The following is a 144179-nucleotide window of genomic DNA, read 5'->3' as shown; positions in this document are numbered from 1 at the left end:
GGCTAGCCCGAAGTAATGTGCCAAACGGTTCCGGGCTAGTTCTTTGATGACAGGGAGGTGTTTAGTTGGTAGTCCGCTAGCGTGCTGTTGCGGGAGTCCAACACTCTGTACGCAACCGCAGCGTGTCAGGGGGTAAGAGAGGAAAGTGCAGGAACTTTGCAGTCTTGCAGATTACTCACTAAGGAAGCTATCCCAACACCTGTCAGCTAGGGATAAAATGCACCACCAAAAATGAGAAGAAGAAGAAATTCAAGGTCCGGTACGGATAACCGGCGGGAGTCGTCAGACTTGGTAACTGGGTCGGGCTCTCGTAATGGACAGTACAGCGTCGAAACCGCTAGTCGTGGGGCGGTTCGACGTCTAGGCACCACGACGACCAGGAGCATTGCTCCGCCTGCTGCAGCTGTTTCGTCACAATCTGTGGTGACCACTTCAGTAGGTTCGCGTAGGAAGCGGATAAAGTGGACTGAAAAAATGAACTTCTTCATCATCCGCTCCCACTACGAAATAACGGCGGGGACGTGTACAACATCTTATCGCCCCTTGTTGCACCAGAGATATGTCGAGCGTTTCCCGCAATTCGCACATGTGACTGGGCAGCGATTTACAGACCAGTAGCGCTTTATTACTCGCAGGGACACAATCCGGGCCACTATCAGGGAACGTGTTCGCCTTGAGGTCATCGGGGAAACTGGTGACCGAGAGTCGATGGGGGCAGAGGCGGCGGCATCAACAACACCACGCCGCACTGCAGGCAACAGGTTCAGTACTCGCCGAAGCACTCTTCTCTACCGTCCAGCTGAGGTTTCTGCTGAGGTTCAGGACGAATTCCAAAGAGCGTGTAATTCTCGGATATGGTTCCTTTGCATAGACGAGGTATTCGCAGGCTCTATGCATCTCCAGCAACTCCAGGAATTTTATCTCAAATCAATGATGAGATTGCATCTCGACTGTGTGCTGATATATCGCTGCTGCAACTACTATTACTTGTGTATTGTGGTGCAATTGCGGCTATTAGATTGCACGGTGAGAAGATTCACTTGCGTGTTATTGGTTTGAGTGACCAAAGAGATCCACCATGGAAAATTCGTCTGGAACGTAGGCGGGACTCACTAAGGCAGGACATTGCTAGACTGATTCAGATCAGCACTGGCAGTTCCAGCCGACGGGTGAGAAATAAAGTGCAGAGGGTTTACCGGAACTATGCCATTCCCTGTGAGACACCCGTTGTTGAAATTCTGGACACACTAAAACAGAAACTTTCTGTCTTATGCAGTCGGTTACGACGGTATGGCGAAAGTCATTCCAGACGTGTCCAGAATTCAACGTACGCGAGGAACCAGCGGAGCTTTTTCAGATCTCTCAACGAATCCCAACAGAGCGCCCAGACAATACAGTTCTCGGTGACGGAAGTGAAAGAGTATTGGGGTGGACTTTGGGAGTTACCCGCCCCAGCATGCTAAGCATGCTGAGTGGATCACCGCCGAAGGCACCCGCCATGCCAATACGACTGGCATGAATTTTGCGGATGTTACCGAAGACTAAGTTCAACGAGTCATAAACAGCTCGAAGAACTGGAGGAACCCAGGTCTGGATCGGGTGCAGAATTTCTGGTATAAGAAATTTACCAACATGCACAGTCGGTTGGCACGCAGTATAAATGAGGTTATGAGTCGGCCGGAGGAATTTCCACCCTTCATCACTGCGGGGATTACCTACTTTATCCCTAAGAAGGACACGGTGCAGGACCCCGCAGACACAAGACCGATTACCAACCTTCTACAAATTCATCACGTCCATTATTAGTTAAATGATCAATGCGCACCTCGAGACCAACAACATTTTGTCCGAGGAGCAGAAGGGCTGCCGAGTTGGGTCAAGGGGTTGCAAAGAGCAACCCATTATCGACTCGGTAGTTGTAGGACAAGCAACTAGAGGCCAAAGAAACCTCTTCAGTTGCTATATCGATTATGCCCAGGCTTTTGATAGCGTTCCGCATACCTGGCTAATCGATGTCCTACATCTGTATCGCATTGATCCGAAACTAATAAAGTCTTTGGCGATCCTTTAGTTTTGTATGGCACTGATCCCCCTCTCATGGCTACTAAATGATGCTAGAGGACATAGTTTTGCAATAAAATATGGCCTACGTGCTAAGTGCGAACTGACACACTTGATGTACCTAGATGACATTAAGCTGTATGCTGGTACTGACGACCACATCGAAGCTATGACCGAGACAGATTTCTACAAGTACCTAGGAATTCTGCAAGGAACCCAAGCTCGAGTTGGTGACCTGAGGGATGCTCTGCTGTCCGAATTCCTGCGACGTGTAAACCTGGGGTTGAAATCGCATCTCTCGGGGAGGAATAAAATAAGCGCCTTGAATGTACTCGCTATCCCTTCCCTGGCTTATGCATTCGGAATATTGCCGTGGACGAAGACCGATCTGGAAAACGTCCAGTGGCGGATACGGACAACTATGTCCAAATTCCGAATGCATCATCAAAAGTCTGCCGTGGAGCGGATGAACCTGCCTCGTGACATCGAAGGTAGGGGCGTGGTTGAGGTGGCGGTACATCATCATCGCCCAATCGACTCGCTGCGTGCCTAGTTTTACAGCCAAGAACAGGCGACTCTCTTGCATGCGGCTGTCTGAAAGGCAGACTGTGAACTGACTCCACTTTACTTGAAGGATCGATCTTTCAATCCTATGAGTGGGGTGAAGTCGGACCAAGAGCGGATCGATAAATGGAAGACGAAGGCAATGCACGGTAAACACGTGAATTGTCTTTGGCAGCCATTTGTCGATTTGCATTTGTCGAACAGATGGCTGTGTGCTGGGGAGCTCTTTGCTGAGACGGAGGGGTTCATGTGTGCCATTCAGGACGGCGTGGTCGCCACCCGAGCTTTGCAAGTGTTTGTTGACGCGCTATACCACACGAAGGGGTAAATGGCAATGAATTAATCGCGTTTGAAGAAAGGATATTCGAATAAAAACTCAATATTTATTGTTGTTTTTTTTCTTTATTTTGAAACTATTTTGATTAAATGTATAATATAACAGGTCGAGAAGTCGGAAGCTGGCCCTTTCAAGTACAAAAGGGTTTTGTATTTCCCTATGTGAGGAACTTTGAGTACCTGACAGCATTTTTCAGCAGTCATTTACACAAATAATTTGCTCTGCAAAGTACCCCATCGATTATAATCAATTACATAGGCTGAACAAATATCGTAATTGGATGTATTTTGATGCCTAGATTTTGTATCGATGTATTACTGTGATTTTTTCAGATTTTTTGGTTGGAAGGACGAGACTTATTTCATTTTTTTGGAGCACACATTTTGAGTTCTCATCGCATTGTGCTTCACCCAATATAAGAAAGAAGAGTGTCCGGGTGGCTAAAGTGGTTAGAGCGCTGGGCTGTCCTAGCGGATGGTCGCGATTCTAATCTCATTGGTGGCAGAGGGATTTATTATCGCGACTGGATGTAGGATGACAGTCGACTCAGCTGTGAATGAGTACCTGAGTCAAATCAAGGTAATAATCTCGGGAGATTTTTATCACATTTTTGGTTGAGTAATATCCGAAAATGTGGCCTGTCTCACTTCAAGTGTGCACATTTTGTCTACTTATTCGCGCATTTTATAATTTACATCTAAACTAACATTAGTCTCGAAAAAGTACTAATCGAGGCCTTTCATTTGATACCTCATATATTATATATATTCCATGATAGAAATTTTACATCCCCTTTGCCTGTATGAGAGGCCCCCCTTTAAATTTTTGTCACTCACTGTATGCGTAGGATTTCATAGTTTCCAGTCTTTTTTTCTTTAGTCTTTGCGCCGTTTACATGCGGGGTCGGCTCTGTTAAAGGCATGATCTGGATGCAGTCGCGAAGCTGTCAAATCACCACCCATTGTATGAAGCCAACGCAATATCGTCGTCTTCATTACCACAAGACGCCGTTCATTGTCTTTTATAATCAACCAACATTCAGAACCATAGAGGGCGCCAGGGCTGACGATATTGCGGTAAATTTTAGATTTAAAATGTTCGTTGATACGTCAACCGAAAAAAACACCAGTTATGGAACGCCATTTCATCCAGTTTCCGTTAATGCGTGAAGCAATTCGATAACGCAGTTCTCCATTGGCTGATAGCGTTGACCCGAGATCACTGGCAGTGGCATTGTCTATGAAACAGACAATATGTGGGGATCGGTTGACAAAAATTCAGTTTTCTTCAGATTCAATCCGAGATCATGTTGATTGAGGCGATCATTCCATTTTTGGACAAGTTCCTCGAGATAATTTTTTTTATTAGACGCCAGTAAAACATCATCTGTCGCGCTGACAGGTGGAAATTCTCCAAATGTGGCAATGCTTGTGGAAGTGGGGAAATGAACAAATTCTTTCATCTACTCAAAATATTCTCACCATCTATCCGTTGCGGCTAGTCAGCCAAGTGTTCGATGTCCTGTGTACGTTCTTGTCTTTTGACAACTCGATACAGATCTCTCTTGCCATCCCAACTGTCCAATTTAACGTAAAAATCTTTCCAATTAACTGCTCGGGTGAGAGCGATCGCTTTCTTTGCTTCCCGATTGGCATTCCTATAAATTTGCCAATTGGTCACCGTTTGATTGTCGAGAAACTTGTGGTAGAGGCGTTTCTTCTCACGGACCTTCATTTCAACATCGTAATTCCAAAACCAAGTATATCAGTTGATGAGCCGCTTATCTGGCTTGATGACCCTGAGGGTTGCATAGGTAACTTTGTGGATCGTATTTTTAATTTAGTTCCACAATTCTTCCACATTCATAATGGTTGGTAATCATTTCTTCTTTCTTCTCACGGAGTCACCACCACTTAATGCGCGGCGGGTCAGTGCGTTCCTCACACTGTTATATCGGTGGCTTGATTCGCAAGACAGCACTCAAAGACCGATGCTGAGGCGCAATAGTCCCATAGGGAACGACTTTGCATTCAATGACGTTGGGAACTTTCAGCGTCTTATGAGAATTAGTCGATTTGCATTTTACTGTTCCGGCTTTAAAAGGTAGGAAGATAAGACAATCGTTTGATGAACCATGTATTCATAAGTGCAAGGTCATGGGTATCCGCGAAATCGATTATATGCTCGCCACCCTCATTGCCCCTATGGAACCATCTTCCTTTTCACCTACACGACCATTAAGGGGGTCATCCCATGTGAAGGCCGTTTTTTGCCTTTTTTTGAAAATTTATTTTGGAGGACTGGATAAAGATAGAAACGTGATTTTTTCACCATATGTTTATTGACATCTTTAGTATATGTGATACATTTTTCAGCTTGATATCGTGGCTAGTGTCACTTTATGCACCCATCTCCAAAAAAATGTGTTTTTCTGCTGCCACGCTGGAGGGCGCTGTGTTCATCTGAAGAAAAAAAACTAAACGGCATTTTAATGTGGACAATATTCTACGGTCCGCAAACTAGAATAATTAGAAAATATTAAATATTGGTATTTTAAACTTAATTTTTTGGATTTTGGTGTTGTTTTACGGCTCTTTTTATGAATAAAAAAAACTACCCATCCGATTGCAATTATCCTAGTTTGCGGACCGTAGAAATATCTATTAAAGAAGTCGTGAAAATTTCAAACAATTTGGTTGGATAGATTTTGCGCTATGGTGGCAGCCGATTTTCAAGGTGCAGTTTCGAGAAAAACGCAATTGAAAATTTAAATGTCATTATCAACAGTAAAATTTTAACTCAGCATTAATCTGCTATACCTGGTCCATAGAGAGCACCCTCTGTTTCTTCTAAAAAGTCTTGTAAGGCCGATTGTTGCTCTCTGGTTTCAATTCTGGCTCTTTTAGCGAGGTCAGTCGATCGCCGTTCGGACCGCCAAATTCGCGCTTCATTTAGGCGGTCGGCATAAACCTGACATATGTGACCAACTTGACATCCCATTGTCACTAGGATTTTGAGAATGCCATTGAATCCTTCATTGAAAATAATTACAGCCAGAAAAGTGACTATTTCTACATCCTTGGCCCCAGAATGAGGGTGTTTAGGAGCGAAAGTCCAAATCAATGAATTTAACGACTCATTGTTATTCTGGGTCTCTGCTCCTAAACATCTGTTCAAGAGATCATCTCGTGACAAATCTTCGTAGATTTTTTTAATGACTGTTTGAACTGTTCAGTCAAAGGTACCTTCTCGTGGTGGAAACTATCCAGTTTTCCTTTAGCTTTGCGCCATTTGCACCAACTTTCCTCGCCTGCTGGACAATTTCGATGCTGAGGATTTTCGTCTGTAGAACATTTATGGAAGAAAGTTACCCAAATTTGTTGCTTCATTCCTTCTATCGAATTTGCGTGTCGACGAATAGCTAGCCCAAAAAATGTAGTGAGGTCGTTAATAACCTTATCAGTAAGTTTTCCAGCCCCTTTTCCACCAATGCCTTTGTGATTCTTCTTTGTGTTTCTAAACCGCGTTCCCATTCTTTTCTCGACATGTCGTACGCATTCCTTTTTTACTACTACGTATATTTTATTATTTGCAGATATTTGTAGAAATACCGGAGAAAACTCCAGGAAAATCCAATATACGATATACAAAACTTGTCGCAAATGGAAAGGAGCTAAAAGTTTCTTTGCTGATGTTGATGCGAAGTCCTTTTTCTTCTCTGATAAGTATCGATTCCCATGAAATACTCGTTTTTTAGTGCGAGGATGACGTTGAACGTTAAAGCGATCTCCCTTCGTACGATCCATTTAAAAAAATCATTGAACACACAAACAGCACAATACTTACAACAAAATTTAACTGAGTATAGCTTGAAAGCCTTTCAGTGTTCACTCTAGACTGGATTATCCTTTTTATTCCAAACAGCAAATAAGTTTAGACAATTGATTGGTTTTCCATGTTTTTATATTTATACCTGTGTTCGAATTTATAAGGCTCAGGTAAAAAACTACCAGGTAAAAAAAGATTGGATGCTCTTTCTCATCGAGTACTCTAGCCGCAGCTGCAAACTCCTTACCTGTTTAACACTGTAATAATTCATGCAAAAAAAATCGATTTCTCCAATCCGACACACGGGATGACCCCCTTAAGATCGCCTGCGATAATGATATAGTCCTCAGCAGGCATATTTCTCGGCATCATGTCGACCTGTCTGTGGAGTGTATGCGGTGGAGAAGTGAATCAGGCGATCAGTTGATATAATGGTCAACTTCATCAGCCTGTCATCAGATGGTCCGACTTCCTTAATGACATCACGGAAACCCTCTGAACTGGCAATGCCAACACCGTATGGAGTGTAGCTTACCAAAATAGAGAAGTTTATAGTTTTATAGCTTTTAATTTTACCACGTTCGCAGCTTTTGGCACCAGATCATCGAATTTCTTTCCGAAGGCTCTTTCGAATTCCTCGGTCTTTTCAGCGAGGTTGCCAATATTAACGGTGCGTAATTGTTTTCGTAGGAAAAACGTACTTACGTGCTGACGTCGCCCATGCGTCAAAAACTCTTACCTATTTTTCGACAGGACCGGGGTACGTCCTGCCGCGGCGGCTGGAGTGAACGCCCTAGCATTTCTCTGAGGACTAAGACTCAACGCGATCATTTCGTTTTTAATGATATTGGATACGTTTTCTTGGTCCATCCATTAGGTGCTCTGAGGTGGCGGGGAAGAAGGCGGGGCGGCATTCCTGTCGGCTGAACCAAAACCAAGTGGCCGAGGAGAACCTCCACGTGGTGGCACCGGGAAACGCTGTATCGCATTGGCTTGCCGGCCGTGATGCAGTAGGGGAATGCTCCAAGGCTTAATTAAGGCGATCAGACCCGAGTCTGCACGGGGACTCATCTGAAGTGGCTTCGACCACGAAACCTTACCAGGGGTATGCTGGTACCATGGGAACCGGGGTAGCCCCTGGACTCATATACTTCGGGAGAATTCCTGTCGTATATGAGTACGGCTCGGTTGTTTGCGGTTGGCCCCCTAGTGGGAGCTTCCTGGGGGTTCTTGGTGATGTTCAAGCGACCTTCGGGCCTCGACGTGGTGTTGCATTTCAACACGGATGCCGTACTTCTTAGTTCGGTAGAGATTTAGGTAGGTCTTGCATCCACCAGTATGAATGCTAAGCCATGTACTTGCATAGACTGGTACCGTTGTTGCTTGTCACAGCGGGGCTCTGATTGTGGTCCCAAAATCAATTCGTGTCTTAAGAAGACCGTAGGATTAAGTCTCCACGACAGGTACCTACGTTAAAACCCCAAGGACTTAACTGGTTCATCCATTAGCAGAGTGGCGTAATCCAATTATACTTTTTTTATTTCGTTCCCTGATTTCGGTATTTAACTGATTTTTTTACTGATGATAGTACAAAATTCGCTGCCTCAAACCCTCCTCCTTTATCTGATCTTGGAACCAACGGGCTATGTAAATAACATGGTTAAGTTATTTCATACTTTCCATATGTCCACCAAATTTTGTTTGATTTGGTGTAGCTGTAGCGAAAAGTGCGTGTGGCAGATATAGAGACAGCGGTTTCAATAAGGTTTTGTTTTACTGAAAACCTTAAAAAAGTGAATATTTTATTTCCTGTTTTGTGTTTGTTGAGGTTCAAATCCTTTCCATTAAAATTTCAAATGTAAATTTCGACCTCAGCTGGTGTCAGCTTAGGAGAAGTGCCTCTGTAATAGATGAATGAGATGATATTTTGGTTATATTATAACATAAATATATATAATTATACTCTACTGATAGAACTGTACTCGTCAAGTTCATTCTACCTTATTGAATATATCAAACGGAATACTGTGTACATTTGACCTGCAATAATTCACAAGACGAATATAGTCCTCAAATGTGAGGGACTAAATCTTTGAAATAAACCCTCAATTGGTAGTCTTGAACTCAGAAATGCACTCCAGGAAATACCACGCAGTCTATTCATGGTCAATACTTGCAACTAATTTGTCTTAAGGATTCAATTCACTTTAGTTACCTCCTCAAGGAGACATTACACGTTTATATTTCACGCCCAATCTCCATCAATCACAAAAGACGCATTCTCATGCACTTCAGAACCTAAAAACTCCTTAAATCCTGACCGCAGACTACCTAGAAATATACGTTTTGAATTGCTTGATTCCGTCTACGAAATTGAGTATGAGTTCCAGTGGAGGAAAGACGCAACAGCACGGCAGCGAAGAGCAAAAAGAACTATCACCGCAGTAACAACTCAAGGTGGCTACAAAGATTGCAGCTATTAGCTGTAGCCGGATCATCAAAGGTCTTAAATGTGGGCGGTCTCCGCCGTGTGTAGTGATCATGCCGATCGGCCAGGGGATCGACGCAATGGCGATGCCGCTCCATGCGAGCCCTCAATAATACACTAATTATATGTTCGTTTCTGAGATTATCTTTGATTTCATATGCTTGCAACGCAACCATCGGCGCTGGTCCCATATGGAAGATACGGAAGAAAAGGCCTAGACGGAGCGGTGGTAAGAGGAACAGGTACGTGTATATGCAGACTATAGCCGCATTCGAAAGGGCTCCGAACAAAAAACAGCGTTAGAGGCTAATGAAGACAAACTCCAGGTATTGGTTATGCGTTATGGCTATTAAAAATTTTTACGATCACGGAAGATGGAGGAAATTAGTAGAAATTACTATCGAGCGGCGGACCGTGGAGCGACCGAGTGATTAAGAGCGTGGTTCTGTTGGGTAACAAATCCGCCGTAGAATAATATCCCAACAATGCAAATTAGTATAAGTCATTCCCACATTTTAATTTGAATGAAAACTGTAGAATGGCGGGTATTTGGATAATTTCTGGCTTTGTGTTTCCTAAAGATTGGAATTATTATACAAATATTAACCTCCTGAGGGCAGCAGCAAAGTGATTAGACCCTTGATTCTAATGAGATTAGTGTGCGCCACGGGGCTAATTGGGCAATAGTTGGTTTATTCGTTTTACTAAGCTCTTGTATTTCCACCCCTTTAAAATTTCCCTCGGATTCATATTTTAGTTTTCCGTTAATCTGATTATTTCTTGCATGTCCATCTTAAGGACACGTAGTTTTTCACGGTGACTTATTCGGAACTTTCTGCAAAGTCAAAACTTCGTTGTTCTAGCATCAACGGCGCAACAACCGGTGTCCGGTCTAGCCCTGCCTTAATAAGGAACTCCACACACCCCGGTTTTGCGCCGAGGTCCACCAATTTGATATCCCTAAAAGCTGTCTGGCATCCTCACCTACGCCATCGCTCCATCTTAGGCAGGGTTTGCCTCGTCCTCTACCATAGATATTACCCTTATAGACTTTCCGGACTGCACCATCCTCATCCATACGGATTAAGTGACCCACCCACCGCAGCCTGTTAAGCCGCATTTTATCCACAACCAGACGGTCGTGGTATCGCTCATAGATTTCGTCGTTATGCAGACTACGGAATCGTCCATCCTCTGTAGGGCGCCCAAAATTCTTCGGAGGATTCTTCTCTCGAACACAGCCAGGAGTTCGCAGTTTTTTTTTGCTAAGAACCCAAGTCTCCGAGGAATACATAAGGGCTAAAGATCATTGTCTTGTATAGTAAGAGCTTTGACCCTATGAACATGAAATGAATGAAATAGGCTCTGGTGGAGGCCAACAACCGTGCGCAGATTTCATCATTATAGATGTTACCGGTTGTGGTTTTCGCCCCTAGTTAGGACAAATTTTCAACGATCGGTTTAAGTTGTAGTCTCCTATCTTCATTGTTTTCGTTTGACCAGTGCGATTCGATGTTGCTCATTCTTCCCGTTTTGGTTTTAGCGCTGACGTTGCCGTCTTGTACTTCGTCTTGCCTTCATTAATGTGCAGCCCCATCTCGGGCCGCCTGCTCGACGTGGATGAAGGTAGACTGTATATATCGGGTTAATCTTCACTTCTTCTTTTTCTTCAGCCTTTGTCCTATTCACAAGCGGGGTCGGCTCGTCGTGATCGGTTTCGCCATTGGGCTCTATCAAATATCTGATCTGAGTGCAATCTCGAGGCTTTCAAATCCCCATCCAGTGTATGAAGCCACCGATGTTTAGGTCTGCCTTTTGGTTGTTTACCATCGACTTTGATGTTCAGACCTATCTTGGCAAGTGAATTCTCTTTACCACGGATTGCGTGACCATACCATCGAAGACGCCTCTTTCGCAACTTTTCCACGATCGGTGCAACCCCATAACGACCGATTGAAGAGATGGTGTCTCTCACATTTAAATCGATATCGCGAATCGATTTCTCCAGGGCCAGGTAAAAGAGGACGCATGATAGGGAATCCCCTTGTCTTAGATCGTTGTTGATGTTGAATGGTCTTGAGAGTGATCCTTCTGCTTTCATCTGGCCTCGTACATTGGTCAGGGTCAGCCTAGTCAGTCTTATCAATTTCGTTGGGATACCGGATTCTCTCATGGCCGTGTACAGTTTTACCCTGGCTATCATACTGGGCTTTAAAGTCAATGCGAAGATTGCACAACTGATGTCCATATTCCAACAGTTTTTCCATCGCTAGCAGAGAGAAAATCTGATCTGCTGCACATTTGCCTGGAGTGAAGCCTCTTTGGTATGGGCCCCTGATGTTTTGAGCGTATGGGACTAACCGGCCTAGCAAGATAGCGGAGAATATATTATAGACGATACTCAGCAACATGAAACCTCTATAGTTGCTGCATTGTGTGATATCCCTCCCTTTTTACCTGCCGTGTAGGCATAATCCCACGGTCCTTTTCGGACACGGATTGATTTTGGGACCACAATCAGAGCCCCACCATGCAAGCACAGCAGTACTGGTTTGTACTGAGTGCAGGCTCAGCATTCATAGCAGTGGATGCGAGGCCTATCTAACACCTTTGCCGTAACTAGGGGGTACGGCACCCGAGTTGTACAGCGCAATTCCACGCTTGAGCCCCGAGGAGCTCTGCCCGCGATGTAGGCATAACCACAACCACCATGAAACTCCCACAAGGGGGCCAACCGCAAATAACCGGACCGAGAACACATCCTCCAGAAATTTCACTGGAGCTTATGCTCTCAGAGGGCCGTCCCGGTTCCCATGCTAGCAAATAACCTGCGGTGAGGCTTCGTGTCCAAAGCCACTTCAGATGAGTCCCTTGAAGACTCGGGTCTGATCGCCCTCCTCGTATGTATGGGACAGATGTTACCCCGTTGCCGGTCGTCAGGCATTGATTCGCTTTCCCATACTTTGAGCATAAGTTGACGAACCGCTTGGTGTAATTGGCCGCCTCCACATTTAACCAATTCGGCTTTTGGCGTCTTATGGTTTTTAATCCGATGAATTGCACGGACTGCTTCTTTTATACTTGGTGGTGGCAATATTTGTCCGTCGTATTCAGTTGGTGGGACCTCCAACTAGCCGATATTTTGGTTGTTGAGCAGTTCATCAAAATACTCAACCCATCGCTCCAATATGCCCATTCTGGCGGAAATCAGATTTCCCTCTTTGTCTCGGGAAGATGAACATCGAGGTGTGTAAGGCTTTATCCTGCTGACTTGTTGGTAAAACTTGCGCGCCTGGTACGGTTGCACTCTGTACATTTCTAGTTCACAGATTTGTTGGTTCTCCCGGGCTTCCTTTTTGCGTCTGTGAAGTCGCTTCTCTGCTCGACGGAGTTTGTGATAAGTGTCCGCGCATGCCCGTGTTCTTTTAGAATGTAACATTACTTGGTATGCAGCATTCTTCCGTTCCGTTGCTAACTTACATTCATTGTCAAACCAGCCGTTCCGACTTTTCTTGCGACTGGGGCAAAGTATGTTTGTGGCCGTATCAATGATAACGTTCTTCAGATGGTTGTGAAGATCATTTGTTGATGCTTCTTCTCCAGGACATCTGTTAGCTGTGGCATCCATTTCCCTTTTATAGGTGTCGCGGAGAGCTGTATTGTAGATGACTTCAGTGTTAACTCTCACCTGATTGTCAGAGGGGATTCTGGGTGGTGTTGTTATTCGAGCTCCGAGCACCATGTCAACCAGATAGTGATCCGAGTCTATATTGGCCTCCATATCAAATCTGAGAGGTGGCGGTGTTCGATCAGCACGTGGTCAATTTGGTTGAAAGTGGTCCCGTTTGGAGAGGCCCACGTATGTTTGTGGACCGCTTTCCGCGCAAACCAAGTTGTTCTAACAGCTAAAGGGAAAAGTTTACAAGCGCCATATTCCTCAAATGGATATACGTGCCTACATAGATTTAGGACCGTTAAGTAAGAAAAGATATCTAGAAAATACCATTACGATAGGTTGAGAAAATACTCATTAGTACAGCGCTTCGTCTCGATATTGAATTGATAGGAGAGACCGGGAATAGTTGGCATAGATTTTCGTTCTCAATTTTTCGTTTTTAAGGTTTTGTGTAAACACAAAACCTTATTAAAATCGGTTTACCGTCTGTCTGTCTGTCTGTCTGTCTGTCTGTCCGTCTGTCTGTCTGTCTGTCTGTCTGTCTGTCTGTCTGTCCGTCACACGCATTTTTCTCGGAAACGGTTACAGCGATTGACACCAAATTTGGTAGAAAGGTGGGAACTGTGAACGCTCACGCATACAGTGAGTTGCATCCTCTTACGTCGAATTTAAGGGGGGGTCCCGATACATGCAAAAGGGGGGTGTAATTTTTTTTTCATCAAATATATTCATGTGGGGTATCAAATTAAAGGTCTCGGTTAGTACTTTTTGAAAACGGTCTTAGTTTTGACATTTATTGGAAAGGTGGGGAGTGCGAGGGGTTGAAAGTGACCATTCCTTTACGGGGGCCATTCTCAGAAACTACCCAACCGAAAAATCTAAAAAAAATCAAGAGGCTGCCACTATATGGTGCCTGGGCTCCGAAATACCTTCCACACTGATATCTGCACAAATAAAGTTAATAATAGTATATTACTATAATTTTTAGTAATTCGCTGCAAAACCCCCCTTAAGTTCATGCTAAGACCACGAAATTTTGCAACAATATAGGGTGTAACATAGAGCATGATGTTACCAAGTTTGGTGGAAATCGCACTATTGCTAACAAAGTTATAATACGTCAAAGTCGTCGCTTCTTTGCAAATTCGAGGCTATAAATGTCAATATCATCCGAAAATGGATATTCTCACATAATATTGTATATGCATATATTACGTGCTACGTACTAAGAAATGCACAAAACCTTTCGTACCTGAAGCGTCCAGCTTTCGGTTTCCCGACTTGTTTTTTATAATGATAGTCACTATAAATTTGATTCCTGATAATTACAAACTAAAATGCCGGCTATCAATTTCTCTAGGAGTCATTATTTAAAAACAAGTCGGGAAACCGGAAGCTGGACGCTTCAGGTACGAAAGGTTTTGTGTATTTCTTAGTACGTAGCACGTAATATATGCAAATGTCCACTTTCGGGTGATATTGACATTGATAGTCTTCAATTTTCAAAGAAGCAACAACTTCGACGTATTATAAATTTGTTAGTGATAGTGAGATTTCCATCAAACTTGGTATGATCATGCTCCACATTATAGCCTACATCACTGCAGAATTTCGTGCCGCTATGATGAATTTAAGGGGGGTTTCCAGACAACTACAAAAAATTATAGTAATATACTATTATTAACTTTCTTTGAATAGATATCGGTATGAAAGGTATTTCGGAGCCAAGGCACCATATAGTGGCAGCCTCCTGATTTTTTTCAGATTTTTCGGTTCGGCAGTTTCTGAGAATGGCCCCCTTAAATAAATGATCACTTTCAACCCCCCGCACTCCCCACCTTTCCAAGAAATGTCAAAACTAAGACCGGCTTCGAAAAGTACTAATCGAGACCTTTAATTTGATACCCCACATGACTATATTTGATGAAAAAAAATTTTACACCCCCCTTTTGCATGTATGGGGACCCCCCCTTAAATTCAACGTAAAAGGATGTAACTTACTGTATGTGTGAGCGTTCACAGTTCCCATCTTTCTACCAAATTTGGTGTCAATCGCTATAACCGTCTCCGAGAAAAAGGCGTGTGACGGACAGACAGACAGACAGACAGACAGACAGACAGACGGACAGACAGACAGACAGACAGACAGACAGACAGACAGACGGTAAACCGATTTTAATAAGGTTTTGTGTTTACACAAAACCTTAAAAAGGGTTTTGTACACCAAACAAATATTTTCTCCAAGGGTTCAACAGTGATAACTAACCCTAGGTCTGGGGCAAATCGGCATGTCTATTGGGGTAAGTTGGTTTAAGTAAAGTAACTTAAAAATTGTGTGATTTAAAGACAAAGAAAAGTAGACATAGTTCAAGGAAAAAACACTTCTTTCCGAAATATAGTAAGTAAAAACAAGAATTCAAGCAAGTATTGAACATAATTAAAAACTGGTTTCTTCCTCTTATTTTCTGTTGATCGTTTTGTTTTTTTTAATCCTTTTAGCCGCCAGCAAGTTTCTGACTAGTGTGTCCATTAGAAGTTCGGCTTCTCTCCTTTTTCTTACACGATTAGATTTCTTCCTTGGCGCTGCATACTTCTTCAGGTGTTACAGAATATGTAGACGTTGAAGGTACTGCAGGAAGAGGATCATTTCAATAAACAAGTGGGAGTTGTGGTTATCAAGGAAAAGGAGAACTTGTTTCTCTTTGGAACATTTCGTAAAATGAATGAAATGGTTTATAAAATTAGTCTCCATCAAACTACCTGATTTGTTAGCATCTTTATTTGAACTAGGTGATGCACCTTGGAGAAAATGTTCCTTATACTTAATTCGTGGAAAACAAAGAAAGCGGGAAACACATACTGCGAGAGTCACGAATCATCCTCTTTTAGCTGAGGTTACACATCCGATTTGCTTGAATCCTTTTCGTGCAACCACTCTGTCTAGTTTTTGCACTATTGTGATTCCTGTCTCGTCAACGTTGTATATATTTTGAGGCTCAAATTTACTATAAATTTCTCTAATACAGATTTTAGCGAGGTAAAATTTTGAAACAGTTGTTCTGTTGAAACTTGTAGCTCTCGCCAAACTGGTTGCTTCCGCAGTGCGCAGGGATAAACATCGATATCTCTTCATAAAGTTATAAAACCAATCCGTTCCTGCCGTCTTGTTTACTCCCCGTGATTGGGCTATTTTCGTCAAATTTGTTTTCGCATACTGATAGGCGATTTTTTTCGCCTCTTTCGGTGAAAGCTCAAAGTACACATTGGCCGCCGATTTTAAGTATTCAGACAACAGCAACTCTAGTTCTAGTGTAAACACCTGTAAGGAAATGGAAGCATAAATTAATAAGGTAGATTACTCAACTGCAAAATCACAATAAACAGAACAGCTAATAGAGGAAAGGCCAAGGAGCTACTTTGAACTATAGCGCCATAGAAGGAGAAGAATAGAGAATGCATGTGTGTAGTCCTCACTTGTCGGTAACTTTAATCAGACTGAGATAGTACTGAATACTGTGTCACAATGGGCTACTCAAAACAACAAACGGGGAAACGGGAGGTGGACGCTTCAGGTATGAAAGGTTTTGTGTATTTCTTTTATAAAGACATTTGAGTGTGTATTTGTCCCATTATTATGTAGCACGTAATATATGTACTTTCGAGTGATATTGATATTCAAAGTCTTGAATTTGCACAGAAGCGACAGGTTTCACCCATTATAACTTTGTTAGTAATAGTGCGGTCACCAAAGTTGGTAGGATCATGCTCTATGCTGTAGTCTACATTGCTGCAAATTTTGTGATGCTAGGAGGAACTTAAGGGGGTTTTCCTGTCAATTACTTAAAATTACTGTAATGTATTATTATTAACTTTATTCGAATAGGTATTGCTATGGAGGGTATTCTGGAGCCTAGGCACCATATAGTGACAGCCTCTTTACTTTTTTAGATTTTTCGGTTGAGTAGTTTCTGAGAATGGATCCGGTAAAGATATGATCACTTACAACCCCCCGCACTTCCCACCTTTCCAACAAATGTCAAAACTAAGACCGGCTTCGAAAAGTACTAACGGAGACCTTTAATTTGATACCCCACAGGACTATATTTGATAAAAAAAAATGTACACCTCCCTTCTGCTTGTATGGGAATCCCCCCTTAAATTCGACTTAAAAGTATGTAACTCACTATATGCGTGAGGGTTCGTAGTTCCGACCTTTCTACCAAATTTGATGTCAATCGCTACAACCGTCTCCGAGAAAAATGCGCGTGATGTACAAACAGACAGACAGTAAGCCGATTTTTAATAAAGTTGTGTGTTTCCACAAAAGCTTAAAAAGGACAACATTGTGTCGCCTCCGTGACAAAATTGAGAAGCTGAATGCCAACTAGCCCCGGTCTCCCTTATATTAAACAAGTCGGAATGTCGGAAGCTGGACGCTTCGTTTATGAAGATTTTGTGTTCATCTTATGTGACAAACTTTCCTTACATGTTTTCCATTCATATATAATTAAAAATTCAAAATATTCCTTCATATATTTTCAAACTGCAGGAAATACATGTGAACATATTAAAAACAAATGGTGCAGTACGCTAAATTGAAATCTGGACAGCATCGTAGAAGTTGTATCTATAATAATACTTTGATTTTGTTATTACAAGAATGTAACGTACAGTCGGGTGTGTAGGATGTCGGCAAATTGACAAAAGAGCATCAAATAAAAGTGATATATGATTTAAAATATATATATATATCAATTAGGCACTACCCCAAAACTTCATTAGCATATGCATATAAATACATATATATGTCTGTCTCGAGTAACTGATATTGATATATTGTATAAATGATTAAAAAACTAAAACGAAATGTTTCCTTGCGACCTCCCATTCATATGAGTCCGCTTTGTTATGGTATTGACGAATTAATACGCCACGATGGCGTCATTCACGTTTTAGATGCATGAAATTGGCAAAAAGTGGAAAAATTTCACCCTCTATAACTTTGTTAATAATAGTTGGATTTTCTCTAAACTTGACCAAATTGTACCTTTTGTTTTGTTTTACACAGAACCTTAAAAAATGCCAGCACAGAGAAATTGGGAATTTGACATATATTCAAGACATGCCCAGAAAATGACCCGAAACATAAAGCGTGGAAAACATGCGTGTTTAATTGTCGGAAGCTACTCGAAATTCCAACCGCATATGTCTAGCGTTTGACTGAATCCCAAGTGTGAATGTTAAAAGTTCCCATACGGAGTATTAACTAATCACTTTTTGAGTTTTTAATGTAATTATTAGGATTTCTTAGTTCTGTACGAATTTCAATTTTGTCTACGAAAATGCAGCTTCTTTTCCACAGTAAAGGTTTTATTTTATCCTTTCTCGTTAAATTTTTTTTCGCATTGCATCCAATGGACTGGACGTTACGTGCTTGTAAGAAACAAAAGCCATACAACTCTTTTCACACCCTCTCTGAACACTTGTATATTTCATACGATGCTGTCCGGACTTCAATTTTGCCTCAACCCCCTCCCCTCTTAGATTCAACGTGGAACAATGTTACTTACTGCACGCTAGGTGGTTCACAGCTTCCACATTTCCACTAACTTTCGTATCAATAGAAGTAACGGTTTCTGATAAAAGGAGTTTGATAAAGACAGACGGGCAGGGAGACGAATAGTAAACACAATTTTATTATGGCTTTCAAAAAGCTAAAAAAGCTCACTTTATTATGGTATTGATGAATTGATATGTGATGATGACGTCAAGCACGTCTTAGAGTGCAATCAATCAGCCTGAAATGGAAAAATGCCACCTTCTATAATTTTGCTAATAATAGATGGATCTCTTTCAGACTTCCCAGAATTATGCCCTATACTTTCCTTTATTCAGACATCACTACATACTGTACTTCTAAGATGAGCCTAAGGGATCTTCGGATAAATTTCTGAAACATGGTGCATAGTATTATTAACTGTTTTTGCAGATATCGGAATGGGATGTGTTCTGAGGCCTAGACTTCATATAGATGCACTACTGTGATAGGTTCTAAGAACGAGACCTGTATCACTCAATAACAAAAATAGCACCAGTTTCGAAAAGTACTAAATGAGCTCCACACGGACATATTCTGTGAAAAAAAATGGGTTGCATCCCCTTTCGCATGTAATGGGAGCCCCCCTTAAACTCAACAGAAAATGGCGCCACTTGTTATGTGCAAAGCGATACACAGACCACACGTTCTCACCAAATTTCGTAATAATAGGTTTAACCGCTTCTGAGTAAAGCAAGACAGAGAGACAACCCTCTTCTTAACGTTTTTCGGAAAACAAAACCTTATCGAAATCGATTCTTTTCCTATCTATCAATTTTCCTTCTTTTTGGACGACCACCCCGACTCTCCATACCACATGGAAGTACCATAAGGTATTACATTATCGGGTGGAATTAACTCCCCTTTTCTGTACGAGGTGCTTATAAGCCGGCTGTTAAGTGGTGAAATCGAAATGTGTAAAAAGCTAAAACTGAGACAAAACATGAGCTCTATATCTCTCACTTATTCCGTATTCGGAATGTGCAATGAGAGTTAAGGTGTCTCCGACTCATTGATCATCAATGCGCAATCGGATGAAAACTATGTATTATAATTACGTAATTGTCGTGGAAGAGGTTTAGTTAATGGTGCAGGACGAGCATGGTAACACGCAATTAGTAGACGTACTAACTTGTTGCCATAACTTGCAATCCTACACAGATGAGAAAATTGGGAATGGATCTTGACGGAGATCTTCCAATAATACATGTGTGTGGTGAGTGTGTGAAAACAGGTTTAGCTTGAAACCCTTCCACTTGTCCAGTTTACGCCTTAAAGTAGATAAGAAAGGATCTCAATCGGAGATACGCCGTGAAATAGTCAGATAAAAAAGGATTATAGAAGAGTGAAGATCTCGGTGGAATATCGAGCACGAAATAAAGACAAATTGACGGATTTCTTTTGTTTTAATATTTATGCGTTTAAATACTTTACACCGGCCCTCTGGATGAATGAGTCCGATCATGGCCCTGACCACATACACTTCATTTACTCGTATCAACATATTCCCAGAAGTGTCTCTAGGTTCCACTTTTCTTCTATGAGTCTGAGATAGTGGAAGAATACATGCTCTGGATCCTTTGAGACTCCATCGCAGTTTGGACAATCAGGGGAAGTGTCCGGTTGAAAATCCTACAGGTACTGGCGATACTCTCCACGTTCCGGGAGAAACTAAGTGGGATTCTAGTTGCTCTCCAACCACTTTTTGGCGGTAGATATCAGGTTGTATGTTCATCGATCTTTTCTTGAGCATTCCCAACGCTCTGGCTTACTATTTACAGATCTCTTCCTTTCGACGATCCTCACATTGGATAAACTTTGCATTGTATATGTTCATCATCTCATTTGCCAAAATGACAATCGGCATCATTCCCGAGATGACGGACGATGCAATACCTGGGACGGTTCTGAATACAGAACACATCCCTAGGACTATCCTTCTGTATACCGAACTCAGTTTGTTAGCGTTAAAAGAGATTTGTAACGCCATTCCAGAAACTGGCATGTATGAAGTAAAATCGAACTCATTCCTTTCGGCTATAAACAGTCGGGAAGTATACCATCACCCTCTTACACTCGGCATCATCTCCTTGTCGCAAGCATACTTCACGTGTTGCCTATAACTGAGCTCTAACATCGCTCCCAAGTATTTGATGACGAGCTTGAAAGTGGTGGTATGATTCTCAATTTCAATGCGCTTTGCAATAAGGATCGCATCCGTTTTTTCACCCCAGAAGTGCCAGTCTCAGCTCATCTAACCAAGCCTTAACAACACTGATTGCTTTGCATGGGTATAACTCAGCATTTTCAAAATGCTTTGCGTCCACAAGCAGTACTATGCCGTCAGCGTAACCCACCATCGTGGCCTCTTATTGTACCGCAGCATTAAATACATCATTATACATAATGTACCACAGTAGTTCGTCCAGTTCTGAAGCCCGCCATCGGTGTCATAGCAGAGTCTTCTCGAAAATAGCAGCCGGATAGGTAGAAATAACATTTTTTACCACGGGCTTTCGTATTCGATTCGGGGGATTCTTTTTTCACCAAATATAGTCACATGGGGTATCTGAAGAAAGGTATTAACTAGTACTTTGCGAAGGGGTGTTTTCATTTTAAGGAGCCATTTTGAGAAACTACCAGGACAAAAAAAACTGAAAAAATCGTGGTAGTGCTTCTATATGATATCTAAGCCTCAAAGTATTTTCCATCTCGATATCTGTTCAAATAAATGTATATTGGAAACACCCATAGAATACTTGTTTTCTCTGACTTGAAGGAGAATTCCAGCAACATAAGCACATAGGGACACGCTGTACCAAATAGAAATGAGATAGTGAGACTCTGGAGAGTGCTTCCCTTCGTCTTGCGATATTTAATTCTGTACTCTGGAAAGCCTAGTGGTAGTAAATGCGAATTCCGCGACATATAGGTGCTGATGGAAATCATCATGTATGCAGACGAAAAGAACGTTTTCTATGGACAACTTAAAGCAGTTCCATAGAAGTGTTCTAGATGAAACATTATGATTGCGAAGGGTGATCAACACCTTGCTCAGGCATGTGGTAAAGAAACATGGTTTTGTTGACCGCTACAAAAACGATGAAATGTTTTCGGATTTTTGCAAACGCCTCGTCATCGGCAGCATATTGTTGTTGAATTTCCAATGACTGAATTTGCAGACAAAGGTGGTCAAAGGGTAGTATAGGTCCCGGGGCGAAACGTGGATTGGTACCCACGATGGAGCATAAAACCTGGGAAATGCCTGCTGAACCAACACCAACAGCTCTACTACCAAACCCTATCTCCACCTCCACGTGGTGACCGCTGGGAGCTCTTTCTTAACGAAAAGCTGCAGACGGAGAAGGATGAAGGCGAGTATCCCGCGCCTAAAAACGGGACAAATTGTACCAACTGGTCCTCCAGGTTGGGGGTTGGGTAGGGCTGACAACCCTACACGGAAAACAACCGTTACGAAGCCACAACAGGAGCCTCGGATAGGACGGATATTAAAACGACGGACCCGGCAACGACAAAGGAACAACGATTTGCGCATTTTCTCATGGAACGTGCGCTCCCTGTACAGAGATGAAGCTGATAAACAGCTAGCCGATACCCTGTCCCAATATAGGGCTGATGTAACAGCGTTGCAAGAGATGCGATGGACAGGGACCGGTTTCCTGGAGAAGAGCCACTACACCATATATTATAGCGGCCATCCAGTAAACCATGTGCTCGGAGTAGGTTTCTTAGTCAGCCAAAAAATGAAACCTGCTGTTATCGGCTTTGAAAGTATAAGCGAACGGCTATGCACTCTGCGCTTGCGAGGCAAGTTTAGAAATATAAGCCTCATAAACGTTCACGCCCCTACAGAGGAGACTGCAGAGTCGGAGAAGGATACCTTCTACGAGGCAGTAGAAAGAGCCCTCGAAGCCTGTCCCAGATATGATATCAAAATCATACTTGGGGATTTCAACAGCCAAGTAGGGAAGGAGCCCGTATTCAGGCGATACGTTGGCTCCCATAGCTTACACGAAAAAACAAATGATAACGGACTGCGGACTATTCAATTAGCAGGGTCACACGAAATGGTTGTTGGAAGTACCTGGTTTGCGCGGAAAGCGGTCCACAAACATACGTGGGCCTCTCCAGACGGGACCACTTTCAACCAAATTGACCACGTGTTGATCGAACGCCGCCACCTCTCAGCCTTGGTGAATGTCAGAACATATAGGGGGGCCAATATAGACTCGGATCACTATCTCGTTGGCATGGTGCTCCGAGCTCGAATAACAATACCACCTAGAATCCCCTTTGACAATCAGGTGAGAGTGAACACTGAAGCCATCCACAACACAACCCTCCGCGACACCTATAAGAGGGAAATGGCTGCCGCAATAACCGCAGTCAATAGAGGACCTGGAGATGAAGCATCAACTAATGATCTTCACAACCACCTGAAGAACGTTATCATGGATACGGCCACAAATATACTTGGCCCCAGCCGCAAAAGGAGTCGGAACGGCTGGTTTGACGATGAATGTAAGCTAGCAACGGAACGGAAGAATGCCGCATACCGAGTAATGTTGCATTCTCAAAGAACGCGGGCACGCGCAGAGACTTATCACGAACTCCGTCGAGCGGAGAAGCGACTTCACAGACGGAAAAAGGAAGCCTGGGAGAACCAACAAGTCTGTGAACTAGAAAAGTACAGGGAGCAACCGCACCAGGCGCGGAAGTTTTACCAACAAGTCAGCAGGATGAAGCCTTATACACCTCGATGCTCATCCTGCCGAGACAAAGAGGGAAATCTGATTTCCGACAGAATGGGCATATTAGAGCGATGGGTTGAGTACTTTGATGAGCTACTGAACAACCAGAACATCGGCGAGTTGGAGGTCCCGCCAACTGAAGACGACGGACAAATACTGCCACCACCAAGTTTAGGAGAAACAGTCCGTGCAATTCATCGGCTAAAAAATCATAAGTCGCCAGGAGCCGATGGAATTACAGCCGAATTGGTTAAATATGGAGGCGACCAGTTACACCAAGTGGTTCATCAACTTGTGCTCAAGGTATGGGACAGCGAATCAATGCCTGACGATTGGCAGCGAGGCATAATCTGTCTCATACATAAAAAGGGAGATATCACACAGTGCAGCAATTATAGAGGTATCACGTTGCTGAGTACCATCTATAAGATATTCTCCACTATCTTGCTAGGCCGGATAGCCCCATACGCCCAGAACATCATTGGCCCATACCAAAGAGGCTTCACTCCAGGCAAATCAGCAACAGATCAGATTTTCTCTCTGCGGCAGGCGATGGAAAAACTGTTGGAATATGGACAACAGTTGCACCATCTGTTCATCGACTTTAAAGCCGCCTATGATAGCATAGCCAGGGTAAAACTGTACACGGCCATGAGAGAATTCGGTATCCCGACGAAATTAATAAGACTGACTAGGCTGACCCTGACCAATGTGCGAGGCCAGATAAAAGCAGCAGGATCACTCTCAAGACCATTCGACATCAACAACGGTCTACGACAAGGGGATGCGCTATCATGCGTCCTCTTTAACCTGGCCCTCGAGAAGGTGATCCGTGATGCTCACGGTTGTTGTCAGCCAACAGAGCCTACTTCAGCTTACAAAAACTGTTCCGCTCGAAACGTCTCACCATAGGGTCAAAGCTCTTACTGTACAAGACTATGATCTTGCCAGTCCTCATGTATTCCTCGGAAACTTGGGTTCTTAGCAAGAAAAATTGCGAACTCTTGGCCGCGTTCGAGAGAAGAATCCTCCGAAGAATTTTTGACCCCCTACATGAGGATGGACGATTCCGTAGCCTACACAATGACGAAATCTATGAGCGATACCATGACCGTACGGTTGTGGATAAAATCCGGCTCAATAGGTTACGGTGGGCGGGTCACTTAATCCGTATGGATGAAGATGATCCCACCCGGAAAGTCTATAAGGGCAATATCTATGGTAGGAAAAGAAGACGAGGCAGACCCTGCCTAAGATGGAGCGATGGCGTGGGCCAGGACGCCAGACAGCTTTTAGGGATATCGAATTGGTGGACCTCGGCGCAAAACCGGGATGTCTGGAGTTCCTTATTAAGGCAGGCCTAGACCGGATACCGGTTGTTGCGCCGTTGATGATGATGATGATGATGAATTTGCAGACAATATAAACTTTGAAAAAACCGCAAAGAAATATAGGCATTGAGTCACTATTAAAAATGCTTTGATTTCTGACGCAGTCCACGCTCTAAAAGGAGGTAGTACACTACGGAAATCTGGAGCTGAGAACTCTGTTCATCGCTGCGAGCGAGGGTGTGTGTGACACTCTATAGCTCCGTTATTGTGACAAAGTACGAGAAGTACAGGGTAGTGTACTCCGTGAAAAAAAGTAATTCCGCCATCGCATTGATAGGGGAAGCCGAAGTTGCTTTTGCTGTCAATAATGATAATGTCATTAGCAGATGCACATTCAGACTACCTTTCCAAATAAAACTGAAATCATGTCTGCCATTAATGCGCTTAAGTAGCCGAGCAGGGTCGCCAGTCTTAACGGTAAGAACAGAGAGTATGCGTGGAGTACTCTTTGCAAGAGGGCATTGTCATTAAACTCGTAGATATTTTCAAGGCGACAAATTGCGACGTGACGCGTAATTAGAAGGCAGAAATAATTGTGGAAAATGCCTTCTAGGACGCCATTTCTATACATTTATTTTCAATGGGCTCTACTCAAGAAGATCGTATACAGGAGGAGCAAATCCATACCTTTGTGCATGGTTCTACTTCACTAAGCAAGAACGAAATCATCTTGGCCATCCGTATGCTTGAGCAGAGAAAAGCTGCTGGGATTGGCAGCATCCTAGAGTAAAGAACTTAGGTACCATTCCTCCCTTCATAGTGAATTGTGCTTTTACACCTTGGGAAGTCTGTCAGGAAGGAACTGAAGGAACTGATTTCAGACAAGATAGCTACAGTGGAATTCCGGTAAAACATATCTGATATGACACTAGATATACGCCAGGTTGTGTACACCAGATACTCGCATTACATTATTTATTTGCAAAGGGAGGGAGTTGATACAACTTCCAAGGGCTAAAAATTTGTGGGCTTGCTAATCAGAAACGCCTTGAATAGCGATTAATTTAGCTATCGAAAATGGTTTCTAGAATCTATGCCGCTCCTCGACAACGGTATCATAGGACTCAGAATGCTTCCGTTCTCCCATTTGAATGAAAATTGCAACGATGTAACCTGAACCTTCTGGGCCTAAGCGCAGAGAGTACTCTTCTCCTTCGTGCCGCACTTGTTGCTCTGTGCCTTTTTACTCTGCTAAGCCAAGTAGTAGAGGAGAATGCGCTGTTGAACTGCTATTGGCAACTATTGCATAACGCATTCTTTTGCCCTGGAAACTGATTTCGTATAGGATTTTGAATTCAAGATTCCGGCCCAGGTGGAGATTTTCGATACAATGCTTTCTATAGCCAATTAGATACCTCCTAAAGGTGACAATGTAATAATGAAGGGCGATCTGAATGCCAAGGTAGGCTCTAACAAAAGCCTACTCGAGCATGTGATGGAAACGGATGGTTTCGGTAACCGTAATATTAACGCTGAAAGATTTGTAGACTTCTCCAACTTTCGCCGCCTCGTCATTGGCGGGACACTGTTCGAGCACAGGACTTGCTACAAGGTAAGCTGACTTCCTACTGATCGGCTGCGAACATCGAATCAGAAGTAGATTTAGGAGTTGTCTTCTGGATGTACGTTAACCGCTTCTCATCTACAATGATGATCAGCTCAAGAAGTGGAACGAGCACATCACCAAACTTCAGAATCCTATATATATATATGATCATACATCTGCTGTTGCTGAAATTCAAAATTTTGACCTTCTATAACTTTGTTAATAATGGTAACATTTTCTTCAAACTTTCCAAAGTTACGTATTATCTCATTACTTATGATGGTTATGCCTCGAGAACGAACGAAAGTGGGGTTTTCGAGTAAATTTCTAAAATATGGTAACATGTTATTAACTTTATTTGATTTAGTATCGGAATGGGTTGCATTTTGAGGCCTAGATTATACATAGTTGCACCATTGTGGATTTTTTTCAGATTTTTTCGGTTAGATAGGTTCTGAAAACGAAACCTGTTACCATACACTTGCTGGGGCATACATTTTGAGCCCTCGTTCCGCTGTGTTTCACCCAATATCCGAAATAGGATCAGTTTCGAAAAGTACTAATCAAACCCTTTGATTTGATATAAAACATAACCATATGCTGTCATAAACAAATTACACTCCGCTTTCACATGTATCTCAAGCCACCTGCTCTATGTAAAGGGATACATGGGCCACATGTTCTCACCAAATTTAGTGACAATAGTCTTCACCGTATCCGATAAAAACGGGTATGATAGGCAGCGTAACCAATCGATTACATATTCTAAGTTACTGCGGAATATAATAAACACTCTCTTCCCGGAAGGTGTACACTATACAAGGCTTCCGGCAGAGCATATAAACCCCGACGAAGTTCCGGTAGAGCTAGACGAGGAAGGCAGCCAGAGCAGCACCAAGTATGTTGTGAGTATTCCCTGAGCAATGGGAGCTAGAAAAGCTGATATTCATTTCGAAGTCAGGTAAACCACTGGGTGAACATTCGAAAAACAAGTCCTCCGTCGAATTTCCGGAGCAGTTCGCAACCGTGCTGAATAGCGCTTTCGGTACAACCATGAGTTAAATGAATTGTACGATGAGCTAGATGTCTCGAAATTCGTTAAATTACGACGCCGTCAGTGGGCAGGCGTGTCCAACGAATGAGCGACGATCGCATGCCTAAAAAGGTTATGAAGGGACTACGGAGCTAGACTACGAGGAAGCACGGGCTTCCAAGATTGGAAGTCACGGTCACGTGACCAAGCTAATTAAGGGACAAAGATCCATACGACTTGGCCCCTACGTCGGACTGTAGTGCCACGATGATGATGAATTACAGAAAGGGAAGGAGGCCTTTCTAACAACCAATTCGGATTTCGTAAGGCGAGATCAACTGTCGAGGCAATCTGTGACATGACTAGTCTGACACAGGCTGCAATAGCCCCGATATACATGGTACGCATTGTTGTCGGATTTCATTTGGGGAGAAAGCTGTATTGCGACTCCGACAATGGATTGGAAATATTCCCGAAACAGGCTTCTGTCGTAGGTCCTTTGCTATGGCTAATTATGTACGATGGAATGTTAACACTACGTCGTCCCAAGAGCGTGACAACTATTGGCATTGCGGATGATATTGCAATAGTAGCAAAATACCTAGACGAAATCGAGATTGACGCAAACGAGGCGATATGCGAGATCAGTTCTTGGTTGGAAAATGCTGGCCTACTACTAGCTGAAAGTAGAACAGAAAGAAAAGGAAAAAAACAAATGTGAAAATTAAAGTTAGTGAACAAATAATTTACTCCCTACCAGCGCTTAAATAATTGGGAGTAATGATTGACAGGAGGCTTAGTTTCAACACATCGAATGTGTAGCAACTAAAGCGTCTTTCACACCGCTGTAACGAACTCGAGAATATTGCCGAACATTCGTGGAGAATAGTCAGTTTTGTGTGCTGAAAAATAAACTAAACTGCAGGATATTAGGATTGGCGTACAGGATAAGTGCGCTCCGGACATGCCGTGCTTACCGAACATCAGGAGAGGCAGCATGCGTACTAGCAGGAATGCTCCCCATAGACATCCAAGCGAACGAAGGTCGGCGTCTCTACTATAAAACATCTACCGCATTTCGACGGTAGCTAGCGCAACAGGAGTCTGTCGCAGAGATGGGACGGGTCACAAACTGGTCTTTGGACATACCGTATCATTCCGGACATTCAAAGATGGATTGGACAAAACCACGGGAAATCAAATCACGAACTGGCGTAATTCTTGAGCGGACATGGACGTCGCCGTGCATATCTACACCGATTTGGGCGCGGCGATTCGGCATACTGCCCAAAATGCGTTAATATGGCTGAAAATACGGAGCATGTTGTGTTTGATTGAAGTTCCATTGGAACAATGGAAAAGTGCTGGCAAATATTCACGAGCAGCTTAGGCAGGAAGAATTCCGAAGAAAAGAAGAAATGGAGAGAACCACAAGAGCCGCAGTTAGTAACTGATCCAGCCCCGCGACGCAATGCTTTAGAGCAGTCCCGCGGGTAGAGGTGGTTTTAGTGAGCGAGAGTCTCACATAACTGCATGGTAGGAGCTAGCAGTAGGCTGCGAACCTTTCTACCTTTCAACTCTGAAAAAAGACAGACATTGAATAGATTCTTATAAGGTTTTATATGAAACAAAAAGAGCTCGCCTAATGGCACCAAAGAGCAAAGGACTGGGGAGAAGTAGATTCTTCATGAATGGAATTTTAATATTTGGCCCGATTACCAATTATTCTGGTTACTTATGACGTCAGCATCTTATCCACATGGCTTCAGATGCAGTAAATTGATAAGTTTGAATTTCTATAACTGCAATACTAATAGCCGGATTTCCATGAAACTTGGTAATATTGTGCGTGATACTGTCTATTCTGCGATATTAGTATTCCTACAAAGAATTTGAGGGTGGTTTTTCAGTCAATTTCAAAATGGGTTCTGTCGCACTTTAAGAGTGCACGTTTCGATTCCTTACTCGCGAAATTTACAATTCACATCAAAACTAATGTCGCGTTCGAAAAGTACTAAGCCACATCCCCCCTTTCCATGTATAGGGAGCCCCCTTTAAACTCCATCTAAATTTATGTCACTCACTGTATATGCGCGGAATTTCATAGTTCCTATGTGTTTGCCAAATTTCGTTTGAATCGGTGTAATTTAGAGAGCCACAGGATGCCCTTTCTTACCTATAAAAGTATTCATTCTTAAATAAAAACATAGGAATTGATTCAAGAAACTTATAAAGTTTATTTTTCCTTCTATGTACAAAAATAAATTATTAAATTTAAAGCTCTTTTACATAATATATACACATCGAGTTATAAAACTTCTTACACTTTGTACACACCACACGTGGTTCAGATTCATTTCAGCTCATACAAAAATAATAAAAAATAATTTAAAACAAATTTCACAGTTTTTCCTAGTCCTAAATATTTACACAAACTATCGTTAGCCTAAGCGTGCATGCACCTACTGGGATTACAGTTATCATATGTAGTAGTACTGACAAATTTTTCTTGCGTATTCAATACTAAAGTACTTGAAAGTAGATCCTTAAAACTAATCGCTTGACTCAATACTACACTCGCGAGTGATTATCGCTGTAAAGTGGTACGTTATGGAAATTGATGCCGCTGTATAAAGGTCCACTCTGGATGTGTGGTTTGGGTTTTTTCACCTGGGTCACTGGAGGTGATGCTGTGATCCTATTTCGGTAGGACTCACAAGTTTTCCTGGACCACACCCACATTCCAGTCAAGGAGCCAGCAACGAAGTGGCAAATCAGTCTCAGAATTGTGCATATCGAGGAGTTCTTAGTAGGTATCTCGCAAGATTCTGGACTCAGGCATGGCGGCACCTCGTTTTCTAGTTTCTCGAAGAAGGTTAGTACTATTGACAAAGTCGCTGGGACAAAATACAGAATGCTGAAAATAAGTATTCGCTTTCGAACCTGTGAGAAGCGTTGACTGTCGTTCGCTATGCGCAGTTGTTCTTGAAGTCCTTGAAGCGACCGTGAGGCGAGTATCGTGAATATTGCTCCTGAAGTTAAAAGCATCAATGCTGGTATTTCTACGAATCCTGGAGCTGTACAAATCCCAGTTAGTTCATGTGGCTTAATGGCTCCCCAAAGTAGGGCACTAATTGGCGGGGCCAGTGGTGGAACCCATGCCAAAACATGAAATAGTCCTGATTTCTTCTCAAGTGCCTCACTTGACCAGCGCTTATTTGATGAGAGGTAATAACACAATGCGAAAATCAACCACCAAGTTGTAGCACTAAGTGTAAGATAGCTTGTAGTTATGTAAGATGCGAGGCAAGGCGGCGATAACGCGCATGAAGAGTTCTCTTCGGCAATGGCATCTCTGCCGGGACTGTGAAAAACAATACCTTCTAGATTGCAAACGCTTATCAGATTATAACTCAGGACAAGGAACAATACTGGCCGTTCTGGATACCCAAATCTCGTTGGCTCCGCCCAAAATGTCACCAATGAAAACAGCGTAACAATGAAGCAAATCGCAGCCAGTGATAGGATCAGCGTTTCAGTTACTTTCTTCTGATGTGATGAATAGAGGACATCTCTATCACATTGAGGGATGCATACTTCGTTCGCTGCTGTGTAGTTTACTGGACAAATAATTTTTGGAATTGACTTTAACGGATGCGAACTTTTCCAGTGAAACCAAGGCCAGTAAGTATTCTGTTGTGGCGGAATTTGAATTTTCTCCTGTGGTATTTGCATGCATAGTTCCTGATTGTCTGGATGAGGCAGGTTTTTGCAAATCAAGAAAGACGGCCAAAGATGTACCACTGTCGGTTCTTTCATGCAATCCGCTTCTATTGTTTCGCAGAGCTCCTTGCATGCTGTCACTGGGCGGGGGACGTCCGGTGAGCAGAGTGGAAAAAGTGATGAACATATAAGAAAGCGAACTCGCTCTGAGCATTCAGACTCAACAAGCGGAAGGAGTTTGGTGATCTGTAAAGAGAAACAAAAAAAAAAAAATATTTGAGAGATGCAACTTTATTTTAAAATTGATTTAGTTAATTGAAAAGCAAGTTGGGAATTCGCAAGCGGTATTTTTTAGGTACGAAAAGGTTAGGGAAAATTTGGATGCACGACAGTTTCTTCGCACAAAACTGTATCCCTAGTAGAATATTGGGTTGCAATATAGATTTTCGATGAAAGTTGAGCACTGTTTAGCAAGCAAGCAGAAGTTCACTTAAAACAGACACAAATAACTCGCAAAAAGAAAGTTCATCATCATCATCATTTCAGGTATTAAAAGGCTTTTTCGAACGTTGGGGTGCACAATTCATGACGTCCATTCACTTCCACGCAATACTGGCAATTCATTTCTTAGCAAAAAAAGGCAATTTCGACAATTATAACATTGAAGCTAAGTTTCCAGCATATTGTGACTTATCTTCTTTTTCTTCAGCCTTTTTCCCGTTCAAAAGCGGGGTCGGCTCGTCGTGATCGATTTCGCCATTTGGCTCTCTCGAATGCCTGATCTGGGTGCAATCTTGAGGCTTTTAAATCCCCATCCAGGTTATCAACCACCGTTGTTTCGGCCGGCCTTTTGGTCGTTTATCATCGACTTCGATGTTCAGAGCAATCTTGGCAAGTGAATTCTCGTTAGCGCGAATTACATGACCATCGAAGCCGCCTCTCTCGCAACTTTTCCACGATCGGTGCAACCCCATAACGATCGCGGATATCCTTATTTCGGATGTGATCAAAACGTGTGACGCCACTTGTCCAACGTAACATCTTCGTCTCCATTACCGCAAGACGTCGTTCATTGTCTTTTATAGTTAGCCAACACTCAAAACCATAGACAGCGACAGGACGGACGACATTGCCGTAAATTTTAGATTTAAGATGTTCGTTGATACGTGGAGCACAAAGAACACCAGTTGTGGAACGCCACTTCAACCAGGCGTCGTTAATGCGTTAAGCAATTTCATAAGTTCTTCATTGGCTGATAGCGTTGATCCGGGGTATTTAAATCGCTCACTGTCACTGCCGCTGACAGTGATTGTGCCTGTTTCATGGGGATCGGTCGTCAAAAATTCAGTTTTGTTTAGGTTCAATCTGAGACCGTGTTGCATGAGGCGATCATTCCATTGTTTACAAGTTGCTCGAGATCATTTTTGCTATCAGATGCTAGGAAAACATCATCTGCATAAAGCAGTGTGTCGGGCACAGGACGTTGGATATCCCGTGTGACGGTGTTCATAACGAGAACAAAGAGGAGTGGTGAGAGGGCGCTTCTCTGATGAACACTAACAGAGACACGAAGCGGTTTTGATACACCCGCCATACTTCTAACTTTACTTTTCGGATCGCGGTAGAGCATTTGAACCCAGCGCACGAATTCTTCTGGCATATTGTGACTTATATTATTGGAAATTTCACAAAAATTCACAAAATTTAATAATTTACTATTTTATTAACATTTTTTTTAAGAAGAACATTTTGTGACTTATTTTTTTCAGATTTTTCAGATGTTTTCTGAAGAAGTGACCACTCAGCCGCTCCATTTGTAACTGATGTCCAACCTAAGTAATGTTTCAGAAAGTATTTGCCAATTGAGACTTCTTTTTGGCATCAAACATTACATGATTCGGACAAAAAAAAATACATCCTTGCTGAAAAGTGCGCATGGCAGACAGACACGGACATAGTGTTGTTACATAAAGCTGATCAAGACTCCTGGTAAACTAATAGCGCCTATTGGACATTATGGAGAAAAGGCTGCAGCGAGTTACCTTATACCAGATTGCTCCCTTTTGTTGAGTCTTGGATGCTTATCAAGCTGGCATTTCGGTGTCCGCACAACCAGATCAGCCAATGGCGGTTACTTGCTTATCGATAGCTATCTAATAGAAAGAAGGTTTTGGTATGACAAGTTTATATTCTTGGACTTCCCTTGGAGAACATGATGTATAATGTAGTCTTCAACATCCCAATTGCTAAGGAGGCCGCAAGAGCGGATTACGCCGATGACATAGCGTTATTTGTAATTGCAAAACATCTCGCCGATATGAAATTGTATTCATCCAAAACAATCACTGTTATGCTGAAAAATACAGATATTGCAGTTGCCGTGGACAAAACAGAAGAACAGAGGTAAATGCTGCCTCTGTACAATATACTTGTATGAATCAGGCCAGGCAAATACGATGCTTCGACGCATTTGCAGGCTGAAGGTTTGGGAAACTACACTGCATACAACATGCAATGCCTAAAAAAAGAATGCGGTTTACAGAAAGGCCGCCTCAATAGCGTGCTGGGGCTTCAGAATTGTCAAAGACGATGTGGCTTATGCGACAGTCGGAATATTGCCGATCGACATTCTGGACTATGAGATGAGAGACATCTATAATAGCCCCGGTTCTTCCTCTGATCGGCAAGTGGAAAACGCCGCAAGAGAAGAATTGTTGAGCAGGTGGGAACAACAATAGCAGTCGGTGGAAAGCCAGCATTAAGATCCTAACACAGAGAAGGCACCGAGAGATAAACATGAACACCCATATAGGCTCAAACTAGACAGCTTACTTAGCTGCCCCAGCAACAACCGTATCTCTGAAGACCCGAATCAAGTCTTTTTCCATTGTCAAATAATGACACAGAAGAGTCACTAGAAGACTTTGGGAAAGGTGGTAGCACCAGAAATTCCAATCGAGAAAATGCTTGCATGCCAGAAGACATCATTGTGGGGCGAATTCAATGTAGACCGAGAGGCAGAAGAGTCGAGGAAGGCGCGGCTGCAAATGCAGCCGCTAGTCGAAAGTAGAGGTAACTAAAGCTATATTCATCCCGGGACGAAATACTTTCCGGTGGTTCTACGGCGAAGGGGCCATGAATTAAGAGGTTGTTTTAGTGAGTAAAAATCGCACACATATATGCCAGTGATAGGCAGCCGAAGAGTGAACCGATTTTAATTAGATTTTGTTTGCTATGAAACATTGAAAATCAATTCAAAGATCTTTAAAAATCAAGGAAAACCTAAGAAGAAACAATGAATCCGACTTTTCCTTATTTTGTAATTAAAAGCGTATGAAATGAAGATTCATGTTTATCAAACCTTGTATAATTATGAAGCAACGGAAAGGAGTGTCCATCATAGAACCAAAAATTTCCTAAATAATCATTAATTGAATTCAATGAGTACTTTTTTTGATATAATAAATTGAAATGTCATTTAATGGAATATTTATGATATCATCACTACGATCTCGACAACGAAAAACCATGAAATATATCCCGAAATAATTTCGCTTCGTACGAGTTTTTGAAGAACAATGGATTACCCGAGACATTTTGAGAACGGCCTGAGGCGAAAACACAAAAAACTTTTGGCGCGGATTTCTTCTCGAGAAAAGTATTTGAACTAGTTTGCCATGATTAAATGTGCACCAAGTATATGACACCACGAGAGGAGTTGTGTGGTAACGACAAGAAATCCATCCATCCATCCATTCGTCAGAAATGTCAAGGGAATCTGATGCACGTTCTTCTCGGTTTGGGGCTTGATCCATTCAGACCATCTTCCATCCTATCGTTGCCGTTGATTCTCAGAATTCATTTCCAAAAATACATGGCCGAGTGCCAACTTTTTTCATGTTTTGGATCCAAGGATTTAATTTCAGGTAATGTGTTTTTTCCTCTGGTAAAGGATCAACCATGTTTCGTCACAATTTTCGTTATTTTTCAATTGGTCAAAATTCTAAGGAAGGCATCTTTAAATCGGGCACATCTATAAGATGTTTGTGAATGATTTCGGATATGGTTGAGTGGGAGAAAAAGTTTGGAATTTAGCAGGAGATGCAATTAAGTGGCTGGAGACAATGAGTCTGGGCATTTGAGGATTTCTGGCGATGGACGATAATTGCAGTGGCGAAATGTGACTCTTGTCGTCAAATTGGAACGTGAAATTTGATCAATAGATAGAAGTAATTGTAGATGTCAGAGAAAAAAGTCGAAATTAGATGATAGCCTTAATCTGACAAATGTACATTCATGTGAAGTATTCTTTGAAATATTCAGACGACTGAATTGTTTTAACAGATTTAAAAAAATGTTATTTTTCAACAAAAGATCATAGACATTTTTATATCTTACAGCGTCTATTTGCGTTTCCGTCTCTGCCTCTGAATACTGGGTCGAGTTAGATTATCCAAATCAAATGGAAAATTGATTGTATATCATGAAATCGGATCTTTGAAATCCACAGAGAGTATTAATCGCGGATATCCTCATTTCGGATGCGATCAAGGCGTATTATGCCACTAGTCCAACGCAACATCTTCGTCCCTATTACGAAGGCGTAATTCATTGTCTTTTATAGTCGCCAACACTCAAAATCAATGCCACTTCAGCCAGGTTGCGCTAAGGCATCAAGCAATTTCATAACGCAGTTCATTGATCTGAAATATTCAAATCGTACAGTTCCGAGCAACCCACTGCCCCTGTCAGTGGTAGTGCCTGTTTCATTAGGATAGGTCGCTAAAAATTAACTTTTATTCAGATTCAACCTGAGACCGTGTTGCATGAGGCGATCATTCCATAATTGAATAAGTTGCTCGTGATCAGCTTTGCTATGAGACGCTAGGAAAGCATATGCAAAAAACAGTGTATAGCACGCTTAACGTTGGATGACCAATGTCATTAATATCGATCTAATATTAAAGGTAGAAATATCCCAGTTAGTCGGATATTCAGTAATTGAGCTGGGAAGAAATATCTATTTAAAAATCAAAAACATAGAGGCGAACCATACTAACGTCAGAGAAGAGCGTTGCCGCACACTACTGGGAACTGAATTAATTAGAACTCTGATCTGCCACGCCTATGATTCATCGTTGCTGGTTTGCTATAAATGTACTGCAACTCTCTTTACCAGACCCACGAGTTATCGTTGTTGGTTTCTCACAAAGTGTCCCAGCTAACTTTAGAACTTCACGAAAAGTCAACAATCCTCCTCTGTTGTTCTGCATCCCGCAGTTCTAAAGCGACCAACACGTTAAACATCATGGGATATATATGGTTGCAATGAACCGCTATGTGGGGCATAGTGCATCAACTACATCCACTCGCCATCGTAACAGATTCCTGGCAATTTGCTTCAACTCCGCCAACTATTTTCCGAGAAGCTTGCAGTCTTCTCCCACTATGTTACACTACGCGGCTCTAGAACGGCCCATTCGCCAGTAATTTGCGATAGTGATAGATAGATAGATTCTATTGTAGGTCATAACTCACAATGGAATTGTTGCCCTTTCTCGATAAGTGACCTATACGCTGCCACATGTACCTGGCCTGTACGCCAAGGAAGTCCTTCATTTGTTATTCGATCATACGAGGCAGACATGATGAATGTCTTGACCTTTCTCGAGTTATATTGACAGTTCCTGATGATGTTGAAATATTTGCATTTCCAAATTTTGGAAAAAACATCGAAATGATCGTTGTTAAGACGTCACGTGACATCTGGCTCGGCGCCACAGTCGGCAGAAACTACCCTTTTTAGATATACAATCACTTGAAAACCATTAGGTTACATGGCATGGAGGTGAAACGAGAAACGTAGGTAAGATATTTGGGAATTACACTAGACCAATGATTTCTCTGGAAGACACATATTAGGAACATCCATATCGGAAAGGGGGGCTCTGATAACTTACAGGTGACTAACAGCCAAGTGGCGTTCAACACTCAGGCTAACCAGGTAAATTCCAAATTGGAATGGGAGTGCCGTGAAACACGACTCACGGTTGTTGGATTAGAAGAGAATGAGGCAGCGGACAAGTTGGCCAGAAAAGGGGCAAGGATGCCTCTACACGGACCGAAGCTCTCCTACGGAATCAGAAATGCTACGAAGTATTATAGAAAAATTAAGAGGGATGCCTGATGAAACTATACTCGACGAACCTACAAGGAAATGAAGCAGTTCAGGGTGTTCATGGGGAAAATGAACCCCCGTACTCAAAGGATTATTTAAACCTTACCAAGAAAAACCTCCGGATCATAGTGAAAATACTCACTGGTCGTTGCCGGCTAAACTACTATCTGGGCAAGCTAGGGATATGTACAAACGATGTCTGCGAATTCTGTGCGAAGAGTGACGAAACCTACATATATGTTCTGCGACAATGTTCGGCACTTGTGCAAAGTAGAATAAGGCACCTGGTGGAATGCTTACTATCAGATGCCAAGTTGGAATGCTTGGAAATAGAGAATATACTACAATTCCTGCTGGTTATAGGACTACTTGAGATACTACAATTGATATGCATTCTATAGCCAGTTAAATGGGCACAATAATTCTTCAAGGATGCCGTGCAAATTTCCTTAACAATATTATTGAAAAATAGACAAATGAATGCAAATATAAAATTTACAAAGATTTGTCAGAATGAGGATCTTAGTTTTGATGGTGTTTATTTTCAGTCCGATTTTGCTTAGCTCCTCCTCCAAATCCACAACAATTTCGCCAGGAGCTACGGCGCGGTAATAGAACAAGTAGATGCCAGCAACATAGTCGAGGTGTCTGAAGAAAGAGGACAGCGTTCATTGAATCACACCACCGGATAAGATAGTACGACAAATATCATCGACAACTTAAAGGAGAAGTATCAATGACAAAATGCAATCCAGGCGGATGCCGATTTAAACTTCAAATGCCTCTGAGGTTATACCTCGATACAGCACCTGATATTTCTCCGGAATTCTCACTTGCCTAGAGCATTCCAAATACACTCCCTGTTCATGTTGTTGAAGATTTTCTCGAAATCAATGGTAAGCAGATAGGACGGGGATCTGAACTCCGCACACTGTTCCTTAATGATCCGAAAAGTATTAACGTGGTCGGCACGGGAGGATTTAGAACGATCAAGCTTTCGAGGTGGTTCCTTGATGTGTTCCAGGATGAATTTAGCTAATCTTCGCAACGATAGGAAGCATACAAATATCCTTTACAGTTGTTGCACCCAACATAGGTGCTCTTAATGACCATTTCCTTCTTCCACACACGGGGGCAAATGTCCCAGAATTTATGAATGAGTGGAAGTAGTAGCTCTACCAAATGTCTCAACTGCTTACCATCATGTATGAGAAACCGTTTGTTAATGTCCCTCTCAGGGGGATAGAAAAACTTGTGACCATCTTTCAGCTCTTTCATGATGCGATATAGGATAGAGAAATCGTTACTACTTCCGGAAGCTTCTGTTTCCGCCACAAACCGTTTTATCAGAGCGTACGCTACGCTATATTCCTCGAATTTTTCAACGATAGCGAACCTTCAGCAGATTGCTTAGAATATCTGCTATTTGAGCAGCGGGAAATGCCCCAACGTTCTACGGAAGATGGATTGCGGAGATGGCCCGTATTTCTAGGGGAGGGACGCAGTAGTGATAGGCCAGTAAATCGAAATCCAACTGACCTTGTAGTAGGCCCTGCGCTCGAACCGTGTCACACCGAAGACGATGCAAAACTTATGGAAGCTTAAATTTTTCTTCATTATTATTGCGGTCGCCAAAATCATGCCTCCCAGCATATGCGCTTAGCCCAGAATGTACATGCTTATATCGCCAGAATTCTCGCTCCATTTGGGAAAAGCGAGCATTCTAGGGACCATCGATATAGGATGATGCAGGAACGTCTACAATGTCTACAAAGCGATCATAAACCGTATTTAGTAGCTACAGGTCGTAGCAGTTAGGTCAATCCAGATTCGAGGCGCTGTTGATGCTTCCATAGAAATAAAGTTTCGAAATAGTCGCCTTTTAGGACAACTAGGAAACATTTTTAATGTATTTTTAAACCCCATTTTTCGGGTTATACATTTGGAGTTTTGTTTTACACAAAATCTTAATAAACGCAAGTAGTCATGACCGGAAAGTAAATTCGGACTCACCAAGGAGCAACATTGAAAACCTGACGCTCCAGTACCTTCGCCATCCAACCGTCATTTTCTTCCGTGTTGACCACATAATCAGAAACTATTATATAAAACTTTACATTATCCGAACACAGGCCGCATTACCTTATGCGTTCCAAGCGCTCCGTGTTCACATTCATGTTTGTCGTCTGCAATTGATTTTCTATACGAATGCCATGTAATTCGCATTGACATGCATACCTTTGCTAAATGACAACCAAATGCAATTACGCGACATTACTAATTGGCTGCTATTGAGTTGCGCGGTATTCATTACTGCAGACGTCGTCGTCATCCTACCTGTCGTCAACCGTTCCTTTGTGGACGTTCCGATCACTAAACTTGGCATTTATCAACTATACAAAGTTTCCCATTCAACTGAGTCCATTTGCAATGCGCTGCTCGTCCGCACCACGAGAAATCACCGTTTATGCAGTTTCTAGTAAAAACGCCACCTGAAAAGCGCAGCATAGGACCCTGATGCGTCCCTTGCGGTGCATTTCAATTTTGACACAGTTGGAATGCTGTTCCATCTTTCGAGTCTATGAACGCATTCGATGGATCTTCCGCAGCCAGCAAGTGTGCTCCGTACTTGGCGGAAACTAAATTAAGCCGCCAATAGATACACGGGAAAAATTCCCTAATATATTTACCGCATGCTGCGGTATAATTTACTCGAAATCGCAGCGTATCTCAAGATGGGTGGTAATTACAGAACACTCATGACGAAGCTGAGAATTTCTTTAATTAAATTCTGGGAAATTACCGCCAGAATATGAGCCAGTGAGTTGCGGAGGGAAGGGAACCCATTGATTTCATAAATGCCTGCTAGATCCAAGTCAGTATCTTTTTATCGCAGCCGCCATTCCTTTATGGAAGATACCAAGATTTTATTTTTATAATTCAGTGAATTTCAAGAGCGTGCAAGTAGTTTTTGCCTCAAAAATAATAGTCGCTCTGCATGTTTGAATGGCCGAGGACTGCGGTAGATAATTTTGCGCAAATTTCATCGAGTTCAATTAAAAAGCCATTAAAGATTTAATTTGACATACATGAAAAGGAATGGAGTGATCTCAACTGCGCTGGGCTGAAGGCGTCAAGAGTGCTTCTGGAGACGAGTAATTAAGTACTTCTGCCAAGTGTACACAACTCTAGTCACAGTAAATTGAACAAAAAATTGGCGACGAAATGTCGTCATATATGAATTAATGGAGGAGCCAATGGATGGGAGCTGAAATTCGGAATACTATGAGCATCCGATATGTTTTTATAAGTAGCGATGTACTCTGTCTCCAACATACATGTCAAGTGGGCTTGAATGGGGATGATTGTTGAGGCATAGGTCCTACCAGATACATCTAAAACATTTAAAAGTAGCATTCCCCAGAAAATGTTCTTTTTCCCTAAAAATAGCATTGGAAAAGTATTCAAAACAAGTAGAATCCAGGCACCAACGAATTTTCAAGAATCGAGGTCAGTTCTTCCTTCCTCTCGGCCCGGTTCCATCCCGCCTGCCATAGATATAGCCGGACAAACAAAAAATAATGAAAAACTTACAGGAGATCATTAGATTTTAATGATCAGATCCAACTCGATGCTTATATTGTCTGGTTCCGATCAACATGAGAAAATTAGCCATAGCATGATTTCCAAAACACCTTTCGCAATAATATCACGTTCGGAAATCACCATCGCGCGGAGCGAAGGAGAACACGAACATGGCCAACAAGTTACACCAGGTAAAAGTACGCTGAACGTGTACTAAAAATAAAGAACATAATTCGGCTTGATCCCAGATACAATGACGTTCTTCAATGAGTACACAGATATCTCTGGAGACGCAACGGCGGGAGGAAACGAAATTCACTGAACAACCATGTCTTCTTCTACAGAACGCTCGGATGGAGAAGAGTGCCTCGAACTCGTACCTGTTTCCATTCTGGTTGGTTTTGCTGCTTCCACCTAGCACGAATCACTCGAGGCTGCAGAATCTTTAAATGAAAACCTCAATTTTGTGTAATTACCGGCAGGCAAGGTGATTTTAATGGCTCCCATTACAATTTAAAGGTGTATTACATATTGTGAACCTTTGGCAGATACATCGTGCAACAGTAGTGTTTTTTGTGAAGGAGCTAATTTCCTCCTGCGCGGATGGATGTTTTTTCGCTGAAATAATTTCATGCGGAGAGATGAGGATGCTTGCAAGACAGCATTTCGAGGAAGGAGGATCAGTTTTATGACTTAATATGAAAGGCGTTTGTTTCATGGTACAAGCGGAAGAAGGAATATTGCCAGCGGCCAAGAACCGCAGAAAATTAAGGAATTTTTTAAAGAAATGTAAAATTCTTAGTTATTTAATGTGATGTAGGATCTATTATAGAACCCATAGAAGCCTGAAGACATCATTAACTCCAATGATCATGGCATTAGTCGCGAAATAAGAATCCACTTAAAATATTCCTTGCTTATCGCGACCAATAATAAATTAAATTTTCAGGCTAGTGACCTACAAATTGTGAGACAAACGTTATAACATATGCCAAAGAAATATGCGCGAAAAATAAAGCGATTGTGCTACTCCTCATGAAAGAGGCAAAGGAAGCTTCTGGATAGTTGCTTCTGCCCTAATGTCCAAAAGCCATCAGTAATTTTTGTACAAACGTGAATATTCGACCTCAAAGATTGTAGGCCATGCATTATAATGTAGGGATCAGTCGCTCCTCGAAATTAGTGCGGTCAAGTAGATCACCAGCCGACTCTATAAACTAATCAGCAGAATCTGAACAACCGAACAACTACCTGACAACTGGACAAAAAGTGTAATTTGTCCAATGTACAAAAAGGATGATCGTCTGCGTTGCGAATACTACGGGGGAATCCCATTGCTGTGCACTTGCTACAACGTGCTGACATCATTGGAGAGTACCAAGCTGGCTTCAGATGCAGCCAATCAACAACGGACCAGATATTCGCAGTTAAGCAGGTGCTTGAAAAGTGCTAGGAATATGTCATCGATGTTGCCCAACTGTTCGTCGACTTTTGTCAGGCGTAAGGCTCTGTACAGAATAATGATTGACCTAAAAATCGCACCGAAGCTAGTTCGGGTAGTTGAAGCCACAATGATTAACAGCGAGGACCAAGTAAAACCCCAAAATGAACTTAACATAAAGCTTTCCTGTAGTGTCAGGTCTTAAGCAAGTAGATGATCTCCACCCAGCTAGTCACATCGAACGAATGCACGTAGAAAGGATTCCGAAACGAGTGCTAAAAGGCAGAATTCATGGCAGCTGACCAAAGGAAGCTAAAGAAACGTTGGGAGAATTGCAGATTGCAGATCAATTCTAAGATTTTCTAATGGAGGACCGGTCTTTGAATCGAGATAATTGGAGACGATGCATCCGGAAGGCCGAGGCACGATTTTGGGCTGTAGCGCCATTGAAGAGGAGGTAGATTAGGAAGACAGCGGACTGATGACCACTTCAATCCTGGAAACAAAGTCGCCGGCATAGTTGACAGAATCGCTAGCATCTAGGCAACATTTGGATTGAAGATTCATCGATATCGCAATCGTCATCAGATTCCTTCGTTGACGAAGTAGAAGGATTTCATACACGGCTGAATTGAATGGAGTATCTTGGCCGCCATTGTAGAGAATGCAGTCAGCATTTCCAGGGGCCATTTCAGTGAAAACCGTCTCCACCTAAACATCTACGGGCAATCACGATATCAAGATATATTGAAGTAACTGTCATTAATGACCAATCTTAAGACTGTGCATATGAGTTAAAAGCTTTTAGTTCAATTGGACCAATGATTACTCAACGCGCCACAAAGGTTATTCGATTATTTCCTCAAGATGGGATACTGAAAACCGTCAAAGAGTCGGTTGGCGAGTCCGCTTTACTTAAAAAAAAAGCTACCCTGTGGTGACCTTCTATCTTCAACGACCTCAATAAACCGTATTATCGTTATCCACACCACCGTCTTTTCGGCGCTTTGTAGAAGTACTGAGGAGCTCTATGACGGCGACATCTAAGAGTGTTGAGCAAAGGAGCATTTACGTTGCAGTTCGAACACCTTAACAAACTTGGCATAATAGCCACAGCGACAAGGTCTATTTTGGCTGTATCTGAGGTTGAGTTCTTGGAAGACGCCATCAACGAAGATCGGACTTTATTACTTGCCTCGCGTGAAAAGCCATAATAAACTACAAACGACCTATAACTTACAAAAAACTGTGCCATTTTGGAACGCAGGTAATTTACAAGCCAAGTAGGGACCAATACGAATCCTATGAAATTCATCTACCACAGGCGAATCCGAAAAATGTCGCTAAAACTTAGCAAATATTACTTTCTTTGTAAGTCAACAAAGCTATTAGCATGGGGACCATTGATTACGACTTAGATATTTGTGCTTTGTCAAAAGTCAACACAAACGCACAAAAGGAAAATAGAATAAAATTCATTTAGTAAAGCACGACCAGCCTAATATAGACCATGAAAGGCAATCCAATAGAACATCGGATTGACAACCCTATGCACGACACAACAATTGTTTTGTACCAAGACGGGTTTGTGAAGAACTATCCAACTACTGACGAAATGAACGCTGCGCCGCCACTATAAACTCATCTGGTATGGATTACGGTAACACCTAGTCCCAGAGGAGCTCGTGTGTTGTAGAGTAATTTGATATCATACCACTTTCTGAAAAAAGTGATATTAGAAACTAATAGCACAAACATCTACCTTTCATTACCCTAACCGTGATGTGTCATCGATATCAAATACTAAAACTCGGCAGCCCATAGTACCAAATATTACTGGAATAATTTGGTCTGCATTTAGTACATTCATAACGTAAAGTATACGACAGCGCCAAGTAGGTATTAATGAAGAATGAAAAAAACAAAAGATTGCATATAAGGATATATTATAAGATAATAAATGGTACAATATTTTCACATGCAAGGAACAGGGAATTATGATTTTTACGAACGGGCATTACTTCACTAAGATGATATATTTGCTTGGCATAATTAAAGTTCTTCTATCACACAGAAAATCGAATTCACCTTTTGACATCAAAATGAGCCGAGAGGACAGATTCGCAACCGGTAGTCAGCTTCATCGCTCCATAGTCGTCTCGGCCGCCTGTACTAACAAATCAATTGCTTAAAGCCAAAAATCTGCATTCCCATATTCACATGCACCCGAAATTGTTTTTTAGTACAAAGCCAACACGAATCCAGTCCGATACTCGGTGTCAGCATCGACAACTCCTACCACGACTTGTGTATCGAAAAGCGATAATGCTACCTGATGCTTTGAAATATGATATGAAATATTACATTACTTTTGTAAGACAATAATGTTAGGTGATGCGATCATATTACGTGATGTTGTAATGTGTGGATAGCGCTTGGTGATAGTAACGTAATATCACAGTTTAAGGTGATGTCACTTATGTAATATTAAATACATCACCTACCCATCTCTAGTATGTTCAAGCAAATTGCTCTACGGCGATGCCAGGAGTAAAATTCGAATGGTAGCAGATATATCAAAACCCCGCTTCATGTCTTTGCCGTTTTCGTCAAGGAAGCTCTCTCGCTACTCCTCTTCGGTGCGGATGTAGACGCCGTCGCAGAAGATCTCCAGCAAATTGATCTCACGCAGCACAACTTTTGACTGGATCTGAATAAAAGTTTTTGACGTTGCCTATTCCTAATGAAACAGGCAAAAGCACTGTCAATGATCTGCCTAAAACTGAACAGTTTTAGGAACTTATGCCAATGCTATTTATCCACAATGTCTGAATGAAACTTTCCGGAGAACTTTCATACAACGACAATGATACTACGCTTTGTGCATTATTGAAGTGCCAGTGGTAGAACAGCTATGGCAATCCCTGATCCTGGAAAAGAGAGTGTTGTTCTTCGGTCGACCCATTAAGGATCAATTTGTTCGTTAGCCTTGATATTAGGTGCGCAACTAAGTTCTCGCTGTATTTTTGATGAAAATGCAATTTTATTGTGACAGAACGGTTACAAATGAATCATTCAAGGTATTGCTTATCGCTAACTACAACAGTATCCAATCTTTCTAGCAGAGCTTGAATACCGTTACAATGAAAGTATCCATCTTTTGAGGCTATCCAAGAATCAAGCTATTTTTCTATGTCTTCACATGGATGGAACTGATGATCAGCCAGACCATGTGCCACCGAACAGATCAAGTAATGATCGGACGGCGAAGTATCTGGGAAAAATTGCAGGTTGTGTAGTACTTCTTATTTGAGCGTTTCCAGATTATGCTCCCCACCCGCCATTAACCTTTTTTAGCAGACCCACTTTGATCGTAAAAACCAAATACAAACAATTGTCAAATTCATGCAATAAAAATTTTGCATTCAATTCAATAATAGCATATAAAAAAATTGAGAAGATTACATTTTTTATATATTGAGCGTCACCCCTTAATTCTGCGCAAAGCCTATATCAGCGAGAGAAGCACAAAGCCGAATGCAAACATCTGTGACCAATCGGGATTCGCGCCCGGGGTAAACAGATCGAAAGCCTGGAGTTCAAACAAATCAGCCATCATTTCGTCAGATTTGCATGAGCCGGGATATGTATTATTATGGTTAATGAATGCTTTAAATTATTGCTCGCGAATTTTATCTTGACGGTGTTTGACACTTTTTCCCTTTCTTGATTAATCTTTGGCGAGAATGGTCTCTCTTTTTGGCCCCCTACATGAGGATGGACAATTCCGTAGCCTACACAATGACGAAATCTATGAGCGATACCATGACCGCCAAGTTGTGGATAAAATCCGACTCAATAGGTTACGGTGGGCGGGTCACTTAATCTGTATGGATGAGGATGATCCAGCCCGGAAAGTCTATAAGGGCAATATCTATGGTAGAAAAAGAAGACGATGCAAACCCTGCCTAAAATGAAACGATGGCGTAGGTGAGGACGTCAAACAGCTTTTAGAGATATCGAATTAGTAGACCTGGGCGCAAAACCGGGATGTCTGGAGTTCCTTATTAAGGCAGGCCTAGACCAGATACCACTTTTTCTTCGTATGCAAAGTGGTGAACCCAATTCAATGTTAGAAGCAAAAATGCCTCTGAAATAATAAAAGGAAAAAATCCTTTCTATAAACGAAGGAATTTGTTGAGATTTGTGGTTTTCCGCTTTTATAATTATTATGAGCCAGTGAACTTTTAGGGGTTTAAGGATTAATAATTTTCAAGAACTTGAATCATGCTCTCCTGCTTGTCTTCATTCCACTTTTTTTAATTTTCACTAGAAGCCACAACGTTTCTCTTAAAATGATAATCTATTCACATAGTGTCCTAAATTTACATCCAAAATGAGCTCACAAATTTGGATTTGTTGAAAGTAAATTGTTGTTTTTCAGAATCTTGTTTTGCATCTCTTGTCGCCTGCAAAAAATCGCAAGCCACACGTAAAGCAGATCATGCAAAAAATGAATGTTAGCCTCAGGTTCAGATTAGTACCCCGAAAAGAAATCAACGAAACCTATATTAGCATCGATATGACCATCATCCATTTCGAAAACCAATCAACACTCACTTAAAGTGACCATTTCGATGATGGTGTGATAATGAATTCCCCCAGTTTACGCGACAAATCGCTTCTCGACTGGCTCATGGATAAATTTCGAGCCATATCAGGGCAAACGTATCCGCGTCCGCTCGAAAACAGATTAAAAATTCCAGAACGCTACTTAATGAATATTCATAATGCCGCCATGCCGTAATGCTATGCCGCTAACGTGAGCGAGAATGTAAGGAAAAAATGTCAGAAAAAATCATTTTAATCAAAATGTATATGCATAAGATCCCCAAATTGAGATGATATTATCTGAATCGAAGCAAAGAGAAAATCAACTGGAGACGAATAGAAGACCAAAGTGAGCAAAAAAGCAGAAATTAGACAGCACTAAATTTACAGATTGCCACTAATCTCTGGAAATATTTTCCAGAAGAACAAGAACAACAATAAAATTCATAATTTATGTGCGGGGCCTTGTGTTGTTGTTGCTGCGCGACTCGAGAGGCATTCAGCGGCGACGCACCCTTCCCACTTTCCTTTATAGTTTTTTATAGTGTTTTTTTCCTTTTGAAGGTAAATCTATTCATGGGATTCTGGTTCTGGCTCTTCTTCGTTATCTGCCGTTTTCCACTTCCCACCCAACCAGTGAACCGTGCCCTGGCAGCTGGAAGAAGGCAGAGTTAAAAGCTTTTAGAAATTATCTAATCATTTCGAGATACATTGTTAATGAGTCCACTAAAGGGTTCTGAATTCCCCGATCTTTCTGAGAAGAATCCCCAATATACAAAGTGAAATAAGCCGGCATGAGATTCGAGTAGAAAGTCAAATCTATTGTACCGGAGCACAGGAAATGCTTTGTGATTATTCAGAGGAATGTGTTCTTGTTTCCGATAACAAAAGGTCAGAGGGGTTTGAACCAGTCAGTCAGCGACGTTATGGGTCAAATTCCGACTGGAACCACAGCAGAATCTGCATTTGCTCGGCGCCTACCCACAGCAGTGAGGATGTTATTGTCACCGCTACTTCCTGGATGCCAGATACGGAACCTAAAGAATCCCTGCAGAAGATGTCTCATCCCACTATTGCGAGTATTCCTCCGATCTTGATGATCATTCCACCGAAGCTAATTAAACCGAAAATTTCAAATCAATCTCACGACAATCGACAGCTCGGTCTGATGTTTATCTTCAATTGAAAAGTTGATTGGAGCCTGGAAACAGATACATTTTCCGACATCCAACCGTTCATTAGATTTCAGTCAACTGATAAACCGCAAATCCGCGGTCCATTCATTGCATTGCGGGCTCGTTGTGTTCCCTGTTTTTCTGAATACTTGACAATTTTCTGGTATTTATCAAGGCGAATTATGGGCAAACAAAGTGACAGGCAAACTTAAAGGTGACAAGAGATCGCGGAGATCCCAAGCGATCGCAACGAATTTCCTCGTCTCACTGCACTTGACTGCAATCGGGATTGTGTGGATTGCAATAACTGTGTAGGATTAGCACAGAATGTATAACATGGGGTAGAGAACCACGACAATAATTGCAAAATTTAATCGGCGTCTTTCTTTCTTCGCATGACCAGTCAATAGGAAACCGCGAAGCGAAGGATACGAATGGTGCCTCTTCAAGCATCAAGTCCCCAGTGTGTTGGCTGCATGCCGTGTCACTGTCATCACAATCAATTCTCTGCTTCGAGAGATAGGTGAAAATGGAGCAAAAAGGCTGAAGTTTTATCTATTAGAAGCGGCAATAAAATTTCGAGTAATTGCACAGTTGGTGTTGAGTGTGAGTCTATAGTCAAATTTAGGATCGTTTCGAAAGGATCTACCCAAATTTATGTTGCTAGTATCATTTTGTCTTAAAGCTAGTAATTCTGCCAATATAAGGAAACATTGAAATAAAGTTAATTAAAATATCCTACAGTTCTTTGTACTTTCTATTGCTCTAAATAGGAGTAGTAGAATCGTCTTCTCAAGAAAGATACGTTTTTTTTTGTTCGATGACAACCAAATCCACCAACGACATTTCCAAGCCCGTTTGAGAAAGGATATAGTCTGAATGGTCGTGTATCCAGCCGTATTAGGGCGCTCAATAGTATTCGTTATTAATCCATAACATCTTTGTCCGGGTAGCTGAGTGGTTAGAGCACAAGGCTATCGTACGGAAGGTCGCGGTTCAAATCTCACTGGTGGCAGTGGGATTTGTATCGTGATTTGACGTCGGATACCAGTCGACTCAGCTGTGAATGAGTACCTGAGTCAAATCAGGGTAATAATCTCGGGCGAGCTCAATGCTGGCCACATTGCCTCCTACAGTATACTGTAGTGTACCCTCACGGTCTCGAATGAAGTGCTCTAACACACTGCAAGGACCTGATCCAATATGGATTATTGTGCCAATGATTATTATTATCTTTACCCCACTAAGATATAATAGTTACCCCCACTTTGAGTTGGAGATTAAGACAACGTGATCGGGGCTGGTAATCCAAATACCAAGGTACGCTCGCACAACGGCTTCATCGACCATGTGATGGGGAAACACCGTCCTGCAGATCGTAACGATAATGGTAGGAGGTTTCTGGATTCGTTCAGTTTCTGCCGTCTACCCTGCCCCTATTCGAACACACACAACAGTAGATTTAGAAACTGGTTTTGGGATGTGTGTAACAAGAGAAGTTGACGTCGGCCTCGAGAAGAATCAACTAATGGTCGCTTGCCTCCGTTTGCGTGTTGCGTCTGACGCTTCTCGCGGGGTTGGGAACTGCGAACCACTAATTTCAACCACGAGCGCTCATTTAATCCAACCCTCGCTTGATAGAAGGAAAATTATCTTGCTGATCGAACGGCAGATACCTTGAAAAACCTGGCTGAGAATATGGATAATCATGAAAAATGCTGGTTTCACTGGTACTACGCCGAAGGGACTGCAGAATCGGATCGATGAACATAATGGTTTGAAAGCTTTATTGATTGCTGCAAGTGATGGCGAGCGTGATGCACTCAAGTCGAATAAGTAAAGCCGGTGGTGTTAACGACCTCCCCGCAAAGCTATTCACCGTGCCTCATGCAGTTTCACCAGAATTGCTTCTTCCCCTTGTACAGAAATCCTGAGGATCCGAGATTTTCCCCAAGAGAGTAGAAGAAGGGTGATGATCGTTAACATTCCGAAAAAATCACCGGTGTTGAATACGACAATTGGAGGAGTGTCTGCATGCTCCCAGCTGTCGCAAAAATAATAGCTAGAACATCTGGAGCACTTCAAGGAATATCAGGAAAAGTTGGCCGACAGAGAACAGCCTGATTTCCAATTTGAATCCTTCTGCACTTACCACATCAATACCCTGCGAACGATCTTGGAGTGGTGCGCGATCAGATCTCCGCTTCATCGATTGAGAAATATTCGATAGCGAACTATATTTGAAGTGCTCTATTAGGGTCATTCCGAACAAACTAGCTATTATCAGAGAGAACATTGAAGGCCCTTGATCAATTTGTATTTCTAGGGAGTGTCGTTTCTGCCGACAGTTAAAATGTTATTTATGTATATAGCAACATGTCTGTCCTTTGGTGAATAGTGCATCTTTCAGACAAAATATAGTGGTTCAGTACCATCGGGGAGTGGCCAAATGAACTTTTGAGATGGCAACGGCCAACCACGACGACAAAAGTTAGCCGAAAGGTCATTTGGTCATGCACCAATACTACAGAATTATTACAAATAACGTCCAATGTGGGCACTGTTGATTCTTTTTCTTTCATTTTTAAGCTTTTGTTCGAATGTGATCAACTCAAATTGTCATTCTAGTCATCCCGCAATTTACAAGATTATTACCAATGGAGTTCAGCACTCTTTAAATTTTTACTAACTGAACTTGTGAAAGCTAACTTTTTCCGGCCCCCAACTTTGTTAGGCCTAACGTACACTTCATTTCGCCTGCAAGAAATTGGATTACACGCCTTTTCACCCAAGAAGTGTATTTGAGCCTCATTGCCACGCCACATTCTAATAAGTCATTACAAATTGCGCTTAATATTGGCCTGGATCAAGAGGCTCAAGCTCTACCCACTGGCTTCTGAATTTCTCTACTTTCCAAGGGCAACTTCAATTATCATGGCCAGACAATTATTCTCGTTATTTATGCCAGCATCTTAATTCCATGGCTAAAGATGTAAGAAATTTGTGCGAAATTCATAAGTTGGAACTGATATAACTTTCCACGGAACTGCGTATTATACGATACTACCCTTTGTGCTATTGCAAAATTTGCATGTATGGGGAGCCCCCTTTAAACTCCATTTTTAATTAATTTTACACACCTCTCTATATGCGTGAAATTTCAGTTTCCATACGTCCACCAAATTTCGTTTGAATCGGTGTACTCGTTGTGGAGAAAATTGTATGTGGCAGATAGGAAGGCAGACAGTAAACCGATTTTTATAAGGCGTTATTTTACACAAAATCTTAAAAATATATATTGGTATGTATATTCGTTTGGGATTTATAGACTCCGAAAGTGTGCAAAAAATATAACTCAAATTATTAGCTATAGTAAACTTCCTCTCGTTCGTATGGACCAATACACCTGGTAATCCGGAACGCCAAGGGTGTCAAGGTCAACCTGAAAAGTGCCTTTCTTCAATTTTTATGGATCAATTCTCAATCCTAATAACACCGAGAGAAACGGGGGGTGGTGTAAAAATTCCAGAAACCATCACAGTGATCAAAATTAGCTAAGAAATACGTACTCGACCATTGCAAGTTTACTTTTTTTTTTCTTGGCTTTAACGAACTACCTGTTTTCAACCAAAAGATCTGAGGGTGAACCATAAACGGCCCAATGATTGTTGAATAAGCCAAACAGTTGCAACAAGGCTTGAACATTGATACCGATTGCAAGTTTTCTGAAGACTGGCACAGAAAGACCAGAAAGACTCGTCATGGTATCAGAAAATTAAGCATTTCTTGTGACGTAAAATCTCCCGATATTGCACTTGATAAAGAATTCAATGTTAAATTCAAGTCTATTGTGTCTGAAAATGAACTGACATCTTGTCAAATTTATAATGCCGACGAGACTGACTTACTGGTGGGGATGAAAAAAGTGTTAAAGTTTTAAGGGAAATAAAAATCGGTTAACAGTACTGCTCTGTTCCAATTCATCCAGTGATCACAAACTAGATCCTTTTGTGATAGCAAAATCAAAGAAACCTAGTGTTTTAAAAGGCTTAAAATCATTGCCTATGATCTATGGAGTACAAATAAGTGCTTGAATGCATCAAGAATTGTTTCGAAATTGATTCTTTAAAAACTTTGCACAAGCTGAAAGGAACAATTTCGTAATATTGAAAATGCCTGAAGACAGCAAAGCAATTTTGTTCTTCGACAACTGTAGAGCCCATCCAGATAAGGAAAAATTAGTGATTGGTAACATATCAGCTGATTACGTTCCTCCCAATGTGGCATCCCTTCTTCATCCTTGGATCGTGGAGTTTCAAATCACCTTACAGATGTTATTATATTATGTCCAAAGTTTATTAGCATCAGATTGTGATGTGAAAGATTTTCAAGGAAAGTTTTCTATTAAAGATACCATCATTGCTATTGCTTTGGCTTGTGGAGAGGTAAAGCAACACATGCTAATAAAGTCTTGGCATAAATTTTGGCTTGATATTGTAGCAGATAATGTCACAACTACTGAATGCGATGCAATGGATGAACGGTTTAGACGATTTGCCATCAGAGAACCCCATGTCAAAAATCAACCAAGAAGAAATCACAGAGTGGGTAGGAGTAGATAATAATGACGGAGGATATTCTGTCAGATCATCATCATCAACGGCGCAACAACCGGTGTCCGGTCTAGGCCTGCCTTAATATGGAACTCCAGACATCCGGGTTTTGCACCGAGATCCACCAATTCGATATTCCTAAAAGCTGTCTGGCGTCCTGGCCTACGCCATCGCTCCATCTTAGGCAGAGTCTGCCTCGTCTTCTTTTTCTACCATGGATGTTGCCCTTATAGTCTTTACGGGTGGGATCATCCTCATCCATACGGATTAAGTGACCCGCCCACCGTAACCTATTGAGCGGGGTTTTATCCACAATCGGACGGTCATGGTATCGCTCATAGATTTCGTCATTGTGTAGGCTACGAAATCGTCCATCCTCATGTAGGGGGCCAAAAATTGTCACCATTCTCTCACCATCAATCCAACAACACCCAAAGATGGCGGAACAGCTGACTCAGAGGATGATGTTGATGAGACAATGCATATCACTTGGAGTGAAGCAAATGATCAATCCAACAACACCCAAAGATGGCGGAACAGCTGACTCAGAAGATGATGTTGATGAGACAATGCATATCACTTGGAGTGAAGCAAATGATGCGTTAAACAAATTTATCTAGTTTCCTTCAAGATAATGCTGCAGCATTGCCAATGCCTGCCACACGAAACGCTATTGGAGTTGCTCAGTACAGTATCCGAAATATTAAGAAATAGATCGGTAGCCGTAAGCCGGTTGGTGTCCATCGGAACGAAGAATGTAGTAGAAAATGGACCGACCACAAGAGCTTATACTAAAGGAGAGATCCATCCTGCCGCCATAGGTCTGTCTGGCATGGGTCAAAGAGCACACAGCACTGGAAGCAGGAAAATTGTGATGAAGCTGAAATACTTTAGACTCAAAAATAATTTAAGCCGCTGTTAAAATATTCACAAAAATATATCAAAACTTTTGTTTAGGTTTGCTTTGCAGATGAGCCGACCATGGATGATAGGTCCAATTTTGCCCGACGCAGGGCTGGCAAAAAATCTAACGACATTTGCATTTTATATCGGAATAAGGGAACCATGCGTCTGGTCCAGCATAAGGAGCTTTTAAATGAATTCATGGCCTCACAGACATTTTCAGATGAGAGTTTTGTATTCTTGCATAACTCTACGCCTTGCCACAAAGTCAAATCTGCAATGAAATTTCTTGAAAACACTAACATTAAATCTTTTGAATGAGCTGGGAGCTGCACCGAGCTTAAACCTATTTGAAATGTGTAGGGAGTCCTAAAATTTGAAATTAAAAAAAGTTGTAACCAATAAAAGAGAACTATTTGTTAATAACTACAAAATGTAGATTAACGGCCCAAAATTGCAAGAAATAGCTCAAATATGCATCTTACAAAGTACTAATTTTTATGAGTATGTTAGGATATATATTCTATGGCAAACTTGAGGCTTTGACAACTAAATTTTCTAGTTTGAGTTTAATAAATTGTCCACCCACGGTGCTCTTTAATGGGGAAGACTTTTACGTTATGTATCTTCTTCTTTTTCTTCAGCCTTTGCCCCGTTCACAAGCGAGGTCGGCTCGTCGTGATCGGTTTCGCCATTTGACACTATCGAAAGCCTGATCTGGTTGCAATCTCGAGGCTTTTAAATCTCCATCCAGCGTATCAACCACCGTTGTTTCGGTCGACCTTTTGGTCGTTTACCATCGACTTCGATGTTCAGACCCATCTTGGTAAGTGAATTCTCGTTAGCACGAATTGCGTGATCATACCATCGAAGACGCCTCTCTCGCAACTTTTCCGCGATCGGTGCAACCCCATAACGATCGCCGATATCCTCATTTCGGATGTGATCAAAACGTGTCACGCCACCAGTCCAACGTAACATCTTCGTCTCCATTACCGCAAGACGCCGTTCATTGCAGAATTACCATATTTAATTACTGGGCTGGAAAAATTACTATGCACGCTCAAGATATTAATAAATCTACAGTGAAAAACTCGTAGTTGTATCTTTATCCAGTTCTTCACAAAAAATTTCTAAAGAAGCCAAAAAAAAACGGCCTCACGGGAAGACCCCTTTAATTATTTCCACTTTCTAAAGTTCAAATATGACCACAGTTACCTCATACATGCTATTCTACTCCTGATTTAGGATAACCTTATCTTGTGCATTATTTTCCTGCAATCTTCCCCTATTTTTAGATTATGATTCCAAACAGTACAAAGTTTTCCGTTGTTACATATTTATGTTTTCAACCAACATGCCTATTATCAAAATTAGCAAAAAAACGCATTAAGCGGTATTAAACCAATAAATGGAAAACTGATAAAAAATCAATCTTGACTTTGTGGTTGATAAAGCCCCAAATATATGAAATCGTGACCATGTCACTGAAGCCCCGACGCCGTGTAATGTGAATTGCAATGAGTCGCAATGGTGTTTGCGGCATCAATCCTGAGATTACTTCAATTTAATTAGAATTATTGCCGGCATTTTCCCGTAGAATGGCAACGATCCGTCTTTTCATATCTCCGTGTTTACGATGAGGTACAGTTTATTGTGCCCTTACTTGGACGACTGTTGTTCACTTGCTCATTCGTACAATATTTCAGATCAATTAAGGTAATTGCCGTAATTACTTCTACAGGTGATACTAAAGCCGCCGCCGCATTATTGCTACCACGGCCTTAGTCCATGTTGTAAAATGAAGTGTGAGAGAATTCTTTTAATAGTGCTGAATAAGTAGGTAGTGCGAAGTAACCATTCAGGTAAGGGAAGCGATGCAACAGAGCATATCTATGGGTAGATGTCCACTTCATACGAACCTCAGTTAAGAGAAAATATTCAAGCGGCAAATATTAATTTTCTTTCAAGTCAGAATTATCCTTTTTGTGACGGAGGCTTACGCGATATTGCTTTGATTTTTTTCGAGAACCCATTTTCGGAGTAGATGTTGCATGCCCCTTTACGATAGAAGTCAACATTGAAAGTAAGTCTGGCTCATTACGGGGCATATTGCATTTAGGCTGAACATTAGCAGTGGCATCTTCATCCAATGCAAGCATAATTCCTAATATGTAGTGGACCCATCAGAGTTTGACATGTAAGGGAAGCGAACACCTCGAAATCGTTTACATTTTTTAATTCGTTTTCTCGCCTGAGACACACGACCCCAGCTGGGAGTTATCGACCGCCTTTGTTCAAGCATGGAACCGATGAATTCAATGAATTCAATCTGATAATTTTAATTAATTTTCAATCAAACAACACTTCAAGACTTGTATACCAGCAAAAATAAATATATTATCTTCCACTTACAATTTCATTCATACGCGAACAAGCTTCACTTTCAGTGCGGCATTACGATACGCTTTATCCGCCGTTGATCGTGACGATGTCAGGCGAGCTTGCAATAAAGGTATGCCTTCACATACATCAGAAAGTAATATATCAAATAAGAATAATCCAAGAAAGAAAAAAATTCGAAACTATACTGGAGTCAGTCCCGCTCAAGCCATATTCGAGTTGCGGTTCTTTTGAAGATTTGCCGTCGATGAGCCAAAAGCCGGTCTCAGCGATATACTCACCGCAACTTACAGCTCAGACTTGCATACGTTCTTGTGGATTGCGGATAAAGATATATCGTATATGATGTCTCACACATGTTGGTCTGACCGATCAGACGATCGCCGCGGCCAAGATTATAAATGTTTTCCTGTCAACAAAAGTCATGAGTGAGGAGATTAGGATTTTGTGATCATTCTTCATTTTCAGGAACTCACTTTGGTATTGTTCTATTAGAGAAATAAAGGGTGTTTTTAGGGTCAAAAATCTTATCTTATCCAGCGTGACCTTACAGGAAACAACACTTTTTGGGTCACTAGAAACATCCTGAAAATGGACGATCTACCAGTTTCTGCAGCTTTAGTAGTCTTTCATGCAAAGGAAACCACAGCAGAAATTCTCCAATCTTCAACCACCTTCACTAATTTGGGAAAACCCCAAGAAATAAGACAGAAGCCCTTGGGAACATGTTTTCGATTACAAAAAATTCCCAGTGACTCAAAGGCAACAAGTCTTCAGGTCCCATCCGAGTAACATGCAATGTTTACAAGTTTATCAAATTGACTCTGAGCAAACTTTGCCGCAAATGTGAACATCTCAAACGTTTTATAGTCACACATCAAATTGTAATCGTAAACAAGAGTTTTCAATTACGAATAGAAAAGAAAATACAGAAAACAACACAAAGCGTTTTACAACTGAAAAGAACGTTCCTCCGGTACCGACATCTTAGTTCCCGCGCTGCATTAGGAGATATGGCACGTACTTCCCAACCCGCCGACAACAGACACTCAATTTCCTCATAAAACTTACACATATCGGCAATTATCAAGTGTGATAAGAGGTTCCGACCTAGTATATGGATCTTTTATTGAACGCTATATTACACGATCGGAGCGGAGTTGATATGCCGTGAAAATGTCGTTCACAGAAGAAAACAAGGAAAAGCATCGTCCATAAATGAAGCAACACCCCTGAAAGCATTGATTTGAAAAAACCCCGAAAATTAGGTGCACTACTTGGTCTGTGATGGGAAAAGTAGAAAAAAGTGGTTCCAGTCTGGTACAGATAAGATTCCGAGAAACCTGGCTAGAACTTGAGCAGAAAGAATCAAGCAAAGCTCTTACGGCGAAGACCTTCTTTTACTGGGTAGATTGCAATAAAAACCGCCGCCGAAATAACCGCGGAGCCGCAATAAAGCCTTGCGGCATTCATTATTCTTTGTACTATTTTTTCTCCTCCGAACGCTCGTGTACACGCACATCAAATGGTAATTTATCATTTCTATGCCTTGCATTTCACTTCACAGAGTGGACTATATAGCGGCGATCATGGCGGGTCTAAAATAGTCACGATTTAATCTTTGATTTTAATACCATCCAGATTAGTTTTTATTTGTGGGATAGTAAAAATTTATAGCGAATGCTATCTGCTCGTCTCCTACCCGCTGTCCACCGGTGCTTCTTGTCTGGAGGTAGAGGAAAATTTGAAATGTAGGTATCAACAATAGAGGTTGATTTCGAGAGGTTTTATGGTTGCGTAGACAGCAATTAGTTGTGGTAGTCATTTGAAAGGCAAATTACAAAAATCATTTTAGATGGCTTCCGCGGTAGATCTTCCATGTTAAAAATTCTAGGCTAGAAGTTTCTAATTCGGAAGTATATATAGTATAAATGGCTCATTCTTATTGCTAGATATCCAAAACCCACTTATAGTTCACCAGTATTGATTTACTAACACGTAGATGCTACAGTACCTTGATCTGAAATCCCCAGCAATATTACCATCTCTAAAATTCAACTGGCTCCTCACCTCACCTGAGTTTAATTATACAAGTGGTTCGTAAAGTTGGTTTTAATAAGTCTGATGGTTTCCCAAAGTTCCACAAGTCTTGTTTTCCCTTAATGTATCACATCTACCGCTGAGAGTTGAAGGCTAGTATGTACTTTAGGGGGATTTATAGATTCGCAATGCAATCCTCGACAAATGCTAAGTAAAGCACCCTGATTTAACAGTGTTACTACCAAATTCTATTTTCACCATCAGTTTGATCACCCCTGGGTAATGTAAAACAACGGTTAAGAAAAGGGGGTGAACGGCGAATTCCCTGGGTCGGTAAAAATAAGCTGACTGGTCCTTCAGGTTGGAAGCTATGCACCTGTTAACAGTATACCATTGTTTTGGGACCCAAAGTTGAGCCTCGGATTAGATTGGAAATACAACAACCGTGGCACGCCCTGTTCAGAACTCGCGCTATTAGAGCATTCATTAACAATGCAGAGAACGCAATGATTAGGCATTATTAGCTCTGGAACCCACATCGTTTTCAAAAACGGGAAAAGTTTGGAACACGCAAATGCAACTTTTTGTCGTTCACATGAATTCACAGACTTCAGACTAATCAACGAAAGAGATGGTGCGCTTCGAGTGAAAACTTCATTTTTCCAGGCTTGAGTAATCACCGTTCATACTCCAATCGAAGAAGAGGACTACTCAGTAAAAGACGTATTATATAGTTGCTTTGGGTCAGTATTTGATTCACTGCCCTTGAACGACATGGATATATTAGGTTGTTGCACACGAAATGGGCGATTTGGCACTAAAATTTGAAACGACTGTAAAGCTACAAACCCAAGTGCCAGTCGATTCAAAACACTTCTCCCAGCGAGATACTAGAGCATGTAAGCCAGTTTCGTAAAAGTCCGATTTTCGGGTGTTAATAAACTCGTCGAAGGCAATTTTGATGGCCTCTTCATTCCTAAATTGTTTTTCCGTCAAAAAATGATCCAAATGCTTAAAAAAAATGGTAGTCGGTTGGCGAGAAAGGTCCGGTCAATATTGTGGATGAGGCAGAGTCTCATACTGCAATTCGTTCAACTTTTGAACCCTTGTTCTGGATACATGCTTTGTCGTGAAGGACTATCACACCATCTCCTCTGTTGACTAATCCCGGCCGTTGAATACACAATTTTTGGTGCATTTCCTCGAGTTGGGCACATTATTTCTGTGCATTTATCCAGGTGCCAAAAAAGAATAGTGAATAACTCCAACTGTAGTCCGTTTCGGCATATGCTTCGGTGGCTCATCAGTATGTAGCCATTGTGATGATCGGCGACGATTGTCGTATAATATCCACTTTTCATCACATGTCACTATTCTGTGCAAGAAGGGATCGCTTCTGTTGCGGAAGAGTAAAGAATTACACATTTCTGTTCAAAGCGCCATGTTTTCCTCCGTAAGGGCATGCGGAACCCATTTGTCGAGCTTTTTCACCTTACCGACTTGTTGCAGTACGCCCAGTTTCTCTGCAATGTCTCTCACAGACTGACACGTGTCGGAAACTGAAATGACACCTTAATTAAATGTAGGACTATTTATACTTCACTATCCGACACCAACAGCGCCAACTGGTGGTGGTTTGATGAAGCAAAATCGCAACTAACTTAACGCGATTGCCAAATGTGTGAAACAACCTAATAGTTGCTTTGAGTCAGTATTTGATTCACTCCCCTTGAACGAAATGGATATAGTATTTGGCGACTTCAATGTGAAAATAGGAAATGAGCTGGTTCACCGTGAAACTAAAGGGAGCCCTGGTCTCAATGATATAACTAAGAGAATGGCAACAAGCTCATGGAATTTGCTTGCAACAGGAACATGGTAATCCTATCCAATTATTTCTCTGAGACGACTTTTAACCAGACTGATTGATCGATACATGAGAAACGAGCTAAATCTAACATTCCTGACCACGAACTTAAACCGCGGGGAAAATTCCGGCAGCGACCACATTTTCGTCAGGGCAAAATATCGATGCAAGATAACAAATGATGAGAGTACCAGGCAGACCCAGCTACCAGGTTCGATATTAACAATTTATAGAACGTCGAAATGGCATCGAAATATGGAGCGTTAGAGGAACCAATTCTGCAAATGCTGACAAGGTAGTCGATAGTAGAAATTTTGCAAGGACCCAATGGGAAACATTATTGGCAACACGGAATAGATAAAAAACGGTGTTCCCAATACTTCAATCCCATATCTCAATCTCCCCACACTGCAGGAGCAGAGGCCGTACAGGCACTCGTACAGGTCTCACCACCAAAATTCGAAATGGTGCGTGTAGATGGAATACCCGCGGAGCTACCAAAAAACAGATTGGTGTAGAAGTGTAATTTGCCCTATTTATAAAAACAGTGATAAACTCCGCTATAAGAATTATTGAGAATATCGTTGTAGTATACAAGTTACAAAGTGCTGCCAAAAATTGTTGAAAAAATATATTGACGAATATACGAGTTTCAACATGAAAATTAAATGATTGATCAGTAAAGCTGATACTGAAAAAATGCTAGGAAATATATCGTCGATACGCATCAAATTTTCCCTGACTTCGAGATGTGGCCAATGAAATAGTCGTTAGGAGAATCCTAGGGTCAGTGAAGGGGACCATGAATGGCGAATGAGATGCAGTTGTGCATGTTATGCAACGAACCGGAAGCTGGCATCCATATTAAGATTCGAAACCTCCAATGCGCAAGGCATGTAAAGTGTATGGACGTTAGGAAAATGCACAACTGCCTACTAAAAGACAAGGTAAATAACCACAAGAAAAGCTCCGAAACAAATAGGAGGACTAAGTGGACAATCCAAGTTACACACTGCAGAATGTCCAAGGACCTACATCGGACTGTAAAACTATAGAAGTAAAAGATGTGCGAACAGAACCCTAAAATTGTGCACCGTTAGATCAGATGGATTTTGTATCAACATCTGATATCTAAACGCAGCTTGAAAAATGTGTTGAGTGTCCAGTACCTCTTCTGTATAGATGTATTCCTATGTATTTTATCTTCTTAGACTGAGGAATGGCTGTACCGTTAAGCTTAACTAAGGGACAACTAAACTACACACAGGAGGAGCAAATCAGGTTTCTAGGAGGCACGGAATGCCATTCGGTATTCGCGAGGTAGGTACTAGATAGCTAATTGGCTCCCAAGCACATGACCGCACATCAATCCACTGTATTACACACATGGCACTAACATCAGATTAAATGCGCGAAATTTTTCACGCGCAAGTGTTCGAAAAACATCGAACATGTACAATGCTTTTTTTCCACTAGATAAATTCAAGAAATCCGCCGGCAGACGAATCTTTTGTCTGTAGTCTTTTTGTTGTGGAAGGTGAAATGATTACATTTTTTCGTAGACTTTGGTTCCCCAGCGGTCCGACCTTTACTGAACTTCTTTCAAATGATTCTCAAGGTCTCGAGATGCACCACTGGGATAGAAATGAGTGTAGACTATCGCTGTATCGTCGAATACATCGAGATGTAATCAGGTGTTTATTTGTGGACAAATCTTCAGTATATATCAAGTAAAGCAGAGTTTGATTTTGTAGATGAGACCTTCATGCCATACTTTTGCAAAAGCGTGGACAATGTCAAGGAATACGGCTAAGCAATACTTTCTACCTTCCAGCCCGCAGCTTATTTTGGAAACTAAACTATAAACTTGTTGCTTGTTTCTTCCTGAACCCGAACTGAAGAAAAACATTTCATTTCCGTCCAAATGTTACTGTAGCTTGGGTACTAGGAGTTTCTCGTATAGCTTTATACCGAAGAAACCAGGCTTATCGATCCACAGCACATGACAAGCATTTTCACCCCCTTGTTATTTGCGATAATTTCGAGGTAACCAAGGCGCAAAATAGCATTAAATATGTGTTAGTTGAATGATGACAGAACTTGTCAGTTCTTTGTTCATTTTGCTCATAATAAGATGGGAACCAGCCATTTAAGGCTGAGGTGGGTCTTGTATTGAGTTGAGATGCATCTTGGAGAATCGTTTGCTTCCTCACATCATTAGTAACTCGCGAACCGTTGACCCATTGAGCTTCTTCACCACTCTTCAGTTCTTCTTTACTCGTGGTTGGAAGTATTCGATTTTTATGGAAGCAGCCTTACATTTCTCCTTTTTCAATCTTTGTTTTAGCTGCTTTCCAGTGGCTGCCAGATTCTTTTTCAAATCTGGTGATTTAAGCCATTCACTTTTGCTCTCAGAAGAAATTGTAATGGGATCACTCGATTCTACTAAACATGAGTATGTGACTTGGGTGCAGTCCTTATCCCTGAAATTTTGTGACCTTCGCCACCAGGGTGTTTTGTATCGTATAATCTGTAATAACATATGGATTGTGTGGTGGTTGAACGACCGTTCTGTGTGGCCGGAGACGACTTAAACGGGAGAACCCAAAACCAAAAAAAAGGTTGGCGAAGCGTTCCGTCGACACTCGCTTGTTTGCCTCTTTGCTAGCCACGCTTGTGTGTGGGGTGTTATGCCCTTTGAACTCTTCAGTCTGTGGTGGGCTCTCATGTGTGGGTCGCATCGAAATCTGCATAAACAACAAGCTAAAGCTGGAAATCAAAACTGGAAAAAAATTATGGCTCAACCGCGCGCGTGGAGTAGTAAAACTCCGGAGCCAAGTGCTGCAATCGAGAGGCAAGATTCACAACGCATTATTTGCAGATTATATAGAGAAAGCAATGAAACCTCTATACATTCGCTAGGACAATTTCGGTACGTTTGCAAAGTGTGAAAAAAATACTTGGAACGTGGCAGTATCCTAAAATTTCGTTTGGATGTAGAACTTATCGATATACTACAGTTAATAAGTACATGTTACACTTCAAAGGAGTGTAATAGATATTTGCAGTGTAATCTCCTATTATTTCAACATATTGATGAGTGTGTTGCCGTCGGCCCGATGAATGTTGCAGAGTTCTGGGACGAATGTTATAAATATGTGAATCCCGATAGACCCCTTAGAAACAAATCACACAAGGTAACTAGGCACTCCGTTCCTCGTGAAAGATGCTCTCACAAAACATTCATTGTTGTGCAACTCGCTCAACGATTACTATTTTGCCGTGGTGGGGCGACTCAATAAGCAAGACCCTTTAGCCAACTAGAGAAGAAATCTGAAGCTAAGCAATATTCAAATTCCACTACTAAGGTGAGAGTACCGTGCGGAGAGCTGAGTATGGACTGAACGCCAAGTCCTCAACTGGGATTATGCGCCCAGACAGAAAGGGATTGACATCATGGTGGTCTCCATTGAACGAGAGCAGTGTATGGGACCATCATCTCAAATATAATATCCCTAGAAAATAGATTCAGGAACGTACAAACCAAGAAAAAGTCATAACTACTAGTACAAAAAGAGCTTTTGAATAGAATTGCTCTTTAATTACACCAAAGTAAAAGATCATGATGGTATTCAATGCGAACTCACGGAGACAGCTTCCGGTAAAAATTGAAAAGCAATATCCGATAAGGGATACGCCTTGTTCTCAGCGAGGCACGAATGATTCACATGATTAAATGAAAGAAGACCCATATTTTTGTCAAACGAAAGTTTGACAAAATGGCTTAGAAGGTGCCCTGCCTCCCACTTGTTATTTCTACTGATAATGGACACATTGCAATTTGTTCTGGAAATCAATCCCCAAACATTTGTACACGACCTGATTGTGATAAATATTGACGACTTTGCGTTCACATTATCGGACGACTTGAGTCCAATTCTGCAGAGCCACAATTAGTGACTTCATATCGAACTAACATTAAACACTCGAGTGGAACAGCTACTTTTTACCCACCTTTCCCCCTTCAGACAACTGAAGGTGGAAATCGAGCTGCTGCAAACAGCTAAATCTTTAGATTCAAAACTAAAGTGAAAGCATCATATCCACGAACAATATCAGAAATCTTGTGTGGTGCTGAAGAACCGCAACAGATAAGAGCTGGAGACTTTCGATATAATGGATCTTCATGGCCGCATTGCGAGTTCAAATCTAAAATTTACCGCAATGTCGACCGTCCTGTCGCTCTCTATGGTTCTGAGCGTTGACCAACTATAAAAGACAATGAACGGCGTCTTGCAGTAATGCAACGAAGATGCTGGGTTAGACTAGTGGCGTGGCACGTTTTCATCACATCTGAAATGAGGATATCCGCGGTCGTTATGGGGTTGCACCGATCGTGGAAAAATTGCGAGAGAGGCGTCTTCAATGGTAAGGTCACGCAATTCGGGCTAACGAGAATTCACTTGGCAAGATTGGTCTGATCATCGAAGTCGATGGTAAACGACCAAAAGGCAGGCCGAAACAACGGTGGCTTGATACGCTGGATGGGAATTTAAAAGCCTCGAGATTGCACCCAGATCAGGCATACGATAGAGTCAAATGGCGAAACCGATCACGACGAGCCGGCCCCGCTTGTGAACGGGACAGGCTGAAGAAAAAGTAGAAGATGGCCGTATTGCGAGTATATTTGCGACCCTTTATTTTATGCATACTAGTCATATCAAAAGTAATGCTTAACATTTCTAAAAGGAGGTAGGGGTCATCAGTTACTATCAATTATGGTGGATCATGTATACCACATTTGATGTTGTAATATTTGCTCTGAACGTAACTTGACAATAGTCGTAGTACTAAGTCTTTTCAAGATTTCATATTTCCTCTCCTTTTTCATGAAGATAGTTTGTTTTAAAGTTGGAAGCATTTTTGTTTACGCCATGATCAAGCATCGTTGCATAGGTTCCAATAAATTTTTTCTAAAAAAAATGGCAGAAGAAATATTGTTAATTAGAAGACCAATTGGATACCAGGATTTACCCATGATCGATTAGCCACAGCTGATAACCCTTCCGTTTGGTCAGGCACTTTATTATATTTTATTCTCAAGGAAGATGGGTTACGAACGATGACAGCACCATTCAAGAGCTCCTTATCTATACACGTATTCATCGAAATAAAAAACGCCCCCACTGTTAAAAAACAATCACAAATGATAAAAATAAACCCATAAGTGTTCAATATTTTTTCCCACCCACTCATTACGGCGCGCAGCACGCATTGGCACTTAAGGTAATTAAACTAACGAGCATCATCTGTACATATGTATGCTCATATGGTCATATTCGAAATAGCTTGCAAGTAAACATTGGAAATCCATTGATGTCTTCCTTCTGTAAATCAAACTTTGAAGATCATAATTGCCACGGCCAGCGCTTCCATACATCATCGTCGTCTGAGAGGGAAGAGCACAAGTGTGCACGGTGTCGTAGTGGCTTCCCACATGATTATTTTCTTAAAAGATTAAAAGGATTTTCCATTTTATCTGTTTGCAGGCTGTTTACGCGTCGATAGGCTTGGTTTCGGATGCACGGGCTGGCAACCTGGGCCCCATCCAAGCCAATTCCCATATCTTCCAAGCCTGACAAAGTTTATCTATGTAGGAAGTGCGTGGATTCTCACGGATTTTTGACGAGCCAGCGCGTTTTATCTTTTCGAATGCGTTCGAAACTAAACAAAATCACTAACAGAAAAAACTTCATCATCATCCAGCATCGTTCCAGCGCTATTCCCAAAAACCATATAGTTTGCCACGCCGCCGCCAATAACGCAATACACAAAACCGAGAGCTTTTGTTTATCTTGTTTTCAAGAGTTATTTACATTTCAAAGAAACGAAAGGAAGAAGATCTAAGATCTGCGGCCAGAGCACATTAGATCAAAGGTGTTCTACTGACTTTTATGTGTGCAGTGGATTCCAAGTCGGAGGGAAAAGGAGGAGGCAGAATGGAGACTGCGAGGATCGGGTTATTAAAAGCAAATGGAATTGCATTTGTGCCAGATTGTGCTATGATGCGCTGTTTATCTTTTTTGAGAAGAGCAAGCAATTTCCTTTGAGTTTTTCCTCAAGAAAGTGTGTGCTTAAGGTGTTATTTGTTTATCTGTAGACACTGAAGTCATCTTCGAAAAAAACTTTGTTCGGCTTCCATCCAAGTTCTTATTAATTCTTGTATATTTTATCACCAGCCTCTCTTGCCTTTCCAACTCGATTTCTTTTGCATTATATTTTTATTGGGAGTGGTTACTTTCGGCTCAATTTAAAGCCTTGGGCAATAAACAAGACATTAATTGCGTATAAACTCGATCTGATTTATTTGTGATGCGATTCAATATAACAGAAAAGGTGAACGAACATTGCACAAATGTTTTACGTAGTTCTGAACGTAATTTTCATATTTTCTCTATCCTGTGCTAATCAGTGAATACTACCGTACTGACACTTGAATATTAACCATTCCTAATGGGTAGATGCCTCAGGACCTCTTCTAACTTGCAATTCCACTATGCCCCAAAAAGCAGAAAAGATTGAGTTAGAAAAATGAATAAATTATTGGAAGAATAGAATTCTTTTATTGAATATACGAATGCATGTGCGGAAGGGAGGTTTAAACTTCCATCGCTCTCTTAGCCGTTAATTGTGATATCTACCGGGTCTCTCATAATATGGGGGGGGGTGTCCTAGGTATGCCCGGCTGAGAAGCTTGAGTCTTTAGAAAATTTCCCGGTGATGAATGAAGTGCGGTATATTTCGAGACACCGTAGGTGGGCCTGTAGTCAGTTCTCTACCAGGTCCTTCAGGACCCTAGTCGGGTAGTGTGCATTGAACCGGTATTAGTAGATCGCGTTGCCTCGAGTGAACATTGATCCGTGCGTTCCAAGGGCAGCTAAACATAGATCAGGTTCCAGAGAACTAGGATTAGGTTTTGTTCCTGTTTGACGGTGAATGAAAAACTTGAACTTTAAAACAAACCAGCTCCATGAGAAAGGAGAGGAAATATGAGGTCTTGAAGAGACGACTATTGTTACGTTCAACGCAACTATTACAACATCAAATGTGGTACACATGATCCACCATAATTGATAGTAACTGATGACCCCTACCTCCTTTTAGAAACGTTAAGCATTACTTTTGATATGACTAGTATGCGTAAAATAAAGGGTCGCAAATATACTCGCAATACGGCCATCTTCTTCTTTTTCTTCAGCCTGTTCCATTCACAAGCGGGGTCGGCTCGTCGTGATCGGTTTCGCCATTTGGCTCTATCGAGTGCCTGATCTGGGTGCAATCTCGAGGCTTTTAAATTCTCATCCAGCGTATCAAGCCACCGTTGTTTAAGCCTGCCTTTTGCTGGTTTAACCACTTTCCAAAACCAACCTTGGCAAGTGAATTCTCGTTGGCACGAATTGCGTGACCTTACCATTGAAGACGCCTCTCTCGCAATTTTTCTATGATCAGTGTAACCCCATAACGATCGTCGATATTCTCATTTCCGATGTGTCACGCCACTAGTCCAATGCAACATCTTCGTCTCCATTACCGCAAGACGCCGTTCATTGTCTTTTATAGTCGGCCAAGACTCAGAACCGAGAAGCCAGTAGAAAATGAACGCAGAATCATCGTTTGAAATCCTCAGCGAAACTCCACATTGTACGTGGCCAAATACAAAGAGGGTCGCAGTTGCCGGTGCAGTGCCGACAACTTTTGCATTTTGAAAAAAAATCCAGTGGATATCGTGAAATTAGGCATATAAGTGTTTGACTTAGGCGAAATTAGAGTGCAGGAAAATGCCCTTAGCAGAACTGAAGACAAAACGGTTCCATGAAAATGTGGAATAATTAGAAGCACGTGCAGTCCACACCCTTACTTCAGAAGGCCACGAGTCTTTTGCGAATGCTGTCCTTATAATTCTCGCCGACGGGTCAATCATGGAAGACTGATCGGACGCAGCAATGTTCTTGTTAAATCCGATTATGCAACTGACTCGACCTGCCGGAAAAATGACGACAATATTCCAGGAGATATATACCATTTCATTGACAGCAGAAAATTGTTTGCGATAAAAAAAGGCAGGGTCAAATTTGTTCCAACAGTCGCTTAGCGCCATCAGCACTAAACAATAAACGCCACTACTTACTGCTGAAATTTGGCCAACTGAACGACATATTCCTGCCAGGGAATTCGAACATCACTGGTAATGAGGAAGCTGACAGGTTGGGCTGTATTCACAATAGTTGGGTCGGGGCCAGCTTTTGGTATCCGGCTATCCACTTTCAAATCTACTCTAAAGAGTGAAATTGCGAGGATTGATTCAACCAAATGCAGAAACGTATTTACCTCCACCGGTAAGGATTCCTTCAGCGAAGAGTCTGCGCCCTCTTCGACTCTGGAGAATGTTCAGGCGGGTAGACATTGAATAGGCGGAGTAAGTGTAAAAGCAAGCCCGGAAACAATGGAGCAGAAGGCGATAAAAACTACTGAGGAGAGTGCTGTGGTTTCTAGCGTAGGTCATACGTGCTTTTCGGAAATCCAAGATTTTCGTTGTGTTACAAAAATAAACCCAAACAAGGAAGATAAGCATCACCTCTACTATTTTTTTTGTGTAATATAATATGTATGTATGTAGCATTTAAGTAAAATGTAATATATGAATACGGTGATCCATACACTCGAGTTTGAACTATAGACACACAGCTGTAACCTGCCAATAATCTTACAAGAAAGCAGTATACCGTAGATGCAGACACACAGCCACAAAGCGAAGACTTGCAAGAGAGAGTCCTCTACAGGGATACTGCGGACTGGAGGTAGAATCCTATTTTAAGGGAACTGGAAAGGGCTAGGACGCGATTAACAAATCAGCATGCATACATAGGGAGTGCAACAGCTTACGAATTGCTAGTATTGTAAAGCTGATCTAATGCTAATCGGCGAACAGTACCGAAATAACGATTCAGCTTCATGATCATAATCTCCAATTGGATTCGGTATGGCGCCTCGCTTCGGGCCAACGCTACGACGCCAAGTTTTAGAAGACTTCCAGACGAGGAACCATTCACACAACACACTTGAACTGGTCGATGCAACCTCTTGGCGTACACCGGCCAGTGTTCTCGCTGAGCCTGAGAAACCACAAAGAGGAACATCGTCGAAGCTCGTGGGACAGGCAGAGCTACACCGAGGGGTGGACGCTTTGCAGTTGTAAGCCTAATAACAATAGCCTGCGAATTTCCCATGGACGATCGAAATTTCGACGCTGCGGAAGAAGGCATGCACCCGAATGACAGAGGACAGAGAACAGCTACAAGGGAACTCTGTAGTGCGATAAGTAAAAAGAAAATTCGCAACTACCGAGATTTTAGATAGAATTTGAGTAAGTAAACCATTGAGTAATTGATGAATTTACTGATGTTTATTGTTACTTATTCAACGAGCACCATTCCACCAAAGTGTCTAAATTTGATTGACAGAAAGCATAGTCCGACAGAGATGAAACAAGTCGGAATACCGGAAGCTCGCGCTTCGGGTATAAAGGTTTTGTGTTCATCTTATGTAAGAGACGCACTTTTTTCTGTCCGTATATAGCTACAAATCCAACATAATCTTTCATATTTTTCCAAACTACGAGACATACGTACATATTACAGCCATAGATATCACGTTCACCCTAAACAAACAAACTGCCTATTACCTACTGTACACATATATGCACGTATCTAAATTTATCGTACCCATATTTCCGATTTACGTCTTATATCTATCTGAATTAGGTACTACCCGCAAAGTTCATTAGCACGCATACATTATATACCTACATACACACATATCTGGTTGACAAATAACTAAAAAACCAAAACAAAATAATTGTCTGCGACCCAATTCATAAGAATTCATTTCGTTGTGGTATTGACGAATTGATATGTGATGATGACGTCATGCGGGTTGTAGAGTGCACGAAATTTACAAAAAATTGTAAAGTTTCACCCCCTATAACTTTGTTAATAATAGTTGGACTTTCTTCAAACTTGATCAAACTATGCACTATATTTTTCATTACACGCATGAAAAATTTTGTACTTCTGGGATGAACATAACGGGGGGCGGGGGGGGGTGGGGGGAGGTTGCCGGGTAAATTTCTAAAATGTGGAAATATACTATTTTTAACTTTATTTGTGCAGATATCAGAACCGGATGTATTTTGAGGCCTAGATTTCGTAGAGATGCATCACTGTGATTTTTTTCAGATTTTTCGGTTGGATAGGTTCTGAGAACGAGACCTGTTACACTTTTTGTGAGTCATATTTTGAACCCTCACTCCCCTATGTCTCATCTAATATCAAATATTGAACCAGATTCGAAAAGTACTAATTGGGACCTTTCATTTGATACCCTACATGGCTACATTCTGTGAAAAAAAAATTTGCACCCTCCATTCACATGTACGGGGAGCCCCCCCTTAAACTGAACACAAGATGGCGCCACTTACTGCATGTAAAGGGATCACCAGATTACATACTCTCACCAATTTTTGTGACAATCGGTCTAGCCGTTTCCGAATAAATCGGGTGTGACAGACAGACAGACGGACAGACGGACAGACAGACACCGTCTCGATTCTAATAAGGTTTTGTTTCACACAAAACCTTAAAAAAGCAAGTAATTTAAGATCATCGGGAAAGTGAGAAAACTAATACTGGACATCACACAAATTAACAGCTCACCTAGTGTTACTGATAACAATGAAATGAAAGAAATTCATATAAGAATTATTCTTCCGAATTGCCGAGCCAGGCAAAGGAAACTAGTGATATATACGGTGTTAAGTTTGGCTTTACAGGCCGTGTTATCCAGCATATGTTGAGGGAACCAGACGTGGATTGCGAAACAGATCGCAGTCAAGGAAGAAAACGCAGCCGAAATCTTGTATCTTTATATTACTGTAGAAACTACGATTGGCTGGGACGTGAATTGACTCAACTTACAGAATTTTCAAGCGACTTTTTAAAGAAAGAATGTGGATACTACGACGGCCAACATGAAAACCACGCAACAGATGCCAGTCGCACAACTGTAAGGCAGGACGTTTCTAGGAGAAAGAGCAAGCGCCGCGTTGGAGAAACTACCCGACGGGGTTTCAGCTGGGGGCCGAGCGATACTTAAAATTCGCTCCATATCCCCGGCAATACCATGCAATGAACACGCCCGAGAGGATGCTTTTCGGGCTTTTTCCGTAAGGGAAATATAAGAGGCTTACGGTATGTAGACAAGATGAACGGCCTATCCTTAAGGGAAAAATGGAAATATTTGATGTTCAGATACACAACTAATAGTTCACGATCGTTGGCGCAGTAGTTACCCTGAGCGGGATTTAACTACTTCGAGATGAAATTCAACGGCTGCCTGCTTTGGTTCACCTTCTGATGAAGAGCAGCGCCTACTGCGATGTCTGAGGCATCGGCGAACACTGCCAGCATTACATCCTGTTGACGGAATACGAGGAGTGTAGCGTCTACCAGCTGTTGCTTGGTGATTTAACTTGGGCAACTTCTAGAGGCCACAAAACCTTCCATGATACCTTGATTTTAGCACCAGGTAAGACCACGTTAGGTAGGGCCTTGTGGTTAGCGGATTCAAGAAACGAGGTCCAAGAAGGCAGCGAAAAGCTCACGATCGCTTCAACCTTGTCTGGGTCGAGTTGTCCGCTGTCAGAGTAATGGAATAGCCTACAAGTTCCACCTGCGATGGGAAGAATTAGAATGTTTCAAGGTTGAGCACTAGGCCATGCTCTAGGAGACATTGAAAAATGCACTTGAGATGTACATCAAATGCTCGGACTCAATGGAGGAAGCCATGTAAAAGAAATAGAAGTACAAGTTTCATAGTACAGAGCGGATAAATCCCTGGAAAAGATTTGTGTCAGCTCGCAGAGTGCGAAACATGGGCAAATAGCTGTTTTTAGAATATCTTCGAAAGCTACGGGGATTTGATCCATGATCGAAAAAGGATGCCAGTCCGCAATCATCTAAGCATTTAGTAGTTTGTAATCTCCACAAGGCCGCTATTCGCGAGGATCAGCTGTTGGGAAGCCAATAATGTTGATGTGACGACGACGTAAGAGAGATTGGAAATTGACAGTTGCCTTCTAACTTAGAAAATAACTTACTAATCTTCTTGCGCGAATGGCTTTATGGTTAGAGCACTAGCCTTTTGTAATGGAAGGTCACGGTTTAAATCTGGTCTGGTCCTGGTCCTACGATAATTAGTAACTGGGAATCCGAAGCAATGAAGGATCTTTTACCGTTCCTCTTCATTGTATTTGATTTAAAGGTTTGCAGTCAACTACTTAATCAACGATTCCAACCAAAACGTAAAGTACCATATATATACTATGTACGTAGATGGCGCTAGTCCCGATCAAAAGAAGGGACCTGAACGAAAGCGGCGTGGGGCACTAGCGTATTGAAAATTATGAATACTCCATCCGCAACCAGATCTACCTGCTCCAAATCCGCTCGAAAAAGATATTCTTCAAGTTAGCCATATCGTTAAGATAAGCTTCTGATAGATTTACCCTATATCTACAGATTCATAAGCTGCTCAATGTGATCATTGTCCCAGATGACCCTTCAATTATCAGCACTCCAAACATATGTTATGACATGCAATAGAACCCACTGTTGCAAGATGGCCGACTGGCGGATTATGCAGAACAGAGGAAGTTTCTCGGAAAGGCACGGAAGGAATGAAATACAATCCCAAAAACCGACAGCGATGGTGTGTGTGGTTTCTGGCGACCTATAAATATTATATACTGGGTCTTTCATACAGAATTACGTATATTTCTTGTCTTCAACGTCAAAAGGATCACCCCCTTTCATTTCGTCGATTCCACTCTAAAACAGATCAGCGTTGACGACAAATCGAAGAGCACAACCTAACCTTGATTTGATAAGCTAAATCGGTATTTCTCGCAATCAATTGAGAAGAAACCTATTGTTTTTCCTCGAAGATGATTGCACGTTCGCATTTCAATTTCGGAGCTTGGATTCGTATCCTGATTGAGTCATAATGGGTTTGTCTTTGTGCTTGCCCTGCTACTATAGATTTTGTTGAAATATTATCTTTTACATTTCATACAAAAACTAATTCTTTTCTACTTTTATTACTGTACCCTAATAAACCTTTTTCTTAGAAAATAGATAAAGTCCGGAACTCATTCTTTTACTGTTTATACAAGTGTGCATGTAAAATGAGTTAGATAAATGCTTGTGGTACATATAGTTACATATCTGCTAGTTTTGTTCAATAAGTACAGTCTCCGATAGACCTTTTTCAAGTTAGTTAGTCACTCCTTGCTTAATAGAAAAGAATAAATAAAATTAATAATAGAAGAGAACAATTGTGCTTTCATTTAAATAGATTCTGTGCCAATATTTCAATAGATTTATCACCTGCAAAGCATTAAAATTGAAGCAGCATGGAAAATTTAATAAAAGGAAAAAATATAAATAGAGAGAAGAGTCATATGGCAGGAGACGCATACTGAAGTAGTTTATCCTTGTGATGTGAAGCAGCGAATTTTTCCGACACGACAGGCAAAATAATCCATGGTCTTCAATTATAGATATTACAATAAATTTCTAATGTCAAGTGTAACTGAAAAACTTATGACAATAGCGAATTAGCTGGAATTTCTCACATCACTTTGAGATGAGCCTTTTCCTTCCCATTGCCTAGCCACTCACGCGATCTTCTTGCATTGGTGTATCTTGTTAGCACCTTTAGCAGCTAAGACACAGTGCGCCTAAGAAGTATCGAATTATATAAATATGTGTTTCTATGTATCTACATTGGCATTAGCTTTTAGCATGTACACGCGATGTGTTTATGTTACCCCGAATGATGGAATTTCAAAGAGTTGCCGCGGCCGCCACTCCATTCTGCTTCGCTGCTTTCTTGCGTGCCCCGGAACACCCGGGCCCCCCTCGCTCCTTCCGCTCGCAATCACACCTCTAATATCATCCATCTAACTACACTTTGAGTGGAGTAATTTAGCCGTGGAGGTATTTCGTTTCAGATATTTGGAGTACTTGTAAAACGATAAAACAAACTCGCGCGGCCCCGAATATAGAGATAGATGAGTTCGATATCGGAATTGTGTTTGCGATTAATACAATCGGTGCCCCTCACACCCGCACCCGCCGCGTTTCACCTGGTTTCGCTTTTATTTTTGTCGGCATATCATTTGTGCGATATATGTTTTCTGTACATACATATGTGCGTAAAAAGCGATTATATACGGGAAATTAGCGGGTGGTATTATGTTTGGGTGCACGTCAACAGTCAGTTTAATGTGATATTTTGTTTCTAAAGTTGGCTGGTGCAAAGTTCAAGCCGAATTGTAAAATATTTTATTTATGATTGGAGAGCTGAGTGGTCACCGAGGCAAGAAGTTGCATCACGTCGATATCGGTGGAAATCAGCTATTAATAGCCATGGATAACTTACTTTATTGCAAAGTATGTAGTTATACCTTTTCGGGACTCAATTTATGCCACGGGCAGGCCGGAAAGAAATTCCAGGATGACTTTTGGCTTTGGTCTATGACTAGCTCAGTTGTTGATCATAATTTTCTATTGTTGACTCGATTAGCCCGTAATGATTCGTAAGAGCAACGAAAAGAGCAATTTAACTCCTCTCACACTACATAATATGTCAATAATACAAGCGAACTCGAGCATTGCGCGTAAACTACGCCTTTGAGCCATTTTCAAACTCGATTGTTGTATTGTATGTATTCCAAGACCCACTTGTCGTCCTTCCTGCAATAACGCATAATTAGCAAGAAATTGTTGCCCTTTTTCAATGTGCCAAAGATCCAATGCAATTCAATTCGTCTCAATACTTGCAACGGAATCTGTTATTCACTCGAGACTGTCTCAGTCTAGAATATTTCGATGACACTACACAGACAAGTGTTGACGAAAAACTTTGAGTGACAGGCATGGCCTCTTCCCAAAATCCACATTTTTCACATCTTCCGTGTTAAAGATCGAGCAAAAGATCAATCGTAACGATCGTAAATTATCTCAATAATGTTATTCCAAAGACAAAGTAAGCGCAAAGATTCATCTATCAGCGCATTGTTCCAAATTGTATGATGGCCAAAAGTCATTGCGCATGTTCAACCATCTACGGTAAATGCGAGAGAAAAATTCCGCGGTCTGTGTTGGTGCGGCGTATGTGTGTGATACAGGGCATTGGTGTGGCCATGAGAACAGCTCAATTTTTGCCCTTAAAAATGTGTACTATGCCACCAACGAGGAAATGTTAGTGGGTAACTGACTAAGTTCTATCTGGCACTGACTTTAGCTTTGGATTTTAAGTTTAGATTTTATCTTTATGCAGCACGTGCTGTTATGCCATCATGCATCGCTTAAATGCCAGCTCAAATAAAAGGTGATGATAAAAGACCAGTTTAGTTTTGCCTATATATATGTATGCATGCTCCTCATACATACAAAAATGTAAATTTCTTTTTCACAGAATATAATTATGTGGGGTGTCAAATGAAAGTAATGAGTTAGTACCTTTCGAGACTGATCCTATTTTTGATATTGGGTGAAACATAGGGGAGTGAGGGCTGGCAATGTGTGCCCAAAACATGTAACTGATGTGGTTCTCAGAACCTATCCAACAGAAAAATCAGAAAAAACTCACAATTCTGAATCCGTACAAAATCAAGGGCTCAAAGTATATCCCATTCCGATATTTGTTCAAAGTTAATACAGTATTGACTCACAAAAGTTAACTAGGTTTCGGCCACCACAGGAATCTAAAAAGTGAACTTTTTCATTAATTTTTCGAAGTTCTTCTTCAATTTGATTTTGTTCCAATTGTCGATGTTTCAAGGTTCACAAGAAACAATAAAACGTCAATGCAATCGGTGTTAACCGTTATGAAACCGTGTATATGTTTTAACTTTAGTGCATGCGTGTAAGAGAAGCGGTTAACAATTGCCAAAAATGATGCGTCTTTAAAAAACTAGAACGAGTTTAGTATTTATAAGGCGACATTTTCAAAATTTGATGTAAACAGAGGATAAATTTACAAAATAGCGTCAAGTACACAAGGTAGAATACGAAAATACGGAAAGTTTGTCGTTATATGGTTCTTACGCCAACGCGAAAGAGATTATCCCATCAGCAGCTATATTTTAAAAGTTAAGGCCGAGGAGGGTTTTTTTTTTGCAAATTTATACTCATGAAAGTGCGAATGATTCAGGGAATCAAGGCTGGTTTTTAAAATTCACATCATTTGTTCACACCCGAATGAGTCATTATATACATGAGCGTAGAGAGGAAATCTGGGCCAGGGATGAGAATTATGCAGAAAACGGGGCCCTGGGTGAAAAGTACACGGGCCTCCGTATCACCCCTTTTCTCATGGGAATTTATATTTCGGACGGGGATAATCGCCCCGCGTTGATAATTCACAAAAGTTGACAGACCTACAAAGTTGACATGCCTTAAAATAAACAAGTTAAATTTTTTGAATCTCTACTGGAGTAGTATATTATCATCTTTTAGAGATTTTCCCAAAAACTCCCTTTAAGTTCCTCTTATAATAATAATAATCGTTGGCGAAACAATCCATATTGGATCAAGGCCTTGAAGTGTGTTAGAGCACTTCATTCAAGACCGTAACGGCACACTGTAGGAGGCAATGTGTGATTTGACTCAGATACTCATTTACAGCTGAGTCGACTGGTATCCGATATCCAGTGACAACAAAGGACGAATCCCTCTGTCATCAGTGAGATTTGAACTGCGATCTTCCGCTACGACAGCCCAGCGCTCTAACTACTTGAGCCATCCGAACACCGGGTATAAAATTGGTACGATTAAAATCAATAACATTATGCACAATTTTCGAAAGTTTGGAAAAAATCCAAATATTATTAACAAAATTACAGAAGGTCAATTGTGTATTTCACATGAATTTATGGCACCTTAAGACGTGTATGAAATCATCATCATATGAAGTGAAATCATATGAACGCCAAAGTTGGAATTTGGAAATACATATATCAAGCAATATTTTGAATTGGAGGAGTGAACAAATGGGAAAACGTGTATAGAAAATTTCTCACACACGATGAACACAAAAATTTTATACTCGAAGCTTCCGTTATTTCGACTTGTTTATTTAATGAAATCAATACGCTCTATATAAATATAGGAATTTGTGTAGGAGAGGATTTTGATATGTCCAGGACCTATGAAAGGAAGAAAATGAACGAAAAAAAAAAAGATTTTTCTACATATCGTCTCTCAAGCGCACATTTTGAGATAGTATCGCATACGAGAAATCTTCCAGGATTTTACTAGATAAGAAGGGCGAATGAGATGATAGCCTCATCCAGCATCATCGGACTTCACACGGCCAAGGTCCATTTATATACGAATGTATTATGCTCCGATTAACAACACCCGTTTGATTATGATAATTAGAGGAGTACTGGCGTTCTCCTTACCGACACGAAAGCTTGGTCGAAAAGGAGGAGACTTGCTGTCACTCCTGATCTGCCTAGGCTGATCGTATTCACAATAATTCGAATCTCAGCTTTATATGCTCTTCATCGATGTCAAGAAAATTTTTGGCAGCATCAACAGCGAGTGTATCCGGAATATTCTATGAGGAGAAGCATTCCTTACAAACTAGCCGCTATTTTCAGAGCGACATGATTAAGCAGAATTGCACGTGTTGCGATGAGGTGAAATCTCAGGGGGACTTGCCAATTTGGAGCAGGAGAGAAGAGAATCTTACTGAAGATAAATAGCGATGAAACCAAGAGTCTCAATCTGACTGGTTATCAATCATCAATCTTCCTATTTCCATTAATGAACGGAACATCGAGGGGTTTGGTCAGTTTGTATTTCTTGAAAACATCCTTTTTGCTGACTGCCCCGAACTTGGTATCATACAATTAGTCAACAAATCTTAATCCGTCTCTGTTGTTTTGCCTAAAATTTGGAAATGCGACTACTCGACACACACATCAAGTTAAGATTGTTCCGCGCTAACAATTTCTCTATGCTTTCATATGGACGCACCACAGCGAGGGTAACTGCCACTGTTACTCGAAACTTCCAAACTTACGTTAACATGTATCTTCGCCCTGTCATCGAGATACTCTGGCTCCAAACAATCTCAAAGGAGGAACTACGTTGGTGTACTTGACAGGCGAAGGTGGACGTGTTGAATAGTAGCAGTGGGTAGGTCATACTTTAAGGAAGGATGACAACATTATTATCTATGCCATCCAATGGGAAACATTAATCAATTATTCCAATGAGCCGGTCTTCCCAGGAAAATAAAATGCAGAACTGCAAAGGAGACTTGGAGATTGAGGCACATGCTATGCTCTCAAGGGTATGACCCACGGAAGGGACGAAGCTTCCTTTAGATAGCTGAACACAACTTAATTTTTTCTTGGGCTATTGGACTGATGTTGCACGTACTCCAGTCGCAGATGGAAAAAGTATTGATTTATTAATTGTTTATGACCATTTTAGACCATCGTCTATCAATATGATCGGAAACAAAGACATACCTTTTCCGTCTTTTTAGAACCGACCAGTTTTGAACACCAGAGGTTCATTCATTGTTAGTTATGTCATAGATGTTGTAATTTTTGTTGATTTATAAAGTTTACCTCCCAGACTAGAACAATTAACTTGATGTGTAACAATACAGAAAGCGTTTCAGGCCTGGCTCGTCAATTGTTGTATTTTCCCAGCACATTTTCCAGCTTTTATTACCCATTCCACAGCCATGTCAATGATACCAATAAACAAGTAGGAGAATATCACATGAACATCAATTCAGGTTTATGGCGTTTGCGCAAGCCTCGTCGCTGCTCATCATTATTATATTTGCTTAGCATTCTTGATATGTGCAAGCATGCCAATAGCACCGGCGTCTTTCTTTCACAGACCACACCAAAACAACGACGCCATGATGTCATCATTATTGCGCGTCTCACTTATTCTTTTTCATTTTCCTTAAAAAAAAATCATATGATAGCGCATTGATGGCAGCGACCAACGACGCGGCGGCACCGCGGCTCAATGACAAAGAAAAGCCGCTTTCTACGAAATGTTTACGTTTCATTATATCGCCGCCAAGGGGAAAATTCGCGTTTGTGTACTTATAATATGTCATTTACACCAGACGTATCGAGCTTTTTACTACCGCAATTCTTCCATTTTTTGTCTGATTACTTTATTTTTATATTCGCGGCATTAGTGAAGCGGCAGATAAGCCAGTTCAATTGTATGGCAGGCAGTCAAGCAAGTTTGATGGCTAGGCCACGTTGTATATCGATGAATTGAACCAGAGATTACTCATTCTGGTTGGGTTGTAAAATTGGCCTAATAATAGGGTGCTATATCCTGTGGGACACAAAGCACAAACCTGAAGTAGTAAAATTCCAAATCTTGGAAGAGTTGAACGTATTTCAGCGTGCTAAAGCACCTGACTTCAGCTGACCATCCTATCTTTGGAAACAACTCTATGTACCCAAAATACTATAATATATATAAGCGGGCCATCATCGATGGATTCTGTCACTTCAAGCTATCAGGATTACAATCCTGTTTACCATCCACATCTTCGAATGACGTACATGTTATTGCACTTTACCTTGGAGTATCAAATAAAGGTTTTCATTTTTTTCTTTTCAGGTGGTCTCTTTCTTGAGGTCCCTCGGATTCATCTGACGCCGCCTTAGAGAACTTAAAAAAAACTTTTATCAACTCAAGAAACTTGCGGTCCTTGTGTATAGTCAAATTAAGTCTACAGGGACAGTGATTATTGAGGTAGTCAAACGAGTATGAAACTCCTATCGCGCCACAGGCGCTTCGAAAAATTGGTTCCACTAGAGACTATTATAAATAGGACCCAACGTGGGTCCAGACAACCGGTAGATTTCACCAAAAGTAAAACTGCAAAAATAGCCCATTCCAGCATTTATTTTGATTTTTCAGAAAGAGTCCAAAGAACATTTGTTAACAGTAATAAGATTTTAATGAAACTTTCCAGTGTTGTGCCCAATATTATAGAATCTGTTATTTAGCGGTCCCTGGGAATAATAGACGCGAACACAAAAAAAAAGTAATTTCCTGTTTCCAAAGTGAAAATGGAACATTTATCAAGGATGCCGGAAATAGACTTATATAGGAAAGTTACAAAAGATTTGACGAGTTGCAAGTCCATCGCAAAAAAAATATATGGGGGTATTTCATTGTACCCGAATTCCACATCACGGGGCTGAATTGCTAAATTGGAGATTGAACATAGAACTGCAAGAGAACGTTTGGAAGAAAATAGGATCCCCACCAGAGAATGGTTCTCTAGATGTACACAGCTGTGATATTAACGTGGCAGGCTTTGAGCAAAAAGTACAATAGACAACGAAGCCATACGACCCTAGTAACAATCTAGACGATTTATCTCGGGAAATCTGGGAATTCGCCTAGGACCGACAGATAAGCGGCCAATAAAGAAACAGGCTAAATAGTCTGGAGAGCACACTTAAAGTCACCTCCTCTGGGTTCCCGGTAATAGGAACATAGAGGGGAAGGAGCGGGCGGGGAACATGCCGCCAGACTAGGCATACCCTACAAATCGCATTGCTGAAACTGCGGAAAAGAGGGGGAAATCCTCAGATACTTCGTTTGCAATTGGCTGGACTCTCCCCCTCCGGCAAATATCGACACAGTAGTCAGCAAGTTACAGGAACCTCAAAGGCTAGCTTGTGTGTGTATCATGAAGCAATCAAAGAAAACTATCACTCTCTCTAAGCGATATACCAAATTACTGACAACAGACTGCGTGGCAATTATGTTTCATTTTGATAAGAAATTAGAAATACAATGGAGTAACACTACGGACTGGAAGAGCGTGCCAGTGACCGCTTACGGCCTAAATCAGCAACTGAACGAATAGCTAGTACACTCAAGGGTCATTCACAATCAAGGTGATTGGCCTAAGGAAAATATGTTTTGAACCAACGTGTGAGTATACCAGTATATTCCAAGCAAAAGTACACGCAATAGATCGATGTGCACACTTTAACCTTCAAATAGGAGATAAAATATTAAGATCCTCATCGACAGCAAATGGCTGCTACAGGAATGGTTTCATAAATTCAATACACTTAACCCACAGAATGGGATCAGGATATTCTGAATTCCGGGCCATATTAGGTTAGAGGGCAAGGGGTAGACTGATGAATAAGTGATCAAAAACACCGTTCTACATCTGAAAAGCCTTCAGTGGAATCAGAAAAGGGTTTATGACAATAACACTAAGTAAAGAAGAGAACTCGCAGTCACGAGTCACTATATTACGTGGAAAACTAGGGATTTTTACACAAGTCGTTTCTAGATTCTCTGAGGAGAGAGCTAAAGCCTTCGTACATATTCTGAAGTAGGAATAGCAATAGAAAAAATTCTAAAATTCCAGTCGATTGTAGGAGTGGTCCACATATTATCGTGAATAGGTACAGTATGACTATTAAAGGGGCGCAATAGTTTCTTGATAATATAATTTCATTAGGTCAGTTTCGAAAAGTACTAATTGTGGTCTTGGAAGCATTAAGAAGCATGCAAAGGTTTCAGGGACCATATTTTTAAAATAACAAAAGCACTGAAGAATGGTGTAGGTTATACCCGAAATGAAAAATTTCATGTTTCAAAAGGCCTCGTTTTCTTCATTGGCTACCGAAATCAGTCAGGATTCCTAGGGAATTCAATATTTCTAGTTACGAGTTTTATTCTTCAAATTCAGATTGATTTGGTTAACCTCATAAAATGACCTAACGCAGAAGACTGCTGATTTCTTGCCAAGATTAGCGAAACTCCCAGATAATCAAGGGTTATTTGAATGCAAACGTGTCTTAAATTGCTTCTTACTCCAGTTCATACTTTTCAGTCAGGATCCCATTTCATTACTTCGCATAGCCGTTCCAACAATTCGATATTGATCGAGAATAACCGTTGAATTAGTATTCAATATTTGAATTAAGTTTTCATTGAATAGAAAATTTACGAACGGGCAACAATACTGATCACGTTCTCACCCAAGCCAAGCCAGCGTTCCAGCGCTTTGTGCATGCAACAGACAAAGGCTTGGATACTCGTATATCGAGAAATTGAATACACTATGCGAACATGAATACAAGTTCAATTACAATTTCCATAATAAACTATTCAAAATCGGCATTAAGAATTGTTCAAGTGCCGATAATGGGCGAGGTGAAAAGGTATCAAGTGCGCGCTGGTCAAGATCGGGGTCTGGATACAATGCAATCAGAGTTTCTTTTGTCAACACGGACGCGACTGGCCGCAACCGAGAGCCATGTTTGACGACGACGCAGGTCCGTCAGCAAGGCTTTCATAGACCCGGAATGGACAGTCGCACAATGTACATTTTGGGATTGTATACATTTTCTTGCGCTGGAATTCCAGGAATAACTCCTCCAAAACCTTGCCACATATTCTGCTCTTCTATGATGTGATCATTGTCCCCGCATCGAAACCCTCATATTTAACCTCCCCACAAAAGAACTTCGAAAATAATTGATCGTTAAATTTTTTCTGAGCCCCATAATTTCAAGCTAGCCAGCCGTCTCTAGTGCAGATTGCCTGAGTGATGCATGATCAGACACTAATGCCAAGATTGCCACCATCAGCTTCAGATAATTCGCGTGAATATCGGAATAATTTCTGAGATGATGAGGCCAGTGATGATGGTCGTGATCATAAAGATTGCTACATTTCCAAACCAACGAGACGAACCTCTTAGAGCAATGTGCGGCGGTCAAAAAATGAAATGACGGGGCAACTTTTTGCTGGGATAACCTCTAATAAAATAGCGCTAATAGTGTGGTATGGAAGAATACTCGACAGAGTAGTCCATAGAAGGCCGAGCAGGCGCAAGCGAAGCTAGAATAGCTGAGGCATTCGTTAGTTACATTTTTCCAACGTGAAATAATTCTAAGATCGCTTTGATCACTCAAGATAATTATTATCGAGGCGATTAGTGCGGGACGGGATTAGATCCAAGTATGATCCGTGCACCTAATGGTTGTAAAAGAGCAATAAAAAACCTGTAGTCGTGCCGGGAAAGTCAACGTCACATCATAGGCTTACATCAGCATAATTTAAATCAATTAGCTGAATAATATCGGGAATGTGGACGAAAAAATTGTTGGATGAATTGGGGACTGAAAAGTCCCATCAAAGGCGGATTCTTTTCGTCAAACAATATAAAAAGCGGAAAATGTCGTGACTGTCTAGAAAATGCAATTTAAATGGACACTTTTTTTCAAATTTCAAATATTTACCAGGAGGTAAGCCGTTTGTGTAGCTTGTTAAGCGCCTCTGCTTTTGGAGAACTGAAACTGATTTTTGAAGCGTTTTGAATTATCAGCATTCTTTGGCTGCACGTAAGCATGTAGGCATACAATATCCACGAATATACCCACCCTGATTCCAGAAAATCACACAAATCGATTTAACGTGCTGGCGTCAAAAGTCTCAAACAAATCTGAACATTAATCCTCTCACCATATTGTCTACACAAAAATATATCTTTAGGCGGGCCAGTTCCAGCAGAAAGGAAACTACGTGCACAGAAAATATGTCTAAGCTCCTATGGGATTTGGGGAAATCGTTTATAAAAATCCGCCTTTGATTTCAGAATACACAACGTAACGAAGTGACGGCAACTGGTTGGCCTCATCAATCCACCAGCCAGTCGAATACCTAGCGGCCAAATCACATCATAACTACTTGATGTGATCAATAAAATCCCCTCGGAAAAAATTCCGAAGATTAGATGGGAGACGACAGCCAGGCCGCGATTGTGAGTACATTATAATGTGATAACCTCTAATACCTCTGAAAATAGCGCAAACGATGGCGGCAATGATAAAGTTCCAACATCGATGGCGGTATAATGGCTTTTGATATCGCGTCTGATACCGCTTCACTACTGATATCGCAATAAATCAGAACTTGATCTTGAATGGATATAAAGAAGGGGTTGTACCAACGAATTGTAGTAAGGGATGGGAAAGTTAGGAGCTTGGTTCAAGGTAGTGATTTCATACATATGTTGGGAGACGCGCTGGTTCAATATCCGAAGTTTTCAGGATAAAAGTTATTAAATATTTAACACTGTGGAATGGATTGATATATTCGAATTTAGATGGTCAAGTGTGGGGAACAAATGCAATATAGCTAATAGGAACAAACTACAAAAGATAGTTTTAAAAATATTTCTGGGAGCCAGTGAAGGAGCTGCACCTAGATGCAGAAACGGTACTACAGAGATACGTACCGATTTTGCGAAGAGTAGCAACATACAGCACAATATGGAGACATTTCCCCCGAAAGTATTACGTACAATTGTGCTTCCCATGTGTGGGACATAACCAACACTGAAGACTAAAAATATATCACAAAACTGTTGATCTGTAAGGGAATGTGTGGTTAACCTGGAAGAAATATCGGAATAGATTGTTGAGAAATGTCAAATAGAGGTAAAAGTAACAGCATGGGAAAGTGTGAATTGAGTAATCCTCCTGCAAAAAGAGAAGCCTCACATGGAGTACAAGGTTTGGTTAGGTTAGGTTGAGAAATTAGGAATTATCGCAGTTCCAAAGCTCAGGGTTCTTACTCGATGCATTCTGCTACCTGAGGCATTTGCATGCATTTACGAATTCCAACCTGCCCAGATTTTTTTTGAAGAAAATATTTCCGCCCCTTCATTTAAGATCTCAGTAGACCGGACTCAGATTCTTTTTCATGTGGCTGTTTGGGGAACAGTGTCTTTGTTACTAGGAACAATGAAAATCCCGCTCCAAAGGCTCCAGGTTGTTTAATAAAGATTTTTTCTTGCCAGCAGAAATTTTAAATTTCTTCATTGCATGCTGCACCCTTCAAAATATACTTGACGGAGGATGGCCTAACACCCACCCTCTACTTCCACCATCGTAGAGCCAAACCGCCCTTAGCGGGCCATTCTACCAGCCTCATTGCAAGTAATGTGATCAGTGACCAGCACCCACATCAGGAATGTTTGGTTCGGTCAGACAAGTTTCAGCAACAAATGGTAGTGAATGCTACGACTTCGCATTGTTTTTTGGAAGTTTTTCGAAAATAGCTCTCATTTGCTGAATCTTCTTCTCTTTTGGTGATGTCATCTGAAAAACACAGCTGGTAAACATTACAATTAGCGGGCTTCAGAGCCATCTGATACTTCACCAGAGATTTCCAGATGAACGCATTACCAGGCCTGACGAGGGGGGATGGAAAAGGAGGGATTTCTTCCGGGCCCGGAGTATAAATTTCAATATAGAAAAGGGATAATACGGAAACCCGTATAATTTTCATCCCTGGCTCGTACACTTTTCACCCAGGACCTGATATTTTCACCTTGGGCCCGAATTTCCTCTCTACGGCCTTGTACATAAACGTACGAATAATTTCATTTCCACGCAGCAATGATGTCAGACCTATATGCATCGGATGCTTAGGATTTCACTTCAAAATAACTGAAGGGTCGGTTCAGGATAGGTTCCTATACTACAGATAATTATTAAACAATTAAACTTTTGGATATGTGCTAGTAAGAAGTTCTTCAAAGACGCGGTGCGAATCTCCCTTAACAGAACGTACTGCTATTACCAAAGTTCTGACTTGACCAAAAGATGATGCAAACATTGATCACAATAAGGTTGTTATAGGCTTAAAATTAGTGAATTCCAGATGGCGAACTTAGGACTTCTCCCCTGTCTTGATCATGATCCATACACATGCACATGTTGTGCCTTCGAATTTAGATTAGGGAACGAAGGGAATGAATGAACAAACACCGAATACCATACATAACTTGTAACCGGTAACGTTGCTCCCAGGGCAGAGGTGAGGCAGCTTTTGATAAATTGCCTCTACCCTGGGCGAAACTACAAGTCATATAAATATTCATACAAGTGTAAACGCAGCTTTACTGGCTCAACCTGAACGCAGCTAAATGGGATGTTAGCAGTTTTGAGGAACCCTCCAAACTATTTCAATATAGCTTGAGCCGTCACAGAAGGATCCACTGCAAGTGTTCATTAAGTTATAGAGGCGGTCCCTTCCGTCTTCGAGTTTGGGGTTTTCAAATTCAATCACCCGCTTTGCAGATGGGGTTGAAACCCTTACTTTACACCTGTTTTCGCTGCACGGTAAAGATGCAGTTTACTGACGACAAAAAATGTTGACCATGTAGGAAACTCTTACAGAACTGAATTATAGAGTGTAGCATAACTCTACAAAGAAACCAGCTAATTGGCGCAAAGAATGTCGTAAAAAATCCATCAACTAAAGAATGTAGCGGAGACTTTAAACCAAATCAAAACAAAACAAAACGCTGATAAAGCCAAAACAACTCAAAATCATATACCAGCCTTTATTAGTGGTGACTGTTGGTCATCAGTTAGTCCAAATCTTGATCCGTTCGACTACAATTTTGTCAGTTTTGAAGGACATGGTCTGTAGGGGACGCCTTGGCAATCTGAAGTTATTGAAGTAGGCGTTAGTAACAGTTTAAACTATTTTCTCTTGGATATATAGAGCGATCGAAAGTGATCAGTCCCTCTTCATTGAATTAGGACCAGTCAATTTTTTTTTTACAATTCTGTGGATATGTTATCTGTGGCATACAATTTCGAGTGCTCCTAATTAGAATAATTTTGCGCTATAACTATAAGGGTAATACAAGCAATATCAGGAAAATTCCACACCCTTTTAACCCTTCTCCAGGAGGCACTTTTATTACCTCATTTCTTTTTTACCTAATCTTTGAGATTTTCAACTAATTAAAAGGAGCAATTTCTGATCATATATATTATTTTATATTTTAAATATTTGGAGAATAATTATTGGTATTTTACTAGAGTTGTATGAAGCTGTTTGGAGGTAGAGAAAAGTTGTGGTTTTAAAGACAAAAAGTGTTCGATTCCTAAAAGTGAAATTATTTCTGTGATTCGGTTAAAATTTTAAAATAGGAAGGCGTAAGAACATTAATCCTGGAAAAAGGATTGCAGCAAAAATGTTAGTGATCCTAATTCGATGAACAGGGACTGTATAAACAAGAGACAATTTTTATTGCCTGCATTTAAAGATCCGAACCATTCGGATGTCATGTTTCGCTACAATGATAACTTCACTGAAGTCAGCCTGTCATCAATCCAACCGGGCTGACAGATCTTATTTAAAATTTCAATATTTATCAGTCCATTAGTCATCGCCCCAAACGATCAATTTTCCATAATTTTGTCATTTTGATGAATGCCAAACTGATAAAATACTGATCGCCTGGGGTAAGCCTTACGGACTTCCAGACTGTATTAAAACAAGTGGCAATAATTTTGAATATTTTCCCTTTCTTTGCAGTTTATTATCGTCACAATAAACTGTTCAAATCCAAACAAAAAGATTTGTATTAATAATTTATTTTCGGAAATTAGCAAAAATATTGTAAAAAATATGTGGATATTAAAGGTAATTATGCAAGAACCTGTTCATGAAGTATTGTTGCGAAATATAAATTCACTTCTATGATAACGTGTCATTGCTGAGATAATGTTCTTTACAGAACTCTTAGGGTTATGCCAGATTATCTTTTATGGTACCTCTAATTCGAGTCAGTGAGGTTAACTGATTCCATCGAAAGCAGCAAATATTATAAATTATTCAGCCGGGTTCGCACGATCAGCACTTACCAGAAACTCCCAAAATCTCCGCAAACTTTTCGCGGAATAACATTGCCATTCACAAGTTTGCAAGTGCATTAGTGTTTTCCAAGCAGGCAAGCAAATTCCCTTTGATTTGCCCAAAAAGCCGACACTCGGTCGAATCGGTACATAAGCCAAGCCAAGCAATCTATCCAAAAGTTTGTATTTGCAGTGGCTTTCTGAGGTATGGCAAACATGTGGTTCGCCATTAGAATTTCCAAGCAATAGAGAAACTTTGTTTGCACCTATATCATAGAGGAAAGCTAGCTATCTCACTCCCTATGCTTCTTGCTTCCCCCCAATTAATTGGCATATGCGTTCGGGAGTCGTCTCATATTCGAAATAGTCTTCATTGATAATCTTGGCCACCTCTATGGACATTGTTGACAGCTGAAAGTCGCATGTATCACTGGTATAGTATACCTGCTGTCACTATTTTACTTTCACTTCCCTGTGTTTGAAGCATCTTTTATCTGGTCTTCTACATGGCCTTATCCCTTCAGCTTTTAAAATTCGAGCAATTCGTAGACTTTTGAGTTTTCAAACAACAGCCGAAAATTTTATCACATTCGTTGACCAGCATTGAATCGAATTGTTTTATAGTCTCGTCGAAACCTAATGATTGTGAGCAATTTATCTTTTCGGCTTTAAAGATCCGAACCATTCGGATGTCATGTTTCGCCCCAATGATAACTTCACTAAGCTCTTAGACTACGTAAACTCAGGTTCCAAGTAAATCAAATTCGCTCTATTTTTGAAGTTATAGTCCAACACCGTAGTAGAGTGTCTAGGGCTTTTCCTCTTTGAATGTTCATCATAGTGAAATTCTTTCAACAATGATAATAGACTTCAGATTGTTTCAGTAGTGTGTAGTCGAAAGAGGGAGCTTCACAATTAACTTTAGAGTCGTTTTGACCACGAGTATTCGTCTAAAAGCTATGGACAATATCCGAAATGCGTCTTCAAATGAAATTTAGATGATGAAGCACGTCTGCTACCTCCCTTTAGTCCAGCTTAAGAACGGAATGCATTCTTCATCTGAGATAGTTTCAGCCTTAATACTAGACATAATATTACTGTTGCACACTTCTTCCCAAATCCTGACATTATACACAGAAGACAAAAGTGACTTATGGCTTCGTCACATCTTTGATTATTGTATTTCCTTCCATTGTAAGACTTATGTAACACAATAGCCATGACAGCTAAGTTACAACTATCCTAACAGAATTCACAAAGAAAAACCTTTATTTTTCTCAAAATTTTTCAATTCGACCCCAACGTAGGATAGTTTTTCAATGCCAACTTTTAATTTTTTTTGACAATTTTGGAACCCAATCAGATTAAATTGAAGAAGGGGTTATCGGATTTGTTTTCTAGGACAATTATATAGTGTGTCTGGCGTTATACAACTTACCGCTTCTTCAGCTTCTTCCTGCGTTGCATGACCAGCCAAATTTGGCAGCGCAGTCATATTATATCCCAATCCTTGGCACAGAGGCGTCGATATCCTCTGACATTGTAATCCGTGCGCTATATCCACTCTTGACACCACAAACAAGCTCATAAGCACCAAAGGAACCAAACGCGATTCGATCAAACACATTTTCCTAATCTCGATTCACCCACGCGAAACCAGGATTATTTATGTCGAAGTATTCGGGCGGAGTCTAGTGAAAAGTACAACTAATTCCACACAAGCATTTTCCTTAAATTCCATTCAAAAGTATGAACATCTCAAGGGTAAATCAGCAAGAAAACAGTTCTCTCTGCACTCGCAACGTTTATACGCAAGACCGCGTTTCGTGTTTCCCAGAAACCTGAGTTTTCCACTGCCAACGTCCGCGCGAACTTGCACAACCACCTCGAGTACCGATCGAAGACAGACTGACTTGAGGAGCTATCGCGCTTTGACAGAAGTACGCCGCCACGCCGCCAAACGACCGACTTCAGAGCAGACTCGCCGGCCGCAGCCGCACGGCCGATCCCGATCGCTTTTCATTTGTTTCGCTGTTTTTTGTTCCTCCTTAGCCCTCCATGCTCCGCATTCACTGCTGCGGCCCATCATCGCCGTTCATGTGTTTTTTTTCTCCTTGTTTTTGCGGCATTTTCAGTTTTCCTGTTCCATTCCGCCTTTGTTATTGGTGCAGCATTGCTTTTTCCTTCAGGTATTCTTACCTTTATTTTGTTGTTGTTTTCTTGTATTTCTGGGCTTTTTGTTGGATGTACCAAAATTCACAACCGTGCGCTTGCCCGTGTTTTGTTTCCAGTGCGCCGTTGCTGTTGCTCGCGCTTTTGTTTTCCGGCGTTTGCTTTGGGAAGAAGGAGTAATAAAGTGGAAGTCGTTGGACAGAATCTAGATTGCGAAAATTTTTGGCGTAGGAATCAAAGAAGCAACGGTCACTGCTCGTGAAGATTCCCAAAGAGACAAGGTTGGAGGTTAAGTCAGGCTCCAGTTGATGGTAAGTTTTATTTGGGTAATTACCCGTTATCATGGACATCTTCTAGTTTGGGTCAATGAAACTTTTTTCGTATCTTAGGCAATTCATCTTCGAACATTCGTAACACTGGACATATAGACGTATATAAACATGCGCATGTGAACAACGTATTGATACATATGAGGAAATGCAGAGGAAAAAAGTTAGTATTGTCTCCTTTTGTTTAAAAGATTAAAATCTCAGACAAATATGTTGTTATTGAGTTGCTTCTCCACTTGATGGCAGAATACATTAATTTTGAGGAGCAAATGCGTTGATAGCTCTAGTGCACGGACGCCCTTGGGTCTAAGCAAAGATACAAAATTGACAAATGCTTCGGGACAGACTCCGAATTGAATTCGGACGAAGGGATAACCCCAATATTATTCAAAATTGCCGTGGAGTATACACCACTTATTTAAGGAAAATTCTTCCATGGAATGGCCGTTTCGTCTTTTACCGTTATAGCGTTTTTGGTGAACACTGTCAGGAAGCTTGACCCGCTCAACAAAATTACAATTTCCCATTCCACCCATCATTTAATCCCAAATTTGATAGCATTTTCGAAAATAAATAAGATAATATTGTACTAAAATTTAATATCTGGTGTCCGGATAGCTGTGGTTAGAGCACATGGTTATCGTACGGAGGGTCGCGGTCCAAATCTCATTGGTGGCAGCAGATACCAGTCGACTCAGCTGTGAATGAGTACCTGAGTTAAATCAGGGTAATAATCTCGGGCGAGCGCAATGCTGACCACATTGCCTCCTACAGAGTACTGTAGTGTACCGTTACGGTCTTGAATGAAGTACTCTAACACACTTCAAGGATATGGATTGTTGCACCAACGATTATTATTATTTCCGAGTTGTTACAATCTCGGCAGATGCCAGATTTTACCTAATACTGTCACGAAGTGCCAAACATTTAGGCACGGACGATCCTACCTACTTAAAAATTAGAGGGACGCTGGTGGTGGTGGCCGGTGGTAGATCAATGGGAGAATCTGTCGAGAACTCCCCGCAACATCGAGCACGTATGCAGAATGGTGTACTCCTGCATGGTTTGAACCAGACTGTGCGAAAGTCCCAGGACATCAAAGGAAGCCGTGAGAGATTCAGGTACAATACCCTGTCGCTGACAATATTATGGGAACAACAACCACTCGCTCGAAGCGCGAAATTTCTTTGATTTCCCCAGCAGGTGGCTCATAGTTCACCGTCTTCTCCAGGTATATCCGTTCCATGTTGCTGTTATAGGGGATAGCAATATCAATTCTATACGCAGAGCGACCTGTCTTGTCAACTAACAGTACGTGTGGCTTGTAGTGTGGAATATGGCGATCAGTCAGAACTTACCGGTCCCACTACATGCTGTAAGCAGAACTATCAAGTATTGCTTGCGGCTCATCTCGGTAAACCGAAAATATTCCCATGATCAGCCCATGCTTGTATGCAAGGTTTTGATGGATAACCTTACATACAGCATTATGCCTGGTGACATATTGCACCGGTGCCATAACAGTACAGGCAGAAATGAGATGGTCCAAAGTCTCTAACGTCGAACCACACATTCTGCATTGGTCATTCTGCACCCGTTCTTTCATGATGAGCTTTTTATAAGTTCGGGTGGCGACCACACCGTCCTGGATGGCACACATGAACACCTCCGTCTCAGCAAAGAGCTCCCCAGCACACGGCCATCTGTTCGGCAAATGGCTGCTAGAGACAATTCACGTGTTTGCCGTGCATTACCTTCGATTTCCATTCATCGATCCGCTCTTGGTCCGACTTCACCCCACTCAGAGGATTGAAAGATCGATCCTTCAAGTTAAGTGCAGTCAGCCCACAGTCTGCCTTACAGACAACCGCATGCAAGGTCCTCGCCTGCTCTTTGCTGTAAGAATAACCACGCAGCGAGTCGACTTGGCGATCATGTTGTGCCGCTACGTCAACCACGGCCCTACCACCGATCTCACGAGGCAAATTCATCCGCTCCACGACAGACTTTGGTTGGTGCATTCGGAATAAGCCCGTGCAGGGGTAGCGAATACATTCAACGTGCTTATTTTATTCTTTGCCGAGAGATACGATTTCAGTACCAGCTTTACGCGTCGCACGAATTCGGACAGCAGAGCATCCTTCAGATCACCAACTCGAGCATGGGTTCCTTGCAGAATTCTTAGGTAATTGTAAAAGTCTGCCTCGGTCATAGCTTCGATGTGGAGGTCACCAATGCTATGCCCGCGCATGCGGTTCGTGATGACCTTTGCGGATGGCTTGGATTCGACACTTGTCTAATCCAAACTCCATCCGAATATCACGACTAAGCATGCCTATTATTTGCAACAGACTTCTAAGATGGTCGTCAGTACCAGCAATCAGCTTGATGTCATCTAAATACATCAAATGTGTCAATTCGCACTTAGCATGTAGGCCATATTTAACTGCAAAACCATGCCCTCTAGTATCATTCAGTAGTCATGAAAGGGTGTTCATTAAAGGAGACTCAACGAATCCTCCTGGAAGATGTCCCTCCGTATACGGATGGGCTTTGAGGTATTAGCACCCTCAGATGTACGTACTGATAAGATATGCCTTCCATGACTGTCTCCAAAAACTTTATTAGTATTGGATCAATGCGATACAGATTTAGGACATCGATTAGCCAAGTGTGCGGGACGCTGTCGAAAGCCTTGGCATAATCGATATAGCAACTAAACAGGTTTCTTTGGCCTCTAGTTGGTTGTCTTACAAGTCGATAATGAGTTGCTCTTTCCAACACCTTGACCCAACTCGGCAGCCCTTCTGCTCCTCGGACAGAATGTTGTTAGTCTCGAGGTGCGTATTGACCCTTCCACTAATAATGGACGTTATGAATTTGTAGAGGGTTGGTAAGCAAGTAATCGGTCTTGTGTCTGCACCGTATCCTTCTCAGAGAGGTAAACCCTGCAGTGAGGAAGGGTGAAAATTCGTCCGGCCGACTCATAATCTGATTTATACTGTGCACCAACCGACTGTGTACCCTGGTAAATTTCTTATACCAGAAATTCTGCACCCGATCCAGATTTGGGCCCCTCCAGTTCTTCGAGCTGTTTATGGTTCGTCGAACTTCCTCTTCGGTAACATCCGCAAAATTCATACCAGGCGTATTGGCATGGCGGTGCCTTCGGCGATGATCCACTCCATGCTCAGCATGCTGGGCGGGTAACCCATAAAATCCACCTCAATACTCTTTCGGTTGCGTCACTGAAAACTGTACTGTCTGGACGCTCTGTTGGGATTCGTTGAGATATTCGAAAAAGCTCCGCTGGTTCCTCGCGTATGTTGCATTCTGGGCACGTCTGGAATGACTTTTGCCATACCGTTGTAACCGACTGCATATGACAGAAAGTCTCTGCCTTAATGTGTCCAGAATTTCAACTACAGGTGTCTCGCTAGGGATGGCATAGTTCCGGTAAACCCTCTGCACTTTATTTCTCACCCGTCTGCTGGCATTGCCACTGCTGATCTGAATCAGTCTAGCAATGTCCTGCCTTAGTGAGTCACGCCGACGTTCCAGACGAATTTTCCATCTCTTTGGTCACTCAAACCAATAACACGAAAGCGAATCTTCTGACCGTGCAATCTGATAGCCGTAACTGCACCACAATACACAAGTGATTGCAGTTGCAGCAGCGACATATCAGCACACAGTCGAAATGCAATATCATCATTGATTTGAGATCGAATTCCCGGAGTTGCTTGAGATGCATAGAGCCTGGGAATACCTGGTCTATGCAAAAGATTCATTTCCGAGGATTCTATACACGCTCTTTGGAATTCGTCCCGAACCTCAGCGGAAACCTCAGCTGGACGGTGGACAAGAGTGCTTCGCGAGTACTGAAACTGTTGCCTGCAGTGCGGCGTGGTGTTGTTAATGCCGCCGCCTCTGCCCCCATCGACTCTCGGTCACCAGTTTTCGCGGCGACCTCAAATCGAACACGCTGCCTGATGATGGCCGGGATGGTGTCACTGCGAGTTATAAAGCGGTACTGGTCTGCGACTCGCTGCACAGTCACGTGCGCGAATTGCGGGAAACGCTCGACGAGTCTGGGGCGGTAAGATGTTGTACCCGTCTCCGCGTTGTTTCGTAGTAGGAGCGGATGATGAAGAGATTCCTTTCTTCAGTCCACTTCAACAGCTGCCTACGCGAACCTGCTGAAGTGGTCGCCACAGAGTGTGACGAAACAGCTGCAGCAGGCGGAGCAATGCTCCTGGTCTTCGTGGCACTTAGACGTCGAACCACCCCACGCCTAGCGGTTTCGACGCCGTGCTGTCCATTACGGGAGCCCGACCCAGTCACCAAGTAAGACGACTCCCGCCGGTTATCCGCACCGGACCTCAAGTTTCTCCTTCTTTTCATTAAGTGGATTTGCATTTTATACCTAACTGCCAGGTGTGGGATAGCTTCCTCAGTGAGTAATCTGCAAGACTGCAAAGTATCCACCCCTACTCCGGGACTACGGGGCTGGTTATTATTATAAGTTTATTTGAGCAGATCCATATTCGTTTCAACATTACTTCCAGATGTCGAGTGCTTTTTATCTTCATCCCTCTTAATTTAAGCTTCATGAACGCTTAATCATTTCAATCGGATTGGCATCTGGGCTTCTCTCTTTTCAGCCGGGTAAGCGGTACATCAACCGAGATACTTGGCTTTGGAATGATGATGTTGAAATGAAGGTCCGTGAAAAGAAACGCCTCTACCACAAATTTCTTGACTATAAAACGCCTGCTAATTGGCAAATTTATAAGAATGCCAACCGGGATGCAAAGAAAGCGGTCGCTGTCACCCGAGCGAACCATTTCAAAAATCTTTACGATAAACTGGACACTCGGGATGGCGAGAGAGATCTGTATCGACTTGCTAAAAGCCGTGATGAACGCACACAGGATATCGAACACTTCTGTTGTGTTAATGACAAGAACGGTACTTTGCTTACCGACCGTCGAGCCGCAACGGATAGATGGCGAGAATACTTCGAGCAGATTTCAACTGAAGAATTTGCTCATCCTCCATTTCCACAATCATTGCCGACATTTGGAGCAGTTCCACCAGTCAGCGTAACTGAAGTCGAGGAGGCAATAAAACAAATGAAATCGGGGAAAGCAACAGGACCTGACGACATCGCATCTGAGCTCTGGAAAGCGAAGAGCTGGGACCCAACACTGTGGCTCAGTGAATTCTTTAACCGGGTTATTCAGGAAGGAAGAACACCATCTGACTGGCAAGAAAGTACCACTGTTCCAATATGGAAAAAGAAAGGTAGCCCAGCAGAATGTTCAAATTACCGTCCGATCCGGTTACTTTCCCATACCATGAAGATTTTTGAACGCATTCTTGACAAGCGTATTCGCGAAATCGTTGAAATAACCGTGAATCAAGCCGGATTTGTCAAGAACTGCGGAACTACTGACGCAATACACGCTGCGCGGTTACTCATGGAGAAACACCGTGAGAAGCATCGCCCTCTTTACATTGCCTTTCTGGATCTTGAGAAAGCGTTTGACCGTGTACCACACGAACTCATCTGGTATGCTTTACGACAACACTTCGTGCCAGAAGAACTCGTGCGCTGGGTTCAATTGCTCTACCACGATCCGAAAAGTAAAGTTCGAAGTATGGCGGGTGTATCAAAACCGCTTCGTGTATTTGTTGGAGTTCATCAAGGAAGTGCCCTCTCACCACTCCTCTTTATCCTTGTTATGGACACCGTCACACAGGATATCCAACGTCCAGCGCCGTACACACTGCTTTATGCAGATGATGTTTTCCTAGCATCTGATAGCAAAAATGATCTCGAGCAGCTTGTTCAAAAATGGAATGATCGCCTCATGCAACACGGTCTCAGATTGAATTTAAACAAAACTGAATTTTTGACGACCGATCCCCATGAAACAGGCACAATCACTGTCAGCGGCAGTGATCTGTCCAGAACTGAACGATTTAAATACCTCGGGTCAACGCTATTAGCCAATGGAGAGCTGCGTTATGAAATTGCTTCACGCATTAACGCAACCTGGATGAAGTGGCGTTCTACAACTGGTGTCCTTTGTGATCGACGTATCAACGAACGTCTCAAATCTAAAATTTACCGCAATGTCGTCCGTCCAGTCGCTCTCTATGGTTCTGAGTGTTGGCCGACCATAAAAGACAATGAACGACGTCTTGCGGTAATGGAGACGAAGATGCTACGTTGGACTAGTGGCGTCACACGTTTAGATCACATCCGAAATGAGAATATCCGCGATCGTTATGGGGTTGCACCGATCGTGGAAAAGTTGCGTGAGAGGCGTCTTCGTTGGTATGGTCACGCAATTCGTGCAAACGAGAATTCACTTGCAAAGATTGGTCTGAACATCGAAGTCGATGGTAAACGACCAAAAGGCAGACCTAAGCAACGGTGGCTTGATACGCTGGACGGGGAAAGCCTCGAGATTGCACCCAGATCAGGCATTCGATAGAGCCAAATGGCGAAGCCGATCACGACGAGCCGACCCCGCTTGTGAACGGGACAAAGGCTGAAGAAAAAGAAGAAGGGATCATTATCCTCTTGCAAAATCGATTCGTTCGAATCCGTTCCATACAACGACCCGACAGACTTTAACAATACTTTCTGGTATAATTTCATCATAAATTCTGCGTTCAGATTTCTGGTGAAAGTATGAAATGTACTGAATCCTTGCTGAGAGAAGCGTCTGTAAACATGGACCTTTGCTGGATGTTTAAACGTCCATTGCAAAATCGTTTCTCCTTTTTTAATCAAGCTCGTTTCCAGCAATAAAAATCGATTTGTTTGTAAATATTGCATTGCTCCAATCACGGTCGATATTTTCCTTGGCTGATTTGTACTCTGTCATTATGGTACATGCCTCCTCCCGGTCACTTAGACTTGTGTTTAGCGGCGGAGCCCGTAACACTTCTTCCGGACCTCTACAATTTCCGTCCCCCACTAATACAAAGAAGGTTTGCTATGTATTGTTGCCCTCCTGGGCATGGAGGCTCCGCAGGCTGTCTTTATTAGGTTCATAACTGAATTTACGACAGTGTTAGCTACAGCGCTACCACCACCAGTCGTCCCACCTATTCTAAGAGTTTCGAGAAACCTCCCGGTGTTCACTTTCGCAACCTTCCATGTACAGAAAGAGCGCCGGGGTGCATTGATGGTCGCTTGCTCAGAAGTCTTCCAGAACTCGCCACCCGTCCACCAGCGACACCAGTGACTCTGACGCGAAGGTTACATCCGGAATGCTTCTCTGGCAGCCTGGGCGCCGTAATCTTGGGGTGGATCCGATGTTTAGAACTACCAGTCCTCTTCTTGTCGCCATTTCGAGAATTCGTTTCCCTCTGGAGTCTGTGTGAGGCATGCCCTATTCAAGTACCCTGGTATTGAAGTCACCCCCGGCCAGGATCTGCCCATCTGTGCCTAAGATCAGCCTCCAAAGCATCAAACCTGCGTCGAAAGTCCGACATCGTCTCATTCGGCGTCAGATAAACACTGAAAAACGTTATCCCTGGACACCGAATCCAGACAAAGCTGTTCCCTTGGCCTTGGGTAAGAACCGGACGGCCCGGATTCGTACCCTGTACACTACCCAACTAATTATGATTTTTCCGCTGTTTAGAAGCTTCCTGCTCGACAACTTTCACCGCAGAGAGTTTTTGGCCTCGGGAGTTCGCAGAGGTGATACCAATCCGAACATTGGTTACCTCCGAACATTCGCGTTTGATGGCCTCTTCTACCTCGTTCTTTTCTGTGAGGCAGTCAAGATCTCGCATTTTCAAAGAGCACGTGGGTTCCAGGCTGGAAACTAAAGCTTTCTCTCCCAGAAGACCTTTGACTGCTTCAGAGAACGTAACTTTGTTTGTTGCCCTCGGAATTAGTTCGACTAGAACTCCATCACCCTTCGTTTTACGAATGGAAAACACTTCTGCTCCACTATCTTCGGCTTTGATCTTGTAATTTCACTGAGGACTTCCGCAAAAGTCTTACCTTCCGTCGACTTAATAAGCACTGGGAGCTGCTTCTGGCGGTCTAGTCCTTCTTCGTCTCCCCACCTTTTCTTTTGGTGCTCCGTCCTTCGTGTCCGTCTTAATTTTAAGCAGAGGTTTTTCTGATGACGCGGAGTGTTGTTGTCTCTTGTCCCTCTTCTTTTGAGCCTTGGAGAGTACTCTTGTGGGAAAAAGGGCTCAAAATGTGTAGACTGAAAAGTAAAACAAGTCCCGTTCTCAGAGCCTATCCAACAGAAGATCTGAAAAAATCACAGTTATGCATTTATAGGAATTCAAGGCCTCAAAATACATCCCGTTCCGATATCTGCAGAAATACAGTTAATGTTAGTATATTACCATATTTTGGCAATTTACCTAAAACCCCTCTTAAGTCCATCCAGAAGTACAAAATCAGCATCAGTGTAGGCGCTAATATAGAACAGACTTCTTTGAAGGCAATTCAACTATTACTGACAAAGTGATTGAAAGTGAAAGTTGTGCATTTCACATAAATTTATTGCTTTCTAAGACGTGTATGACGACATTATTATATAAAGTGAATTTATGTATATGAAAGGTGGGGTTCACGGGGACATTTCAGTTTTCCTTTTTTTTTTGCTTTTTAGTTTATTTGCATATCAGTATGAATTACTTGAGCCAGACATGTGTATGTATCTGTATGTGCTAATTAAATTTGGGGGTTGTGACCAATAGGATAGATATGCCTGTAGGTTAGCACCGGTGGTATTTCCTTTAAGTAACGACTTCCCGAGACGCTCGTACTCTTCCTCCACTATTCTGCGCCACGTGCACTTGGAGAGACCAACTCGTCGGCCATCTTGGGAGAGTGGATTCTACTGCCTAGCATAGCCCACAATGCAATGTTCCCCCTTAATGTGTGGTAAATCCACTGCCACTTCCGTCTTCCTATCACATCGCATATGAGTGCCAAGCCTGGGCACCGACCAAGTTATTCGTTTGAGATAGTGTGAGGCTAGCGTACTTCGATGATACGACGCAGCCAGGTATTGACGAAAGCTTGGAGTTTTTGAGTAACAGTGGAGATCACTTTCCATGTGCTAGTCCCATATAGCAGAACAATCTCAACTTGATCTTAGTGTTGAGATAACTGCATTTCGCGATTTTATACAGGGTAGCGAAAGTTGAAAGTTAATGCGTCGGGCAACATCCAGTTCGATTCCGACGTCGGTACAAACCGCGCTTCGTAGATATACAAATTTATCGACGCTTTCGATGCTCTCCCCAGTAATGCAGATAGGGAGGCTCCGAAGACCCGTCAGACTGAGAACCTTGGTTTTGTTGGTATTTATCTTCAGTCCAACTTTACTTGCCTCTCTTTCCAATCCCAGAGCTATTTGGCCAAATCCATAACCCGGTGAGAGATCAAACAGATGTTATCAGCGTAGTTGAGCTGTTTGAGGAAAGATGTCATCGTCCGTACCCACATGTTACGGTGACTAGCCATTTCATCCGGAAGAGGAGGAACCTCACCGGATGCAATACGGCTAAGAACCTGTTCTTTCCCTCTCTTCAGTTGTTCATCATCGTAGATGAGAAGTCGGCCGTTAACGCTCTTCACGGGACCACCGAAAGATGGGCGACCACGTGCAAGCTCTTTCGTGATGCAGTATAGAGTTCTGAAATCATTACTATCTGCGGCATCTTCCGCTTCCCTGACTTACGCAATACCAAATTCTCTTTTGTTACGGCGTACACTACACTAAATTTCTCTTGATTTCGCTCGTTACACCCGCCATCATTTGCAGCGGTCAGTAGAGCCTTAACCCTCTTTCCTTCATGGATTTGCTTCCACGACTCCCTAGTCAGCCAGATCTTATGACGTCCTTTTGGGACTTAGCCGACGATCTGTGCACGACCCGAGAAAAGAGCATTTTTGATGGCGGCCCAATGCTAATCGATATTCTCAGGCGTGTTACGTAGTAGATCTGCCGTTCGATCAGCAAGAGAGCCGATCGATGGAGTGATGGCGTAGGCCAGGACAGCTCTTAGGGATATCGAATTGGTGGACTTCTTTACAAAACCGGGATGTGTGAAGCTCCTTATCAAAGCAGACCGTGACCTGATGGTTGTTGTGCCGTTGATGATAATGGTATCAATGTGTTCAGACAGATAAGTGGGCTTTACCCATATCTGTATTGAGATGGTGCTCCTGATGCTATTTTCTGATGAAGAAATTCTGGTAGGGGCCTAATTTGTTATGTTTGACCTGTTTGAGCAACGTTTCCTCCCCCATTTTGTGACTTTCTTGCAAGATAAGCCGTGGGACAGCTAAATTGATGTGGGGCTTTCTCCCCCGATTTGCATATTCACCTTCTTTTAATGCTTGACCCGAGTACTGGCTAAGCGTTTGGTTTTAACGTACTTAGGCGGTCCTCGTGCGACATCCTATATATATCCGCTTTTTTCCTGATGCTTCTTGAAGTTTTTCTCTGTGCCTAATAATCCTTTGAGCGTGCGATTAGGCCATAATGCATTACAAGGAAGGGAATATTTTCGCCGAGAATGTTACACTGGCTCGTTTCGTGTCCTTATTCGCTGTTTTCAATATATATATCGATGGAGGGAGTCCATGATGTGCTTGCCATGGAAGGCAATCAAAGAAGATGAAAGTAATTACGAAGAATGTCCACCAATGCCACATATATCTTCACTTGGCGGTCATCCAAAATTATTTTGTGGGCTTTTTTGAGATTTTCATCGGTAACAGGCTCTTTGGGGAGTTTATTGCGTGCATCGCTCTCGGTGCTCATGTCGGCTTGTTTAAACTTAGCAAACCACTTCTCAACGGTTGATTTTCCTGGTGCAAATTCCAAATAATGTTTATCAAGCCTTGGCTTCAACAGCTAAAAACCAATGCTTTATTAGCATACGAAATTCCTTTTTATCCATTTTCTTTAAACTAACAAAAGTTGCTCCACTCAAAATGCTCCATCCCACAAACTAGTAGTCCGACAGCTGTCAAATTTGTACACGTGTCTTTTGAAGGTTAGGGTTAACTAAAAATTAAAAGGAGCTCACCTGGTAGGTATCATCATTTATAGCTGTTGATAATGCGTTACTTGGCTACTCCCAACGGAGTTGTGTATGGACTTTCGATGCTTCATCGATGTATATACTGCCTGGAGTTGCAGCCTTAAGGGGAGCTAGGATAGCCTGTAGGCAGCACCAAATCGATGTTTTGCAGTCTTTGGATGGGATACTGTATGGTCCTCTCATCGACGACGACTTGATCTGAGTTCAAGTATGTTCATTTCAAACAGAAACAAACTTGAAACTTCAAACGAGATTATCTCAGAATCGTGTTTTTAAGGCATTGTGTGCAACAACACTTTATTCGAATCGATACAATGTCTGTCTATCCGTCTGCCTCTTTGTTTGTCTGTCTGTCTGTCACACCCAATTTATTCGGTAACGGCTGAACCAATTGTCACTATATTTGTTGAGAATGTGTGGTCTGTGAATCCCTGGCACAATTTCGCGGTAGTTTGTTCACAGAATATGGTTATGCGGGGTATCAAATGAAAGGACTCTATTAGTACTTTGTAGAACTGACTCTCTGTTAGATAGTGGGTGAAGCATAGGGGCGTGAGGGCTTAAAATGTGTGCTCCAAAAAGTGTAAGAGGTTTCATTCTCAAAAAATATCCAACCGTTTTGCCAGGTCCATCTCGCACAGGAAGTGGTTCACCGCTACGTAATAACGGTCCTGTTAAACGAGACGCTGACGCTTATTGAAAACTGTATTCACTTTGATGTATCCTGCTTGATCTGCTGATCTCTAGTAGGCTAATGAAACTGAGAAAAAAAAAACTCACTTCGAAGTGGGCATCCTTTCTCCCCCAACCTCAAATCTAATGAGGTCTAGCTTTTATTATTTGCTGAGCGTTGCATCTTCTAAATGTATACATCTGAAACGTCCTTTTTTACCATAACAGTATGCAATCGTGTGTCACACACTACACTGGAAGTGCATTTAGGTGTAGACGGCATGTTAGGCAGTTTCTATTTGTAAGTTTTACCTTTGGCCTCATACGTGGTTAAAAAGGTAAACTTCGTTTAGCCTGTGCTTTCTCCCAACAAACCATGTTTACTACGCTTTTGGTAGATGGATTTCGGAACACAAAAATCCGCAGTGCTTACCATATAAAATATATGAAGTCCCAGTCAGGAAAATGTGTATGCATGTATATACCATATAGTTATCTTCTCGTATGCATTAACAGTTTAGAGCATTGTATTGTATTAATGAATAATAACTGCCGGCTAATTAGATAGGTATCTGTTTTGCTAGCAGAACATTATCTACAAGTCAGGATGAGGAGTACTTCACTTTACTTCATAGTTAATTACCAGCTTCCAGGATTATCTGCAGATTAAAGGTTTTTGCTTCTGTCCATTGAATGTCTTAAGTATAAAACGTAATAAAGATAGGAGAAGGCAGACTGCCACTCTACAGTCTTATCTCTGCCGGCATTTGGGGCCATTAAGGGTAAAAGTGAGTTTTTTTCTGGTTTCTGGATGTCTTTCTTCTTTCGAATTATTCCAACGCCGACGACGTTCAGCCTCATCGATCGCTCTTCGATGCCAATTGTTTCGAATCAGTTAATTCCCGGCAACCTCTACCTGCCACGCAGTGAAATGCTCAAGTAACCTGGCATAGTTTTCTCAAAAGCGGTCAGTCATTTGTTGGATTGGTGGTAACCGCGCTACAAAGAGGATATTGCGCGATTTCTAGTCCACAATCGCCGGTAACTGACCTCCCCTCGCAAGCACTCTGCAGCCTCGACTGGTCCAAGATGGGTCCGCTGATCGGCTCCCTTGATCATCATAACATCATCTGGTATTGATCGGTATCATTTCTTAATGCGTTTCTGGATTTTTCTTTAATGCACTGCTGATATGCGCGCTGCTTGCTCATGTGGAGTGCATATGAATTGCATTACACGGACTTCTCTTAGCCAGCGCCTGATAAGTTGTGAGAACATAAGAAAGGCCGATCGCAAGACAGACTCGCAGATAATCTTTTCATCTGCTAATTAATTGACTGTTGATGTATCTGGAATTCTTAATTTAATCGTATGCGGTGTATCCGCCGCTTTTATTATTTCTTGTGTGCATTTTCCGTTCCCAATTCAATTTGTCCTGAGACAGGTTTTTGTAGTAATCGCGGATGGTGGCAGCATTTACAGTGCAAAGTGGAATTGCTTGGACGGTTTTGTGGTTCCACATATGTTGTATGCTTCTGTATAATGTTAAATAACTTATTGATAAAATGTTGCGCTGCTTCAGGTATTTTAGGAGTAGGATGAACTACATTAACTATTAGCTGTTGACAAAGTTTTCAGATCCTCGCTATAAGCTAATTTGTTCAACATATTTAAGCAAACCAAGATTCACATTCCCGGAGTGGGAGGATTCTAACTTTTTTGTTGGGATCAGAGTAATTGCTGAAGTAAGTAACAGTTGCTACGTGCACAGAGATAATAAAATTGTAGGAATGGACTGTTGCTGCGATTCCACTGCTTATTGGATGAATCTTTTTCTCATCCCCATAGAACCATTTAGCATATTTGGTATAGTTTGCTTCCATCAGGTAGTTTTGCTCTTGCAATTAGTCCTGCATCTGAACGCCCATATTGATGACGGCAAATTAGTTTTTCTCAAATCGAAAATTTATTTTGCAAACTTACTACTACCTTGAAGGTTACTATAAGCTGTTTTTCTACTCTTCAAATTCAATCAAATTGAACATTTTTATTATTCTGTTAAGGGAAAGTCGCACCGCGTCCTTAAAGAACTATTGTGCCCCACTTACTGGTTTTAGTGTACCTATTAATCATAGTATCTCAAGCAAGCCTATAACCGTCAGGAACTGGAACTGGAATTGAATCTGGTATTAAGTATTCTCCCAGATGCATCGGCCTACTTTGCAGAAGTGCCGGACACTGTCCCAGGACGTGTATAGAGGTTTCATCATCCTCTGCACAAAACCTGCAGGCAGTGTCCGTAGATATCGCTAGCTTCCCTTGGTGATAGTTTAGCCGACAGTGATCAGTAAGAATTTCCACTGTGAATCGGTTCTTTTTGGTGAGGTTTAAGCAATCCTTTGTGCACATGGGTTCGTATCCCCCAATAAGTACCCTGGACTACTCCATTCCTGGTAGGCCCGCCCAGTATAGCTCCCTCAACCGTTCCTCTTCATTTCTTAGTGTCATAGCCATGAAACCGTTTCCGATTCCACAGAAGGGTTCTGGCCCGTGTAAAGGCATCTCTGCTCCTTTCTTGGCCAGTTCGTCCGCTGCCTCGTTGCCTCCCAACCCAACATGGTCTGGAATCCAGAGTATCCAGACCTTGTTGGACGAACCGTGTGTATTCAGTTTCTCAAGGCATTCCTATACCAGTTTAGAGTTCACCTGGTTGGACCTAAGTGCCTTAATCGCTGCTTGGCTATCAATGAGAATAGCTATGTTCTGCCCCCTATAGTTTCTTTGCAGATTAAAGGAGGCAAATTTGTATATGGCGTATATTTCCGCCTGGAATATGCTAGTGTAGCTGCCCATTGGCTCAAAGTACATTTTCCTTGGACCAATGACACCGGCACCCGCTCTCTCTGCTGTGAGGGATCCGTCAGTGTACCAAGTAATCAGTTGCTGGTTTAAGCCGTATGTCGCAGCCACGCTCTCCCAGTTTGCCTTGTTACTCCAACGTGTTTCAAACTTCTTATCGAAGTGAAACCTCGTTGTCATGTTATCCCTTGGTATCAGTAATTTGGGATACCGCTTAGAAAGAATATCAATTTTCCTTCGCTTTAGGCAGCTCACCGCCTCACTGATACTCCCGGCCATCCTCAATATTGTCCTCCTTGTCTGCATCTGTATGTGCAGATATAGAGGGGTTAATCCCAGAAGGACCTCCAGGGATGCCGTTGGGCATGTCCTAATTGCCCCACTGGTACACACGCAAGCCAGTTTTTGGAGCTTGTGTAATTCCCTGGCTTGTGTGCTGAGTTTGGTTCTTTCCGTCCAGATTACCGCTATATAGGTAATCACTGGCCTTACTATTGCAGTATATATCCAAAGTAGTATCTTCGGGCTGCAACCCCATTTTTTTCCTGCAATGGAACTGCAAGTCATCAGAGTCCTTGTGTCTTTCCGACAAGTGTTTCCGACATGTGTTTTCCAGAGTAATTGTTGGTCTAGCGTAATTCCCAAATATTTGACCTCTGTTTCTCGTTTCACCTCCATATCATGTAATGTTATGGCTCATCAGGTGATCAAGCTTACGTCGCCTAGTAAATGGTACTATGGTGGTTTTGTCTGGATTGATTCGCAGTCCCACCTTCCTGCACCAGGCACTAGTAACCCTTAATCCAGTTTGGATTCCATCACATAGGGTATCTTCATATTTGCTCCTACAGATTAAAACTATGTCGTCCGCGTAACCCTGGACTTGTATTCCAGTATTTATTAGCAGGTCCAGGAGTTCATCCACTACCATACTCCACATAAGCGGCGATAGTACCCCGTCCTGTGGACAATCTTGAGTAGTGTTCATGACAATAGAATTTATACCTGTCGGTACTTCTTTTTGCCTGCTTTCTAGTATTTTGTCCATCCAGAATGCCCACTCCCTTGCGGCTCAGGGCATCTGTGTGCGATGTTTTATCGAATGCTCCTACGATATCCAAAAACGCACACAGTGCTCTTTCTTTTGTTTCTACGGCATCCCGTAATACAGTTGATCGTCCTTCCCGGTAAGCATGTTGATAGTGATGTAGGGGATTACGCTTTAGAACGTTAATTCTAATATAGTTGCCTATGACCTTCTCTACCGTTTTGAGTACGAACGATGTTAGGCAAATCGGTCTGAAAGATTTAGGGTGAAAAGGATCCTTTATACCCGATTTTGGAATAAAGACCACTTTTGCCCGTCTCCGTGCCCTTGGTATATATCTTGCTCTGCTCCCCTTAACACTCTCAGAAGAGACTCTAAGATGATTCCTAGGCCTCTCTGGATTAGTGCTGGGAAAATGCCATCTACTCCGGGTTATTTTAGTGGTTTAAAATCTTTAACCTTAGCTTAGCTTCTGAGCATACCTGTTTTGCTAGTTTCCAGGTCTCCTTTCTTCTCCTTTTATCCGTTGTTCGGGTGTCAGGCAGAATGTTTTCGCCTGCCACCGAGGGGTAGGACCCCGGGAAATGAGTTCTGAGAAGCAGGTGTACCCTGTCCTCCTCATTTCGGTAAATGTCCTATCTTCCTTCATCAAACAGACAGAGGATATTGCCCCATATTTGGCTACAGCCTTGTAAAGCCTGGTTGCTTCTGTGATCTGTTTGATCCCTTCACAGAATTTCCTGAAGCTGTTCCGTTTTGCTTTCCTGATCGCGTTGCTGTACGCAGTCAGTGCATTTTTGTACCTCTGCCAGTCCCCAGTTTGTTTTGCCCGATTAAAGAGTTTTCGCACCTCTGTTCTCATTCTGGCCAGGTTCCTGTTCCACCATGGTGTGTGTGTGTATGGTGGGGGAGAAGCTACAGCTTCTGAGCACTCAGGGCGTGTTGGCCCATTGTACTCGCCACCCCCGTCTAACGGAATATTCCGGATTCATTAAAGTATCGCAGGGTTTCCGTTAGTGGATGTGATGCTACCCGTCGCAATTGGAGAACATCGCACCAAAGAGCTGATGCCTGATGCATCCATAGGCGGGGCATTCACATAGGAAATGTTCCGTGGATTCCGCTTCCTCATTACAGGAGGGACACGTGTCATCTTGAGTAATTCCTATTCTGAACATATGCCCAGCTAATGAATTATGATAGACTAGTAGCTTACTCCAAACTACAATTTTATTTTATTATGTATATATATATTTCGGGAGCAACTTACTCCCTTCATCAGTACAAAGCTACTTAGTATGAATTATGGCCTGTCAGGATGCCCACAATACGCCTGCAAGTCCTCCTGCTTTTCGACAGGATAAACTTTGCAGTACGTATGTTCGGTTCTGGCAGGAAAAGTTTGCTGTGTCGAGCAGCATTTACATGGTGCTTGCCTTGATGACTTAACTATCTTAGCCGGACAGCTAGCCTCATAAGCGTCAATGACGACTGTGTTGCGGTTTTCCACCACGATCTGTAGCGATTGTTCAGGAATGTAGAAACCGATTGAACTCTTTTTCTACATTTAATACAGTGCCCATTATGATGTAGTGGGAAATGAAATCTCGGATACCTTAGCAAAAGAGGATTCAGTCCCCCCCCTGTTGGGGTGTCAGTAGCATTGGTAAAAGCTTTTCTCAGAAATTGAGAGTTTCTCATAATGGCAGGTGGCAGGTGGCAGAACGCTAAAGCTGCTAAATACAGCAAACTTTTCCTGCTAAAACCAAATAAACACATTGCAAAGTGTATCGTGGAGTCGAAAAGCAGAATAGTAATTTGCTAAGATGATATGTGTCCATCCTGTAATGAGGAAGCGGGGTCCAGGACACATTTTCTATGTGAGTGCCCCGCCTATGGACGTCAGACTTTTGCTGCTGATGTGCTCCGCCTATGGAAGTCAGACTTTTGCTGCTAATGTGCTCCGAGAACAGCGAGTAGCATCACATCCACTAACGAAAATCCTACGATATATAAACAAACCCGAGGTATTCAGTTAGACGTGGGACGGGACGTTCACAGGGTTTGCTTCTTCCAAATCTCGTACACACATAATTGTTCTGATGGTCGGTATTGTCCATTCTGTCACCTCTTCTTGCTGGGTAAGCTGAATTGTTGTATCTTGGAGAAAATCGTGCTGAAGATCTGAAAGAAGTCCACGATGTGCCCGTCATTATATTTTTCTAATGGAAATTCTGTCAGTTCCGTTGAATCGTTAGCTGCCAAAAACTGTGCCCTTTTACATTGTCCTTGGAGTGCGGATGAATGTGTTATATCATGATTGAAAGAATTCACAGAATAGGATTCGTGTTTGATAGTGGATAGCCTGGAACCATTTGTCACAATACTTGGGGCTAGCTCCCGAGCTGTCCCGTCCTCAGGAGCCTTAAATTCAGGGTATTTCTTTAACCAACGGGAGGAGAGAGAAGGAAGGGAATGGTTAGTTCAAGGAACCCCGTGCTATCCGGTCCCTCCACCAGTCGAGCTCTATCTTCTTTGCAAAGAGAAGAACCCGAACGTAATGCACAACACGACTCCAACTGTTAGCGCTCCTCAGCATTTCTCCAACAATGCTGCCTGGAGAGAGATACCCTGTGTATAAATAGAGCTGTTGACAAATCCCACTTCATTTGCCACATGGAAAAAGGTGTGATGGGCGTCATCCACAGTTCCATTGCAAAACACACAATCAGAAGCTCTTTCAAATCTTGTGCAGGTAAGATTGAAAACTTCCATGCCCACTTAAGGGCTGGGTAAGGGGCTAGTCAGTCTCATCATGGGTTCCAATTTGGGCACGCATCTAAGTCGCCAAAAAACCGCGCAGCCCATCTGTCTCTTATCTAATTTTGCGAAGAGAGTTGCCATTCATTTAGCGTACGTTGCCGCTCTTCACCAGGAATCACCTTCTTTGACTCTTTTTCCTTGCACTTGTATATGGCTTTATGCTCGTTAGCAAGAAGGATAACGGGGATCACTCCTGGGATCAGCATCACCGTCGGTTCAGAGACAGTGCGGTACGCAGACGCCCTTCGTCTTTGTACTTGCGCAAGGCGCTTATACCTCTTTGCCAAGAGTGTCAGCCCATACTTCTGCGCCGTATAACAGGGCAAACTGCATTGAACTCATCAGGAGACGTCGTTTGCTAGACGTAGGGCCCCCAATGATTGTCATTAGTTGACTTAAGGCCGAAACTCCAACTGCAGTCTTGTTTGGTGCTGCTTTGATTTGCTGGGAAAAGCTCATCTTTTAGTCAAAAGTTAGTTTAAGGTGCTTTACCGTTGGTTGTGACTCGATTATCGACACGTCGATCGATATGGGTCGAAGGGTCGAAATTCTCTTTTTAATCAGGCTGATACTTCGGTTTTTTCCAGCGCAAGGTTGAAACCATAAACAATCACCCATCCGATTATGCTTATCCGTTACATCAATATGCTTTGCGTCTGTTCGACAGTGCGTTTAGCAATAAGCGCGGCGACATCATCTGCTTAACCAACCAGGCGCGACTCTTCTGGCATGTCGAGTCTAAGTAGACAATCAAAGGAAGCGTACCAGAGTTCTGGCCTTAGGACGACTTGGCCTCCTGGCATCCTCCTCTGACCCTCTAGTGTCTCATAGAGCAAAGAACGATTCTTCAGATAATCCCTCTATGTCCATAAGAGATAGTTTCGCACGTGGAAAGTACTGTGTAGTGTGCCTAAAATGTCTTTCCAGCTTACGAAATTAAAGGCATTTCTGATGTCAAGCGTTATAAGGAGCGCTGCCCGTCGAACTTCATGACAGTATCAACTGCGCATCTTTCTGCGCCAAAAGCCGAATTGCCGTGGGGTTAAGTCCCCGGCAGCACGTATCGCTTTAGCAAGTTTACTTCTGATGAGCCTAAAGAGCACTTTCCCGGTAGTGTCAAGCATGCAAAGTGGGCGAAGTGAAGACGCCAACCCATTGTTTCCTTTCCCTTTGCTGGTCAGCTCAAGCCTCGCCACCTTCTAACGGGAAGAGAAAATGCCCTCTTTTAGGCAAACGTTGAATGTGCCGAGCAATAGGTTGTATAGCTCTGTTGGGATACCATCGGCGCGGTCCAGGCGCCTTCTTTTTGATCATTCGTCGGCGCTTTCCGCGCCGTCGTCATCATCCCGTACGAAGTACGCGGGGAATAGTGTGAAGAGGGTTACCGCAGAGTCCCGATTTTTCGGGCTACCAGCTTGTAACCCAGTACCCACCGATTCACATTCACCTCGTCGACTAGAACCTTCTTTGCTCGTTTAGACATTCCTTCCGGAGTTTTGCAATTTTCGCCGTCCACCAATATATAGGAGGCTTGTCACGTCTCGATGCCCTCCTGGGCATGGAAGCTCCGCAGGACATCGTTATCAGGTTCATAACTGAATTCACAGTCGTTTTAGCTGCAACGCCATCAACCCCTGGAGTGTCCTCAAGTGCGGTCCCATCTGCTCCAACCACTTTGAATGCAATCTATAGATGGCTGTTTGCCGACAACTCTCTTCTAGAACTCGCCACTCGTCCACCAGCGACACCAGTAACTTCGATGCGAATGTTAGGTCGGGAATGCTTACCTCGCAGCCTGGGACCAGGATCTGCCCCTCTGCAAGGTGGCTTGACAATTGTGGGAGTAGTTACGTTAAACTTGTTTCTGCTGCTGAAGTCAACGGCGTTGATATGTTTGATGGATGCGTGGTGTAGACCTTGTCAGTATATAGTGTAGTGTCGTAATGATTAGTTCAAGAGAAGCTGGTAAGTGCCTTACCTTACCCATAGATTTACAATACTGCCTCTGGCACTGTGGTGCCGCCGAAATTTTGTTGGATGCGGGGACTTATGAAAGTTCTCTTCATGAATCGTCTCGTTTTCTTTTTCTGACTGGCATACAACCGCTTGATTATTTGCTCGCGTAAGTGGTTGTATGAACTGTCTGTCACTAACTCTCTTATGATATCGCAGACTTCAGCGATGTTGGTTGCCATTTGCATCGAGTGACCACTCTACTCATCTTCTAAGTTACTTAACACTTTGATAGAGAAGTCTAGCAATTAAAGTAATTAGGAGGGTTCCTTACTTTCACCGACTGAAAGTATTATAGATAGCGCCGCGAAGTAAAGATGTTCCTGCGGTTATTCAATAACCTTGCTTAAGAATGCATGCGAGGAAGGAGTGGTTAATTGAAGCGCTTAGTTTTTACAACATAACCTTCGCAAGAATGGTGTATAATTTAAAATTTTCTTAATTAATAAAAACTTTTTAGTGTAATTGGTAAGTTAAGGATGTATACAGTACGCGGCGGAGCATTTGCGGACGACCTAGCCGTAATAATTATCGGCAAGTTTGCGGACACAGTATGTGACCGCTTGAATGCAACTCTGCATGAAATCCTCCGCAATGTACTCACGGTGAACGCTAGGAAGACTGAACTAGTTATGTTCACTAGGAACGTCAGGTAGGGCAGCTATACGCTACCCACCTTAGCAGGGGCGGAAATCCAGCTGGCACAAACAGTCAAGTACTGAGGAGTACATTTCGACTCCAAGTTAACGTGGAAGCATCATATCCAGGAACAATATCAGAAATCCTGCAGATTGCTCTGGTGCTGTAGGAATGCGACAGGTAAGATCTGGGGACTTTCACCCAAACGGATATACTGGATGTATACATCCATAATAAAATCCATTTTGATGTATGCATGCATCGTCTGGTGGCCAAGACTGAACTTTGGTAACAGCAGGAAGCTACTAACGCTGATTCAGAGACTTGATAGCCTAAGTATTTCTGGAGCAATGAGCACTACGCCTACTGCGGCACTTGAAGCTGTCCTAAATTGACCCACCATTCACTTGGAGGTGAAACGGGAAGCAGCCAACGACGCATATTGGCTCGATACCATTGGGGCGTGGAAAGGGGGCCAATCAAACGGCCCTGCGTCTATCTGGTAGCCCTGATGCCGACCGATCATATGGTTTCTAGATTCATCTTTGAAAAGACATACACTGTCGTAATCACCAAAAGAGAAGAATGGTCGACAAGTGGCCATGAGTCTTTTCAGATTACAGACCTAATAATCTTCACCGACGGGTCAGTCATGGAGGATGGATCGGGCGCAGGGGTGTTCTCGGAGAATCCGATTATATAATTGGCCCGACCTCTCGGAAAAATGAGGACCATATTCCAGGCGAAGATAAATGCCATTTCATTGGCAGCAGAAGAATATCTGCGACAAAAGTGGAGGGGTCGCACCATTCGAATCTGTTCCGACAGTCGGCCGGCATTATCAGCACTAAATGATAACGACATATCAAGCCAGTTGATGTGGAGTTGTCATCAGGTGCTGCTGAAACTTAGCCGACTGAACGAAACATTCCTGATGTGGGTGCCCTGGCACTCTAACATCACTGGTAATGACGAGGCTAACAGACAGAACCAGCTCTTGGAATCCGACCATCTACTGTCAAGTTTACTCTGAAGGGTGAAATTGCAAGGATTCACGTAACCGTGAAAATTTGGACTCTTGCCGGTAAGCAAAAATCCTTGTGAAAAAGCCTAGGGCCACTAGAACGGCATTTTTGTTGTCCCTTAAGAAATGGGACATGAAAACCCTAGTAGGGCTTTTAATGGGACATTGCTCCCTAAGCTAGCATATGGAAAAGATTGGGGTAGTGGTTTCGGCTATGTGCAGCCAAGGTGAGGAGGAGGAGGAGACGGCCTTGCACTTTTTATGCAGCCGCCCGGCATCCTCAGAGCTCAGACGAAGACACCTGGGCAAGGTTTTCTTCAATGAAGAATCTGCACACTCTCTGCCTCTGGAGAATGTTCTCAGATTTGCTAAAGCCTGCGAACACAGTAGGCGGGAAGCCATTGAATAGGCAATTTACGGGGATAGTACAATGGGCCTAACAATGGCCTGAGTGCTCGGAGCTGCGGCTCCCCTCAGTAAACTAAACTAACTAACGCCGCGAAGAAATCTAATAGCCTCGAACATTCTCATAGCTGAAAAGGTATCATCACGTGTAACATTATTCGTTACTCGTAGTGTAGCCGCAAACAAAGCAGCAGAGCTGATATTGTTGTTATCATCTTGAAGAAACATTTTGCCGACGTTTCTTTGATGGCCGTCATCCTTTTAATTTATCCGCTTCACTGATAACGTCTTAAAAATCTGCATTTCTGGTGAGTGGAAATGATGAAATGAGAAGATTGGCTTACCTGGTCGCCACGAGATCACTATTCCCAGGTGCGATTCCATCGAAATCGGATTAAACAGTTAAGACTCTGATAGATCAATTGACCGGACGATTAGTGCTGATCATCGCGATACCCGTCCGAATGCGACCATTAAGTCATTTCGCCTACGGACTTTGGCATACGAAAGATCTTTAAATGAAATGCGGCATTTTGAAGTCGAATTAATTATAATATTTGCATGCATATTCAAATTCGAGAAATGGGGTAATATGCTAAGTTATACAATGGGTCCATTCCACTCCCACGGAAATCTCGGGACAAAAAACAGTTGTTTGCGGTTGGGATGCCCAGCGGGCCGTGGTCTTTGCAGATCAAGCGAAAAACGTTCAAAAACTCGCAATCCGAAAGTCCGCAATCAGAGTCAATGGTCCGGATATTAGTTTGTTAATTAGCAATATTAATTAGGTAGAAACATTTAATCGCGGACGATTGGGCGGGGGGCGGACTGCAGGAACGCGGATGATTCTGGGTTGACTGCTCAAAAGAAACGGACGCTCTTAAAGCGATCAGGCGGCAGCCATCCTCTGAGATCAATTTATGAGCAATCTATGCAAATGAACGTTAAAAGTGGCTTTCGATGACGCGTTGAGTGGCTTGATGGCTGCCTGGGTAGTGGCCGCCACAACTGCTGGGTCCCCAGAGATTCGGCTTTTATCTGTGCAGGTTTTATCCATTTAATTAGCATTTTATTACTGAGCGAATAACATTAATGCTATATATTTGCTTAATTGAAGGGGATTAGCTCATCGATTTCGTTTTAGGTGGCATCGATAAAATGCAAGTAAAAATTGAAGGAGCGCTGCCTCCAAAAGAGCAGTTTCTCCGGAAGATGGAAGATAGTAAACAACTTGATCTGTTTGCGGCATATTCCCACACTTATTCAAAGCAAATAAAGCCTAATTCTGCATTTGCACTCTGTTCACTTTCAGCAACGCTGCTCGGAAGACTTCCCAGCCATCCCATACTTCTATAAATATATCAGGCCATCGGCAGATTTCTCAAATTATTTATTCGGAGGCCCGAAAACTATTACTAACACAAAAAGTCGAGACAGTGACCTCATCTATTAGTTCACTAAATTACTCAGAGGTTAAAACTATGGAAGAGATAAAACCCCGTCATTATACTTGGACTATGGTTTTAATAATGATGACTACCTTCTCCGGATCTTCTTGCCTGTCTTCCCTGAACACTGAAGGGACCGTACCTAATCGATTGTCGAGCGAAACAGCCGTACACATGTTGCGCCTAAACATGTTCCAAGCAAATCCACATTTACGATAGTGTAGCATAAAAATCAAGACTTTTTTCTCCATTTTCGAATTAGACATGGATTGAAGAGCCTGGTCATAATTTCAGTCTTTATGTCAGTCGCCTGGATTCCTCGGCTGTGTTCCCTTTTTCTCTTACGTTTCCAGAACGAAACGGTTTTCTTAATACGGTGCCCGGTGTGAAGATCTTCTTGTGGAGCTCCCGCGAAGCTGTGAAATTAGTGCTGCAATGCAAGAACCATAACGACGGCGGCGGTGGGCATGATGCTACACGCTGAGGTGAGAATCAAAGACGGATTGTTCTGACCCTATCATTAGTGATGCGAGTGTATTAGGGAAACTTTCTGTATGATGCCTGGCACTTTGTCTGCTCTATCCGTGGCATGAATAAGAGGTCTTGTGGCATTTTATCTGTTCGTAGATGAAGGAACATTCTCTACTTGGATTGTGCCAGGGCTCGAAACGAAGTAGGCCTCTGGGTAGAGGAGGCCAAAACTAAAATGGAGTGAAGCCCGAATAGGTCTGTAAATGGTATGCGAAGATACATAATTGTTTCGAAGCATTCAGAGCCTCAGCAGGAAATCCGTGTGCCTATCGAATTGAACGCACTGATGAACTGTGCCATTTGCGAATAATAGGGGAGGTGGGTTAAAAATGAGCAAAATGGTCAGTTTACTTTTTTGTAGATACTAAATTCCTTCTTGCCGAGTGAGGGGGTCGAGATGGTGTCCAAAGCCCCAGCCTCTTATCTCCTTTCATCTTGAATATTTGTATTCGTATTCGTCCTGCCCGCTTCTGTAGGCTTATCACTTGCACAGCGTTAAATGTGATGATAATGAAACTGAAGCATAGTCTCATTGAAAACTGAGACTGTGTGATGACCTATTCTGCGTAAGGGAATCATCATCATCATCAACGACGCAATAACCGGTATCCGGTTTAGGCCTGCCTTAATAAGGAACTCCAGACATCCCGGTTTTGCGCCGAGGTCCACCAATTCGATATCCCTAAAAGCTGTCTGGCGTCCTGACCTTCATCATCCTTACGGATTAAGTGACCCGCCCAATGTAATCTATTGAGCCGGATTTTATCCACAACCGGACGGTCATAGTATCGCTCATAGATTTCGTCGTTATGTAGGCTACGGAATCGTCCATTCTCATGTAGGGAACCAAAAATTCTTCGGAGGATTCTTCTCTCGAACGCGGCCATGAGTTCGCAATTTTTCTTGCTAAGAACCCAAGCCTCCGAGGAATACATGAGGACTGGCAAGATCATTGTCTTGTACAGTAAGAGCTTTGACCCTATGTGAGACGTTTCGAGCGGAACAGTTTTTGTAAGCTGAAATAGACTCTGTTGGCTGGCAACAACCGTGCGCGGATTTCATCATCCCAGCTGTTATCGGTTGTGATTTTCGACCCTAGATAGGAGAAATTATCAACGGTCTCCAAGTTGTATTCTCCTATTCTTATTCTTCCCGTTTGACCAGTGCGGTTCGATGTTGTTGTTTGGTTGGTTTTCGGTGCTGACGTTGCCAACATTTATTTTCTCTTGCCTTCATTGATGTGCAGCCCAAGATTTCGCATGCTCGATCTGGATGAAGGCAGTTTGTACGTCTCGGGTGGCTCTTTCCATGATGTCGATATCGTCAGCATAGGCCAGTAGTTGGGTGGATTTGAAGAGGACCATACCTCTTGCATTTACCTCAGCATCACGGATCACTTTCTCGAGGGCCAGGTTAAAGAGGACGCATGATAAGGCATCCCCTTGGCGTAGACCGTTGTTGATTTCGAATGGTTTTGAGAGTGATCCTGCTGCTTTTATCTGGCCTCGCACATTGGTCAGGGTCAGCCTAGTCAGTCTTATCAGTTTCGTCGGGATACTGAATTCTCTCATGGCCGTGTACAGTTTTACTCTGGCTATGCTATCATAGGCGGCTTTAAAGTCGATGAATAGATGGTGCAACTGTTGTCCATATTCCAACAGTTTTTCCATCGCTGGCCGAAGAGAGAAAATCTGATCTGTTGCTGATTTGCCTGGAGTGAAGCCTCTTTGGTATGGGCCAATGATGTTCTGGGCGTATGAGGCTATCCGGCCTAGCAAGATAGTGGAGAATATCTTATAGATGATACTCAGCAACGTGATACCTCTATAATTGTTGCATTGTGTGATATTTCCTTTTTTATGTATGAGACAGATAATGCCTCGTTGCTAATCGTCAGGCATTCGCTGTCCCACACCTTGAGCACAAGTTGATGATCCGCTTGGTGTAACTGGTCGCCTCCATATTTAACCAATTCGGCTGTAATTCCATCGGCTCCTGGTGACTTATGATTTTTATGCCGATAAATTGCACGGACTGTTTCTGCTATACTTGGTGGTGGCAGTATTTGTCCGTCGTCTTCAGCTGGGGGGAGCTCCAACTCCAACTGTTGTTGTAGTCGATGTTCTGGTTGTTCAGTAGCTCATCAAAGTACTCAACCCAGCGCTCGAATATGTCCATTCTGTCGGAAATCAGATTTCCGTCTTTGTCTCGGCAGGATGAGCATCGTGATGTATAAGGCTTCATCCTACTAACTTGTTGGTAAAACTTCCGCGCCTGGTGCGGTTGCTCCCTGTACTGCGGTTATTGCGGCATCCATTTCCCTCTTATAGGTGTTGCGGAGGGCTGTGTTGTGGTTGGCTTCAGTATTCACTCTCACCTGATTGTCAGAGGGGATTGTAGGTGGTATCGTAATTCGAGCTCGGAGCACCATGCCAACGAGATAGTGATCCGAGTCTATATTGGCCCCCCTATATGTTCTGACATTCATCAAAGTTGAGAGGTGGCGGCGTTCAATCAGCACGTGGTCAATTTGGTTGAAAGTGGTCCCGTCTGGAGAGGCCCACGTCTATTTGTGGACCGCTTTCCGCGCAAACCAGGGACTTCCAACAACTATTTCGTGTGATACTGCTAACTGGATAATGCGCAATTCGTTATCATTAGTATCCCTATGTAAGCTATAGGAGCCAACGTATCGCCTACTTGACTGTTGAAAATGATTTTGATATCATACTTGGGACAATCTTCGAGGGTCCGCTCAACTGCCTCGTAGAAGGTATCTATCCTTTTCCGACTCTGCACGCCCCTCTGTAGGGGCGTGAACGTTAATGAGGCTTATATTTCTAAACTTGCCTCGCAAGCGCAGAGCGCATAGCCGTTCGCTTATGTTTTCAAAGCCGATAACAGCAGGTTTCATTTTTTGGCTGACTAAGAAACCTACTCCGAGCACATGGTTTACTGGATGACCGCTATAATATATGGTGTATTGGCTCTTCTCCAGGAAACCGGTCCCTGTCCAACGCATCTCCTGTAACGCTCGCTAACATCAGCTCTATATTGGGACAGGGTATCGGCTGGCTGCTCATCAGCTTCAGCTCTGTAAAGGGAGCGCACGTTCCATGAGAAAATGCGCAAATCGTTATTCCTTTGTCGTCGCCGGGTTCGTCGTTGTGTAACCCGTTCAGTCCGATGCTCCTTTTGTGGCTTCGTAACATCGGTTTTCCGTGTAGAGTTGTCAGCCCTACCCAACCCCCAACCTCGAGGACCAGTTGGTACATTTTGTCCCGTTTTTAGGCGCGGGAGAATCGCCTTCATCCTTCTCCGTCTGCAGTTTTTCATAAAGAAAGAACTCCTAGCGATCACCACGTGGAGGTGGAGATAGGGTAGTAGAGCTGCTGGTTCAATAGGCATTTCCCAGGTTTTATGCCCCATCGTCGGTTCCAATCCACGTTTCGCCCTGGGACCTATATTACCCTTTGATCGCGTAAGGGAATAAATAGGAGAAATAGAAAGATTGTCATATTCATTATATCAATAATTTTTGTTGAATTGTATTACGTTTTGGCTTACTGATTCCGAATATGCCATGATCATTTGCCAATCGTATACTATAATATTTCTAAGGCCTAGTGTAAGCAAAGCCTTATTAAAATCGGTTTACATCGGATACATCGATCCAAACGATATTTGGTGGATATTTGGGAACTATGAAATCTCATGCATACTCTGAGTGACCTAAATTTACGTATAGTTTAAAGTGGACTCCCCCACCCCTACATGGAAAAAAGGATATAAAAATTATTTTCATCGGATGTACCCGGAAAACGAGTTGGCTGCCTTTGTTCCCAGCACGAAATTGCGCCGCTCGCCGTCCAGCGAAGGACGCAGTCGACGAGACATCGGGATGCGCAAACAGAGAAGAAGACGGAAAGTGATGCGGCACCTGGGATGAGGACGTCCACCCAGGCAGTACGGCGTAGTGTTGTTGTTGCTAAAAGACGCACAGTGGAAACTGCTGAAACTGACTCCGAGTGGGAGCGCAGTCGACTATTCTTGCGAAAGTCGAAGAGGAAAGGCTTAGCAGGAAATGCGCGTTAGTTTTGAAAAGGATACGGTCTGCAAAGGCGTGAAAAGCGGGCTGATGGAGCTGAAGAAACTCCCTGAATAGAATTCCATACTACAGACGAACATCGAGAGTAACAGAAGATGTGCGAAAAGTAGGAACAGCCGCAAATGCCAATCGTATCGCAGATTGCCCGTTGCGGAGCGAACTGGGAAGAAAATGAAAGGAAGAAGGGATATCTGAAGGAGACTTCACTCGGGTACTCTCCAGGGTTCAAGAGAAGAAGGCGAGGAGGGACAAGAGACAACAAAATGTCACGTCATCAGAAAACCCTGTACTTTACATTAAGGCGCACACGAAGGATGGAGGACCAAAAGAAAAAATGGGGAGAAGAAGAACCTTTGCGGTAGTCTTCGGCGAAATCCGTTGTAGGATCAAGCTGAAGATAGCGGAGCGTAAGGGTCTTCTATTTCCAAAACGAAGGGTGGTGGAGTCCAACTCGAATTAGGCTCGAGGACAATAGATAAAGTTACGTTCTGTGAAGTAGTCAAGGGGCTATTGGGAGAGAAAACTTTAGTTTCTAACCCAAAACCCACGTGCTCTTGGAAAATCCGAGGCCTTGACTGCCCAACAGAAAAAAAAACCAAGTAGAAAAACATCAGGCGTGAATGTCTGGAGGTAAACATCACCTCCGCGAACTTCCTGGGCCAAAAGCTCGTTGTGGTGGAAATTGCCGAGTTATATGCGAGGAAGCTTCTTAGCAGCGAGAAAATCAGAATATCGGAATCAGAGGCGTATCCCCAGGCTGCTTCACTTCTTCCAGTACCAGAAGAAAACCCGCAGTTTTTGCGAATACACACAGACAGAAAGAAGAACGTCTGCTGGATTGGGCTAGTAATATATAAATTTTTAAATAATCAGAAATGATCCATCCACCCAACGCATTTGACCTAGTGGATCGTTATAGGCAAGTTCGAAATATTTATATATAATATTTTGTTATTGCTTCGAAACAGCTGAAAGCATACTGCGCCTTGAATTGTTATTGTTGTCGATAGAATGAAAATTTCGGGGTATTGTTCGAGGAAAGTACCTCTGATATTTGCCTTTTGCCTTTAGCGATCGATCGGGAAGAAATTTTTTTTTTGGGAAAGGAAGAAATTTCTAACTAGTGGTAATGACCGTGTTTTATTTCGGGGAGTCTTTGCTATCTGATTAGAGTGACGCAGTCGATGGATGAACTAAATTGCTTGAAGCATCGCCTGCGTACTAAGAATGTAAATGAAATTGAACAGATCGAACTATTTTGTTAGTGGTTAGGAATAAAAACCAAAGTGATGAATCCTGGATTAAGAAAGTTAATAACGAAAATTTGTATAGAATGCAGTATACAATTAACGTCATGGGAGAACAAAGTTCGAGAGCCCGATTGGCCTTTTTAGCAACATTGCCGAACTGCAGCATGATAATTTCTGTCGAACCAATACTATTTGCCAACTGGCTAAAGTCCACCCGTCGAGTATTTTATGTGGAAAAAATAAGATAGCCATATGTACTATTCTCGGAATTATTGACTACGTAAAGGAACGCTCTGAGGGTGGTACCCGCCATTAAACCAGAGTGGATTGGGAATTTTGTTTTTAAGGTTTTGTGTAAACACAAAATCTTATTAAAATCGGTTTACCGTCTGTCTGTCTGTCCATCGGTCTATCTGTCCGTCACACGCATTTTTCTCGGAGACGGTTACAGCGATTGACACCAAATTTGGTAGAAAGGTGGGAACTGTGAATGCTCACACTTAGGGTGATACATGCAAAAGGAGGGTGTAAAATTTTTTTTCATCAAATATAGTCATGTGGGGTATCAAATTAAATGTCTCGATTAGTACTTTTCTAAGCCGGTCTTAGTTTTGACATATGTTGGAAAGGTAGGGAGTGCGGGGGGTTGAAATTGATCATTTCTTTAAGTGGGCCATTCTCAGAAACTACCCAACCGAAAAATCTGAAAAAAAATCAGAAGGCTGCCACTATATGGTGCCTTGGCTCCGAAATACCTTCCATACCGATATCTGTTCAAATAAAGTCAATAATAGTATATTACTATAATTTGTTGTAATTGGCTGGAAACCCCCTTAAATTTATCATAGCAGCACGAAGTGAGTGCAGTGATGTAAGCTGTAGTGTAGTAGGCTGTAGTGTAGGGCATGATCATACCAAGTTTGGTGGAAATCGCACTATTACTAACAAAGTTATACTACGTCAAAGTAGTTGCTTCTTTGAATATTGAAGACTATCAATGTCAATATCACCCAAAAGTGGATACTCTCACATAATATATGCATATATTACGTGCTACGTACTAAGAAATACACAAAACCTTTCGTACCTGAAGCGTCCAGCTTCCGGTTTCCCGACTTTTTTCCATTTAAGTCGCAGTCAATTAACTCGGGGACCTTCCATTCAGCGGGTCATGTTGGGATTAATGTACCCGTGAGTACGCAAATCCATTCGATTGGCAGTTTTTGCTCTTGCCATTGTTTAAATTATTTATCGTATAATTATCACCAAAGGTGTAATTCCCTTTGGTTACCATACGTAAAGACACAACGTGGAATTGTTATTATCAAAAATTGGCCAAACATAGTTATACCAAAGCATTTAAGATCTTAGACCTGCATATAACCTTAATTACATACATTAGTTGTATAACTAAAATAGTAGTTTACGAAGTTCATACTAAATAAAGAGGCATTTTCCATCTATATGGCCTAAGGATGCCAGAGAAACTCTGAGGTAGAGGAAATATTGATTGAAGATCCGATTCGTCGTGGTCCCTTCCATTTGCTGCTTTCATTCCGTGTCGGTTTTAGTTTGTCGCGATATTGCTGTTTTGAGTTTTATGCTGCGATGCAGTCGCACGCAACGGGTTAAATGACAGGTGAAATTGATTAACATTGGTGATGGCGTGAGAGACAGGCCCCACATTCCTATACCTAGCTAGCACAGAGGCTTGCAAGGGCGCATCAACGGGATATGGACGGACGTTCACAGCCATTTTCGATTTTTTTCCTTCATAGTTGACCTTGTTCATCCCCTTGTTCATAATTGATAAATGTTTTGAAAAAGCCAATCGAGAGGCTGGTAAGCTGCTTGGCTCATCGGTTAACTTAGATTTAGGTCCGTGACCGAAAATATGATAATATTGATTAATTCCTTACTTAGTTTCTACGGGAAAGGGAGAGCTGCCCCGGAATAATATGCCAAACGGTTCCAATTTAGTTGTCTAATGATGAATATGCATTAAGTTGCAAGAGCTTTACCTATCCTCCCAAAAATGGTGGTGAAAATGAGGATAGATTCAAGGGATTATAGCAACAAAGTTTTTAGAAGATATGGTTGGCTTCTCAAAAACTATCTAATGTCGTTTGTTTCCAGATATGTATATGATGAGGAAAGCATCAAATATGACATTTTAGTAATTGATTCATATATCAATCTCCTGTGTACCTCATTGTGGTAGAGTTAAGTCTCGTTTTTGGAAGGAGAGATATAAATCATTGAGTTGAACCAAATAAACGAAAAGACGACTTGAAGTCGAAAAGTAGCTTCTTTGTGGTTTTGAAGGGGGGGGGGGGTTTGTTGAACTCTCGCAGCAGCACCAATTGAACAATTCCTCGTTGTCAGAAAGCTAGTCTGAAATCGTTTCTCCCGCCTTAGGAAGCCTTTAATTCAGGAAATTCCTCCCACCAGCGGGAGGGGTGAAAAAGAAGAAAATTGTTAGCTCAAAGAACCCTCTATCATCCGGCCCCTTCGCCGGTTTAGCTCTACCTTCTTTTCAACGAGAAGAGCCCGAATGTAATGCGCAACATGGCTCCACCTGTCAACGTTCCTCATCTCCCCGAAAATGTTGTTTGTACAGAGGCGCCCTGTGTTTAAATAAAGCTGTTGAAGAATCTCACCCATTTTGCACGAGAAAAAAAGTAGGATGGGCGTCATTCACAATCCCATTGCAAAACATAAAATCAGCGAATCACACCATGCCATGCTTCCGACTCACCCATGCACTCAAGTTGTCAATAAACCGGGCTGTCCATTTGCTTCTAGTCTGATTTTGCCAAGAAAGTTGCCACTTATTTTATGTACTTTGCCATTCTTCCTTTGGCTCTTTTACCTTGCGCTTGTATATGGCAACAGGGATCACTCCCGCGATCATACATTGTGGTGGACGCCACCAGCATAGCTCCCGTCTCTGCACTTGCACAAGGTGCTTATGATATACTTCCTTGTGAAGAACGTCAGCTCATACCTCTGCGCCGTGGAGTAAAACAGACTGCTTTGAACTCATCAGGAGATGTTGCCCGCTAGACGTAGGACCAATGTCTGTCATTACCTAGCTGCCGAAATTCCAACTGCAGCCTTGTCCACTGCTGCTTTTATTTGCTCGTAAAGTTCATATTTTAGTCAAGAGTGAGTCCAAGGTACTTAACCATTGGTTTTGACACGATTATCAACTCGCCGATCGATATAGGACACAGGGATTCTCTTTTCAATCAGGATAACTACTTCGGTTTCCTCCAGTGCAAAGTTGAAACCATGAGGGGTCATCCACCCGCTGACCTGTCGCATTAATATGCCCGTCCGCTTTGTTCGACAGTGTGTCCAGCAACAAGCGCCGCGATATCACCTACATAACCGACCAGGTGCGACTCTAAACAGGCTATCACAAGAATTGTTTCAGAGGTCCAATCCTAGGATGGATCCCTGCACTACCCTCAGCGAGACCTCCGTTCTCCTCTGACCATCTAGTGTCGTAGAGCAGCGAGCGATTCCTCAGATAATCCTTCAATACCCGTAAGAGATAGCTCGGCACCTAAAAATTTGTCTAATTTAGTCGGCCTAGAATGTCTTTCTGTCTTACGAAATTAAAGGTATTTCTGTGCCTCCGCTCGATGAACGGCATCCACAACTTGCATGGCAGACCCACCGTGGATCTCCCTACTCTAAGTTTCAGACAGCACGTATCGCTTTAGCGAGTCTATTTCTGATGAGCCTTTCGAGCACTTCCCCGGTAGTAAAAAAGCAGTTGCTGGGAGTACTGAAAGAGTGGTAGGGGTCAAGGGGAGAATGATGCGAAATGTGAAGGAGTGTTAGGATTTTTAAAATTATATTTTATCTTCGCAGAAGATCCGAATCAAGGAGATGTTACAAGTTTACTATTGACCCGACCTAAATTATACAGAAGTGAGCAGCATCTAAGCCAAAGTTAATGATTAATAATAATTTTAAGTATTGAACGAAACATGCAAGTAAACAAATTCCCGAAACCGATTGAGTTAACCATTAGACCCCGCATTCACCATTTATTTTTCCTTCTAAATGAGAGTTTAGTTAGTGCCTCATAGGTCAAAGAGAATGGGGAATGAGGATGAATAAAGCAAACGATTTGAGTTCAAAACGCGGTGATGGAGGTGTACAAACAGGGATTTCGATCATCTTTGAATTTAATTAGGTTGCGGTGCAAAGAAGAGCAATCATCCTAAAGGACATACAAGTGAAATTAATTAGACCGAAAACTCATAGGAAAAGGTGAAAATTTGTCGTTATGTGAATAATCAAGATTGAAGTGATCTGGTAGGGCAGATGCTGTTGAATTGAATTTGGATCCAAAAATGAAGTATGTAGCTGTTTATCTCGACATAGCAATTTGCAAAATAGTTTATCTTAAAAATTTAAAAATCTTATCCAATTCTTTTTTTACCTTTCACGACTAAAGTGAACAGAATGGATTAACACAGATTGAGAATTCCTCCTCGAATTCAAAAGATTAGTCCCTAGTCCACTGAACCAATTCAAATACAAAGCAGCAAATGGAAGAAAGAACGTTTAAATCCTTCTTAACTTTTTTGCATATGTACGCCTGCAAGATGATCCTCTATTTCATCAAAACCAACTTTGCAATGAGTAATGAACCCTTGTCGTAAAATTCCAAACAAAAAACATTCTAAAGCGATCACATATCATCTAATCTGTCCTCAAAAGACATTCCTCTCAATTATATTCGCTTGACTTATTTAAATGTACATTCGGAGATCCCTTTCCTGCCTTGCCCAATTTCCTTCCCTCAGACAATTCATGAAAGGACTCTACGGAAATATAAATGGCCAGGATAAAATAACAAACGTAACGACGTTGGGCAGAGGGCACCGAAGTGTATTACAATGCAAGGACGAAAATGAATGCGGCTACTGAGTAGTGGTTTCGGAATGGTTATAGGGGTACTTGGGAATTGCTGGGAATTAGACTGGTTTATAATTGAAAGAGGAACAGGACTGTGATGAACTGATGAAATAGTATCGATTGAATGGGCTGCCGTAGGGTTTTGGGACTCTTTTGAACAATGCCGACGCTCAAGGGTGCCGCGCATTTTTTTAAATTGTTCCTTTGGCTATTCCAAATCACACATGCGTGTGTTGATTGGTGTGGAATTATATATATATCTTGGATTAGGAGCGCTTATAGGGTAGTTATCGAGATTTCATTAACATGTCTAAATATTGCTTTTTAAGTGGAATTCCAGCTTCTTTGTTCAAATGCTATGCAGTTTATTGAACTATAAACAGGAAGATCACTGTTTGATTAGATTTAGTTCCAAGAGCACAATTTGAGCCATTGTGTTACCTGTCCTTTTTCAATTTTGTATAGATCTTTAGAGATCGCTTATGTTCAAGTAAAATTCAGCCAAAGTATCAATTAATAATCTCGATCGGGAGAGTGCAATGCATTGCATGGTATAGCCAGCAATAGACCTGCCACTCTAACTTAAGGAGCGCGTCCAGTGGAACGACCCGACATGACAGTTATGCTAAGACAGGCAGACATATATCCGTCTGATGTCTTACTCAGGCTCAGACATTTATTTCACACAGATATTTGTCCGATGTAGAAAAAGATTTTGTCCGCAGACATTTGCCTGACACCAGCGTAGATGTTTGTCTGACTCAGAGGTTTGTCTGAAACAGTCATTTACACGAAGTAGGCATTTGTTTGATACGAACACAGGCTGATGTCTGAAACATGCGCAGACATTTGTCTGTCTGTTGTGTGAAGCAGCCGGAGACATTTACCTATGAGTAATAGCAGTGGTCGCTTTCCTTGCATTACTCCTATGTTACAGCACAGGGAAAACCTTGGCCGGGAACAACTTCAACTTGGTGTTGAAGTATGGTATTCATTTGCAGATTTTTCATAAAATAGTGAAGACAGATCTAACGCTGTTAATGCATCACATGACATTAGGCTAGTTGCCACCATCGGCAGAAAAAACGCTACCAAGATAGACAAATTGATTGACACTTTCAACGTTGTGTCCATTAATGTAAATATGAAGAACCTTACTTTTGTTGGTGTTTCTGTTTGCCTCGCTTTCCAAAACCAGAATAGGCAAAGTTCCATGACTGCAGTCGAAGTATTCGAGAAAGAATGTCATGGGCCATTCCGCTTCGTCCGGACAAGGCAAAATGAGGGGCAACACTATCTTCTTTTTTTTCAATCTTTTGCCCGTTTACAAGCGGGGTCGGCTCGTCGTGATCGGTTTCGCCATTTGGCTTTATCGAATGCCTGATCTGGGTGCAATCTTGAGGCTTTTAAATCCCCATCCTGCGTATCAAGCCACCGTTGTGTCGGCCTGCCTTTTGGTCGTTTACCATCGACTTCGCTGTTCAGACCAATCTTGGCAAGTGAATTCTCGTTAGCACGAATTACATGACCACACCATCGAAAACGCCTCTCCCGCAACTTCTTCACGATCAGAGCAACCCCATAACGATCGCGGATATCCTCATTTCGGATGTGATCAAAACGTATGACGCACTAGTCAAACGTAACATCTTCGTTTCCATTACCGCAAGACGTCGTTCATTGTCCTTTATAGTTGGCCAACACTCAGAACCATAGAGAGCGATAGGACGGACGACATTGCGATAAATTTTAGATTTAAGATCTTCGTTGATACGTCGATCACAAAGAACACCAGTTGTGGAACGCCACTTCATCCAGGTTGCGTTAATGTGTGAAGCAATTTGATTCTCATTGGCTGATAACATTGACCCGAGATATTTAAATCGCTCAGTTCTGGACAGATTACTGCCGTTGACAGTAATTGTGCCTGTTTCATTGGGATCGGTCGTCAAAAATGCAGAGACCGTGTTGTATGAGGCGATCATTTCATTTTTGGACAAGTTGCTCGAGATCATTTCTGCTATCAGATGCTAGGAAAACATCATCTGCATAAAGCAGTGTGTAGGGCGCTGGATGTTGGATATCCCTTGTGACGGTGTCCATAACAAGAACAAAGAGGAGTGGTGAGAGGGCGCTTCCGTGATGAACACCAACAGAGACACGAAGCGGTTTTGATACACCCGCCATACTTCGAACTTTACTTTTCGGATCGTGGCAGAGCAATTGAACCCAGCGCACGACTTCTTCTAACACTAACTGTTGTCGTAAAGCATACCAGATGAGTTCGCATGGTACACAGTCAAACGCTTTCTCTAGATCCAGAAATGCAATGTTAAGAGGGCGATGCTTCTCACGGTGTTTCTCTATGGGTAACCGCGCAGCGTGTATTGCGTCAGTAGTTCCGCAGTTTTTGATAAATTCTTCAGTTGAAATCTGTTCGAAGTATTCTCGCCATCTCTCCGTTGCGGCTCGACGGTAAGCAAAGTACCGTTCTTGTCATTAACGCAACAGAAGTGTTCGATATCCTGTGTAGGTTCATTACGGCTTTTAGCAAGTCGGTACAGATCTCTCTCGCCATCCCGAGTGTCCTGTCGCTCGTGTGACAGCGATCGCTTTCTCTGCTTCCCGGTTGGCGTTCTTATAAATTTGCCAATTAGCAGGCGTTTTATCGTCGAGAGATTTGTGGTCGAGGCGTTTCTTTTCACGGACTTTCATTTCAACATCATTATTCCAAAGCCAAGTATCTCGATTGATGTACCGCTTACCCTGCTTGGTGACCCCGAGGGTTGCAGAGGCCGCTTTGTGGATCGTGTCTTTCATTTGGTTCCATGATTCTTCCACATTCGTATTGGTCGGCAATCGTATGAGTGAGATCGTTTCTTCTTTCTTCTCACCAAATCGCCACCATTTAATGCGCCGCTTAATTTGTAGGATGGCAATCAACGGCCGATGTTTAGGTTCGATGGTCTCATAGGGAACGACTTTGCAATCAGTGACAGTGGTAAAGTGTTGGCGACTATAAAATATAGGAACCATGTATTCATACGTACAAGGTCATGGGTGTCCGCAAAATCGATTATACGCTCCCCACCCTCATTGCGCGCTCCGAACCCCTTTCCTTCATGGCACCTGTTACCGTCTGCCTTTTCACCCACATAACCATTAAGATCGTTGGCAATGATAATATAGTCGTCAGCAGGCACATGACAAGTCTTTTCATCGGGAAGTTGCCAGAAGGCATCTTCCTTGGCATCAGGTCGACCTGTCTGTGGTGCGTACGCGGTGAAGAAGTGAATAGTGCGATCAGCTGATATAATGGTGAGCTTCATCAGCCTTTCATCAAATCGTTCGACTTCTTTAATGGCATCACGGAAACCCTCTGAGATGGCAATGCCAACACCATATTGAGTGTGTGGGTTACCAAAATAGAGAAGTTTATAGCCATTTTTACCGCGTTCGCGTTCAATGTCGCAGCTTTTGACACCAGACCATCGGGTTTCTTGTAGAGCGCAGATATCAATGCACCTTTTCCGAAGGGCGCTTCGGTCTTTCCAGAACCGGGGCCCATCCTGCTGCGTCGACTGTGGTGGGCTCCCTAGCATTTCTCCGAGGCTTGTGACTCAATCCGATGTTCATGTTTGTAACGACATTGTATGCATTTTCTTGGTCGGCCTGTCGGGGGACCTGTCATCAAGAGAGATCAGATAGGATTTAGCATAGTGGAATAACTCCAACTATACTCTATTTATCTCTTTCCCTGATCTCAGCATTTAATTTTTGTTTGATTGAGGATAGTACAGAGTACGTTGCCTCAAACTCTCCTCCTTTACCTGGACTTGGGACCAGCAGACATGTTAATTACATGGCAACGCTATCTGTGTGGGAAAAAAAGCGATGGCAGGATGTAACCTTATAGTACTTCAAATTTCTCGCAAATTCTGCTCCTATGCAGAACATGATTGCAGCAATTAGTTTCTCCAGAACCTACAATCCTACGTAATGCATGGTAGTTAAAAGCCTTCGCGAAATCGGTAAAAAACAGGTGACGCGAAGATCTAAAGAGCGAACACTGCTCCAAAATGATGCGCAGGGTGGTCAGTACAACCGATCGATACGGTCCTCAAGACGGTATTTACCCATCACATGTCTGAGCAAACTGTTGTCACAGTTCATCATAAGTTGCTCACAAGCAGCACATAGCAGCTTTTTCCTGGCATTGGAGGCCAATTGAGGCGGAATACTTTATTGTTGAGATATTCCTCATTCTGGACCGGAACCTCACAGTTAATATTCTGTCTTGTACTGGTTCCCAAGATATAAGGGTGCTTCTGGCGGATGGGGTAAGCTTTAATTTACACTTACTTTTGACATGCTTGTCAGAATACAATAGCACAGTTCCACTACCTCTTGCGGGACTGCATCTTAGAATGTACGTGCTGTACCACTGAAGCTCTTGATGAAGTTGGAAAAATCAAGTATTCTGAGGAGCCTCGATATCGTCGTAGAGAGACGTTGGCAAGAATAAAATGTTGTAGCCGAAGATCAGTCCAATGACGACGTGATGGCTTCCGGAACATAAGAAATTTCGAGAATTACATTTTGCTAACCCATAGATCTCTATCACTTTTAGTCGTTTTTTACGACAAGCATGGAAAACTTTGAGTGAAAATCAACAGCTCACAGGCGGTCACTAACTGAGTGGGGCTTCCACTTCCCTTCTTAATAGTAAATGCGATTAGTCCGGGTGGAACTGGCCTCACCTTCTTTCTGAGACACCAAGGTATTACATGACCATTTAGATCTCCCTCAAACGGGATTGGAAGGATCTATGGCGGAGTTAACAATTTCGACTTGATAATATTCAATTATTCAGCACTATAAATAAACAATTATTCAATGGTTCATGTTTTAAATATTATTTCAGGAAAGATTGTGTTTGGAAACCAGCTAAGGATACCCCATTGAAGTAATGACTCCCTGGTAAGCGTTTTATACTTGCTATAGAAGACAATTAAAAGCAATAAAGTTGAGATATATTGAGATGAGAGAGATGAGATATATTATAAAATATTAGCAAGGTTTCAACTAAGAATGACCTTTTTGTTTCCACAAAACATCGCAAATTGGCTTTTAGAGTCAGAGAACTGCGCCAAGCGCAAACGAAGAGCTTAAACATATCACATCAATTAACAAACCACTGAAAATATTATCCAAAAGCGCCCACCTCAACCCTAGGTTTTCGGCTTGATTCAGATGAACTGACTTCCATGTTCAAACTACTCTTACCTAGTGAGTTATCATGATTACAGAGGACAACAGGGCGAAGGGCACTGTTGTAGATTTGAGACATTCGTTGACAAGCAACGCTGTGAAGTAGTTTGCCCCTAGCTGATAGAACTGATTCAGTGCACTTAAATCGCTCAATTCTGGGGTTCCTAGATGTATAAAATGATCAATGCTTTCTATGCTCTGCCCATCAATATAGACAGGGAGACTACAATGACCAGTCAAACTGACAACCTTAAGTTTGTTGGTTACAAGTCCGATTCAAAATTTTCAAACCAATTGCAGAACTTTCCAAATTAATTTCAGGTTTCTCCAAATGCATTTCAAAATTTCCCATTTGAAGTTCAGACTTTGCCATTTCAAATTCAGAATTTGTTCAACATTTTACTATAAATTTTTATACCAACTTAATACCACTGGATAAGGATGGAGCTGGGGTTGTTTGAACTGCTAAAACACGGTATGATCCTCTAAGTTGGAGAAAAGTGCTTGTGACAGAAAGACACAAACTTAATCGATTTTAATAAGGTTTTGGTTGACACAAAGCCTTAAAAACGATTTCTACATTCGTATTCATAAGGTCTAGAATGAGGTATCATCATTTAGAGAACTATTGCGAAACCAATCTTCGAGCAACATAAATTAAGTTAACAAAATGCACCGACGAAGTGACAATATCTGTAGTATATACATGGTATACACAAAAATCATAAGTTACTACGAAGCAGATTCCGCTTTTTTCCGTTCCTTAGAATACAAGTTACTGTGGAATGCAGGGTTGGTCTTACAAAAAGAAAGCTAACTGTATTGAATATCGGTAGGTAGAAGCTCATGAAGTGGCGTACCTTCGTTACATATTTTTCCTGACCATAGAAAAGGAAAGCCCTTTACGAAACTTAAGGTATGCTGTAGCTCTGGCGCATTTCTGGAGAGGCAGTATACCACGGGCGACTCCATAGCGGGTGAATAGAAAGGCCGCTAGCCCCTAAACTCCAATGAAATACGGGACCTTATACTTAACTTGCTTCGGATTACAATGCGCTTGCCATTTAACCGATTACCATCGCACTTTAGTAGGTTAGCCCGAATTTGCTCCACGTTCAGGATAAGTTCACATTTTTTAAAACACATGTATGAATGTAGGTTCGAGAATCAGACGGCATTTCAAAAACTGGATCCCGTTCTTTCAATGCGCTGTGCCTCTTACGCCCGTTGTTTCCCCATAGATCTAAATGAATTAGTCTATGAGCTGCTCTTATTTCAGTGCTTTAAATATACGTACATATATATCCAACGGCTAGAAATTGAGGAATGCGTTGAGAGTTGTGCCGGATGTTGAGCTCATAGCACCAGTAATACCCAGAATATGTTTTTTTGCTGTAAGGCTAGTTTACAGTGAAAGCTCTTTTGTTTCATCTTAATCCATCACACTACTGATCCATAAGCGAACGTCGCCCTAATGATAGAAACATATATCTTCACACACATGAAGCCTAAATCGTGGTTCGTCTACATAGCTTATAAACTGAGAAAACCTGTTCCATCTTTACTTCCAGCATGCGAAGACCAATTCCCTACGAACTTGCGTCGCTAAGATACGACGAGATCCCCAGGAGAATTGCCGTTTGCATCTAGTGGCTAAAGATCATCATCATCATCATCAACGGCGGAACAACCGGTATCCGGTCTATGCCTGCCATAATAAACAACTCCACACATCCCGGCTTTGAGCCGAGATCCACCAATTCGATATCCCTAAAAGCTGTCTGGCGTCCTGACTTACGCCATCGCTCCATCTCAGGCAGGGTCTGCCTCGTCTTCTTTAGTTGCTTAAGACCCGCATGGATAAAGACAAGCTCGTCCAATCCCTGCGCCTTCGAAACGCCAGGAGTCACATAGATGACTGGTTAGTTATTTAGAAGGCCGAATCCGGAGCAAACAGCCAACCTTTTCTGTTCCGTATAGTGCCGGGAGGAGAGTGCCTGGAGGTACTGAAAAAGTGGACTACTGAGTGCGGCTTGGAGTCAGGAATGCAAATGTGAAAGCGGACGACGACCTGGATTGAGTCGACGCCGCCAACGAGCTGTTGAAGGAGGGGGTCCAACGGGGATTGACTGCAGCACTCGAAGCGTGCCTCAGCTAATCTGTTGGCCTTCCTTCTAAAGGAAGACATCGACATCGCACTAATGCAAGGCTCCAAAGCAAATATTATAATTTGTTTCTCAGCATAATACACGCTAATCGGAACATACCTAAGATATGTATCCTTGCGAGGAAGAGTCTGTACGCTTGTTTTTGTTTGGACTAAAGTTCCAGCGACCTAGTCGTGGCCAAACTGGAGCAGGTGGGAGAGGAGAACGTGTATATTTTCTCGGTTTACATGGCTCACCACCGATCAACTCCGCCAGAAGAACTGCAAGCAACAAAAAAGGCCAACCTGTTGATAGACTGCCGATGCCAATGCAAGGCATACGCTTTGGGGCAGCTCGGAAATAAACGAAAGGAGTGAGTCATTCTTTGATTTTATTATTAATACAAATCAATTGGTACGTTGTACGGGTGGTACATCAACTTTCCATTCTCCTAGTTCGGGGAACTGTGACGGGTTGGAGGACGTGCTTGATATTGTGGCGCAGCGGGGTTAACAACATTCGAAATTTGTTTCGAATGTTGTAACCGACAACGTGATTCTTAGGGTGGAGTACTGGAGAGTGTCTGACTGAGGTCTGGTCAAGTTATGAAGAACAAACTTACCGGTGAGCAACTTGGTAAAATTGGCACGACAGGCAAACTGGAGTCAAAATTCGAGGCTCTGGAAAAGACATTCAAAACTTCCTTTAAAGTTTTGTGCTCTGCTAAATACAGCAAGAAAACATTGACTTCGTGGTGGAATGAAGACCTGTCCAGCCTCAGGAAGCTAACCAGGGAGATCTTCAACATTTGGAATCTTCTGGTGAGACCTTTTAGGCGCTGCTTCAGACGTACTACCCCGCCAACGAGGAGGGTTATGAGTCAGATTCTCACTGAGAGGCTATGCAGCCTCGGTCGTTCTTGGCTCTAAACAGTTTCTCTGCATATAAATCTCGTGGGCCAGATGGCATAATGCCAGTCATGCTACAGAAGCAGCAACAAAGGGTTGTGCCGTGATGAAATTTACCCGAGCTGTATCTCTTTGGGATACGTTCTACAGCCTTGGAGACGCGCGCCAGTGGTTTTCATACCAGAAGCGGTCAGACGCGGTCATGAGTCCGCGAAGGACTTCCGACCAATCAGTCTCACCTCTTTCGTGTTGAAGTACAAGCAGTACACTCTAGCTGCCTTCCTGGATATGGAGGGAACATTCAACAACGTTAGTACCAATAACATCAAGGAAGCCTTGATCAGCATTGGATTGGGGGTGCTAAGAACCAATTTAATCCACTCAGATATGGGAGGTAGCCACTTGATCGGAGCTGTGAACAGAGGCACGCCCCAGGGTGGCGCTATCTCTCCGGTGTTCTGGTTGATAGTGACGGACGGAATTTATCGGATATTGGAGAGGAGCGTAGTGGTGACGTATGCCGACGACTTGGTGATATTGGTGTCAGGGATGTTTCCTTTCATCATGAGGGACATCGTGAAAGAAAGAGAGAAAGGTGTGCCTGTGGGACGCAAGATGCGGTCTCGGTATAAATACATACAACCAAAACCGAACTGATGCTATTCATTACCAAGCCAAGGGTACCCGAATTTCAGTTCCCGCGGCTGAATGAACAAAGATTGGTTCTCTTCTTCAATGTAAAGTATCTGGGTATAATCCTGGATCCAAAGCTAAATTGGAGATTGAACATGGAACTGCGGGTTAAGAAGGCCTGTGTAAAAAATGGGGTCTCCCGTCGAGAATAATTCTCTGGATGGATGAGCTGTGGTGTATCCCATCCTAGGTTTTCAGCGAAAAGTATAATAGAACCAAGTTTAATAGGATTCAAAGAACCGTGTGTGCAGGTGTTACCGGGACTCTGTTGTCCTGCCCAGTAGATGCTCTCAATGCAGTCCAACACATCCTCCTCCTAGACCTCCATATTAAATACGTTGTAGCGTGTAGTACTGTTAGATTAAGTGAGTCCTGATGCTGGGCAGGGAAGTCCAGTCATGGAAGCTTTCAATCTTCGAATTCTTTCAGTGAAGACAGATTGACATTGAATTTGGGATGAAGTAGAGGGTGGCATAAGAAATAAAAATTATATAACGCTGATTAGGCGAAGTACCTCGGAAAATCTGAGTATTCCCCACTACGGCACACACAAACCGAACTTCTCAAGGAACTCTGCTGTTGACTTTCCAGCCGGGACAGAACGTAAGAGTGGCGTCATGTTACAGGGCTATGACACAGTATCCGTAATCGACGGATCAAAGATGGTCTGTGGAGTTGGTGCGGGAGTTTTCTCAAATACACACAGTGTATTCGAGTCGTAGAGTCTCCCTGGTTTCGCAAGTGTTTTTCAAGTGGAAGTACTGGCTATACTTGAAGCCTGTCTATAGCTGGAACATGGTACCAGCCCCAAGCATAGCCAACCAAGCGGCATAAAGTCCTAATACGCAACGGCGAAAACTTCCAAGCTAGTGGGGCATTGCAGAAATGCCCTGAATAGTCTGGGCGGCACACTCAATGTCGCTATCCTCTGGATTCTCGATCATAGGAATATAGAGGGGAATGAGCGGGCTGACGAAGTGTTCAGGCGGGGCTCTGCTCTTGGCAATCCTTCAGCGGATACAGTCTACGCCCCGCTGGCGACTATCAAAGGTGGAACCAATTAGCAATACTCAACACAACGGACCTCAGATGGCGAAGGCTCAATTCGGAGCGAAGTTAAGGAGGATTTCGCCCGCCTATAACAAAACCCAATCACGAGAACTCTTGTGAAGGGAAGTGTGCACATGCATACAAAATTATGCCAGTCTGCACAGGGCACTGGCCTATAGGGGACCATGTCGCCAGACTGGATATACCCTAGATTTCACATTGCTGAAGTTTTGGAGAAGGGGAAGAAACTCTCAGGCACTTCGTTTGCGAATGCTTAGTTGTAGATTGAGCTAGAAAACGGACATTAGGTAAACCATTCTTTGAGGACCTCAGAGAGATCTTTAACTGCAGGAGAGAGAGATCTTTAACTGCAGGGTAGGAGATTTTGCAGTTCGCATAACAGTGAGCCGATTAACGTACTCCACTGTGGCGATAGCACATTTTCTTGGCTTTAGCGTTTATTAGCGATCAACACCCACTTCATTACATAGCGATCTCTGCATTAGTCTATCATAGATCCGCTTAATTCAAGTATCTTCGACTATTTGGCGACAGCACACAATTTGGAGTGGCGTAGTGAAAGGCCCCTCAGTGTTCACGAACATCCCCATTACGTATTCGCTCTTCCGAGCATCCTCTTTTTATGGTTTTGTGTGGAACAGATCCTTATTAGAATCGATTCGATGTCTGTCTGTTTGTATGTCTGCCTGTGTGCCACACGCACTTTTCTCCAAAACGGCTAAACCAATCCGAACAAAACTTGTTGGAGGGATGGGAACTACGAAATCCTACGTATACAGCGAGTGGCATAAATTTAGATGGAGTTTAAAGGGGGTTCCCCATACATGCAAAGGGGGGATTCAAACAATTTTTTCATCGGATATAGTCGTGTAGGGTATCAAATGAAAGGTCTCTGAAACTGACATTAGTTTTGACGTGAATTCCAAAGTGCGTGAGTAAGGAATCAAAATGTACGCACTTAAAGTGAGACAGGACTCATTTTCGGAAACTACCCAAACTAAAAATCCGCAAAAAATCAGGGTATTGCGCTTAAATGAAATCTAGGCCTCAGAATATGCCGATATCTGCTCAAATAAACTTACTAATAGTATATTTCTAACTTTTAGAAATTTACTGAAAAACTCTCCTTCGATTCATCTTAAGACTTCCGAATTCGGTACCAGCATAGAGGACAATATTTCGTATAAACGTACTAAATTTCATGGACATCTGGTCATTAACGCCAAAGTTATAGCAGTTCAAACTTTCGCGCGAAATAACTGCTTCCAAAGCCATGCAAATAAGGTGCTGACGTCATAATTAATGAGAATAATTGACATTCAAGTGAAATATTAAAATTCCATTCAAGAAGAATTTAATTCTCCTCAGCTTGTTTTTATATTTGATATAGGTTACTTTCTTGGCATTCGCTAATCATATGTGTAGTGTGAAGTGTGAAGCGTATGAGGTTGAATATTATCAATACAGGGGTTTCCATCAAATTATCATCAACGGCGCAAGAACCGGTATCCGGTCTAGGCCAGCCTTAATAAGGAACTCCAGACATCCCGGTTTTGCGCCGACATCTACCAATTCGATATCCCTAAAAGCTGTCTGGTGTCCTGGCCTACGCCATCGCTCCATCTTAGGCAGGGTCTGCCTCGTTTTCTTTTTCTACCACAGATATTGCCCTTATAGACTTTCCGGGTTGGATCATCCTCATCCATACGGATTAAGTGACCCGCCCACCGTAACATATTGAGCCGGATTTTATCCACAACCTGACGGTCATGGTATCGCTCATAGATTTCGTCGTTATGTAGGCTACGGAATCGTCCATCCTAATGTAGGGGGCCAAAAATTCTTCGGAGAATTCTTCTCTCGAACGCAGCCAAGAGTTCGCAATTCTTCTTGCTAAGAACCCAAGTCTCCGAGGAATACATGAGGACTGGCAAGATCATTGTCTTGTACAGTAAGAGCTTTGACCCTATGGTGAGATGTTTCGAGCGGAACAGTTTTTGTAAGCTGAAATAGGCTCTGTTGGCTGACAACAACCGTGCGCGGATTTCATCATCGTAGCTGTTATCGATTGTGATTTTCGAGCCTAGATAGGAGAAATTATCAACGGTCTCAAAGTTATATTCTCCTATCCTTATTCCTCCTGTTTTACCAGTGCAGTTTGATGTTGTTGGTTGGTTGGTTTTCGATGCTGACGTTGCCACCATATACTTTGTATTGCCTTCATTGATATGCAGCCCAAGATCTCGCGCTAATCGCCGCCTGCTCGATCTGGATGAAGGCAGTTCGGTGGTAGTTGGGTGGACTTGAAAAGGATCGTACCTTTTGCATTTACCTCAGCATCACGGATCACTTTCTCGAGGGCCAGGTTAAAGAGGACGCATGATAAAGCATCCCCTTGTAGATGTTGATGTCGAATGGTCTTGAAAGTGATCCTGCTGCTTTTATGTGGCCTCGCACTTTGATCAGGGTCAGCCTAGTCAGTCTTATCAATTTCGTCGGGATACCGAATTCTTTCATGGCCGTGTACAGTTTTACCCTGGCTATGCTATCATAGGTGGCTTTAAAGTCGATGAATAGATGGTGCAACTGTTGTCCAGATTCCAAGAGTTTTTCCATCGGTTGCCGCAGAGAGAAAATCTGATCTGTTGCTAATTTGCCTGGAGTGAAGCATCTTTGGTATGGGCCAATAATGTTCTGGGCGTATGGGGCTCCCCGGCCTAGCAAGATAGCCGAGAATATCTTATAGATGGTACTCAGCAACGTAATACTTCTATAATTGCTGCACTGTGTGATATCTCCCTTTTTATGTATGAGACGGATAATGCCTCGTTGCCAATCGACAGGCATTGATTCGCTGTCCCATACCTTGAGCACAAGTTGATGAACCACTTGGTGTAAGTGGTCGCCTCCATATTTAATTAATTCGGCTGTAATTCCATCGGCTCCTGGCGACTTATGATTTTTAAGCCGATGAATTGCACGGACTGCTTCTTCTATACTTGGTGGTGGCAGTATTTGTCCGTTGTCTTCAGTTAGCGGAACCTCCAACTCGCCGATGTTCTGGTTGCTCAGTAACTTATCAAAATGCTCAACCCATCCAATATGCCCATTCTGTCGGAAATCAGATTTGCCTCTGCTGACTTGTTGGTAAAACTTGCGCGCCTGGTGCGGTTACTCCCTGGACTTTTCGAGTTCACAGACTTGTTGGTTCTCTCAGGCTTCCTTTTTCCGTCTGTGAAGTCGCTTCTCCACTCGACGGAGTTCGTGATAAGTCTCTGCACGTGCCCGCGTTCTTCGAGAATGCAACATTACTCGGTATGCAGCATTCTTCCATTCCGTTGCTAGCTTACATTCATCGTCAAACCAGCCGTTCTGACTTTTTTTGGGGCTGGGGTCAAGTATCTTTGTGGCCGTATCAATGATAACGTTCTTCAGGTGGTTGTGAAGATCATTTGTTGATGCTTCATCTCCAGAACCTCTTTCGACTGCGGTCATTGCGGCATCCATTTCCCTTTTATAGGTGTTGCGGAGGGCTGTATTGTGGATGGCTTCAGTATTCACTCTCACCTGATTGTCAGGTGCCGGGTTCGTCGTTGTAAGATCCATCCTGTCCGAGACTCCTTTCGTGGCTTCGTAACATCGGGTTTCCGTGTAGGGTTGTCAGCCCTACCCAACCCCCAAACTGGAGGACCAGTTGGTACATTTGGTCCCGTTTTTAGGCGCGGGAGACTCGCCTTCATCCTTCTCCGTGTGCAGTTTTTCCATCAAATGGTTTATTTAAATCGCTTTCTCAAAAACAGAGGGAATGGGAAGGGGGGGGGGGGGATGGGAATTCATCGCTCCTTACATCTTTTCCTTTTTTTTCAGCCTTTGTCCCGTTCACAAGTGGGACCGGCTCGTCGTGATCGGTTTCGTCATTTGATTTCATCAAATGCCTGATCAGGATATAATCGCGAGGCCTTTATATCCCCATCCAGCGTATCAAGCCACCGTTGTTTCGGCCGGCTTTTTGGTTGCTTACCATTGACTTTGATGTTCAGACCAATATTGGTAAGTGAATTCTCATTAGCGTGAATTACGTGACCACACCATCGAAAATGCCTCTCTCGCAGTTTCTCCACGATCGGTGCAAACCCATATCGATCGCGGGTATTCTCATTTCAGGCATGATCAAAACGTGACATGCCAGCAGTGCAATGCAACATCTTGGTCTCCATTACCACAAGACGCCGTTCATTGTCTCTTATAATCGGCCAACACTCAGAACTATAGACAGCGGCAGACGGACGACATTGTGGCAAATTTTAGATGGGACGTGCGCTAATACGTCGATCACAAAGAAAACCAGTTGTGGAATGCCACTTCATCCAGGATGCGTTAATGCGTGAAGAAATTTCATTACGCAGTTGTCCATTGGCTGATAGCATTGACTCGAGATATTTAAATCGCTCAGTTCTGGCAAATACCAGTAACTTGCTCAGAACTGAGCGGTTTAAATATCTCGGGTCAATGCTATCAGCCAATGGAGAACTACGCTATGCTCCTCACATTGGGAAACACAAAATCTTTTATACCTGAAGCCTCAAGCCCCCCACTTATTTTTTTTTTTAAAACCAGAGAAGGGCTTTTCATTTTGGTTAAGATTCTGTTTCCCATTGAGTGGGTGCGATCTCTTCAAATATTTCAGCAAGAATAAAGCTAAGCGGATGTGTAAAGTTTTTTGGGTTTGAATACAAAATATGAAGACTACCTTAACCTTCTCTGAAGAGACAGAGCGTAGTCTACAGCAGGACTTGCTTGAAAAATATTTCTTAGCAGTCCCCCTGTGTCTTTGTATATTTGTTTAACATCGCTGGTAGATGTAATCCTTGCCAGGTACTTTAAAGTGATTGAAAGACAGCGTAGCAACTCCCACTTTTTCATTGATAACCACGGCTCTCGTAGTGTTGTTCCCTGCCAATACTCTCCCTGTGCTGGGGTTCGCCCTAGAAACACATGGTGCAGAACAATAGAGGAGGAGTGTGTGATCCACGGGAAGACCTGGAGACAGCTGAAGCACATTTCTTCGAAACGGCAACGATGGTGTGTAGGACTGGTGGATGCGCTATGTTCCGTTTTGGGAAATGCTGCCTACCGTATACATATATCTTTCCACAACTCTCTATAGTCCACAACGACCCCTTGACGTTTCTGTACTTATACCAAATGACCTTTTATAAACCATTCCAATTCCATAATGAAAATCGCCCTCAGCCATCACCTATAGTTATCCACCGGCAATTTAATTGTCAAGATGACAATACATTGCCTTTCCCTTGTATTACTTTACAGAAATTTTCATTAGTGTCTATAGTTTTAATTTAAACAGGTTGACTTGGAACTGGTGGCAGATGCATTCTTTTCAAACGAATTTTAGAGTCTGATTCTCCTCCAAAAAACAATTCGCTTGTTTTTGACTGACTTTAATTATTTTGAACTGACGCAAATACCTCATATCTACGCAAATACTTAATATCTACGATAGATTCGAACCTCGTCAATAAAATCGAGTTCAGTATTTGTTGAAACAAAAGAGTTCCTGTACACTTTTTTTCGAATTTGTTCATACAGATTTGCATATATATGCATGCATATGTATAAGATAGTAAGCTTAAACAAAAAGCGTTTCTTAAAACTAGAAAAGATAAACTGTCGAATACCGGCAACTTTGGTAGGAAAATGTAATCCCAAGATCAAAAAAGAAATAATTGAGCTATTGAAAGCAATTACATCCCTCGAATCATTATAGATAATAAGTTTAGATATAAAAACTATTTGAAACGAAGCATGAATTTTACGATGTGTAATTGGACCTTGATCACGCACTCCTGGCACTTGAACTGGTGCATAAACACATAAACAATGTATCTAATGAAAGCGAGTTCATTGGGACGATCCTCCCCTGAACCACCACTCAGGTGTAACTAGACAAGACAAAAATGAAACAAGTCGGGAAACCGGAAGCTGGACGCTTCAGGTACGAAAGGTTTTGTGTATTTCTTAGTACGTAGCACGTAATATATGCATATATTATGTGGGAATATCCACTTTCGGATGATATTGACATTTATAGTCTTGAATTTGCGAAGAAGCGACAACTTTGACGTATTATAACTTTGTTAGTAATAGTGCGATTTCCACCAAACTTGGTAAGATCATGCTCTATGTTATACCCTATATTGTTGCGAAATTTCGTGGTCCTAGCATGAATTTAAGGGGGGTTCTGCAGCGAATTACTAAAAATTATAGTAATATACTATTATTAACTTTATTTATGCAGATATCAGTGTGGAAGGTATTTCGGAGCCCAGGCACCATAAAAGTGGCAGCCTCAGATTTTTCGGTTGGGTAGTTTCTGAGAATGGCCCCCGTAAAGGAATGGTCACTTTCAACCACCCGCACTCCCCACCTTTCCAATAAATGTAAAAACTAAGACCAGCTTCGAAAAGTACTGACTGAGACCTTTAATTTGATACCCCACATGACTATTTTGATGAAAAATGCATGCATGTATGGGGACCCCCCTTAAATTCGTTGTAAAAGGATGTAATTCACTGTATGCGTGAGCGTTCACAGTTCCCAGCTTTCCACCAAATTTGGTGTCAATCGCTGCAACCGTCTCCGAGAAAAATGCGTGTGACGGACAGACAGACAGACAGACGAACAGACAGACAGACAGTAAACCGATTTTAATAAGGTTTTGTGTTTACATAAAACCTTAAAAAATAATCAAATACCAGCGGTATCTTCATATGTGTTTCGGAGGCTTACTCATGATATTAAATTCCAGGTTGTATGTTTAGCGTCAAATAAATATTACTTCCTTAACGCCGTTGAAGCTGGTATTTCCTATTCCACTGAGAACATTCTACAATACCCCACTAACTATTGTCCCCTGTTTAAGGTCTTCAACTTTAAATGGCTCCATCATAACTTTATGGGATTTACCAGGCATTGAAACAATGACTGATTTGAATGTGCCTCTTCTTCTTCTGCGGGCTCGGAACTATAATACCTGGAAGAAAAGATTCTAATCTTCCGGTTCTGCAACATTACCAAACGACCTTTTTGAAATTAATGAAAAGAAACTGAAAGAGCCATCATAAATCTTACCGGACACTGAGTGCGAACAGCTCAGCAGCAACCACACTAACTTGTCACTTCGCATGTTGGACAATGGAAGAACTCCATGTGAGGTCCACATTGGCTTTGCTTCAATAGTTTGCCATTTGAAAGAAAAAATTCGGTGTATCTTCATCCTTTGCAAAAAGAGTATGCTTAGAAATTTGTGTGCATTCATATGAGTATAACTATGGTATATTATAACGTGTGAAAATTTTACTTAGGTCTATACGGTAATGACGATAAGATTAATTGCAGCAGATTTTCTCCGAAATAAGATAACTGACACATGGAACATTTAAATAAATATTAAAACAGCATATAAATTATACATACACGTACTACTGAAGATAAAAACATTTAAATGTCACATAATTTAAAAAAATATATTTTCTTGTATTATCGACTTCAATTTCCCGCTACCTTCTGACGGAGCAGAGGGAGACTCAATTGTGAATCAGTATGCCTAATCGGAGTAATAATCACGGGTGATCGTGATGCTGACCACAGTGCTTCCTAGCATATAGTCACTCTCTTGAATGCTCTAACACGCTCCAAGGCCTAGATCCAATTGGATTTTTTGCGCCAACGATTTATTATTTCCCGAGTTGTCACAATCTCGGCAAATGGCGCATTTTCCCTAATACTAGTACGAAGACGATCCTGCCTACTTAAAATATAAAGAAGTTCTGTTGATGGCGGTCGGTGGTAGGATAATGGGAGAATCGGTCGAGAACCCCCCCTACAACTTCGAACACGTATGCGTCGGAAAATATTTATTTATTTTTTGTAATGTAGGAACATGTCTAAAGTTTTTATTTACATTGTTTTGAAGATCAAATCTGTTAGGTGACGTCCCCCATTCTCCATACATTGCGTAAACCGATTTCTGGCGTTTGTCATGACTCTTGTTAGCATAGCAGGTGTTATGTTGGCAATTTCTTCTTGGATGTTGGTCTTCAAATCTTGTGGGTTCTTGGACGGTTCACATAAACACGGGATTTCAAAAAACCCCATAGAAAAAAATCACAAGGGGACAGATCGGGAGAGCGTGCCGGCCCTTCCAAATCGCCTCTATTTGAGATAAGGCGCTCTGAAAAGTGTAGTGACCCATGTAACAATTGATTTGCGGTCTGGGACAGGAGCCAACGGGGCTAAATTAAAGCGATTCCGAATTGCACGCTGTGTTGCAATAACCGAACATCCGCTTGAAAAATAAACCTCAACGGCAAAGGCATGCTCCTCACTATTCCAACGCATGATGGCGACTGAACCATGTCGGAAGAAAACTTTACAGTATCCCCTCTTGAACGAGACCACTAGCGCTCCGCTATGACATCAACTAACTGAGTAGCGCGCATTTTAAAAAAGGAAGTTATGCTGCCGCACCCTGTATTTGTAGTTAAGTCTAAAATTGATAGACCAGTAGTTTACTCCAGACTACAGTACAAGCTAGTTCTGTACTGATGAAGGGAGTAAGTTGCTCCCGAAATATATATATACATAATAACATAAAATTGTAGTTTGGAGTAAGCTATTGGTCTATCAACGTTAGGCTTGTTTTATGGTATCACAGTCGATCAATTACAATTTTCCGGTACCAATACATGCTGTTCCCGTTATCAACCCATGCTTGCATGCAAGGTTTTGTTGAATAAATTTACATACAGCATTGTCCCTGTTCGTGTATTGGACCGGTACCATTACAGTGCAGCCAGAAATGAAATAGTCCAACGTATCTAACGTCGAACCACACATTCAGTGCTGGGCGCTCTCTACCCGCCCTTTTACTATGAACTCTTTATAAGCTCGGGTGGCGACCATGTCATCCTGCATCAATCGCTCC

The 144179-nt window shown here is 42.3% G+C and overlaps 1 protein-coding gene and 1 long non-coding RNA gene across 3 annotated transcripts; one reads left to right on the top strand and one right to left on the bottom strand.

Annotated features, from left to right (window-relative positions):
- Window positions 1–29505: 29505 nt before the first annotated feature.
- Window positions 29506–89660, bottom strand: LOC119657661 (frizzled-3). Its single transcript, XM_038064688.1, has 2 exons — window positions 89153–89660; window positions 29506–31261 (listed from the first exon to the last, which is right to left on the bottom strand). The coding sequence occupies exons 1-2, from the start codon at window positions 89339–89341 to the stop codon at window positions 29864–29866; spliced, it is 1587 nt and encodes a 528-aa protein (XP_037920616.1). The 5' UTR covers window positions 89342–89660; the 3' UTR covers window positions 29506–29863.
- A 37-nt stretch (window positions 89661–89697) lies between these two features.
- LOC119657662 lies at window positions 89698–130062 on the top strand. 2 transcript variants are annotated; one of them, XR_005250156.1, is made up of 4 exons: window positions 89698–89903; window positions 90006–90197; window positions 90276–90378; window positions 130007–130062. It is a non-coding gene; the product is annotated as an uncharacterized LOC119657662 (long non-coding RNA). The 2 variants fall into 2 exon arrangements; XR_005250157.1 differs by lacking the exon at window positions 130007–130062 and adding an exon at window positions 90462–90584.
- Window positions 130063–144179: the final 14117 nt, after the last annotated feature.

The sequence above is a fragment of the Hermetia illucens genome, chromosome 5 (assembly GCF_905115235.1).
Source record: "Hermetia illucens chromosome 5, iHerIll2.2.curated.20191125, whole genome shotgun sequence".
In the NCBI taxonomy this organism is placed as follows: Eukaryota; Metazoa; Arthropoda; class Insecta; order Diptera; family Stratiomyidae; genus Hermetia; species Hermetia illucens.
Note: the sequence above shows the minus strand (reverse complement) of the source record. Positions and strands in the feature narration are given on the sequence as shown.

Coding starts and splice junctions, on each gene's coding strand:
- LOC119657661 (XM_038064688.1), bottom strand. CDS start 89,341: ATGTGTTTGATCGAATCGCGTTTGGTTCCTTTGGTGCTTATGAGCTTG. Junction 31,262..89,152: donor AGGAAGAAGCTGAAGAAGCG/GTAAGTTGTATA, acceptor TTCTCTTTACAG/ATCACCAAACTCCTTCCGCT.